General features: G+C 33.2%; 1 protein-coding gene across 1 annotated transcript; it reads left to right on the plus strand.

Annotated features, from left to right (window-relative positions):
* The first annotated feature begins 20,771 nt into the window (after positions 1-20,771).
* Positions 20,772-108,986, plus strand: GNAI1 (G protein subunit alpha i1). The gene is made up of 8 exons (XM_074194022.1): positions 20,772-21,303; positions 75,323-75,365; positions 75,459-75,600; positions 81,976-82,133; positions 89,528-89,656; positions 102,933-103,062; positions 103,992-104,145; positions 106,798-108,986. The coding sequence occupies exons 1-8, from the start codon at positions 21,186-21,188 to the stop codon at positions 106,986-106,988; spliced, it is 1,065 nt and encodes a 354-aa protein (XP_074050123.1). The 5' UTR covers positions 20,772-21,185; the 3' UTR covers positions 106,989-108,986.
* Positions 108,987-144,179: the final 35,193 nt, after the last annotated feature.

Consider the following 144,179-nt stretch of genomic DNA (forward strand, 5'->3'; position numbering starts at 1 on the left):
TCCCAACCTCCTCCTTCTATGATAAACTGACTTTTCTAGGGTCATAGGGCAGTAATTAGACCTATCCTTCCTTACCTGTCAGGGCATCACCATACCCCATCTGACTGACATTCAGAGAATCTGGGTTCAAAGTCTGGCTCTTTAACTTACTGCTTCCATAATTTTGGACAAATACTTTAAGTTCTCTGGACCTCAGATTTCTCATCTATAGAATAAGGAAGCTGAATTAGATGACTTCTAAGCTCTTGAAGACCTATGAAGTATGATCTAGATCTACATTACTATGTTCTCTCTAATTACATTGCTCCTTTCTCAGAAATTTCTAGTAATTCCACATTGTCTCCTGGGTTGTTTTATACTTTTGGTTGGTTATGGCACCCAAGGCCCTCTATATTTGGGTTTCAACCTAACCTTCCAAAATAACAGAATTTCCTTTTTCATAATTATGTAGAAGATATTCTATGTTCTAGATATAAGGAGTTAGTGAGGGAAGTATCCTGATTAAATTGATAAGGCATCAAGGAGGTAAGATTTTTGTCCAGGACTTTGACTATCACTTATCAAGAGTTTGGATATACCAGTTTGTACACCTATTCACAACTCGATAGCAATGAACTAATTAGCTCAGTTATTGAGAGTTGAATACTTATCTTTTTACTAGGTCTAATAAAAGAAATGGACCACTCTATTCAAATTTTGTCTTTCTTCTCATTTTTATATTTTGAATAGAGTCTGTTATGCACTTCCATTTGCAGTTGTTAAAGCTCCTCTCTGTCTTGGAAGATTATTTCCTATTAACTACAACTGGTCTTCCACTCTAACAGGTCATTTACCGGTTTCTAGCTTACTCAAGGACTTCAATCTCTTGCCTCTACACTTTAGCATAGGCTGTTCTCCATTCATCTAATTAATTCTCTCCTTATTTCCATCTCCCAGAATCATGCTATCTCAAAGGATTAGTTTATGGACCATCAGATGAGGCTTTTCCTGATGCCTCCTACCCCCCCCAATCTTCCCCCAAAATCCATCTTAGAACCTTAACCTAAAAAGAAAATCTAGAATTTGGATTGCATTTATATACTACTATATGTAGATGTTCTTTCCTCAGTAAGAAAATATTTCCTTGAGAGCAATAACTATTTTCACTTTTGTCTTTCCAATTTCCATTGAGCCTGTCAAATAGTAGGCCTTAGGAAACAAAGCCTACAAGCTTAATAAATCCTTACTCATTTGTCAATGCCTTCCTAGTGCTAGTTGTCTTTTTTCTAAAACTTCTCATAATTGTTTTTCCTATTGAGTTTATTTCATTTTCCTTTTAATAAGTCATTTTATACATGTCTTTCCTTCCCTATCCCTTCCTCCTAATCTGAACACAAGTTGCTTTAAAAGAGACTGTGTCACATCCATATTTGGATACCCAGTGCCTTGCAAATTGTAGGGTATACTGAAATGAAAATGATTATTCCCCCCATCCCAAAAAAGTCACAAAATTCTTCTTGTTTCAAGTAAAGAACAATTGAAAGACAGAAAGGATTATAAAATATATTAAGTACAAATTAAATAGATAAAATGAAGGTTTTTATACTCTATGGTTATTATACAGAAGCCTCATGTAATCAGGAAACATTTCCACTGGTCATTCTGTTTCTATTCTAAATCAAAAATAATGATTCATTCATTCATACAACTCTGTTTGCTTTGTCTTCCAAAAACAAAATGAAATATTCCCAACACTTGGGATTGGAACAGTTTGGCATTTTCATCTCCAATTTCAAAAGTGTGGTAATTGTTCTGACTTTTGTGTAGGACAGCTTGAGAAAATACATAGCAATACTACTATGGTCTTGCACCTTTTCCAGTAATTTAGTTGACAATTCTATGAGAAAGAACTCAAATTTACTTTTACTTTTACTATTAGTTTCTGGGAATACCAATCGGTTTACCACTTTAAAAAAATACCCCCCCAAATGAAAAAAATAATCTTAAGGCATTTTTATAGATCTCATATCATTTGATCTTTATAACAGTCCTGTGAAGTCTATAGAGTAGGAATTAAACTCCCCCAGTCCCCATTTTTTTGTCCAATGAAGAAACTTATTTCCTTGAATTCATACAGCCAATTAGGAGCAGAACTTGCTCTAAAACAGAGTTCTGACTCTTAGCCCTGTGCTCTTTCCACTAGACCACATGATTCCTCTGAGGGACCCAGGAATGTTTTTCAACCAAGTTTCCTACTTCAGCAGAAATAATGGCAGCATTTGTTTTTGTGGCAAATCTTAAAGAAAAATATATTTTTTAAAAAAGCTCCCAGATCTTTAGTATCATAGAAATAATTAAACAGAGATTTTCTCTTGCCAAACTTAAGAGCTTTTTGAATGAGGTCAATTTTCTGGGTGGGTTAGAGAAGAAAGAGAATCTTTCAGGAAGAGGCATACTGCTTCCCCATCTGACTGTTGAATTCTGTTGCTATATTTACCTCTTCAACAGCATTTTTCTACCCGACCTCATGTATCCTTTTACAGGCATCATTATAGTAAACAAATTTACCTCAACAATGTTTAAGTTTTCAGGTGGGTTTCCTTTGAACCTATGATCTTACACTGCCAGCCCTGGGACAGAACTAGACATTTTTAAGGATGAGAGGTAGTTACCAGCTCAATATAGATATCCTTATCTCTTTGGCATTAAGCCTTGGTAACTTTGGTCAAAAAAATAGTACAAAAAAGGTTATGGCATGGACATCCATTGGATGTCTGTTTAATCATCATTCCACTTTGCATATCAACAAAGTCATATGCTTATTTAATTTCACATGCTAATTTTCTGTAGTTTGATATTTGATTTTATCCATATAGTAGGACTCTTTGACTCATCTCTATGAACGTCATTGCTTTAAATATATATAGAGAGAGATAGAGAGATAGATATACATATATAGATACACATATACACATATATGTATAGATGAATTATCTCTTGTTATTCTCTCATCCTTAGAGCAGCTAGCACAATTATTGATGTTTTATAAATGTTTGTTTTAAATATTTTAATACCATTATTAGAGCTAATAATAATATTAATGATAGTAATGTTGCTGTTGTTTTTGGCCTGGCTTCTACCCTCTTCCCTCCTTCAGACCTTCTGTTACAGCTCCTGCTGAGCTGATAAACAGAAATGCGTCACTTTTAATAGAGTTACAATGAGAAAAGAAAAACTTGAGCCAGCAGGAAGCAAAAATACCCACAAATTGTTATTATACATATATACATGTATGAATGAAGAAGTGAACATGCATGCTACATGTACATATAAATATGTTATACATGTTAGAGTCTGTATAATGAACAAACAAATAAATATGACTTTTAAAAACAGTTTCCTTCACTAATAAGTACTTGGCTACAAATTTTAGGCCAGGCAAGTAACAAGAGGAATTGTACTGTATTGGATCTAATTATTTGGACTGAAGTTCAGAAGTTTGAAATTCAATATTAGGCAGAAAAATTATTTTTTGTTTGCTTTGTTATTTAAGACATCAAGAAATATTTTTAGTATTTTCTTAACATTCATCCTCAATTGGGAAGGATAAGAGATTTTTGAGACATGTGAAAGCAGAAGGCAAACTGATAAAAATATATCACAAATCTTTCAAATAATTTTCACCAATGTATTCAAAATGATATCTACTTTGAAAAGAGTCAGATTAATAAAGGTCTGGAGATTGAACTTTTTACCTTAGATGTTGGAAAGGCTTTCTCACTCAGTGTTCCCCTCACAATTTCATTCAGTTTATTCTTCACTATTCTTGTTTTATTCTTTTCTATCAGTTTTTCTTTCCTCTGTGCATAATTTGCTTATATATTAAATTCTTTTGATCATACTTACTTTAATGAAACCATAAAAATGTAGACAACTGTTTATAATTTGATGTACTAAAGTTTTATATGACTGTTGATTTACTATGCTTAAAATTAGTCTTTTGAACTTCATTGTCATCAAAGATGTTGTCAAATTTGTATTTTCTAAATTAACAGAGGGAGAGAGATAGAAGAAAGCAATTAAAAACAAGCAGAGGACATTACAAAATAGTCTTCCAACTGTTATTCCGTTTCTTCCTAGTCTTCATGGTTGCTATCATTAAATGGGGAGATGTTCATTTTACCTACATTTTCTCAGTGTTTTCATTCATTAAAACCTTATTGAGGCAGCTAGGTGGAGCAGTGAATAGAGCACTGACCCTGGAGTCAGGAGGACCTGAGTTCAAATCTGACCTCAGATACTTAATTATTACCTAGATGTGTGGCCTTGGACAAATCACTTAACCACAATCCCTTACAAAACCCTAAAAACCCTATTGCACTTCACTTACTATTGGTGATAGAATTTGTCATATGAATCCAATCTTCTCTTTGGTTTACAATTATTTTGTATTTCTTCCTATATCTTACATATTCTCTTTGTTATTACTCTTTTTGCCCTGCATTTCCTGAGACATTATACCCATCTAAGAAACATCTTCACATATTTCTGACTGTACTTCATCTGTAAGATGATTCACTTTATCTTTTGACATTCCTAAAAGACTCCTAGATCTTACGGTATTCTCTTTGTGATCTTATATCCTAACATAATTTCAGTTCTCGTTACAATGCACATAATTTTCAGCCCTATATCTCTCTGGCACTTATCTTTCATTTTCTGTCCATTCTTCTACATCTAGTTGCCTGCAGGGTACTTCCATTTGGATGTTTCACAATTACCTGACTTTAACATACTGAAAACTGAGATTATTCCATGTATGTGACCTCAAGTTAATAATTTTCAATAATAACATAACCTGGAAGTCTTTTTGTTTCCTTTTTTCCTTCCTATCTCATATCAAGTCCATCATCTAACCCTGACAACACTTTTCTTTCTTTTCCTGATGTTCAGATATACAGATATACATTGTCTATATGGCCATGTAATATAATGGAAAGAATCCCAGACTAGAACTTAGCAAATTTAATATCTGACTTTTAATGCTCAAATCTTGTGTAAATCATTTAACCTTATTATGTCTCCAACTTTCTTCATTTATATAATAGGAAAAATGATAACACTTGCTTTGTCTACCTTGAATAATGCAGTTGTATTATTTTGGTAATGGTAATATGGTAATAATATCATTCCCTTCTCCTAATTAGGGTTCAGCCTATCTACACCAAAAAAGATAGTCTTTAAGGGGCACTGTCATCAAGTGTGCTTTTCTCATGATTAGCTAGTCTGGTCCAAAGAAAAAAAAAATAAAGCAATCATTATGACCATACATGAAACCTCTCTAACTGGATAAAACCTTCCAGAGCTTATTCTTCTGCTGTCAAAGATTTTTAGAACCCATGATAACTTTCACAGAACTAGGAATACAGTACAATATTTAAATGAAATAAAGTGCATTTATACTGAAACAAATGCTTTTACATTTCCCTCTGGCTTCCACTCCTACTTCTCCTCACTTTGGCGATATAGTCCACCCTTGAAGATTTCCCTCTGATTGGACAATTCCAACTAGAATCTCCATTTTAAGGGAAATTACTAGGCCATTTATGTCTTCTTTCCTCTCAAGGCTTTATTCCTAACTTTCTCAACTATCACCCCCTATTTCTGCTTTTTAGCTGCCTTCTATATGTCATTTTTCCCCATTGGAAAATAAACTCCTTAAAGGAAGGGACTATTTTTCTTTCAGCTTATATGTCTATTCTTAGCACTTTGAAAAGTGCTTAACACATAGAAGTATTTAATAAATGTTTGTTGACTCAACTTTGGAGGAGAAAAGAAGGATAAATGTGAGGCTTAAATTTAGTTTCAATTTTTTCATCTATAAAATTAAAGATGTTTGTATTATATTTTCTCTTTGTTCACTTCCAGCTTTAAAATCTGATTATGTTTTCCATCATAGCAGAATACTGACATTTTTATTTTGTCTTTGAATTTTCTCTTTAATTCATCCATTTTCTACATAGTTGCTAGACTCATCAATCTCAAAACGTTTTAAAATCATATCACTCAAGACTCTATTACAATGTTTAACCACCAACCTGCAGTGCTGGTTTTAAGTATTAAAAGCTCTTTAGTAATAAGGAACCAGTTGGGGTGGTGGAGCCAAGATGAGTGGCAGGAGAACAGCCTTTCCTAGAAGCTCCCTCCAAAATATTTCAAAAAAACCTTAAAATTATGACTAAATTTTTGAGAGAGAACCCACAGAAAGATCCAGTGAGGCAATTTTCCAGCCCAAGGTAACCTGGAAAATAATGGGAAGGCTCTGTTCCATGTGGTTGGAGCATGCCAGAGCAAAGGAGCTCCAACCTTCCAGGATCAGCCCCAGGGCACCAGAGTCCATGGGAACCCCAGATCCTGGCAACAAAAGCAGTTTCCTGACTTGCCAACCCAGGGAGCACCAAGCACAACTTGGAAGATCAGTGAGGAAAACCTCTGCCTGAGTGAACATGAAGCCCAGGCTAGTGTGATCCTACTCAGCTTGGCTGGGGCCCTCAGTGCAGCCCAGATTCTGGGAAATGGAAGCAGACTCACAGTGCCACCCAAGAGGGAGCCACCAGGCACCTGCTTACAGAACACTCAGTCCATGGAAAGTAAGAGAGTGGGGGGAGACTGTCAAGATCTCTCCTCTGTCCCTAGGTTAGGACTCTGGGGCTTTGTCCATATTCATACCCTGGTCACAGTCTGGGACCCCATATTGTCATAGAGCAGGGACCTTCCTCACAGCCCCAGGGCAAAGGGGCATGTTTTTGGTGATCAAAAGAACAAAGCACAGGCCAGGAAAGCAGTCTGAGCCTCCCATAAGACCTTGAAGAAATGGAGGTCCTTGTGGGAGTGTCCCAATAATATTCAAAAGCTCAGCAAGCACCCCAAAACCAGGGCACAGGCTGGGGAAATGCGTAAACAGCTAAAAAAGGAACCTGACCATAGACAATTACTTTGAAAATAAAGAAGTCCAAGCTTCTGCAACTAAAGACTCCAAGAAATATAGAAGTTGGGCTCAGGCTATGACAGTCTCTAGAAAGATTTTGAAAATCAAGGGAGGTAAAGGAAAAACTGGGAAGAGAAATGAGAGAGATGCAGGAAAAGCATGAAAACAAGTCAGCAGCTTGGTCAAGGAGATACAAAAAAATGCTGAGGAAAACAACATGTTAAAAACCAGTTTAGGTCAAATCAATAAAACAATCCAAAAAAATTAATGAGAAGAATGCCTTAAAAATCAGAACTGGCCAGATGGAAAAGAAGATAAGAAAGCTTACTCTGTGGAAAAAAATCCATTAAATGTAGAATGGAGCTAAAGCATGATTTTGTGAGGAATCAAGACACAATAATTCAACACCAAAAGAATGAAAAACTAGAAGAAAATGTGAAATATCTCATTAGAAAAAAACTGATTTGAAAAACAGATCCATAAAAGATAATTTCAACATTATTTGGCTACCTGAAAGTCATGATCAGGAAAAGAGCTTTAACTACATTTTTAAAGAATTTCTCCTGGAAAATTGTCCTGATATCCTAGAAGCAGAGGGCAAAATAGAAATTGAGAGAATCCATTGATCTCCTCCTGAAAGAGATCCAACCCCCCCCCCAGGAATATTATAACCAAGTTTCAAAACTCCCAAGTCAAAGAAAAAAATATTACAAGCAACCAGAGGGAAACAAATCAAATATCGTGGAACTACAGTCAGGATCACACAAGACTTGGCAGCATACACATTAAGAGTTCATAGGGCTTGGAATATAATATTCTGCAAGACAAAAGAGCCTAGAATGCAACCAAGAATCAACTACCCAGAAAAACTGAACATCCTCTTCCAGGAGAAAAGATGGACTTTCAATGAAACATTTGAATTTCAAATGTTCTCGTTCAAATGAGCTGAACAGAAAGTTTGATCTTTAAGTGCAGGTGAAACATAGAGAGGATGGATGAGGAGGGCAAATTATGAAGGATTTAATTATGTTGAACTGCATGCATTCCTGCATGGAAAGAAGATATTGATAGTATTCATATGAATCTCATTTAATAGAGCAGTTAGAAGAAGCATATATAGACAAGGCACAGGAGGGAGCTGAATTTTAAGGTATAATATCTTGTAAAAATGGAGACAATGGGTGAAAAGGGAATGTACTGGAAATAAGAGAATGAAGAGGTAGAATAGGCTAAGATATTTCATGGAAAAGAATCAGGAAATAGTTTTTTGCAATGGTATGGAAGAGGAGAAGGTGAGAGGGAATGAACGAATCTTCATTCTCATTGGAAATGGCTCAGAGAGGAAACAGTATACAATAGGGTGTAGAAATCAAGAAGAAAAAGGAGAGAAAGGGGCAGGGGGAGGGGAGGGGAGAATGAGGATGATAGAGGAGAGGGTAGAACATGGGAAAGTATAGTCAGACATTTTCTTTTTTACTTTTTGTAAGGTGGCAGGATTGGGTGGCCTGTCTGGGACCAAGGGGCTGGGTGGTTGCTGGGTCTCTGAGGTGGGTTGTAGACTTGGGGCTAACTGACCCCAGGGTCAGTGCTCTGTCCACTATGCTACTTGGCTACCCCACAACACACTTTTGAAGAGGGACAGAGTGAAAGAAGAGAGAAAATATAATAAATAGTAGTGGGGAGGAATGGATGGAAGGAATTACAGTCAACAACAGCAACTATGGGAAAATATTGAAGTAACTTCTCTAATGGACTTATGATAAAGAATGTGATCCACCCCAGAGACAGAGCTGATGGTATCAGAACAGAGGCTGAAACACAATTTTTTTCTCTTTCTTTCACTTTATTTCTCATGAGGTTTTATATTTTTGTGGAGGGGATTATGTTTACTCTTACAGCAAGAATATTTTAGTAATGTGTAAATAAATAAAAAAAAATAAGGAACCAATTGCCATCTGGAGACCTGCTAGTCTCCAGTGAGATACTTGTCATCCTATAAAAGAGGTTGCTCTGAAGGTAAGTTCAAGCTTTCTATTGCTCTCAGAAAGGATGGCTGTTTTTCTTTTATTTCATCCCTTTTATGGGTGCTAACAGTAGCCTTATTACTATTGCAGCAAGGGTGCAAATGAATTTAGTTACTGGAAAACTCACCCCTTTGCTATCCCAAATGGTCTCTGCAGAGTTTAATTACCTAAGAATAGCATTAATCCTTCATTGGAAATGTCTCCAAAGTTATGTGGAGCCCTAGGACAAGATAGGGGAAAAACTCATTTATTAGACCCCAGGCTCTCAGGAGTAAAGTACAGATGATTTTAGAGGAAGAGGGTAAGGGAATAATTAGCTTTTTAATGGTATCAAAATGAAAAAGAAATAAAAGTCAAATTATTAAATACAACTTCAACTGGACACTGCTCTTTCCTTCTAAAACCAGGTCACCCAAATTCTTTGTCTGCTGGCAAACTCAAACTCAGGAGCTGAAATTTGAACATCCACATGGTCTACAAGTAAGTCCCCAGATAAATTTAAGGAATGCAACTGCTCAGTCAGATCTCCTTCAAAACAGTTCTGCTCCTTGCTCCACTGGCAATGTGCATCAAAAACTCTCTTTTCCTGTAGATTATCCTGAATTCATCAGTCCCTAGCTTCTTCCATTGTCACACTTTCAAACTTCTTGCTGCCTAAGACATTCATCAGTTTCTGGGACTGTTCTTGACAGAGGACCCTGCTGTTAAAGTTTATTATAGGAAAATTGCTTCAGGGGCAAAGGAAGGCTGGCTATATTCTTGATAAACATTGTATTCTTATCTGTTTTGCTCCTTGAAAAGTTCAGACAATCCTAGTCATCTCTTCACCAAACTGTCTTCTCTACAGTCATAGCCTCAAGCCTTTTCCATCAGACTAGCATTCTGCCTCTGAGTCCCTGGGCTTCGATAGGACGTTTCTCTATACCTTGACTGGAACTAGGATTCCATAACACTTCCCAGTCATTTCCAAATCATGTTTCTATATATGCACCTCACCCTTTTCTATTTTCTAATTCCTCATTATGTATTATGTTCTCTCCCCTCCACTATTAGAATGCAACCTCCCTGAAGTTTGACTGCCTTGCTAGCTTGCAAATTGAAGAATATCGAACTTGCTTGCAGACTGAATAGGTATTTAAAAAGATTGCAAAATAATTAGGCAAATCTAATTTAGCCTAACCCTGGTAAAAAAAAAATCTATTATACAAGTACTGAACAAGCGAGACATGAATAAATGAATGGATGAATAAAGGAATAAAAAACCCCAACAGCTTACTATATAAAAACATTGTGGTAACATTTTTGGATAAAAATATAAAAAAGGTCTTGCTTTCTAATAAAGAAAGAAAAATACACATAAGAAATTATAGCCAGGGAGGGTCGCCATGGTGTGGAAAGTAACAAAGGACTGTAAGCAGAGTCTTTGGGAAGTAAGCTGATATACCCCTTCCAGGTACAATGATAGAGTCTGTGTTAATGATTCTAGAACTGACAAAAGGAAGCCCATGAAACAAGAGCAAAGTTTGGGCCTGTTAATTCAGACAGCAGATACTTAGAGTTAAAGTTCCCGAGATGAAAGTTTCAAAAGCTTCAAGAAATTTCTTTGGTCTGGGTATGTAATAGAAGACATGGGACATTTAATGACCTGTAAGCTCAGTATACATCAACAACATGGCCTGATAACCAAAAAAGAAAAATCTATCAATGTAGCCAATGTTAGGCTTCTTTAATGGAATTATTGAGTCCAGAATGAGAGTGATGCTAGTCCCTCTAATCTGGAATGTTATCCTATGATTTCCTCCACTAATCCATCTCTTCACCTTCAAAGCCTATTCAAAACTATCTTTCTTCATAAATCTTCTCAACTCAACTTCATAGAATTGATTTTGATCATTCCTTTACACTTTGTTTCAGCTGGTGCTATGTTAACTTGAACTTGCTATATTGATCTTAAAAATGTTTGGTCATTTTATGTCTTTAATGCCTTATTTAGAAGGTAAGTTTCACAAAGAGAAGAATTATAGTCATTAGTTATTAAAATGTTCCTTCTTTGCAGGGTTAAACATAAGGTGAAATGTTGTACAGACACAGACTGAATAACTTTGGAATACAATTGGAGACATATTAATATTTCTAGGATTAGATATAGATACAGGTATAGATGTAGGAGTGGTGTAGAAGTAGATTTGAATGTAGGTGTAGTAAAGGCATGGAGATTTAGACTAGGATAGGAAAAAAGAGCCCTGTTCTATGAATCAAGCAACTTCTGTCTAATATTATCTCTGACAATTTCTCATTAACTCTCAGAATACTTAAGTCCAGTACCTGTAAATTGAGGATAATATTTTTATTTTAACTTTAAAAGACTAACAGGGAAGCAAAAATGCAAATTATTTTTTATTTAGTTTTCTGTAAAATATTGTGCAGGTAGATGAAAGAAATGTACAGTGTCCATTGGGGGTTTTTTTGGGGGGGATAACAATAAATATTGAGATATTAGCTCATGTTCTGTACACTCACTGAAAGCTTCTTTAGAACAAATCCAATAGTAGATAGAACTAAGGAGAAATATGTATTTCATTGTTTTTCTAAAAAGTTGTCATTACATATTTATAATTTGAATATATAATATTCCATTAAGTTTGGAAATTATGAGTGATTTGGTGATATCCACTTCAAATGTTCTATTTTAAAATGTATTAAATTTTCATTGATCAGTGCTTGTGAACAATAGAATTCTCCATAGTGATGATCTGCTTACTGTTCAGTTTATTTGATGAATGTTCAGGGATATATTGGGGTTCATTTATGTTGTATGGGCATTTGTCAGATCAGATTATAAAAATATCTTTCTAGCAGTCTGATGTCTATCCAATTATAAAGTAGATGCTTTATATGGATTGCATAATCTCTATTGAATAACAAATTTCAACTCCTTAAAGTTCACCTCTCTTTATAATTTATGGAGATGATGACTGGATCCTGAATAACTTGCATAAATATTCTCTATTTAGATAAATGAATTTAGATGACTCAAGGGATTTTTTGACCATTCTTTGTTCATATATTGTTGGTTGAGCTCATGAATCTGTCACCCATGCAAGATCTTTTGATACCATGCTATTTTTTAAAAAATAATTAATTTATTTATTTTTATTTTCATACATTTGTATATGCCTATTTCCAAGTTCAAAATTTCCCTCCACCCTTCCTTCCTATCCCCCTCCTCTCAGTAGGGAATAGTCAGGCTAGCATTTTACATACATATTTTGTTAAACATATTTGCAAATAGTAATTTTTGGCATGAGGAATTAGGATTAAGGGAAAGATACATAAGAGATAATTTTTGTAGTGTTAATCAGATTTGGTAGGGGTGTTTTTTTATGTGGGTTTTCTTTTGTTATGTTTTTCTTCTTCTAGTTGGGAATAAAATAGACAATTACCAGTCAAATACAGTTGTCCTAGCTGTCCAGACTGTTGACAGGAGTTGCTACCATCAAGGTTGTTCATCTCATAATGTTTATGTATACGTTGTTTTCTTGGCTCGATACTCTTTGCTCAGCAGCAAATCCCATAAGTCATTCCATGCTTCTCTAGAGTATGACCATTTATGGTTTCTTATAGAACATTAATATTCCATAGTATTCATATACCATAGCTTATTTAGCCATTCCCCATTTGATGGGCATCCTCTCAATTTCCAATTCATTGCCACTACAAAAAGAGCTGCTATGAATATTTTGGAACATGTAGGACTTTTCCAATTTTTCACAATTTCTTCTGGGTATAGTGCTAGAACTGGAATTTCTGGGACAAAGGGTGTGAACAGTTTTATTGTTCTTTGAGCATAGCTCCATAATGCGCTCCAGAAAGGTTGGATCTGTTCACAACTCCACCAACAATGCATCAATGTCCCAATCCTCCCACAACCTCTCCAACATTACTCATCTTCCATTTTTCGCATTTGAACTAATCTAACAGGTATGAGATGATACTTCATTGCTGCTTTAATTTGCATTTCTCTAATCAACAGTGATTTGGAGCATTTTTTCTTCTGATTAAACATATCTCTAATTTCTTCATTTGAAAACTATCTGCTCATATCCTCTGACCATTTATCAATTGGGGAATGATTTGTGACCTAATAATTTTGATGCAATTCTCCATATATTTTAGAAATGAAACCTTTATCAGAACTTATGATTGTGAAGATTGTTCCCCAGCTTTCTGTTTTTCTTCTAATTTTGACAGCATTGATATTAGTGCAAAAATCTTTAATTTTATATAGTCAAAATCATTCATTTTGCAGTTTATAATGTGCTCTAATTCTTGTTTGCTCATAAATTTATCCTTTTTCCATAGATCAGAGAGATGGAGTGTTTTTGGTCTATTAATTTATCTATTTTAATGCTCTTTATATCAAAATCCTGTACCCATTTTAACCTTATTTTGGTATAGGTTAAGAGATGTGGCTCTATGACTAGTTTTTGCCATACTACTTTCCAGTTTTCCCAACAATTTTTGTCAAATAGTGAGTTCTTATCCCAGAAGCAAATGTCTTTGGGTTTGTCAAATAGTAGATTGCTATAGTCATTTACTGCAGTTTTTTTTGAACCTCTCCTAATCCACTGATCCATTACTCTATTTCTTAACCAGTACCAGGCAGTTTTGATGACTATGACTTTATAGTAAAGTTTTAGATCTGATAGAGTTGGGCCACCTTCCTTTACATTTTTTTCATCAATCCCCTTGCTATTCTTGTCCTTTTGTTGCTTCAAATGAATTTTGGTGCTATTTTTTCTAGCTCAGTAAAGATATTATTTGGTAGTTTGATTGGTATGGCACTGAATAAGTGATATAATTTGGGTAGAATTGTCATTTTTATTATATTAGCTAGACTTAATCATGAGCATTTGACATTTCCCGAATTATTTAGATCTGACCTTATTTGGGTGAGGATAGCTTTCTAATCTGTTCATACAGTTTCTGGGTTTGTCTTGGAAGGTAGATTCCCAAGTATTTAATGTCATCTTAAATGCAATTTCTATTTCTATCTCTTATTCTTGGGCCTTGTTGTTCATATGTAAAGAAATGCTGACAATTTATGTGGGTTCGTTTTATATCCTGCTAACTTTGCTGAATTTGTTAATTGTTTCAAGGAGTTTTTTAGATGATTTTCTCAGGTTCTACCATCATATCATCTGCAAAGAGTGAAAGCTTTGCTTTCTCATTGCCAGTTCTGATTCCTTCAATTTCTTTTTCATTTCTTATTGCTAATGCTAAGTATTTCCAATATTTTATATTTTCAAATATCTTTCAAGTACACACAATCCTCCTCACAAACCAAAGTATCATCCAAATGATCCATATCATTTCTTGAACTATTTGTGCATGTCCCCTCAGGCCTATTTCTTTCACACTTTACCCCCCCCACACACACACACACTTAATACCTTACTAAATTTACCAAGGTCTATTGTCTCTTCCCCTTTACCTTCCCTTCCCACACCTAGGGTACTTAACCCCTTGTGAAGTGAAGCACAGGATGATGATCTAATTAACTGTAAGAATCTTGAAGAACTCCCAAGTACTGTGAAGCTCTGGAGGTATCACTGAGAACTTTATAAATGATTGTAACAGATACACTGCCTCAGGTCCTCATAGTATGATGCCCTCATTAGACAAGGTGCTTAACACTTTGTAATTAAAGTGACTCAAAGCATAATGAGATACTTAAGTTAAAGTTAACACCTTTGCTTTTTCTTTTTCAGGGCTTTTTGTCTCAAACAAGGTTATGTGATCTTGGATCTCTTCAATTGAGAGAAAAGACCCAATTATATCCATATCTTAAATTTAGGTTCATTGTCTTCAATTATATTCTACCTTCTAAATTTCCTCAGCAGAAGTAAAGTTTTAAAGAATTAGAATTGTTATATCTTCCCTTTTAGGGACCAACATTCATTTAAAACAATTTTGTTTTTTCAGTCCCCTTTTTCATTTACCATTTTTATGTAATACTTCAGTCATTTATTTGGCGATTGAATTCTCTATTCAGTTCTGGTCTTTGTGTCAGGAATTTTTGGAAGTCCTGTATTTCATTGAACATCCATCTTTTTCCCTGATAATATATGCTGAATTTTGCAGGGTAGTACATTCTGGGTTGTAATTCCAGGCCCTTAGTTCTCTGAAATACGTTATTCTGATCCTTCATTATTAAGGCTGATACTTGTGCTTCCCCTTCTATTTGCATTGTTTTCTTTTTGCTGCTAGCAATATTCTCTTTTGTATTTCAGGGTTCTGGAATTTGTCTAATACAGCCCTTGGAGTTTTTATCCTGGGGGTCTCTTTCTGGAGGAGGTCTGTGGATTATTTCAATTGTTATATTGTTATCTTTTTCTAGTAGATTTGGGCAGTTTTCCCTTATAATTTCCTACATGATGTTTTTTTCCAGGTTCTTTTGTTGGTCCAGGCTTTCTAGTAGTCCAATGATTCATACATTGTCTCTTCTGGATCTGTTTTATAAGTCATTTGTTTTTCCTAAAAGGTACTTTACATTTTCTTCAATTTTTTCAGCCTTTTATATTTTGTTTGATGGAATCTTGTAGTCTTGTAGATTCATTAATTTCTAACTATTCAATTCTAAAATTTAGGATTTTATTTTCTTCAATTATCTTCTGTGTTTCTTTTTCCTTTGTTATTTTTATTTTTAATGGAATTGATTTCTTTGGTCACTTATCACAATTTTCCTGCATGACTTTCATTTCTTTTTTTTCCATTTTTTTCTTCTTTCACTCTTCTTTGGTTTTTTAATTATTTTTTAAGCTCTTCAATGAGCTATTTTATTTGAGTCCAATTTAGAGACTATTTTGATACTTCTCCTGTGAGTGATTTTTTTAGTGCTTACTTCTTCAGACATTTATTGCTGTCATCTTTGTGAAGTAATTTTCTATAGTGAGCACTCTTTTAGTTTTTTGTTCATTTCTCTTGTTGTAGTTCTGCTCCTAGTGTATATGGCATATAGATCCAAGCTTTTATTTTGCTGGGGCTGGGGTCTGATCCTTGGCTTATTGTTGGTCAAGATGCTGCCTATGCAGTCTAGGCCTTGCATTTGCAGAGGTTTGTTTCTTCCTTTATGACCATGTTCTGACTTTAGTAAGGATTGTTTCCAACCTAGTCCTGTCTTTTCCCCTGGAGTTTTTCAGGGTTCAGACTTTATTTAGGGTTGGGATCCTCCCTGCTGACTTACTATACAGCTGCCTCAACCTCGGCTATTGTTAAGCTATTGGGACCTGGATTGCACTGTGGCTAAAAGTCTCCTGCTGGTTTTCCCTGTTCTCCTGCCTCCTGGACTTTACTTCCCCCTTTCCCCCAAAGAGACAAACCTTCACCGAAGATTCTCTATGTTGTCTACAGTTGAAAATTTCTCTGAATCTTCTTTTTTCTTGGTGGGATCTGTAGTGTGAATGTCACAGTAGAGGCTTCCTTTATCTTTGGTAGGGAAAGGCTCCAGAAGTGTTAGCTTCATGCCACCATCTTGGCTCCTTCCCCAGAAGTCTGCCATGCTTTTATCTTATCTCTTTGTGGATGTCAAAAGACAATCTTTCTTTATCTTTAATTTATAAATTCAGTGTAACATAACCATTGTCATCAATCTTCATTATTGTTTTTTGAAAGTTTCTAAAAGTGATACTATAATTTTAAAATTTGTTTTTATATGCTTGTAGTATACATATATATGCATATGTATACACACACACACACACACGTATCTCCAAAAAATCTTATCCAATCAAGAAAGGCTATGTAAAGTAATAAACTGATTGGCACATAAATTGAAAACTTAAAGGTCAAAACACATTGTGAGCAATTAATACCTACATATTATCAGTGTTCATGTGTAATTTTGGCATTGTAAAAATTAGTAATCAAGGATCTAGAAGTTGTCACCAAAATCTACATAATGTTTATAAAAACAGGTCTTATCTCTAAAATATACATGTGATGTTGGTATTTGTGATTTATGACATATCCTGCCTTCCTCTGATGCTCCAACTTTTTGCTCCATTGTCCTCTATGTCAACCATCATAATGTTTCAGGAAATGAACAGCTTACAATTCCTATGTCTTTTTCTTTGATTCATGGGAGTTGCTTCATCACTCTAGTCCTGTTGTTAACCTAATCAGTGGCATTTTCAGGGATTGGCAGGCAAAAGTTTCTTTCAAGATATAAAATTGATAACTAGTATTTATTAGCTACATTTAATTAAGTTAAAGGGGAAAAAGAGTCCCTGCTCTCAAGAAACTCAAAGTCTAATGGATAAGCAAACCAGCAAAGAACTATGTAGCAATAAGCTATGAATAAGATAAACTTAGAGAGAAGGCATTAATATTTAAGGGGATCAGGAAAGTCTCCTTAAGGAGGGATTTTAGCTGAAACCAGAAGAAAATCAGGAAAGGTATAAGATACTGATGAGGTGAGAAAGAGTTCTAGTCATAGGGGTCAGCTAATGAAAATGTTGGAATAAGGATATAGAATGTCTAATGCAAGGAACAGGAAAGTAGTTAAATTATCAAGTAGTTGTGGGGAAGAGTGAGTTGTAAGACTATTTGAAAGATAGAAAATGATCAGGTTATGAAGAGCTTTAATGCAACAGAGCATCTCATATCTGATCCTAGGAAGACAAGGGAACCAATGGATTTTTTTGAAGAGAGGAAAGACATGTACTTAACAAATATCAATTTGACCACTGAGTAGAAAATGAATTGGCATGGGGGAAAAGCTTAAGCCTGAGTCTAACTAAAAGATTAACCCAATAACTAACACATAAGGGCCTGTTTCAGAATGCTAGTAGTTTCCAAAGAGAAAATGTAGTATATAGGAGAGATGTTATAAAACTTACAATCAACTGGACTTCTGAATTAATTGAACATGAAGGATGAAAAAGAATGAAGAGTGGAGGATGATGATGAAGTTAAGAAGATGATGAAGAAGTTGATGAAGTTTCATGACTGTCCTAGTCTCAGGGAACACAAAATTCCCCTATATGTCACCTTAGCATGTTGTTTTACTTTGCTGTTGTTGTTAGGTTTGCAATCATTTCCTCTCTCCTTTTTTTTATTCATTAGAATATAGATAGAAAGAGTGATAGGACACATTACTATCCTGCTTTTATTCTTTCAAATTTAATGTTCTATGAACTATTACATGGGTAATAAAAGAACTGCTTTTTGTAGCTACACTAAAGGCATCTTTAGTATAACTCTAGTAGCAAAGACGACAATAGTGATGAATGGCACTTAACCCATTTTCTTCCATCATGACTGTAATCTCCTCTTCTAAGTTTATTTTAATGTTTTCCCAGCATTTTGACTTGGATATGATGAACATTTAGTTTGACAATGTTTATTTAGGATAATTCTTATGTTTTTTCTTTAATATCTGAGTGATTAAAATCATCAATTCAGTATGTGATGACCCAATTACAGTAAGTTTACAATGAGTTTTCTAATATATTTTTAATCTATAAATATGATTATCATCATTATCATTGAATTACATTAATTCTGGATAAACTCCTTTTTTTCATGGTGTAACTCAGCTTCTAACTTGTAGCTTAAAGTTTCTGGGAAACGAAGTAGAGTCATAGTAGAAAATTTACCTGTAAATTGCCTTATTTAACTTAACAGACCATAGTGAAGATAGCAGTTAAGGAAATTGTAGGCAGATGAATAAAGAATAATCTGGAGCCTCTTACTTTTGGTGATGCAAGCAATTATAGGAAGACTTGAAGCATGATGAGAGATGTCATTTTATAAGCTTAGTTGAGCTGACTTAAAGTTGAACGTGTATTTACATGCTGCTCCATGTGACTTCTGCCAGTAAGTTTTCTTTTGTGATCTGATCTAAAACTATTTTGATTATATCATTAATTAAGGCCCATCCTTTTCTTTGGGGGGAAAAAAAAACTAGGTTATAATACTACTATTGCCAACTATTTCTTTTGATAGTAAGGAAAAAATCTTGTAAAGAAATTTATAGCAAAACCTTTTTTTTTTTCTGACCAAACAGCATATTTTGTCTCTACAACTTTCCCATTCAATTTTCAACATTGAGTGCTTGTTAAATTTGTTTTCTTGGAGCAACTGATCAATTAATGAGCTTCTACTATGTGAAAGAAACTGTATGAGGTCTTCTGTGGTGAAATGAGTAGATTCTCAAGGAATTTATAACCTAACTGAACAGAATGATAAAATATATTTCAATTCAATACTTATTAAGGTCTTACTATGTACATGACATGGGAGTTCCAGGATTACAGGACTATAAATTTTATCGTTTAGTAGCTATCTTAAAGGTCATCTAGTCCAACCTTAACATTTCATTGATAAACAGAGGGCTAGATGGGTTAAGTGTCTGTCTCAGGGTCATATTGTATATGGGGGGGGGGTTTGAATCCAGTTCCTTAAATTTCAGTGCACTTTTCAAAATGAAGAGGCATACATACCCTTGTACAGAACTCTGGTGCTTCCAGCTGATTAGCTTATGCTAACCATTGCATAAATTCATTTAATAAGCACCTCCTATATGCAGAGCATTGCGCTAGAATCTAGAGGATTAAAAAGCCAAAAACATAGAGAACTAACTCTCAAGGAGTTTATAATCTAGAGTAATCTAGTAAAATCTAAACAAATACACAATCACGTCTAATACAAGTTAAAGGAGACTAAGATAGGGCAAAGAAAGGACTGATAGAAAATCAAAGAGAAAGAAAACTTTAGAAATGAGATCTAGGAAGGCACAAAGGTGAGTGAGCTTTGTCTTGAAAAAGAGGAAGGATATCTGGCAGAGGAAGCGAGAGTGAAATGAGAGAAGAATCCATTCGGTGATGGGGGTGAGGGGGGAACAAGATCATAAAGCAAGTTCCGAACTTCAAGATACATCATACACCACCGTTTGTAATGGAGTTGAATTTTAGGACCTGCGTTTATGCTGGCACTTTGTTCCACATTTTCTTAGGGTTTTTTTTTTTTTTAATCTTGCTGTTGCCGTGTTGTTTTGGACAAAACTAAAGAGAACAATGCTGCTGGTGACAGTTCTCCTAGCTCCTTTCTTGCTTTTCTCCTCTGGCTTTCCCTACTAAGGGAGGGAATGAGATGGGAACTATCTCCCCAGCAAATGCTTTTGCTCCCTTCTTCCCTCCTCTCCCTTTCCTTCCTACAGGCCCCAAACGCCAACAGACATGGGATCTACACTTTGAGAACTCCCCTGCGGCTTTAGCATCGGAGCTGGGCATGCTCAGACACCAAGGACTGGGTTTCTTTGGCTTCTAAGTTTGGCAGCTTCCCCCACTCCACTGCATCTGAACTGGCAGGTCTGCATTTGGGAAGTGCAAAATAACCCGGGAGGAAATAAACCCATTTCTCACAGTGGTGGAAGGGAGGCGGGCAAGAGGGGGCGGTGGATCGGCTTCTCCCCGTGCCCCCCCAGAACTTGACCTTCTTCATCCAAGGGTCCGGGAAGCTTTTGCGCACACTGGGGAAGGGGGGGGCGGCGGCGGCACGAAGAGGGGGCTCAAGCATTTGCGCACTGGCCTCTGAAAAGGGGGGTGGGGGAGTGAAGTGGGTGGGAAAGGAAATGCGGGGGCGCGCGCGCGTCCTGCAGAGGGAGGTGGTGTCCGAGTGCACGTGTGCGGGTGCGCGCCGTGGGGAGTGGAAGGAAAGCGAAGAGGCGGGGCCGGGGCCAGGACCGGACTGGGGCCAGCGTACGCGGGCGCATTGCACAGGACCGGACTGGGGCCAGCGTACGCGGGCGCATTGCACTCCCGGGGAGGCGCAGCTTCAGCAGGAGAAACAGTAGCAGCGGCGGCGGCGCGCCGGGGGCGGTGAATACTCTAGGTGTCAGTTTGGGCAGCCGCAACAGTATCTCCTGCCTCCCATCCTCCTTGTCTGGGCCCCGGGGGCCCTCCCGGGAGCGGAGCTCCGGCCTGGCCATCCTCCCCTGGAGCCTGCTGCCGTTCCCTTCCTAGACTCCTAGTTTCACCAGCGGGTTGGAGAGTGGGGAGAGCGCCTGGGGAGGGACGGCTTGGAAGCTCTCCCGCCTTCCAGCCCACGGGAGACCTCGCACTTGGGATTGTGGTCGAAGAGGTAGTCAGGGGAGGCGGAGGGAGGAAGGGTCCTTCCCGAGGCTCCGCAAGATGGGCTGTACACTGAGTGCGGAGGACAAGGCGGCGGTGGAACGGAGTAAGATGATTGACCGTAACCTGCGAGAGGATGGCGAGAAAGCCGCCCGGGAGGTCAAGCTGCTCCTGCTGGGTAAGCAAGGAAAAAACCCGTCGGGAGGATGCCAGGGGCTGAGGGTGTCGCTTACGACCACCACAGTGGCATGATTATCTCAGTCTGGCGGAAGGAGAAGCGGCCCCGTGGATGTGGCTTTGGTGTGAATCACCAAATGATCCCGTTCTGCTGAGTTGAGTCCTTTCCGTGGAGGGAGCTGCTAATGGGTGGGGTGGGCTGGGATGAAGGTAGAGGAGAGAGTTAGTCTACACTGTCTTTTCCCTTGCCCATCACGCTCACAGATTGGGTGGGTTTCAGAAGACAGCTTGGTGGGAGGTATTGAAAGATGGTCTTAAAGATGCAGACTCCTTTTTAAGGGGGGTGAGGGGAGAGGAGAACACGGTGGACATTTTTCTTTCTTTCCTTTCCTTTTAAAGGACTTCAAAATGTACACAGAGCCTAGGGATAAGATACGTTTTGTGATGTAGTGCAAGGCAGGAGTAAGCAAGCTCTTGGTTTTTTTCCCATTCTACTTCCCTCCTCCCTCCTAATATGCTCACGAGAACTTGCAAGAGAGCTTGGTTGTAGAGTAGATCATTTTTTTTCTTGCTTTACTCCAAAACCCTTTGATGCAGTCCTTATTATAAGGACAGGATCGGCTTCATTGCAGAGATAAGGCATCCTTGGGTACATTTTTTTTTAACAACATTCCTTTTAAAATTTATTTAGTCTTTTTCTTAGTGAAGGATCTTTGAAAAAAAATCTCAACAAAGGTGTTATCAGCCTCCTTGCAAAAGTGAAAGTCTGCAAAACTATGCACCTAGCATTTACAAATGTGCTTTTGTTTTGAATTTCATAAGGCTATTTCCTAAATATTAAGATAATATATTACTGTTTTTAAGCTTTCTAAAGCAGGCCAATACTGCATTAAAAACGCTAATATTTCTTATTGCAGATTTTCATTCTTCAATAGCCATTACTAGAGGTATTTAATTATTGTTTCATTAAAAAAAGGATATTTTGAAGTTGAAAGTGTCACTTGGAAAAATAGTATAAAATAATTTTACAAATGAAAAATTCATTCTTATCTACCCCCTCCTTTCTTCCTTTCTCTCCCATGTAAGTGGTCAGCTTTTGTAAAAGTTGGAAAATATTTGACTTTTCATTTTCCATTCATCATCTTGAGTCAAAATGCTTAGATGAAAGTTGTTTTCTTTTATATGGGGGGGGGCAGATGAACAAAGCTTATGAGTAGGAAATATTTAAGTACTTAGAGGTTTGGTTTTTTTCTTTTTAAATAAAAAGGTCCTCTTCCCTCTTTAAACACTCAAAATACTACAGATGAAATTTTAATATTTTCAACCCAGAGATTTTTAGGTTCTAAAGAAGTTTTGTTTTGTTATTTGTCTAAAAATGGTTCAATGAAAAAAAGATAATTTGTATGGGCAACTTTTAGCTCCAAAATAAATGGAGTTTGTTTAGGTTTCCTATAGTATGTAGGAGGGCAGCAAACTTGGAAGGGAGAGTAGTGATGAATCAAATCATTTTGTAGGCAAGCTGTGAAGTTGGGAAGGCCACCCTTTCTCTTGCTAATGATTACTTTATCAGAATGAATATGAAGTTCATGTTGCTTGACAGATTTGACTTTTAGGAATGATCTTCTAAGTTGGATGCTCTTTTCAAGTCTGAGGATTGTTGCCCTGAAATTCTCTTATAGATCTAGCTCGTCTGTCAGTTTGAGAAACCCATACCACAAATTTTCACTAACACAAAATTAAAATTAACTGGGAGGACACTTTTAAAAATCCAACAAAATCAAATATTGATCTTAATTTTTTATGAAGCCCTGCAATTACTATTCTTTTGAACACTGTAAAATAGGAGAGACAACATAGTAGATAAAGTGCCAGACTAGGAGTCAGAAAGACTCATCCTCCGGGTTTTAAATATGGCTTCAGAACCTTATTAGCTGTGTAACCCTGGGCAAGTCACTTAACCCTGTTTGCCTCAGCTTCCTCATCTATAAAATGAATTGGAGTAGAAAATGGTAAACCACTTCAAGTATCTTTGCCAAGAAAACTCCAAATAGGGGTCAAAGAGTTCGACACAAGTGAAAATGACTAAACAAGTAGTGGAAAGAACACTGGTCCTGTAATAAGAGTATCTTGGTATGAATTAATTTTTTTAAGCTTCAAATTCTGAAACTTTAAAATGCTCACACTGTCTTCATTAGGTTAATATTAGAATCTCAAGCTCTTCACTTAAAGTACTATGTAAGTAGAAATAACTATTATTAGTCTTGGTTTTGCTATTTCTTAGTTGTGTCACTTTTTGAGCCTTTAACTTCTCTGTAACTCAGTTTTCTCATCTAAAATGATATGACTAATATTTGATTGAGCATAGTCAATAAAGAACATGTGAGAATTTCAAACTGTATAATATTGTAGAAATGTAAGATAATACTTTAAGTAATTCTATTAATAATAGGTTAATAGTTTGAAGAGACAGAAGAGATTTTAGAGATAAACAAATCCAAACCCTCATCTTTTTACAGAGAAAGAAGGGTCTCATTTTCTCAAGGGCATGCTTGCAGTAAATATGAAATTTAGGATTTCAACTCAATAGTTCCTTCATTTCCAGCATTCTTTCTACCTAGTTGTACTCCCATGCAATGAAATTAGAAAATGGGAGGTTAACTGAGACCAGATTTCCCCCCTTTGTTTTTTCCACTCCTTGGGGATTAATGTTTTTTGTGGAATATCTTGGATTGTGTTTATCAAATCAATGTTTTTTTCTTTAATTTGTAGCATATGCCAAGCATGTAAATATTTACAGCAGGTTATAGGGAAAATAATAATTAGTAAACTAATGATATTTAGAAAATCCCAAGAGAGCAAATTGTTTATGCTAATTACATTAGAAATATTTCAAATTAATTTTTAATTTTGTGGAGTGGGAATGAGTTTCCATAACTTTTTAAAAAATTATTCCTGCTTTGGCTTCCCATTTCTCTCAGTAGAATTATAGTCATTCTGTCTCTTTCCTTTTTACTCTTCCTACTAGTAGCAATGTTGGAGTACCCTTTTGCCCAGAGTTCCCTAACATTTTCCCCAATTAACAGTTCAGTAATTTCAGAAATTTCTTTTTTCTGGAATGTTTGAATCCAGACTCTAATTTAACTTTAGACTGTCAAAAATCTGATCATCTTTTTTTTTGACTGCTAAAATTTTGTTGGATAGTTTATCATTACAATTTAGGGTCAAATTATTAGTTGATAACATGAAATAATTTACAGGTAACACATCATTTTCTGCCTAATTAGTCAAGCAATTTTTTTTAAATGCCTGATATTTACAAGGCATTGTGTTAGACAATGGGTGAACAAAGATTAAAAGCAACATACTTCCTTTATGGGAGTTACAATTTATTGGGCTAGGATAAGACATGTATACATATCACTATGCTAGAAGAGATAATTATAATTAAAACAATAAAAATAATGGCTAGCATTCATATAACACTTTAAACCTTGCAAAAACACTTTATACCAACTTGTGAAGTGTTCTATTATTATTCACATTTTACAGATAAGGAAACTGAGGTAGACAGAAGTTGAACAGTTATCCAGGGTCATAGAGCTGGTGTCTGAGGCTGGATTGGGACTCAGACTTTTTAAGTCCAGTTCTCTATTCCAGTTAATGTGATCATTTTAATAATTGTCTTTTTTTTTAATAGGGCTGTAAGATTTGCTTTGCTTCAATAGTTCTCTCATTTGAACTTGGTCATAAGAATGAGTGGCAGAAGGAGATTCAAGCCTAATTCTGATGACTATATGTCTACTAATTTTTCCATTGCTCCCTCTCCAATGTGATTGCAGGAGTCTCAGCACACTGTAACAAGAAATATGAGAAGAAATTCTTTTCAGCTGAGGGAATTGAGGGAAGAGCCTTCAAGGAGAAAAATAGTACTTGGTATAGAACATAAAGAAAGAGAATCTTCAACCTAAGATGGGTGTTTCTGTTTATAGAACAGCCTTAGGAAGGATGCTTAGGGGAGAGATAGGTAAGAAAAGAGGACTAAATGGTAGACCATAGTGTTAATAATGAAATAAGACAAGGGAGACAAACTAAGAAGTTTTATCCTACCATAAAATGTGGCTACTAATGGATTTTGAGTACTTACAACTTGTTTGCAAGATACATTGGGAACATAATTTCTGCTCTGTTGCTGGAAAATATATTCATCCAGCTAAATTCTTCACTTGAAGTCATCTTCACTAAATGGAATACTCTCTGTTGACTTTTTTCTTTTTGATACTTTTTTATATTTTCTTTTATCACCTTTTCTATGATTTCTAGTTTCTTCTTCCTGACAGACCTTTAGCATTAAAAAATATTACTTTGGTAGATGTGTGAGGGTTAGGTTACAGAAAATTAGTAATCAGAGAAAGTTTACCAAGGTAAAAAAAAATGGATGAGAATTAGCAATTGATTAATTCTTGGTGGTCAGGAGAAAGATGTTTCAATCTTATTTTGAATTTAACTGGTAGAACACTGCCCTGATTTCCATTTTTTTTCTGTACTTTTGTGATCCTTGTTTTTTTTTATGCTAAAGGCTTTAAACTAAATTTAAGGAAACATCCGGATTTACCCCATCTCTGTAAAAATGAGATTGGATTGAATCCTTAAGTCTTTTTCCCTGTTTCATAATTCTATGATTGTACTAAAATGTGAAAGCCTTTTTTGTCCTTTCTTTCATTTTTTTAAGAGGAGAATAGGGGATATTTCTGTACTTGTTGAAATTTTAGTCTTATAAAATATATAAAATTATTATTCTAAAATTTAATTTATTTTGTGTATCATTAATTGACTATACCATGATAACATAGTTCAAGAAATTAGATCATTTATTAGTTTATTGATTGATATTTAGGTCTTTTTTTGTTTAAATTTTAAATTGTAATGCTTTAATATTGAAAAAATTTCTCAGTATTTAGGTCAGAGAAGATCATATTATAAATTTCCTTTTTTTTAAAGTTAAAACAGGGTGGAGAAACCATTTTAAAAGAGATTATTTTCTTTGTGTTACATTTGGTTAATATACTTAAAGGAAAAAAATAATCCATATCTGTAGTGTCTTTCTTGGAAAGACCATAATTTAACAAGACCACATTTTACCAGAAGAAAACTAGCTGTAACTTTGTGTGTGTGTGTGTGTGTGTGTGTGTGTGTGTGTGTGTGTGTGTGTGTGAGAGAGAGAGAGAGAGAGAGAGAGAGAGAGAGAGAGAGAGAGGAGAAAATAATGTTAGATCATAATAACTGTCTAAAACTGATTTTTTTAAAGGATCATTTATATACTGTAAAGGCTCTCAATTTTGTTAACTTCTCAAAACAATTTTTCGTACCCTTGCCTTTGTCACATTCATCTTCACTAAAAATAGGAAAAGGAAAGTTTCAGTTTTGGGGGGGTTTTACAAGTAGGGAAAAAGAAGATCAAAATTACAGTTCATTTATTTCTAAGTATATCACTTGTCATTAACAGTACCAAATTACTGTTTGGATTTTGGCAATCTGTCTTCTTGGCTTTCCTTTCTTTTAACCTTTGACTTCCCTAGAGATCCAGACCAAAATTGGGAAATTCTGGCAAAAATAGGTCTTGTACTGTATTACTGTCTTTTTCTCTTTTGAATTTGCTCATACAAATATATTACCAGAATTGTTCTTAGAGACTTGATGAAAAACCAGATGCCTAGAATTCAAAGTGATATACCCAAGTTTTATAACTTCATATTCTAAAAAGAATATAATAAAAACTTTAAAATTAATTTCCTTTTTTAAAAAATAAACTAGTATTTGAACATGAGTTATGTAACTTCTCTTTGTTGTGTAGGCCCTATATTAACAACTAATCAAATTGAAATCACAAATTATATGACTGTTTTTGAAAGTGAGTAATTCCTCCAACTTCCATTTACAACATTTCATTTCTCACTTTAAAATATTGAATATAAACATTAATGTTCATTTTTACATCAAATGTGGCAAAAAACTTGAGAATTATAAGCATAAAAAGGACTTGAAAATGTTGAAAATAAAATGGAGTTCAAAGTTTATCTCTAAGACAATATTTATACTTCATATAATATAGTATGATCCTGGTCATGTTGTGATAATTGGTTAAATTGACATGTTGAGTTTCTATTTCAATTTGATTAGAATGCTCAAGTTTTTTTGTTTTTTTATTGAAATTGATATTTCAGGTCAGTAATTGGGTAGACTTGGCCAAGTCACTTCACTTCACTGGGCTTTGCTTTATTTATATGTAAAAATAAGTTTGATTAGAATTAGTATTTAGTCTCTCTAGTAATATAAATGTTTATATTCTACATTTACCTTGTAAAATCCTGACTTATATGCAAGCTAAGAATGCAGAAATAGTTTGATTCCATTTCAACAACTCTCTGTCACACATACATATCTTTGTGTATCTGAGTGTCTGAGTTTCTGTGTGTGTGTGTGTGTGTGTGTGTGTGTCTGTGTGTGTGACAGTGAAGACTCAACTTCATGAATCAAATCTGGCCTCAGCTACCTATTAGAGCTATATGATTCTGAATAGGTCCCTTAACCCTATTTGCCTTAATTCCTTATCTGTAAAATGACCTGGAGAAGGAAATAATCAAACCAATCCAATATCTTAATATGAATAACTAATGAATATGTTATATACATATGTGTGTATGTATATATGTATAACATATATATGTGTATATATACATATAAATGTGTGTATATATATATATTTATATATGTATATATATATATATATATATATACATATAAATGTTTACATAGTGTTATATTTGCCATTCTCCTATCCCTGGCCTTAGATTTGTTGTCACATTTGCTAATTAGATCAATATATATGATTCAGTGATACTTTGAAGAACTTTTCTCAGTGATTATGCTTCTCCGAAGAGGTAAATTTGAGGATGGATTTCTTCATCAGTAATTTTTTCATACTATAATTGTAGGATTTTGTTTAGTATGCTTCATTTCCTAACCTTGATGCATGAAGATCTTTGAAAATGAGAGTTTTGGGGGCGGCTAGGTGGTGTAGTGGATAAAGCACTGGCCCTGGAGTCAGGAGGACCTGGGTTCAAATGCGGACTCAGACACTTAATAATTACCTAGCTGTGTGGCCTTGGGCAAGCCACTTAACCCCATTTTCCTTGCAAAAAACCAAAAACCTAAAAAAAAGAAAATGAGAGTTTTGAGTTTTAGTAGGATTAAATGTAAGGAGAGGATGTTGTCTCTGTGTGGGATCTTGATGTTTATTTGCCTTGCTATTTATTTCTCCTTAAAGAATCCTATGGAATACTTTACTAAACCCAAGAAATGGAAATAAACAATAATCCATTTATATCCATTCAGTAAGAACACATTCAATTGAAATAACCTTCCAAAATTCCTAATGAACATTTTATTCCCAAATCTGATGAATTTTTTTTCTCAATCTCTACTACTTATTCTTGGTTCTCTTCCAATCTGTCTTTCACTGCCCTTAGTTTTCTTTGATGGATCATCATCATCTATAAATTGTCTACCGTACTGTGCCCCAGTGGAACAGCCCTTGGGGTCCTTCTTTCCTGTGTCTTACTTTTCCTTCTCTCCATTGTTTCTCTTGACATTTCCATGTGCCAGCCCTACATTACCATCTTGTTTCTTGAACATTCCAAATTATCTGTCCTGTAACATGCCCAAAACAGGACTCACTATAGTCTCCTAACACTCATGTTCTTCTGAACTTCACAATTTCTATGGAAACCACTACCATTCTTTTTGGTCATTCTTTTTCATCACTCTCCCTGATTTTATGTGCCCAATTAATTGCCTGTCAAGTTGATTCTACTTCTATAGCATCTCAAAGATCCATTCCCTTCACCTTCCTAGTTGAGACCCTTATCCCCTTAATCCCTCTTTTCTGAGACATTCCATTTGTCATAATTAGTATCTCTGCCTCCAATCTCTTTCGTCTCTAGTGCATCCCCTATACAGTTGCCAACGTGATTTTCCAAAAATAAATCTTTGTCACTGTCCTACTCAATAAAACTTAGTCCCTCCCTTTTGTGTCTAGGGTTAAATACAGTCTTCTTTATAGCATCATACAGATCTTTATGGCCTCCAGTTCCAATCTATCTTTTCAAGTATATTATACTATCATACACTGTACAGTCTACACAGGCTTATCTACTTGATATCCACTTCTCCCCAGATTTGAACTACTTCCTCACCTTGATTGAACTCCCTCTTCATCTTTTCCTCTTAGAATTCCTGCCTTCCAAAAAAAAGAATTCCTACCTTCCCTAAGAACTTAGCTTCCTATATGTAGTCTATGTAGTCTTTTCTGATTCCCAAGTTCCTAGTTCCTCATTTTGAAATTACTTCTATTTACTTTATAAAATTTTTCTATATACTTTGCTGTTTCTGTTGAGAATACCACAATCTTTTCAGTAATGTTAATTCCTAAATTAAAGTCATTTTTGTTCTGATGCATATCTCTACAATTTTGTATTTTCCTTATCTCTTCTTATAGTATATTCAGTGGAAGCCATGAATATTTATTGGGCACCTACTCAATGAGGCAGAATGACATAGTGTAAAAAGTATGGAACTTTTGAGATCCTAGATGATTCAGTGGTGCAATCTATATGCTGATATAGGAAACATGTAAGGCTCATGATAACACTTAACCTATCAACACAATTTTCTACTTCTAGTGGACTACAAGTGCTTTACAACTTAGTGTCTGACCTTGTTATCTTGAATTCTTTTAGAGAAAATTGGCAGTGTGGCAATACTCTGGCATTATACTGAAGCACTAGCTTTCCTATTTCTCTACAGAGTCCCTCCCAAACTCTACGTATCATTCTGTAGTTTGATCACTTTCCAGAAATGAAACAAATTTTTGTGATGCTAGAAAAGACATCCTTTCCTTTCATATACCTTCTTTGTCATTATAGATAACCCAAGGTACTTTCCAAGGAAAATAGAATCATCTCCCTCAAATTGTAAATTCAATTCCTTATGGAAATGCCAGCTTCATGGAACTTACAGCCCACTCTCTTTTTCCAGGAGACATGCTTCTCAAAAATTCCCTAATTTATCATAGAAACCCAAAACTTCTTACTCTGAAACTTAGGAAAGGCTTAAGGAAGCCAATTCTAGGCTAATACATCCTGAAAGTTCTTTATAGTTTAAAACAGTAGTGTCAGTCTTTGGATCCTTGTAAGTATAAACTGACTTAGGAAACCAAAAGTTAACATTTTCTGTGTTTTGCTATATATATTTACTTTGTTAAACATTTCCCAATTATATTTTTAATTTGCTTGGACCTCAGTGCAAACTACAAATTTGACAACTCTGTTCAAGAGTGCTTAGTTTTGACATCACCCTCTTTGGGAATTCTCCCTTCTAACTAAGAAGCAGAGAATCAGGAAATCTTGGCTATGAACTCACATTCAGCCTAAATCAATTCACAATTTAAGGCACCCAGATGCTTCTATGGGAACTTTACTTCTGTCAAATCTGTCATCTCTAGGATTGAGAATGTTCACCCTCTCAATGTGCCTTCAGGATATGTGGTCAAGCATATATATTAATGGCACATCTAACAATTTCCATTGAAAGCCCTCAGGTTTACTCTTAATTCCTTTGTAGCTCTCTTGTGATCTCAAAGACAGAGCAAAAAGTTCCACAGAATGTCAAGTGAATCTTTACATTTATGTTTAGACACCATGGAATTTTGCTCCCTTTCATCAGAGTTCATCATCATAAGTTTCTGAGTCAAGCAAGTCATCTTAGGTGCAGCCCTAGTTACTGAAACCCTTCCCCTAGAATGCTGTCAAACATCGAAATCATAGATTTGGAGACAGAATAGACCTTAGAGGACATCTAGTCTATCCTCTTTATTTTACAGGTGAGACATTTAGTCTCAGAGAGAAGTGACTTGCCTAGGGTCATACTACTATTAAAAAGCAGAGGAGGGTTTGAACTAGGTCCCCTGACTCTATACCATGCCATATCTTACAGCAGCTGAGATGCCGAAAAATTAATCAGAATTTGTCTTTTGTCCTGTTAACAAGTGCTTATGGGCCATACTTTTTAGAGAGGTATGAATATTTGAACTGAAAACTTACCTACCAGTAGCACAGGTAGGAAACTATTATTGAGAGAACTTCCCTTTTCAAATCTTCGGTTATAATGCAGAGAGTAAGTAGAATAAGTAGGAGTTGACAGGCACAAATTAACATTTTTGATAGTTTCAAGATTGCTACACTGAGAAACCTGCTGATTTTCTATAGATCAGTAGTTCACATTGTATTGGCCCATGGCACACTTTTATTCTTTGCAGTGTAGAATACGTGGCATGCTAAATGTTTAAGCTGGCAAGATTACAGGAGGCTTGTACATGTGCATGTGATTGTAAGTATGAAATCTGGCACAGTTCATAGCAAATGCCTCATGGCCTACTCTGGGAATCACTGCTGCCACCTTTTATATACTTCCTGAATCACCTCTTTAACTCTTTGGCCACTTAAGCAATTTCAATGTAGTTGGGTCTGTTCTTCCTTAAGCCTTTCCTAAATGCAAATTGCAGATTGGAAAGGCAGTTTGCTTGATTGAGATAGCAAACTATTTCACCTAGTGATTACCTTCTTTTTTGAAGTCCTGGAATTCTAAAACCAAATGAACTAATAATGCCTTGCTTCCAAGATCAACTCTTCATTTTTTTTTGTTTATTTTTTTAGAGAAATATCTAGGATGGCTATCAGTGATAAATTCTATTGTTACTGTATAAAATTGATAGTTATAGTAGATATGCAGGTTGTAACAATGTCTTCTGGGTTATAAGACTGTGTGATACATTTGGAATAATAAATGGAACTTGTTCATTCAACACAGATATGGTAATGATTCACACATAAGTGGATGGATTTCCTTTATACTTAGCTTGCATACTAAGATGCAAGATAGGACTGGCTGTCAGAATCTGGATTTTCATTTTGGCTGTGGCACAAACTGTGACTTTAGGCAAGTTGCAACCTTTTCGAATGTCAGTTTCCTTATTTTTAAGGAGAAGAGGTTCAACTAAGTAATCTTGGAAGCTTTTGCCTTCTGAGAGTAACATTGCTGCAGATGTTTCTTTAAGATCCCCCCCCCCCCAATTCCCCAGGGAGGTAAGCTATTAGTATAAATTATGAAACAATGAATTCCACATAAAAATGTTTTCTTTGGAAGTATTTATGATAACTTTCAAATAATTCTAAGCCCTGACTTAAGAACTATTCTGATGATTCAGATTCCTGTTTTTAAAGCCATAATAAACATCTTACATTTATAAAGGAGGGCACGCAAGTGTGGTATGGTGGAAAGAGCACTGGCTCTTGAGTTGCGGAACATGGGTTCAAGTTCCACCCTCGACCCACTATAAAATTATAAATGCATAATTTTGGGCAAATCACTGAACTTTCCAAAGCTTTGATTTTGTCATCTGGAAAATTTAAGGGTTGGATTTAGATGGTATTAGAGGTTCCTTCCAATTCTAGATCTTTGGTAAAAATTAAGGTAATCTTTTGCTAAATGTGAGTAACTTGAATTTAGAAACAGCTATGTGACTCCCCTCCACCAACATTGTGTTTTCCATGTTGTCTTTGTTCAATCATTTTCCAGTCCTGTCTGACTCTTATTTGAAGTTTTCTTCAAATAGTAACCCTAGTAGAAGTTTTCTTGACAGATACTAGAATGATTTGACGTTTTCTTCACTCATTTTATAGATGAGAAAACTGAGGCAAAAAGGGTTAAGTAACATGTCCAGGGTTACATAGGTGTGTGAGGCCAAATATATACTCATTAGAATCTTCTTCCTGACTCTGGGCCCTGTACTCTATTCACTGCACCACTTAGCTGCTCTTGATTGTGCTTAACTCTCTGTAAAACAATACCCACAGTTCTGGATTTATGTAAATTTACATTATGCACATTTGTATTCTCTAAGTATTCTCTAAGGAATCTTCATTCCCCCCCCCCCAAGCATCTATTTTAGCTCTCTCAGTCAGGCCCCAGCCCCCACCCCAAAATAAATAAAAGCCTTAAAACAAAAAGCAAAACCTTCAGTTTGAAAGCAGAAGGGAGACCATAGGTCAAACCCTTTCACATATTCTTCTGTCACTCTGTGCTGGGATATTGCCTTTGCCCCTCTGTGGTAGGATACTGCTTCTGTCCCCCACATCTCCTATGTCCCTTATCCTTCTTTCCTTTCTGTCAGAACCCTTCCATTTATTACTCCCCCCCAGTGTTTTTCCTCTTGGTCTGGTCAGACTTCCTAAAGCACACCCCTTATCTAACTTTATGTAACTTTTGACAGATTTCAGACAATTCTTTCTGACCAAGTCCTCACATACCTTTGAACTTTGCCCTGGCTCCCTCCCTGTGTTGTTCCCTTTCTTTCTCCTTTCCTTCTCTACTTTAATGGGCAAATTTCAATTAAGTGAATGTAGCTTTAAGTAGATGTTTTCACAACATAAATCTACATCTGCTTGTATTGAGTAACACTGCCTTTGTTCTGATGTGTATTTAATTGATAAAATTAGCTTGTTATTTAAAAAAGGTGACTGACAGAAATTTTCAGCTCTCAATTTCAGTTAAAGTCTCCAATCTAGAGCTCTATCTCTGAAATCTGTCCTCTATTTACCTTATCTGCCCTTAAGGCTCTTGAATTGTCTTCTCAGAGTGTTTACATTTCACTTCCACATTTCTCTTTGCTTGTTTTAATTCTGTACTCTCATTAAAGGCCTTTCCTTAAGGCTTTTGTTTTTTGTTGCTTTTTGTATGCTGGCATACTACCTCAAAAGATATAAAACCTGAAAGGAATTACACAAATGAAAATCAATAGCTGTAATTGAGTTTTAAAGCAAAATTAGCTTTTCCTTTGATATCATTTCAGTAGAAGAATATTCAAAATCTTTGAGCCTTGCTGTATTTTATATCCTAGGCAACTACCCATCTTGCTTTCCACCATTTTATTCAGACCTTTAATTTAATTATTTATATGAGAGTGTTGAGATAGAGGCTAAGTTGCTTGCTTATGGTTACACTGCCATTATGTTAGAGGCAGGACTCCAACCTAGATCTTCATGATTCTTATTTTTTTTTGGATAGTTTTTTTGCAAGGCAGTGGAGTTAAGTGACTTGCCCAAGGCCACACAACTAGGTAATTAGTAAGTGTCTGAGGCTGGATTTGAACTCAGGTACTCCTGACTCCAGGGCCTGTACACTATCCATTGTGCCACCTAGCCACCCCTGATTCTTATTCTTTTGACATATCAATCCCCTTTTGAGTTTGGTTTGGGAGATATTTTAGATACAACATATATGCTTTTCAATAACCCCCGAGGTGAAATACTGATGGTTTCAAAGATTTAAAAGGCTTTGTTTTTCTAATTACTTGATAAATATAAAGATTAGCATATCTTAGTTGCTCTCTGTTGAAGAGTAAATTTTATTGATTGAATTTTTAATAACTTTTTTGTTTTCCCTTAAAGTTATAGATCTACTTCAGGTTGACTACTTTGTATTCTTTTTTCAATGTTTCATAAATCTTTCAAAGAAGCTAGTTTTTTAAAAATTAAATTTGTATGGGTGCAAAGTATTTATTTCTTCTGATTTGTGGATTAGCACAGTATCAGGTTTTTAAATAGTCTAACTTTATGTAACTTTTGACAGATTTCAGACAATTCAGTAAAATGGATGGAATCTAATAGAAAGAAGTTGATAGGTAAATGTCAGTTGCCTTCATCCATTGGTCAATATCCTACTAAAGTATGCAAATAGATCCCTTATAATCTGAAATGGATCCACCCTTCCATTCCTTTAATTTCATCAATTTGATTCTGAGATACTAAAGAACTGATCCATTGATCACCTCTGTTATAATTTTAAATCCACAAGTTATATCTTTTTATTCTCATTTGGCTGTAATGGAATTATATCTTCAATTCACAGAACTTTTATGGCTATGGTTTAAAAAGCATATGGGGGCAACTAGGTGGTACAGTGCATAGAGCACTGGCCCTGGAGTCAGGAGGACCTAAATTTAAATCTGGCCTCAGACACTTAATAATTGCCTAGCTGTTTCACCTTGAGCAAGTCACTTTGGCAAGTCACCCCGCTGTCAAAAAATAAATTAAAAAAAACACCTTCAAATAGGGTACCCAAGACTAACTGGAGATAATAGGGTTGAATATTTGATTTTCTATGAAAGAAATATTCCAAGGATGATATTAAGTTCATGGTTGGTTTCTGTTGCTTATTGCATATAAATAACCACCTCACTGTCAAACAAGTCTACCAAGTCCAGTGTGTGTCATTGAGAATTTTGAGATGAGGCATATAAAAGCTAGGAAAATTTTACATGTCAGTGAAAGTTGTAATTTTTAATGTCTTGTTGGATTAATGTATTTCCTTCTCCTCAACTTAGACTGAACATTGACTCCATCTGGGTTTGACTCAGATTCAAGCTTTTTTGAATTAGGACTCCAAAAAAATAAAAATTCATCACCTGTCATGGATTTTTTTTAGCCTTGACTCTAGAGGACATAATTAGCTCAAAACAAAGGCATGCAGTGAACTTCTAGAGAGTACTCTTTTACTAATAGAAGATCAATATGGAGAATTCTACTTCTTAAGTAGACAAACTTACTCAAGGGGAACACAGGACCTCGGATGCTGCAGGGTCTTCATTGTTGGTCTCTAAGTCATTTATGGGTTTTGCTTTACTCTATCTCCACATTTAGCTTAGTTGACATTCTAGTCTAGTGTAAAACCATCCATTTCCAGAAAGCTATGTAGTCTATGGACTTCTTAAGAGCAGTAGGAGTTCATGGTTTTGAAATCCTGGGTTCTGATCAGTTACTGGAGCAATCAGTTCCAGACTCTGCACCCCCAAACTCTGTTCATGGACTCTGCTTAAGTAGACAGATGGACTTTGTTAGATGCCATTAGATTCCCCTTCATCACTCACCATCATTCTTTATGTATTTTTTTTAAGAGGAGCAAAGACAAGATTAGGAGACAGTTGTTTCAAGCTGAGGCTCTTGTCCACTGTCTCTTCTTGAACCCAGTTTGCTTTTTATTTAAAATAGACCATAAAGAGTCTAACTGAGCTCTCAGCAAATCACCAATTGCTAATATACTACTACTGTACAAGGGGCACAGAATCTGAAAAGGGGTCCCTTTTATAGCCTATAATTTCATCAACCTAATCTAAGAGGACTCAGTTGTGCAGGAGTTCCCTGATCTAATCCTTGGTATCCTTTTAAACCCACAAATTATATCTATTTATTCTCATTTGGTAATAATAGTATTATTACTAAATGTGTGTCATTTTTGCCCATCTAATAAATGACTTTAATTTCAAGGAGACATGTTTCATGAGAACATATCAAGTATTCATCTAATTTATGAGACAGCTTGTCAACAATTTGGCACTTTTGTTGCATTTATTATTTTTGATACATGGAGCCATTTCTCAGAGATACTTGATTAATGTGAACCAGCTATACCATTTGGAGTTTATTAGAGTATCACCAATAAAAGCATTATAAAGATTTTCTGAGTCCTTTTTCCTACCAGATAAAGTACCATAGTTTATAGAGAATTGGTTCTTTTTTCCCCCCCTCAGATTCTGTCTTAGATGGTTTAGCTCTCTCTTTTCCCTTCCTAATACCCTTCTCTCCTCTCCTGATTTCTCCAGGACCTTCCCTAGCTTTTCTATTTTATTTCTATTTTATTCAGTTTGACTTACTTCTAGTGAACTTTTAATTTGCAGTGTTTGCTGGTAGCTGTATACTTTCACTTATGTTTATTTCAATCTGCATTTGTTCATACAGATCTTTGTCTCTGAGTTCCTCATTCATTACTGGAAATACTCTTACATTTGTGTCATAGATTTTTTTTAAAAAACTATTTGCTTTATCTCTCTCAGCCTCAGTTGTCTTTTTGTAAATTGAGAATCTATCAGAAGCTTGTGGAGATGCAGTGAGATTATATATTTGAAAACCTATTATTATATCTCTTAATTGGAAATATCATACAGTTTTAATAGTTTTATTAATATTTTGTGTATTGCTTGTTCATATTCCTTAGCCACATTTGAGGGAGTGACTTTTTGTCATATACTTGTATTATAGCACTGGCTTGTAAGAAATTAAGAATCTCAGTAGAGATTATTGATGAAGTAACTTTTCTCTCCCATCATAGTTTTAAGGGATTCTTTATATATATATATATATATATATATATATATATACATATATATACATATATATGTATGTATGTATAAAATAAAAAGTATATATCTAATACCAAGAGTTAATGCAATTTATAATTAGCAGATTTTCCCAGTTAAAGGAAAGTTTCACCCTCTTCCCAGTATTACCTAATATAGTACTAGAATGACAACAGGAGTAATAACAAAACAAAAAATAAGGCATGTGTTGCCAAAAGAGATTAAATATATCTCTACTTGCACATGAACTGAGGGCCCTTATAAAACCCCAGAGCATCAGTGAACAAATTATATGGAATGATTAATAATTCCTGAAAAAATATAAGGATATAAAAGAAATCCATAAAACCATCATTTTATATTACTAACAAAAACGAGGAAGTAATTATGAGAAAAATCCACTAAATATAGGAAAAAATAAATAGCATAAAGAAAAGCAAGATTTATATAACTTCAATTTCAAATGTCTTTACAAAAAATTTAATAATATATTTCCCATCAAAATTGGTTTTTAAAAATATGAAATAAATTCCTAATCTAATAATTGATTTATAATTCTTACAGAAATCCAAAATTTACTTAATAAAAGCTGAACATATTCCTTGAAAAAATAGTATTTGTCTTTTTTTTCAGATGTGAAATATTTTCAGAGTTTTAATGGTGTTTAGCTGGACACTTTGGAACCACAGTTGCATTCTGGGCAGTTAACCAAAAAGGTTCAAAACATGAAGTACAAAGTAAATTACCTTGGTTTGCAATGTTTTGGGTGAAGATAGAAAAGTTGGTCAAATTTCTTTAAGTTGAAATTTCGATTCTAATAAATAATATTATTGAAGTAAAGGTATTTAGCATGCATTATCTAAATTTATTGTGCATTGAGTCAGTGCATATCATTGAACTATTACGTCTTTTAGCTTATTACAAACATGTAAGCTGCTCATTTGAATATGGAGAATTTTGTTTTTTCAGATTAAACAGATGAGTAAAAATAGTTTCAATTTTGAACCACTGAGCAAAACCTTGTAGAAAGTGGGGTGGGAGGGAGGAAACTACAAAAATTCCCTGGTGTTCAAAATTAAAAAGTTTGTGGTTCTGTAAATCTTTTCTTGCTAGTTTGGAGATTGACCTTTTAACCAGAATAGGGGTAAAAACACTTCATTAGTAAGTGTTGATTAGAACAAGAAGCATCTTGTTTTAATGATATTTATCATAATTGCAAAATAAGTGTTTTTATTTACAGAAAAGGGAATTGCTTTATTTTTTTGCTGACCCTTCACAACTTATATTGATGTATAATTTCAAATGCTATTTTTTATTCTTAATAGAAGCAGACACCAATATATGTTTTACACATACACACACACACACACACACACACAGAGAGAGAGAGAGAGAGAGAGAGAGAGAGAGAGAGAGATCAGTAGTGAAAAAGAAAGAAAGAGGAAAGGAGGCAGATGGAAAGGAAGGGAGGAGAGAGATTGAGAGACAACTAGACTGTAGCCACAGGAACTCCTCATTCCTTACACATACACATCGCTCCCACCCCCAGTTGATTTGGAATTTAATGGTACCCACCCCACAGTGTGAGTATCAGCTCACAGATAATATTTGTATAGAACTTCATGCAATACCTGGCAAAGAGTAGGGGCTTAATAAATGCAGGATACACAGTAAATGTTTTGTAAGTGGTATTATTTGACTTTCTTAACTTCTGTCTCTTTAATCTCCAAACACTTCTCCAGCCTCTCTACTCTGTGGTCTTAACCTCTTCAACCCAGAGTTCATTTTACTGCCACAAACAAATTGATTAGGATAGACTAGGAGTGGTTTTTCTCAGTGATATAGATGAATCTTACTTAAGTCTTTTGAGTTCAAAAACCCTACCATGTAGTTACCTTCCTCTTGATTGATTAATGACTTTATTTTCCAAAAAGGACTGTGAAAAATGAGAATGTGGTAAAGGATTTAAAGTCCTTTTTTTTTTTTTACTTTGATTGTCTTCTCTTTGTTTTCAAAATAGCCATAAAATAGAAAGTATGAACTTTCTAAAGTAAAAGCTTTCATAGAAAAATCTTTCTTAATAATCATTCAATGTCTGTGTGTCACATATAACCTGTTTTGCTCGGAATCACATAAAAGAGACTCCCTGGGGAAAAATACATAGGTGATGAGACAGTCCAAGGGACCCAAACAAAGAGAGAGATCAATTTGGAAATAATTCTTAGACTAGGAAGTATTCTTAAGAGTTACAACCACCTGGAAGTCCTGATCTCTCAATACCTTCTAAAAGAAATCTGGCCATGAGCTTTAGAACTTTCTGATCTACAAGCATCTACAATCTTTGGAACCAATCTAATGTATATTACCTGTAACCCTTCTTCAAGCCAAAGGAGAGAAGGATTATTAAAATAATAACATAAAAATATATTTTCAAAATCCAGAAAAAGATTAATTTATCTCCAAATATCACCTAAGACACTCACTTTCATTAATTTAATTTTATTTTTCTTGCCAGATATTCATAAGATAAAGTCAGAAATTGTTTCTTCCCTCAAGGAACTTACATTCTACATGCCCTTATCAACCACTGGTGGAATATAACAGATTTCACATTCAGGATGTTACCTTAGACACTTCACTCTCCCTATATATCCAATCAATTGCCACATCTTGCAGTATCCAAAATATCTCCCTTTTTTCACTGGAGGGAATATTTTTCTCCTTCAAATTCAAGCAGCCACCTCTTTTAATTCAGTTTCTCATGAACTCTCTCCCCTTAGATTATTTCAATAGCCTCTTTTTGGTCTCTCTGTCTCATGACTCTCCCTACTCTACCAGTTATTCCACATAACTTTCTAAAAAGATGTTATTGATTATCTATCTATCTCTCTCTCTCTCTATATATATATGGTTATATAATTTGCTAAGTGATAATATACATATATGTATATATATACATATATATATATATATTTATAAAACACCTGATCATGTTACCCAACTCATCTTCAGTGGTTCTTACTGCTACTAGGATCAATTGTAAAGTTCTTTTGACAGTTAAAACTCTTCTTGACTAAAACTTTTCCAATGTTTAACCCTTTATACTTTTTAAAAATAATATGTTTTATCCAATAACGTATATAAACAATTTTAACCTTCTTTTTTTGGTTTGTTTTGAGTTCCAAATTCTATCTATTTGTCTTTCCCCAATCCTTTCTGTGAGACAGCAAGCAATCTGATATAAGTTGAAACTATATAAAATATTTCCATGATAGTCATTTTGTGGAAGAAAACTTGGAAAAAGGAAAGGAAATAAAAATTTTATACTTTAGCCATTATTCACACACCATCAATTTTTTCTCTGGAGATGACTAACATTTTCCATCAAGAGTTCTTTGGATCGTATATTACTGAGAATAGCAATACTGCTGCCCCTGTATATAGTGTTCTTGTAATTTTACTTACTTCACTCTTTATCAATTTATGTATATTTTTACAAGTTTTTTTCTGAAATCATCCTACTCATCATTTCTTATATTACAATAATATTTCATTACAATCGTGTACTACAAATTGTTAATCCATTACCAAATTTCCAGAAATAGTTTTGTATAAATAGGAGCCCTTGGCCATAGTTCCAAATAGTTCTCTAGAATGGTTGGTTCAGTATAAAGTTCCACCTTTAGTCCTTTCATCCCAATTTCTCCACAATCTCTCCATTTGTCATTTTCCATTTCTATTATATTAATCCATCTGATAGATGTCCTTAGGTACCAGAGTTGTTTTAATTTTACATTTCTTTAATCAATAGTTTTTTAGAGCATTTTTAAAATTTGACTATAGGTAGCTTTGATTTCTTTATCTGAAAACTGCCTGTTCACATCTTTTGACTATCACTGAGGAATAACTTGTATCTCTATAAATTTGACTTAGGTTCCAAATTTAAGTAATAAGGGCTTTATCAGAGCTACTTTAAATTTTTCCCAATTTTCTGCTTTCCTTTTAATTTTGACTACATTGGTTTTGTTTGTGCAAAACCTTTAAATAGTACATGATTAAAAAGTATTCGTTTTCTATCTGGTTTAGTTAATTTCCTTATAATATCACACTTTATATCTGAATCATGGCTGGCCTTATCTAGGTATACACTATGAGATAATTTCTGTCATACTGCTAGTTTTTTTACTAGCAGTTTTTGTCAGATAATGAGTTTTTGTCCCCAAATATTGGATTTCTGGGTTTATCCAACACTCAATGCCTGTAGTTATTTACCACTATGTATTGTCTTTTAGACATTCATAATACCCAGCCATATTGGTCTTTAAGCACATGACACCCCAAGTCTCCTCTTGTGCATTTACACTGACTGTCCCTAATAACTTGGATACATTCCTTCCTTCCCTCTGCCCCTTAGAATTCCTGATAACCATGAAGACTCGTTTTAAATACTACTTTCATTTTAAATGCCTTTCTTGATTGCCCCTAGCTGCTAGGAATCCCCTGTTCATCTTGCCTTATATTCTTTTGTATATAATATGTGTTTAATGTTCCTGTTTCCTTCTTCTCCTTCCCCCCATTTGTTCATAAAAATTTTGAGGACAGGGTTGTCTCAATTTTTTTTGTTTCCCCAGAGCCTAGTATATGTTTAGCACAATAATTCAGAATTCAATGTTTGTTGATTTCATTATTAAAGGGAAGAGAAGACAGGTAAGCTTCTGAATGTCAGTGTGTCTGTGAAGAGATATAAATACTGGGAAGGATTGTGATAAAGACTCTGTCTCTTGTTCTCAAGTACATTTTAATGTCCATTTTTCTATCTGGCCATAGTTTGGAGCTGAGGAACCAGGGTGAAAATCTTCAACCTGGGGTGTAACCTGGGAATAAATAGTGTAGGTTTTGCTATTTTGCACAGAGCAAGGCTGTTTCAGAAACCTGATACCTTCAACCTCTTCTTAGTCCATTCTCTGTCTCCTTCCCCCCCCCTACTTTTGATCATTGCTATTTCTAAAATAGTCCTTTCCAGTGGCTCATCTGGATACATAGAGGCCAGTTCTGTTTGCTGCAACTTAATAACCAGAACGTGTGAGACTTGGGGTTCTGTGTTCTAAAAGGCCAATATGGCTGGATATTAAGATTATGTGAAAGACAATACATTGTAATAACTAGACATAGTCATTTAGTGTTTGATAAATCCAGAAGGAGTGAAGCTCCTTTTTTAAACCTTTAAAGAGCCTAGTGCCTCATTAATTGGCCCACAATTCTAATTTCATCCTTCTCTTGAATCATATTGTTTTGACCCTCAGATTTTGTTTTGACTAATCTGCTGCTGATATATTTATTATAACTTCAACAAGCTATTTTTCAACTTTTTACATACAACCTAACTTTTCCTAGCCCAAACCCTGAAGCCATCTTAGACACTTGGCTTTCATGCTGCTAACCCCAGTTTGACCTAGGCCAGGTAGAAAAGGACAATTCTCTCTCATTGACCCCGGGAAGAAATCCTGACACTATAGAATTGTGAGGAAGGAGAAAGGGATATGTTAATGTGTATTTTTCGAGTTGTGAATGTATTTTCAAGTAGATTTTTTGCTCACATTGTTGCTTTTGTATTAGAGTACTACATTAGAATATGATAGTTCAGCATGACATTATTAGCACAACTTCAAGTACTTACTTCAAATACAATATGGTTGCAATAGAATTTATAGGGCTGGTCTGAGAAAGCATCTTTAACCCCCCCACACACACACATACACAAGAAAATGTGTTCAAAATTCAAATACAAAGACTTACAGATGTGTTTTTTGGAATGTAGTGTATTTGAAAGTTGTACACTTTTCTATAGTTTCTGCTCTCTGGTAAATAAAACCGGAAAAGACAGCATATTAAATATTTACAAGAACCTAATAGTAACTAGGCAACTGAGAACCCAGGATGAAATCTCTGTTTTCACAACGCTAAGTGCATTGCATTTCAAGAGCACAGTCTAATGTGATCCTAAACAGTTTGTTTCAGTCTTTCTGGGCAGAGCATAGTGCTATGCACACAGGTGCTTTTGAAGAATTGAAAAATTATGTGGAGAATTATTTTTTTTAAATGTGGTGTTTGGGAAGTAGCCATTGAATCCTCACTCTTAACTTAACAGAGGCTCAGACTTGCATCATTTCCAGACTAATGTTACAGGGGGAACGGTAATAGAGAGCGTTGTTATGAATTATTGGATGGATTCCTGTTGGTGAATATAATTTGTATATTGACTTATAACTTGAGAATATTGGTTGTATTCCTGAAAAAATGTATTTGTTGTTAGTAGGACACTTGTGGTATTAATGATAAAATAGATTTAAAACTGGAAGGGGCCCTATATTTTATCCACTCCTTGTTCCGCATTTTAAAGAAATGAAAATTAAAGTCAAAGAAGTAAAATGATTTATCCAAGACCACCATGGTAGTAAATATTGAGCAGACCAATTTAAGTCTTAGGGACTTACTAGGAATAATTACTGGTTTAGTGCCTAAGTATCAATTAAGATTTGAAGTTGGGTCTTCTAATCTCTCCATTTTTTCACACTTAAAGATGCCTAGTTCTTCAAAATATAGCTAAATAAATGTCTGGTATTCTCCATTATTTTCAAAATTTCTATTTTGAATTACAGTGTTTTTCCATAGTGTTATAAATCACTAGCATAATATTTAGATACAGTTAATTATTCTCATAAATCCACATTTACAGATTGGTGAAGTTTCAAGTCTTCTGAAATTCACAGAAGTGGAAACACAGGATAGCTTGGTATTGAGGGCAGAGAGGATATCTGATTTTTAGAGTTAGGAAAATTTGGGTTCAAGTTCTGTCTCTGACAATGTATTTTGACTGGGCAAGACTCTTCTCTTTTTAGGGCCTCACATGAGTCACTGTTAGTTACTTATGCCTCTATGGAGGCAGTTTTTAATATTAGGGGTTTTTTAATATTAAGTTCTAAATTCTCCCTACCATCATTCCAAAAGGCAAGCAATTTGATGTAGATTACATGTAGCTATGTAAAAACACATTTCCATATTAGTCATGTTGTGAAAGAAAACAGCACAAAATAAGAAAAAGAAAGTAAAAAAAATTGCTTTGATTCACCTTCAGACTCCATCAGTTCTTTCTCTGGAGCTAGATAGCATTTTTAAAAAAAATGATAAGTCCTTCAGAATTGTCGAGCTATTCAGTTTTGATCATTGAAAAATATTGCTGCTACTGTGTATACTGTTCTCTTGGTTCTGATCACTACATTGCATCAGTTCATGTAAGACTTTATGGTTTTTCTGAAAAATGCCTGTTCTGGATATCCTAAAACACAGCAGTATTACATTACAACTTGCTAATACAACTTGTTCAGCCATTCCCCAATTCATGGACATCCCCTTGATAGCTAATTGTTTACCACTTAAAAAAAAACTGCTATAAATAGTTTTGTAAATATAAGTCCCATTCCTTTTTAAAAGTCTCTTTGAGATACTGACCTAGTAGTGGTATTCTAGGTTAATGGATATACAAGGTTTTTTTAACCCTTTGGATATAATTCACATTGCTCTCCAGAATGTTTGGATCAATTCACAACCCCAAGAGTGCTTTAATGTCCCAGGTTTTTATGTCCCTTCCAACATTTGTCATTTTCCCAGTATTGTGGAATTGTTTTAATTAGCATTTATCTAATCAGTAGTGATTTAGAGCATTTTTTCACTTGACTATAGATAACTTTGATTTCCTCATCTGAAAAATTCTTGTTTAATTCCTTTAACCATTTATCAATTGGGAAATTACATATTATAAAATTGACTTAGTTCTTTTATCTAGTTGAGAAACGAGGTCTTAATCAGAGAAACTTGTCAAATGTTTTTATAATAAGATTAGTAATTCTTTGTTTTTCTATTTTTCTATTTTCTATTTTCCTTATTTATTATTCTTTCTCAGTCTCTTTTTACCCTTCCATCCTCAAAAATGTTTTGCTTCAGACCAGTGCATCCCCCAACCTGCCCTACCTCCTTCTTTCAAACACACCCCCCCCTCTTATACCCTTCCCTTCCTTCTTCTCTGTGGGGTAAGATATTACTTCTATTCCCAGCTGAATATGTGCATTACTCCCTTTGAGCCAATTTTTAATAGAGTAAGGTATAAATATTTTCTGATGTAAGCCCCTTCTCCCCCCACCTCCATCCACTTTAAAAGCTTTTTAATGCATTGTCCTTTTGTTAGTTCTATCATTCTAGAATTCATTTTTGAGGTATTATTTAAAAGTTGCTTGGAGGGGAATTTGGAAGAGCTAAATTTTCTCTACCATCTTAGCTCTCCCCCACCCACCACCCACTCCTAATTTCTCACATAATAGTGGGATCATAGATTCATTTTTGTTGGATATACCAAAAATAACTATACAAAACTATAGAGGGGAAGGCATGATATGCTTTTTTTCAGATTTTATGGTTAGTTATAGTTTGTGCTGAACCATCCACACATTTCACCTGACTCTGATATCATTGTGACCAGCACCAAATTGGAGGATATTAATATGAAGTTAGTAGTGAAGTTTTAAAACTACAAAATAGTTATCTTCTGCATGAATTTTACTGATTTATAAAAATGTAAAAATTTAGAAATAGTTTGATGTTCATAAGAAGCAATAGAAAAATATAATATAAAATGTTCTAGTTAATATTTATTGAGAGTTTATACTTGCCTAATACTGTGCTATGGGGAATATAGACATATAACAAATGATATTTTCCTTTTTGGACTTGAAGGTCTGATTGAAATTTGCAACAGTCAACAAGAAGCTCCCCATTTTCACCTGAAGATTCAGAGAAAGGTTAAAAGACAGCCCCTGCTCTCAAGGGGCATGTAATCCAGCGTACAAACAAAAAATATACCAGATAAATGTGGTTCTTTTTTTTTTCTCCTTGACCTTTTTATTGGGCATTTTTATATCAACTATCTTGCATTTTCTTCTATTTCTCCATCTTTTAATTTTATTCTATTATTTCTTGAGGCTTAGTGATCATTGATTTCTATTTGTTCTATTCCAGTTTGCAAGGAGTACATTACATAGGTAAGGTTTACTACTTTTTTTTCTAAACAATTTATTCTCTTTTCAATCACTTCTTCAGAATACATTTGTTGGTAGTGATAGGATCAACATATGACCATCTTTATGTGTTTGTTTACAACCATCCTGTGTCTTTTTTAGGGATATATTTGGTTGTTTATTTCTCCAGACAGAAATATTTATTTGTTATACTAATTTCTGGTTGCACCAGTAGACAAAGGCTTGTTTGCCTATTTTAGTGCTGGCTTTTTGGCCATCTTTGCTATTGCCTGTCAGTTGCTGGCTAATTTTTGTCTTGATCTAGAATAGAAAAAGTGATTTAGTTTAGTTTTCCATTGTTTTGATTAATTCATTTTTAGACTGGTAGAAATTTAAGGTTTCTTGTTAAAGTTAATGGGAAACAACTCAAAAGGGAATCTCAGATTAGGTAACCATTATGATTTATTCACTATCTAGTGAGAGAAAACGACCAAGGGCCATGCCAATTTACAGAATAAACTGGCTTATAAAAATCCTCATAAGTTGGTTCAAGATTATAGCAATATCACCTCATAAAACAGAGAAGAGAAATTGAGAATAAAATCAGTTACTAGAAAGTTTGAAGGAAGACCCATCTAAGCAGAGGCCTACCAGGGATGTTTATGGATGAAATTAGAAAGGCAAAAAAGAACAAAAGATATAAAAGATCTGCAGTGAATTTTGGAATAAATCATTTTCCTGGTTAAGAAGAGTAGAGATACCATGTTTGAATTAATGTCACAATCTTAAATGAACTTCTAGAGAAGGTAGAAATAGCATCACAGAGAACAAGTTAGTATCAAGTGTTTAAAGAGAAGATTCATTCTGGAAGCAACAAAATCATGAAGGCTTGAAGCATAGATAAACTATTGGAAAGACAGGAAGATAACTTGGAAGAAAGCTTAGACCCTGCTATTTTGAGAGATGCTAATAACTATTCTCATTTTATAAGAGTAATCTGTACATGTTTCATGTACGTCCTATATGTAGGAATTAGTAGGGAACACTCAAAAACAGTTTTCTCTTGTATTTCATATCTTTACCAATATATAATGGACTTAAAGAAGTATGATGTTTAAGTTCACACTACACTTATCGATCATTCATTATAAAAAAGTATTTGATTCTGTATTTAAAAAGTGCCACTTCTTACAATGAAGTATGTGTCTCACACACTTATGTTAAATTTATTTTAAATTCCTTGAATGATATAACAGAAATAAACTTGTTCAGCTCTCTGATCGTTAACACTATGTCAGTTGAGGCAGAAAACAAAGGCATGTGCCCTGTAGAAATGATTTTGGAATTAGTAATGATGGTGGTGGTGGTATTGATGGTGTTGATGACAATAATGTTATTCAACTTCACAACATTGTAGGACTTTCTGGAAAACTTTACCCTCAATTTCTCTAAAAATGTGTATTGGATATGAATTTTTTTTCTTGCTACAATATCTGATATAAATCTGATTTAATCTGATATAAAACCATTATTAACTACATCAAAATACTTTTTGTGTTATCTCCATTGAGTTAGCTTAGGGAATAAAAAACCAATTCCTGTAGGGAATAAAAAAACCAATACCTGTTATTACTTAAGGTAAAATATTAGATTTGAAAATCTGATGAAGAGAAGGATTTGAGAAGTAGGGAAGGAATTTTCATAACTGAACAATATAAACCATCCCTTGTTTTGAATGACTGTACAGAAAGGATTGTTTTTCTTGCAGTATTTAAGAAAATTAATATGTGTTTTATATTTTCTCTTGATTATATTGGAGTGTGGCAAATGAACTAGTACAGGAGTATATGTCATAAAAGAATTTAATCCTCTTTTTAATGTGAAAAACTACCCTTTAAAATTTGTAGACTAACTAATTTATTAGGTCACTGGTTAAAAATTGGAATTTAACATCTATTTCTTTGCTAAAAGTTATAAGTAGATTTTAGATATAATAAAGCTTTTAGGAATTTCTAAATTCTCAAATAGGCTTTTGTTCTCATTTATTCTGGTGTATTTCTTGTGTGGAAGTAAAACAAAAGCCATATATGCTTTTTCTTCTTGAAAGATATTTTAATTTAAGTATGGTTTTCAGAACTTTTGCACTCTTAGTCATCAGTGTCAAAGTCAATGAGTGGGCTGATGTCTATTATTATTAAACATCAGTGATAATAATTGAGGTTTTAGGATTTAAAATGGTAAATGGCATAACATGAACAATGAGAGAAGAGTTTATGCTTTTAGATGTTAAAATTTCTAGTAAGTCACTGATCAGACTGTTAAAAGGTTAATATGCTTATCAGGAGGCAAGTTAGGCATAGTTCTGTGACAAAAACACACAAAACAAAAGTTCTTGGAATAAACCTGAAATGTTTATGTTTCTATATTATTTCCTTTTGTTTTTATTTAATTCCACCATACTTTAAAAGAATCTTTTCTTTTAAATAGAGTTTTAGGGATACTTCAGTAAACTTCAGAATAATTTGTAATTGGCATTATTTTTTAAAAATATATCTATTTGCATGAAGGAAGGCATACTATTATAGTCCTAACTTGTTAGCTGCATAAATGTCACTAGGGACTTTGTGTACATAATCATTATAGTTTCTGTGTTTCGGCATCATCATTATATTTTAAATGTTTTATTTGTCTTATATTCAAACTAGTGATCACATACCATTTTCAAAACAGAGATCTTGAATTATAGTAGGTTACTATAATACTTTACCATTTGCGCTATCTACAAATAGGTTATCTTTCTTTTGATCATGTTATCTGGAAAATCTTGTTTTCAAATTGAAGAAGTAATGCAGTATGATTGAAAGCATCTTAGTCAGGATGTCTGGTTTATGGGCCTAGTTCTGTATATCACCATCACTTACCCTTTCTACTGTTAGTTTTCTCTTTTGTAGAATGAGATGATAATGAGAGATGACTTGGAAAGAATTCTCTTCTGGTTACAACATTATACAGTTTTATCTGCTCATTGACTGAATTTAGACACTTCACTCAATGATTTGCTTTGTTTACCTATCTTTTTACATGTTATACTTGAATAATCTTGCTTTTTTATTCACAACTAATGTCTATGTATAGAATTCTTTTAAAATCCAAACATAGCATTCCTTCTGATTCAGGGAAGGGAATTTATTTTTTTTTAAATTATAAATCTAAGAAAATACTAGTTCTTAAAAACTAAAGTGTAAGTTTCCCAGATGAAATGAGATGAGGTCAGAATTTGAAAATTGGCTGTCTAGCTACTCAGTGACTCCTACTGAGCCAGATCTTGAAGTGTGGTTTTGTTATTTTATATGGAATAACTTATATAATGCCAAATTAATGAAATGCAAGGATATCATACTACAAAACCAATCAGCAAAAGTATAATTTAAATTAATTTAGTTCTGTCATTTTCTGTGATATGGTTCCTTTTGATAGTAAAATGAAAATAATGATATTGCTGCCTTGATTTTTGTATAGAACTGACATAGAAACTATTTTCATCCCATTTATTTCATCTGAACTTTAAAACAGCACTGGGCTCCTATTGTATCCAGGGCCATCTCTAGTCATATGGCTCTTTATCATGCCACTGGACTCAGATAGTTCTGGAAGAGAAAGTTGCTTCGGAGATCTTTTTTTTTTTAAATGAAGCAAAGACTGACTTTTAATTTCCTGATCACCAACCATGATGAGAGTCGGTAGTCCATTGAATTCTGTGCCCCTGAGGCAGAGCATAGATGACCACATGAAGGCAGGAATTCCTGGAAACTCGTTCCTCAAAAAACTCTAAAAGTCATCAAATTGTGACTCTAGACAAAATTTAGAGGGGCATCTGAGGAATGCAATTTCCCAGTCTAAGACAACTTAGAAGGTCCTCAGGAATTCTGTGCCCCGACACCTGCGCAGTACCAAGAGAAATAAGAAAAGCATTCTCTAGTCAGTGATCAACCTTTGCCACCACAGCACATTTTTCTTCATAAAAGAATAGCCTGGAGGCAGCCAGTTGGCTCAGTGGATTAGAGCACTGGCCCTGGAGTCAGGAGTACCTGAGTTCAAATCCGACCTCAGACACTTAATAATTACCTAGCTGTGTGGCTTTGGGCAAGCCACTTAACCCTGTTTGCCTTGCAGAAACCTTAAAAAAATCTAATTCCTTTTTTTATTCCCTTTTCTAAAGGCACATGTTAATTCTTAGGGAATAAAATCTCTTTAAAAACAAAATCACAGAAGTACCAGTTCTCAAGCCCTATTATATAATGTGTCCGTCATCAAAACAATTTGGTACTAGCTAAGAGATAGATATGTGGATCAGTGGAATAGAGCAGGTACACAAGACACAATAGTAAATAACCATAGTAATCTACTGTGAAATAAACCCAAATATTTGAATGTTCTGGGGAGATAAATCATTCTCTGCTGGGAAAACTGGAAAGTAGTTGAGTATTAACTAGTAATAAACCATTATTTCACACTGTACAGCAAGATAAGGTCAAAATGGGTACATGATTTAGAAATAAAGAGTAATACTATAACTGAATTAGGGGAGCATTGTATAGTTTACGCGGTATATGGGAAGAATTTATAGTCAAGAAATAGAGAGTTTTATCAGATATAAAATGGAAATTTTTGATTATATTATACCAAAAGTTTTTGCACAAATAAACTCAGTGCCACTAAGATTAGAAGGATTTGCTATTTATTCAGTGAGCCATAAAAGCTTCTTGAGCCAGGATGGTGTTATGGGTCAGACCTGTGATTCAAGATTAGAACAGGAAACTGGGAAAAGTGTTTATGGCAAATGTCTCTGCCTCATTTCTTAAAGATACAGAGATTTGAGTCAAATTTATAAAAATGCAAGTCATTCCCCACTTGATAAATGGTCAAAGGATATGAACAAGCAGTTTTTAGACAAAGGAATCAAAGCTCTCTATGGTTAGATGAAAAAAATGCTCTAAATAACTACTGATTAGAAAAATTCAGACAACTCTGAGGTACAATCGTATATTTATTACATTGTCTAATATAATAGAAAAGGAAAAGGACAAATGTTAGAGGGACATAGAAAAATTGGAATACTAGTTCCTTGTCGATGAAGTTGTGAAGTGATCCAACCATTTTGGAGAGCAATTTCAAACTATGTCCAAAGAGCTGTAAAATTATGCATACGTTTTGACCCAGTAAGAATACTACTACATCTATATCCCAAAGAGATCAAGAAAGAAAAGAAAAGAAAAGAAAAGAAAAGAAGAAAAGATAAGAAAAGGGCCTGCATACATTCATTTATAGTATACATCTGGTCGTGGAAAAGAATTGGAAATTGAGGGGTTGCCCATTAATTGGAGAATCGATGATGAACAAGTTGTGCTATATGACTATGATGGAGTACTACTCTGCTAAAAGAAATGATGAGCATAATGGCTTCAGAAAAACTTTGAAAGACATATGTGAACTTATGAAAAGTGAAGTGAGCAGAACCAGGAGGTTGTTGTTTATAGTAACAGCAATATCATATGATAATCAGCTGTGAATGATTTAGATATCAGCAATACAATTATAAAGAAAATTCCAATAGGCTTATAATGAAAAATTCTATATACTTTCAGAAAAAGAACTATGGAGGTCTGAATATAAATCAAAGAATGCAGACATAATTCATACCTTGAAGATATTCGGAGTTCAATTCCAGACCACTGAAATAAAGTTTTGTGTGTATACAGATAAAAGAGAGATAGTTCCTTCTGTGAAGGACCTTATAATTTAATGGAGAGATCCAACTAGACTATAGATAAGTTAATATAGAGTTACCTTATGGTGGATAGTACTAATACCTCAGGGAAACAAAAATGTCTCTGAAAGGTACTTCAAAGGGAAACTTGAAGGGAAGTAGGAATTCTTAGATGTGCAGACAGGGGATAACATTTGAGACACAGAGGACAATCTCTCCAAAGGCACAGATGTGAGAAATGATATATTGTATATAGGGAACAGCTAATAGGCTTCCAGTTTTTGCTTGAAGGGTAGAGTGCTTGATGGAGCAGTAATGAGTAATCATCTTGGAAAGATAGACTGGAGCCAGATTGTGAAGTACTTTAATTGCTAAATGAAAGGATTTGCCATTTATTCAGTGAGCCATAAAAGCTTCTTGAGCCAGGATAGTGATATGGGTTAGACCTATGATTCAGGAATATCAGTTTGGCAATTATATGGAGGTTAGTTGGAAAGAGAGGAGAGACTAAAGACAGAGAAACTAGTAAGATGTTTGCATTTGTCGAGGTGAGAGATGGTGGCTTCTAGGTGACTGTGGTATGAATGGAGAGAAGAAAATGAATACAAGAGATATTGAGAAGTTGGAATTGATAAGATGTGGTAATTAACTAAATATTGAAGAGACAGGGCATTAGTGGGAGCATGGAGTTCAATATGATTTCTTCTAGGTAACTGGAAAAATAAGGATATTATGAATAGAAAATAGGGAAGTTAGGAAGAAAAGCAATCCCCCCCCCCCCCCCCCAGGTTTTGCATGTGTGAAAGACATTTTCGAGTTGTGGGCATTTTTGATTCTTGTTGTGTTTTGTTTGTTTCTTTTTCAGAATCAGAATCAGAATTTGTTACCATGTTAAAAAATGCATGCATTTGTAAATACTTAGAAATATGTTTACATTGTGAAAATGAGAACCTAGAATTTTAGGACTAGTAGAGATCTAGCTTTGGCCAATGGGGGTGTTTCTGAAGTCTGAACATACAAAGACAGTATGATCTGGTTTTCTGTAGTTTGCACAGAGACCTAGAATTCAATTATTTTTTCCTCAATAGTATTTTTTCAATAATTTGTAAAGATAATTTTAACATTCACTTCTATAAGATTTTGAGTTCAAAAATTTTTTCTTCCTTCTCCTTTCCTTTCACACTCTATCTTTTTAACCTTACCCAAGATGATAAGCAATCTGCTCTATATTATATACATTTACAGTCATTTTAAACATATATCTACATTAGGTTGTGAAAGAAGAATCACAGCAAAATGGAAAGAGAAAAAAATTAAAAAGTGAAAATAGTATATTTTGATCTGCATTTATCATTGGTTAGTATTTTCCATTATGAGTCTTTCAGAATCGTCATATATCACTGTATTGCTGAGAAGAAATAGTTTGTCATAATTGATCATCACATAATATTGCTGTTACTATGTTCTCCTGCTTATGCATACTTCACTCAACAATAGATCATGTTAGTCTTTGCAGGTTCTTCTGAAATTTGCCTGCTTATCATTTCTTACATAGCATAATAGTATTCTGTTATATATTCATATGCTACAACTTGTTCAGCCATTCCCCAATTGATAAAATATCCCCTCAATTTCCAATTCTTTTGCCATCGCAAAAAGAGCTGCTATAAATATTTTGGTAATGTAAGTACTTTTCCATTTTTATGATCTCTTTGGGATACAGATCCAGTAGTGGTATTGTTGGATCAAAGGGTATGCACAGTTTTATTGCCCTTTGGGCATAGTTCCAAATTGCTTTCCAGAATGGCTGTAGTAGTTTACAACTCTACCAACAGTCATTTGGTGTCCCAATTTTCCCACATCTTGTCACATTAACCAATCTGATAGGTGTGAACCTCGGAATTGTTTTAATTTGCATTTTTTATCAGTGGTGATTTAGAGGCTTCCCCCCCCCCATATGACCATAGATAGGTTCAATTACTTCATCTGAAAATTTTGCTATATTCCAGGTCCCATAAATGTAAGAAATACAAAAAAATTTTTGAAAAATGTGCCTTTGAGTACTTTAAAGCAATTAGGTGGCCAAGTAAAGTGTTGTATATAGAGTCACAAAAAATGGCAGTTAGATCTGTAAGGGAATCAGATCTGTAAGGGAATCGGTTGGCATGTACTTTCTAAAACCAATGTTATAGTTCCCAGAGGAACAGATAGAACTGTCAGGAGGCAGGTAACTGAATGACCTGAGTAGATGGCTAGATGGAATGTTAAGGCAAAGGGGTTGAATTTAGCTAAGAGATATGGTAGGCTAAATGTTATAGATTACCAACGGTTTTATTATTAATGTAAATTGTCATCTTCTAGTAAACCAATCAAGATGCCTGGATATTCAAGTACTATAGATTTTTTTCAGCTCTAAAAATTAATTTTTATTTCTTTAGAATCTGCCAAAATGTATTAGGGTTCTTTTTGTTTTTGCTTTGCTTTGTTTTCCCATTACTTAAGACAGTATCTGGTGAATAATAAACATGTATTGACTTGCTATTGACTACTAAGTGTCTAGCACATCATAAGATATTGTGAGCAAAAGAAAATACCTCACTAAATGTTAAACTTTTCTTGGTCCTTTGTGTTTTTTATGTCTTGTGAAGCCTCACTAAAATATGTTTAAGGGAAAATTAATGGTGATATCATGCTTGCTTTTTTTCTCTATTACTTAGTAATTTTTCTGTCATGATTGTCCTTAGAGGACTGTTTCTCCACTTGAAATCTCCTTTTCTTCAGCTTTGGCCTCTGAAGTTTTCCCTTATCCACGAAGTTTTCCCTTATCTTTACTCACTGGAGATCATCTGTATTTGTTGTGAACTCCCATTGTACACTATATCTAGAAACTTTTATTCTTAGACTGGGAATGTGACTTTAAAAAGTTTCTTCTTACTTGTATTTGAAAAACATCTTTCTAACATCTCTGAAATTAGTAAGCTAGCTTTTCTAGATATCTAGGTATCTTTTTCTAGACCTCTAGTGATGATGAGATAATGTGAATTCATTAATTTTTGAGTAGCTCTTTCCACTTTTGAACAGTTCCTAATTTTAAGGAAGTCTTTCCTAATATTGTTAGTTGTTAAGTCTTTTTACAGATTCCATCCATTGATACTAGTTGATGAAATCAGTTTTGAAGATGGATCTTTCTCCCACCACCAAAGTCTTCTCTTCTTCTCAACTCATACATAAAATTATCATTTCTTCATTATGTGTTTATACAGACTTAGACATGCTGTGAGGTATAACTATGACTCTCTACAGATATGACTGTTTCAAAAATTTGAAGGAAAATATAAATGGAAGAGGAAAAAAATCACCCCCAAAATCAGTTATCATTTTCATTAAAGTCAACCATTTCTTCCTTCTAAGTCCAGAAAAACAGGTACAAAGCTTTTTTCCACATGACTGCTCTTCAGAAATTTGATGACTATTCCATTTTCTTCCTCTTCTTAACCCAGATATTCTCTGTTTCTAGGCTAAGCCTACCTGTTTCCTTGAATCATTCCATATATGGTATAGTTAGATCTTTAATCCACCTCCTTTGTCAGTGTTCTTTCTCTTTCATTTTCATGTTTTTTTTACCTCCTATAATAGTTGCCAATAACTTCCTTAGTAAGAGTCATTAAGATAAGGCATAATTCTTTCATATTTGTAGCTTTCATCCATTGTTCCTTGCCCATGTTTCCATATAATAAAATAAGTATTTGTTCAATGAAAAGAAGTTGATAATTATTGATAGCTTGTTTCCCAAGTTTAACATTTTTTCCTAGAAAAAGTTCACATTATAGCAATTGTATTGTGGAACATTATAATACCTTTTCAGTAAAATCCATATTTACTTTAAAGAGAGCTAACATTCAACCCTGGTTTGGGGGGAATAGGTGAAAAATGTGCATTCTTCAGTTTGGTGCATTTTTTTAATGTCATTGTAATATTATAGATTAATGGGATAGTGAGTGATTTAGAAAGCATTTCCCTTCTGTGGCTTCATTCCATCTGGTCAGTACATTGTTTTTATGTTAAAATGACATCTAGAATTGAAAATAAGGCCAAGTATTCTGTAACAGAATTTTTGTCTCACCCCCCAAAAAAAGTTCTTCACAATGCCAAATCTTGAAATAAAAACCACAGTGCTTATGGGAAAAATAGAATTAGGGGTACAATGCTCAAAAATTTTATCAAAAATATAAAGAAGCTAGGAACCTAATGAGAAGTGATATCACAGTTTTATACATGATAAATGATTAAGGAAAACATAAATACTATAATAAATAATGGCCAGATATGTAGCCTCAGACTGATGTTCAACCTGAAGCCCAGAAACTGCTCAGGCAAGTTACACAGGCCAACAAAGCTCCTGCTGAATGAAGTGAGATGTAGATGTGAGTAGAAGAGGAGTAGAGGTGGTTGAGGACCAGCCCTTTTTGACTTAAAACTGTTTCTTGTTCAAGACCTGAAGTTTGCTTATGGTAGTGGATATGGGAAGACTTGTAACTTGTGAATTATTGAGAAGTACTTCAATTTTCTGAATTCTTCTTTTTTGAGGGAAAAAAAATTTTACTTGGAATGTTCCCTAATATAGCAGTTGTGTTGAGAAAAATCTGAGTTTTTGAAATCCAATATAGCATAATTGTAATACTTCAGATTGAAATAACATTTTCACTCACTGTATGACTCTCTATTGTCCCTTTGCTCAACTTATTTCTTCTGAGGTTTTGAGCACAAATATTTCTGAAATTTTCACATTCTGAAATCTGAAAGTTTCTATTCAGTTCCGTTCACAGTCCATGTTACGAATAATTGGAAGTTCATAATAATTGATTTCTGATATAATTTTTAAGTGATCAAGATACCAAATATTTCATTAACATCTTTAGCAGTATTCTAGACATAAACAAAACTTTTATAAGATCAATTTTACCCCACATTTTCACATGAACATAAAATGAGGTTTTAAACCATATCACTTATATCTTACATTAAAATTTGAATTTGTAATCTAAATATAGACTTTGTGTAGCAGTTAAAGCTATCTTATCTTTTTTTCAGGTTTTTGTTCCAACTTTAACTTTTTAACTTTTCTGCTTTGTTATCCAACATTGGCATACTTCTCTCTGATTTATGCCACCTGAATATTTGATAATCTTGTCTTCATTAATTGTTTGACTAGAACACAGTCCTATTTGCACCTATTTTTCCATTAGGTAGCATTCTTTATGAATATTGGACAACCAAATCTCTTGACTGTACTCTCATTAATCTCACATTTTCCCATCTTTTTCACAAGAGTATTATAAGAAACTGTGAAATTGTTGTCTTAAATAATGAATGTGCCATCTGTATTGCTAGAGCATTTAATCTTTTTTTTAAAGGAAACTAATTTCACTACTTCTCTCACCATAGTATCTCAAAGGCATTTCAGTGCAAAGAAGCAAATATAATACTCTGGTTTCTGAATCAAACATAGAAAGAGGAAAGTGAGATAAGCTTTGAAATTTATTTAGCACTAGATGAATTTAAAAAATTCTAGTACTTTTTCTTAAGAGGGATAGCAAGATCTCATTCGATCTTATTCCTCCTTGTTTTCTACAGCAAATGTATTAAACAAGTTGTTGTTTTTTTATTTTTAGAAGCGCAAACAATCTGAGATGATTCCTAGCAAACAGAGCTGAGGATTGACTGTCCTATGAATCTTTACATACTTGTTTTGATGACCAGCTGTTCTTCACAGCCCACAAAGACCAAACAGGAGGAAATGAACTTAAGCAGTACCCTGAAGAATTTAGACTGATTATAAATAGGAATTTCCTGACTGTAAAGGTTATTAAATTTTGGAATGGCTTTCTAAAGGAAATTGTGAGATATTCCTAACCCCCCAAGAAAGTTTTTAAAAATAGAAGATTATAACAGGTCAGGAATGATTTAGATTAATTAGAACACTTTGAAGTAACAACTGTTTATAAAAAAAATGATCATTAAAGACCTTTTCTACTTCATGATTATTGTTTTCTGATTTTCTTGATTCAGTTTTTGTCCAAGCCTCATCTTACATCAAAGACCCTTTGACTTTATTTTCTGTGAATTCTTTTCTTTCTTCAAATTGCTATTAAGATTTCATTTAGAGGAGACTTTTAGGGTAGAGATATGAAGACAGAATAGAGGAAGAATTCAGCTGTTCTCTTCCATCATTTCCTTCAAAAACCTATAAATGATGCCTCAAATTTGATTCTGGAGTGGCAGAAGCAAGAAAAGAACAGAGTGAGACATTATTTCAGTACAAGACTACTTAAGAGCCTGAAAAGAGAAATCTGTGACATGGGGATGGTGATGTCAAGCCAGAAATGGTAATTGGTCAGAAAAAATGGTATGAAATAGATTGGGGCAGTGGATGCCTATATCCACTTCTGGATTATAGTTTAAGGCTATAGATAAACACCTTTGGTTGAGAGGAAGCAAAAACCTTGAGGGTTCAGTATTGATTTTTGTGATGATGTATTCAGGACCCTGAGGAACAGTATAATTTCCAGTCACAAAGGAGCAGGAACCATGAGGAGTAGTAGCAATTGCAATTGTAAGGAAACAGGGAATCTTCCTGAATAAGGAACACAGTGTAGACAAAGAGAGCAGTGACCACACTTCTAGATCACACCATATTGAAATCACCAAAAGCTTTCAAATACCACTAGAACTAGTTCTTAATACATCAATGGGAAGAAATCTGAAACTTGAATCACTGACCCTCCCCCTTCCCCCAACACACACATACAGACATAACAGGAACAAATCCCAATGTTAAAATAAATTTCCACAACAAGAAATAAGGTGGGAAAATTAGCAAAGAACAAAAAAGAATCTGTTCATAAAAAGCTACTGTGGTAATAGGGAAGATCAAGAAACAAACCCAGAAGAAAACAATGTAGTCAAAACTGATGCAAGCAAAGCCTTAAAGAAAAATGTCAAGTTGGACACAAGAACAATAAGAATTTCTCAGAGACAAAAAGCAAAAAGAATTCTGAATCAAATAAGAGTAATAAAGGTAAAATGAATTAAAAATTAAAGCAAAGAAAGAAAATTATGAAGAGGCACACAAAAATAATAAATAGTAAAGAAAATAGCACTTTATAGGACTTTAAAAAAAGGTTTGGGTCAATTGAAAAAAAGACATGCAAAAGCTCACTGAAGAAAATAATTCCTTAAGCAATCTGGTTTGGGTGGCTAGGAAGCAAATGACTCTATGAGACATCAAAAAACCCCAATAAAACAAAGTAAAATGAATGGGAAAATAGGAGAAATTGTGAAATATTTCATTGGAAAAGCAACTGGTGAGGACAGTAGATCAGGAAGAAATAATTTAAGAATTTTTAGATACTTAAAAACCAAGATCCAAAAAAGAGCTGGATATCATCTCACATGAACTGCCATGATATAAAATCAGTGGGTAAAATAGAAATTCAAAAAAAATCCACTAATCACCACCTGGAAGAGATTCCAAAATGAAAACTCCCAGAAATATTATAGGCATATTCTGGAACTCTCAGGTCAAAAAGAAACTTACTTCAAGCATCCAGACAGAAACCCTTCAAATAGCAAGGAGTCACAGGATCACATAAGGCTATGTAAATGAAAGGAGTGCTTTCAGATAAAATATTCTGGAAGGCAAAAATGCTGGGATTAGAACCAAGATTACCTAAGAGAATAAAAAAGAAGTATAAACCTTCAAGAGAAAAATAGACATGTAATGAATTGAAGTACTTTGATGCATTCCCAATATAAACTGAATATAAACTGAACAGGAAATTTGACTTTCATATACAAGACTCAAGAGAAAAAAAAGAAAGAAAGAGAAATCATAAGGGACTCAATGAGATTAGACTCTTCACCTTTCTATATGTAAGGTAATACATGTAAAATCTGAGGACTTCTTCATTATCAGAGCTGTTAGAAGGACCCTACATTAAGGATATGGGATAATGCACAAACACTGGATGAGTGAGAAAGGGATGCCCCAGGAGAAGAGGTAAGGAAAAGGAGGTTTGGAGGTAATTATTTCATTTAAAAAGAGGTGTACATACTAAAAAAAAAAAGCTTTTATAATGGTGGGGAAAAGGAGTGGGAGGTGTATGGGGGGCAGCATTTAAATCAGATATATCTAAATTAGTTCAAGGAAGGAAAATACCCGGAGGGCGAGGGTTACACACACACACACACACACACACACACAGACACAGACACAGACACAGACACAGACACAGACACAGACACAGACACAGACACAAAGACACAAACACTTTGTGTCTGTCTGTCTCTCTCTCTCTCTCTCTCTCTCTCTCTCTCTCTCTCTCTCTCTCTCTCTCACTTTGTAATAGAAGTCTTTTATCCAAAAGATACAAAGAGAGGAAGGGAATCAGAGAAAGAAAAGGAAAGGTGGAATTTTTAAAAAGTCAGTGGTTTAGAAGCAAGATTTTAGAGACAGCAGAAGGATAAAAAGAGAAGGAAAAACAGAAGAAAATGGGATGGACTAAGATGCAAAGTTAGAATTCATAACTGTGAATATGATGAACTCACTTATAAAACAGAAATGTATTGCAGAATGGATTAAGAAACCAGAATTCCACAGTCTTGTTTATAATAAATTCTCTTGAAAGACAGAAACATACATAGTCAAAATAAGGGAAATAAGGGACTAGAGCAGAATGTATATGCTTAAGCTAAAGTTAAAAAAAAAGAACAGGGGTAGAGATAATGATTTAACACAAAGCAAAAATAGACATAATTAAAAAATAAGCATAGAAAGTCCATCTTGCTAAAACAAATCATAGACAATGAGATAATTTCAGTACTAAACATATATGTGTGTGTGTGTGTGTGTGTGTGTGTGTGTGTGTGTGTGTGTATATATACATATATATATATCAAATGGTATTGCATTTAAAGTCTGAAAAGTTCAGAGAATTATTGGAGGAAATAGATAACTTCAACTTTGGGGGGAACCTCAACTTTTCCCTGTCAGAATTAGATCTAGCCATAAAATAAAAAAATAAAAAAGTCAGGTAGATAAATAGAATCTTTGAAAAATTATACATGGTAGATCTCTGTAGAAAATTAAATGTGAAGAGAAAGGAGTATGCTTTTTTAAAATTTAACTGTAGCTGTACATTGGAACCTTCACTAAAATTGACTATATAGTAGAGTATAAAAACCTCATAGCCAAATGTAGAATAATAGAAATAGTAAATTCACTCTCTTCAGACAATAATGAAATAAAAACTAAATTTAATAAAGGTCCATGGAAGCTTTTCCAAAAGTCTTTGGAAATTAAACAATCTAATCTTAAAGTGTAAGTGAGTCAAAGTACATATCATAGAAGCTATCAAAGCAATACTTGGGGGAAATTGAAATCTCTAAATTCATAAGTTAGAAAAAATAGTAGATCAGTGAATTGAGATTATTATTTAAAAAATAAAAAGAACACATTAAAAATACCCAATTAAATACCAAAATGAAAATCTTTTAAATAAAAGGAGATTATAAAACTTTTAAAAAATACATTGCCCTAAGAAAAATAGCTAGGAGTTCATTTTGCTTTTAAAAACATTAAAACAGAAAACAACTGATTAATTTGATCAGAAAAAAAGAAAATCTGTTGCAAGTGTCATAACAAAAAATGTGAAAGCATTATTAGTGAAGATGAAATTAAAGCAATTATTTGGAGCTAGTTTGCCCTATTGTATGTCATTAAAACTGATAATCTAAATGAAATAGATGAATATTTACAAAAATATAAATAATTCATAAATGAGCTCCCTAAGAAAAAATATCCAGCTGGATGGATTTATAAGTGAATTCTACCAATAATTATGCAACAGTTAATTGCAATACTATATGAATTATTTGAAAAAAATTGTTATTGCCCATTTTTTTGTTCTTAAAGAGAACCAAGGACATCAGAAGGGTGATTTTTTTTTTTTTGATTTGCTAGTGAATTGGTTTTAAGTGTGACAAGACTGTGCAAAGTCATCAGCCTCGTTATCTTGTCCAGTACTTCAAAATCCAGAAGCAAGACTGGCAATGGCCCTGGATTTGTAAAAAAAGATATAAAAGAGTTCTAACAAATTCCTTTTGGGACACAAAACATGATTTTGATAACTAAACCAGGGAGAAAAAATGCAGAGAAAGAAAATGTATGGGGCAATTTCCCTAATGAATATTATTGCAAAACTTTTAAATAAAATACAAGCAAGCACATTACAGCATCATGTCATAAGGATCAAGCACTCTGACCTAGTGGAATTTATTTGGAAATCTAATAACTAGGAAAATTATTATTTTATTTTTGTAATAAATACCATTCCTAAATATTTTAGGAATATTATGAAATATTAGGAAACCACTGGCAAGTTTATTATTAGAAAATAATATTAGGAAATATGTCAGCACAACTAACCATATCAACCAAAAATCATGAGATTCTTTCATGATGCAGAAAAAGCCTTTGAGAAAATACAAGATGCATTCATTCTTATTATAAACACTAGGAAACAAAGAAATAAATGAAGCCTTTCTGAAAATGAAAAGTAATATCCATCTAAAACCAAGAGCAGGCATTATGTGTAATGGGAATATATCTAAAGCCTTCTCAGTAAAATCAGGAATGAACTAAGGATGTCTATTATCCTCATTATTATTTAATAGTGTACTAATTCTGCTAGCTAGTCATAAACAAGAAAAGTAAATTAAAGCAATAAAAATAGGCAATGAGGAAATAAAACAATCTCTTTTTTGAAGACAATATCATAGCATATTTAGAGAATTAAAGAGAATCAACTAAGAAACTGAACTTAATTTTAAAAACTTTAGCAAAGTTATGAGACACACAATAAAGCCACATAAAACATCAGCATTTTCTTATAACTACCAATGAAACCCCACAATAAGAGATGGAAAAAGAAATTCTATTTAAAGTATCTGTAGATAATATAAAATACTTGAGAATCTACCTGCTGAGATAAACTAGGAACTCTGAACACAATTATAAAACATGATTCACACAAATAAAGACTTAAAGAACTAGAGAAATATTAACTGCTCATAGGTAGATTGAATCAATAAAATTACAAGGACAACTCCACCTACATTAAGGTATGAAAGAATTATTTTTTAAAGCTATGAAAAATAGGAAAAAATTTGGAAGAACAAAGATTACAGGAATCAATGGAAAAAGAAATGTGAAGGAAGGTAGCCTGGCACTCCAGATTTTAAACTATATTTCAAAGCAATAATTATCACAACAATCTGGTACTGGCTAAGAAATAGAGTAATGGATCAGCAAAATATATTAGGTCCACAATACACAGTAGTAAAAGACCATATTAATTTATTTTTTAATTAAATTATATTAAAAATTTGGATTAATTAATCCAAAAATACAAGGTGTGGGAGAAAGAGCACAATATTTGACAAAAATTACTGAGCTTGCAATGTAATTGGAAGAAATGAGTATCCTGTATAGCAAGATCAGGTGAAAGTGACTGAATAATTTAAACATAAAGGGTGATGTCATAAGTAAATTAGAGAAGCATGGGAAAATGTACCTCTCAGATCTGTGAATGAGGAAAAAATTTATGACCATACAAAACACTGAAAGGGTCAAAAGAAATGAGATAATTTTGAATATGTGAAATTAAAAAGCAATTTCAAAAGGAAAACTAATACTTATGAATTAGGAAGAAAACAGGAAACTGAGGGGAAATTTTATAGCGAGTTCTTCTGTTAAAATATATAGATAACAGAGCAAAATATATAAAAAATAAGAAACATTCCTCAGTTGATAAATGTCCAAAGGATTTGGACCAACAATTTTTAGCAGAAGAAATCAATAGTCAAAATACAAAAATACTCTCAATCACTGATGATTGGAGAAATGCAAATTAAAACAACTCTGACATGCTACCTCATATCCATCAACTTGGCTAACTTAACAGAAGAAATATATATAAATGCTGAATGGGGTGTGAAAAAAACAGGTATACTCCTGCACTACTGATAGATTTGTGAAGTAGTCCTACCATTCTGTAGAAAAATTTGAAATTACTCTGAAATAGTTTACCCAATGAAACCCAACAATATTTATATTTATATTTATTTATATTTATATATATATTTATATAAATTTATATTTATATTTATTTATATAAATTTACATTTATATTTATTTATATGAATAGATTTATATTTTGTAGTATCAGAGAATTGGAAACCAAAGGGATACCCATCGTTCAAGAAATGGCTGAACAAACTGGTCAAGGAATGTGTTGGAGGGTTGTTGTGTTTTGAGAAATAATAAACAGGATGATTTCAGGAAAAAATTGGGAAGATTTATATGAATTCATGTAAAGTGAGCAGGAGAATATTCTACAAGGTTAAAAAAAACCCAGGATTATAAGGATGATCTACTATGAAAGACTTAGTTACTCAAGATAAGATCAATGTCTTACCCCAGAACATTTCCAAAGGACCCATGATGAAAAATGTTACCTAGAGAGTACTGAAGCATGGTTTTTTAGCTTAATTTTTCTTTCTTTGTCTATGTTTTCTTGTGTAACATGACTAATACAGATATCTGTTTTGTATGACTTCACATAAATAAACAATATCAAATCACTAGTCTTCTTCAGGGACTAGGGAAAAAAGAAATGGAGACAACTTGGAGCAAAATATTTTGGAAATGAATATTAACAATTTGGGTAATATCTAATTAAATAAAATGTTAAAAATAGATTCTATTAGGTATAAAGAGCAGAAAGGGGAACCTTTTTATAAGGTTCATATATTAACCTAATAAGTAAGACCATGGTGTTCATAAACAGTCTAAATACTTAATTCAATGTTTCTTCATTTTTCTGTCTTTTTTATGATGTTTTTGTCAGTTTTAAAGGGTGTATATTTAGAGGAATGAGAATTTTTTTTTGTTAACAGCTCCATATGCTTTTAAGGTATTTATATGTTCTGTCCCTGTCCATCAATTTATTTTCCTGTTTTCCATTTATCCTTTCTGGGGAGAGCACCTTGACATAATTTTTGTACTAGTTCTCAAATCTGAGTATCCTATCTTTTTATAAAAAATTCTATTACTAACAAGATTTTTGAATTATCTTTGATATAGATGTGATGTTACAGGAAGCTTCTAATTTCATTGCTCTGATGTGTCATAAATTTGACTAATTTCTTGGGGGTATAGGAATATATCTTATTATAAGGAAATATATTTTCATTAGGAATTGTACTCCTAATACAGGATTTGTGTCAAATCATAATGCATGACCATATTGTTCACTAGAAAAATTATGATAGTAAACTGCTCTATGATACATTAAACTGGATTATACTTTTTATCATATAAATAATCATATAAATAATCACAGATATGCTGTTTGCATTATTAGGGTCCCTAGTATTCTACAGCTCAAATCTAATGGTATGGCTATACTAAAACATCAGCTATGATTTGTTTAGCAGTATATTTGCTCAATTCAGGATTAGGATGACAGAGTGATTTGAATATTTGTATATTTAGTGGAAAAAATTCTGACTAAGGAAGTTTATATTGATTCTTTGATTTTCCATTTGATAAATTTCTATGTAACAAATGGGACTGCAAAATTAATATTTTAGTACTTCTATAATAAGTGATCAGAAAACAATTATTGTTGATGGTTGTGTTTCTTCTGTTGATAAACCTTTAGATTGTTCAACATTCACCTCCATAATTTCTGTCCTTTTTTGTTTATTCTAATTTATAAGTAGAATTTCTTTCACCATGTCTTAATTATCTGATATTTGATCCTTCAATGTATTGGGCAGCCATAGTATCATTAAAGCGTCTTTGCCCAGATTTTTAAAATGAGAATTTGAAATCCTCTGTTATACAGTTTCCAAGATAGTTAATAGAGATTGCATATACTAACTATATGTACTTTTTACCTTTTCATTTGTCAAACTTGTTTGTACACTGGTGGAAATGAACACATTGCTCTCATTCCTTTTAACTCTTAAAAGAAATTGGATTACTCTTCTCACAAACTTCTTTAGATCATAGATTTAGATCTGTAATGACACTTCAAGTACCATATCATTTAAAATAATTCATCTATTTTAATCTTTTAAAGTTACTAATAGTTTAAAAATGAAAATTAAAAATTGCCAATAATTTAAATTTGATGATAGATATTGTATTACATATATAATTTTATAGATATTGTATACAAAGTACTAATCTAATTTTGATGATACATATTATATGTGTACTTTGTTATACAATATCATCAAAATTAAATACACATACTTTGGTATATATTATCTATCATCAAAATTAGATTATTGTTTGCCTTCTAATTGGTTTGCTTATGATTGGTTTCCCAAGTTTTGTTTAACTTCATATTCTGCTTTTTGATTCTCTTAAAATTTAAAAAAATTGATAGCATTTAGCTTTCATGATATAGTTTCCTTCAACATTTATTTTTCTTTCAACGGTGAAATAATTATTGGTTTAGATCTGCTGTCCTTGCTGCTGAGAACCTATGGCTGCTTAATTGCTAGAATTCTGAGCTGAAGAATTAAGTGTATTAAGGCACGCTCCAATGAAGTGAGTGTCTGGAAGCTGAGGAATGCCAGGTTGTCTTAAGGATTTGCAAATCATAGAGGTGTCACATAGCTTGGAGTACTGGTCCTGCAGTCAGAAGGAGCTGAGTTCAAATGTAGATTCAGACATTTTATAGCTGTGTGACCTTGGACAAGTCACCTAACACAAGGACAACAACAAAAAAGAATGGCAAATCATCATCCTTCTTTCCAAAAACAGAGTAGATGAAAGCTTTGTGGCTGATAAGTATTGAAGCTAATCAGAATGTCTGCTCCACTTCCTGAGTGAAAAAGGAGACCTTATTATAGAAGTACTAAAAGTCAACAAATTAATTTTGAAGACTTGTTTGTCACATGGAAATTTATCAAATGAATGAAGTTACTGTCTTAATTTCCATGCCTGTTAAAGTTTATGTGCTTCATGTCTCTGATGATCCATTGACATCTTGGTTTCTGTAGTGTCTGTGATATGTATTCAGGCATTCCTCAATTATATGTTATACTAAAATTGTTGCTACAGGGAAATGTAGCTACAAAAGTAATTTGTCTTCCAGTCAGCAGCTCTCCCTTTATTCCTCTAATTGTTCCTATCAGTTATGTATGTGAGATGCTATAAAAATTCAAACAAATTTAATAGAAAGCTATATATGATTGCTGTCCAAGTAATTAAAATCATAAGTGGGAAAAATAAACAAAAAAACTGAATGTTTACAGTTTTAGGGGGAGAGCAGATTTCTTTAAGAAAGATAAAAATGGTAGATGGCTTTTGAGGAATTTGAAAAAACTCGATATTGTCCTCATAATTTTCCTCATCTTAGATAGAAGTATCTATCTATTTATTTATTTACTTACTTACTTATCTATTTATTTATTTGTTTGTTTGTTTGCTTGTTTGTTTATTTGGCTATCTATCTATTTATTTATTTAGTCACTTACTTAATTTTTTGTTTGTTTGTTCTTTCCTTCCTTTATTTGTTTGTTTGTTTGTTTGTTTATTTATTTATTTATTTATTTGCCTTGTTAAGTAGCTTGCTCAAGGCTATACAGCTTGATAATTACTAAGTGTCTGAGGTCACATTTGAACTCAGGTCCTCCTGAACTTCAGGGCTGGTATCTATCTATTGCATCACCTAGCTGTCCCTGACTTTTTATTTTGAAATTAATCATTCATGATCACAATTTATTTTTCTCACAAATTAAAAAAAAGAAGGGAATTTAGAGAGAGACAAATAAAGAAGAGATATTGGTGAGATAATTTTAGAAAAGAGGAAGACTTTGCCTGTGTGTGTGTGTGTGTGTGTGTGTGTGTGTGTGTGTGTGTGTTTGAGTGTGTGTGTATTGTCTGTGTAAGAGAAAAGCTCTGGGAGCATTTATATATAAATGAGATGGAATTGATTATTCACAGTGAAATTTTGACTTGAAGATGAGTTATTAAGATTAGTAGATGGCAGAAGCTAAATGTAGTGGATGTCCCTCAGGGGAAAGAAAGAGATGGTAGAAGAAAAGAAGTAACTTCTGGTGTGGGGAACTACCTGACCTGACAGTAGTTCTCTCAAACAACTTCAGGTTTCTGATCAGCTGGAGCACAAGTACAGAGTACAAATTAGCTATTTGAATGACTTAGGGAATGTGTATATATTCTTGTGGTTGAGGTGGGAAGTGTCTGGGATGGACCATAATCTTAAACCCTTTTTACTTCTTCAAGCTCTCTTCAGAGTCACTAGGTGACTCTGGGCAGAGGTGTATAGAGCACCAGACCTAGGGCTAGGAAGACTCATTTTCCTGAGTTAAATCTGACCTCAGAAACTTCCTAGCTATGTGATCCTGGCCAATTCATTTAGCCCTGTTTGCCTCAGTTTCCTCATCTGTAAAATCAGCTGAAGAAGGAAGTGGCAAAACACTCCAATATCTTTACCAAGAAAACCTGAACTGAGGTCACGAAGAATCAGACAAAATTGAAAAACCACTGAATAGTAACAACTGGTTTTTATAACAACCATTTTTTTCCTTTTGACTTGTGAAAATGACTAGTTATGATTGAAATGTGGAAAAGTCATTTTAATTCATTTTAATGATTTACCTCATCTTTGTTTTCCAAACTTTTTTCCCTATAGAAGTCTGGTGATCCTGGTAATATGAACAAATATTCCTTGAGAATGTCTCATGGTAGTAGTTCTTTTATTAAAGCTTGCCTCTTCTCCCAGGTTTTTTTTTTAATTTTCTTAGAGAAAATGTGATTTATATTTTCCTTAAAATAAAAACATGCATTTTAATAACTTTCTTCAATAACATTGATATATAAATCCAAATAATGTCTTATTCCAGTTTTAGAGAACCTGTCTTTGTGTCTTGCTCAACAGTTTACAAACTAACATTACTTTCTGAGAAGGAAAATAGCAGCCTTAGCAAAAAGACCCCAATACAGATCAAGTCTAAAAGTCTACCCTAGCTGGAAGTTACACTGAACAATTCTTAAACATTGTCCTTTTAACCTTTTCCCAAGCTTTCCTAAAAAACTAAAAAGTACCATAAGACAGATTTTATTGTAAACCTGGGTAAATTGTGTGGTTTAATTTTTCAAACCACTATTTCTGTTTTCAACATAACTTTGTCCTATACTGATGCTCCATTGTGGTACCATCTGCTCAATAGTGACTTGTGACCTTGAAGGTGAGGCTTTCCATTTATGGATTCAATCAATATGTTTCAAATTTGGAAGTATTTCTTGACCAGATTAATTTGTGGATTAAAAAAAATTTAATTCTCAATTTCAAAACTAATAAAATGAGCATTTCTATGAATAAAAGTACAGAAAAGCTCAAAGAAAAAACTGCAAATGTTTTTCCTTTAAAATACATAATTTTATCATATAATTTTAAAGGTTCTGCTTGTATGAATTTCCTTCTGATTTTTCCATTCTGTTCTCTTCAGTATTATAAAGCAAAAATGTTTATGTGATCCTCTTTTTTTTTTTAAACGGTGGGGGGACCAGTTTGCCCTATCACCATAATTCATCTCTCCACCAGTTGAAAAGCACAACAAACCAAGATATGCAGTTAAGTAAAATAACTTGACGTGTTGGTCAGTTCTCATTTGGCCTCTTGAGTTCATCACTTCTCCATTAGGAGAAGCTTTATCTTTAGTCCTCTGAAATTGTTATTGGTTATTATATTGATATAGATCTTAAGTTTCTGTTTTTGGAATCACTCTTTGCCCCCTAGATTAGTGCAAAAGTCATTCAACAGACTAGTGCCAGTACTGATTAGTACAGAAGGATTTTAGTACAAGATTAGTACAAACGTTCATTTTCAATCTTTTTCTCCCCTCCATAGGGAGCCTAGTGACTCTAAAGAGCAAGAGATTCACTAAACTTGGTGTGGAGACTCAATTGGCTGAGCATCTTGTTATCTTAGAATTCTGAACTCAAACTGTCCACCAGCTTCTACCTCCCCAATAGTAGTGATTACAGACGTGTGCTTCCATACCCAGGTGTAAAGTCTTTTATAGTTGTTTTACAACCTTACTGTGTAAATTATTCTGGTTCTACTTATATCACTATACATTAGTACATATGAAATTTTTCTGCGTCTCTCTAAAACTGTCCATTTCGTCATTTATTATGTTGCATTACATTAAAATGTCATTCTCAATTTGACTGACATCACTTTGGATTCCTGTTGTTTATTTTTTTAGAGTTTGTTTTTTTTCCAAGGCAAATGGCATTAAGTGGCTTGCCCAAGGCCACACAGCTAGGTAATTACTAATTGTCTGAGGCTGGATTTGAACTCGGGTACTCCTGACTTCAGGGCTGGTGCTCTATCCACTGTACCACCTAGCCACCCTGGATTCCTGTTTTTTTTTTTTTTTTGTAGTTTTGAGGCATATAAGCATAGTATTGCTAGGTCAAAAAACATGCACAATATAGTGACTTTGGAGTCATAATTCAAAGTCACTTTCCAGAATGGTGACACTAATTCAGTATTCTATCGATAGTATATTAGTGTTTCAATGATAATTCATTTGACTCTGTCAGAATTAATGGAAGGAACTAGCCTTGAAACCCTAAATGATTTGGATTCAAGTCATAACTGTCATATCAGGGCTTTGTGAACATGAGCAACCCCCTGGTAGCTCTCTTAAGTATTGCTTAGACTTTTAGCAGAACTGCCCAAGAAGGTTGAGAGTGAGAGATATGATCTCCCCCCACTTTCCCCCAAAAACCTATTCCATGAGTGTATGAGCTTTTACTTAGATTCATTCTTGCCACCATTGTACACATTTGTTTTTTGGCTTGTCTAGATTTGAAATAATTAAAGAGCAATCATATTGTAAGTGAACTTTTTAAAAAAAAGTATTAAAACTTTAACAACACAAGTGTAAAAACAAGTTAATTGAAACTTCACATTAATTGTACATACTAATTAATGTCTTTGTGGCATGCCAATGTTATATTCCTCTCTGCATTTGGAAAAATACAGAAAACTTTCTTAACATCTTCCCATTGTATTACCTTAAAGGAACTGATTAAAAAAAGTTATCCTAGTTATTCTCAGCAACTTAGATTCTTAGATGTCTAAAACTGAGAAGTTAGGTGATTTGCCAGGGACTGAAAGGTAGTATGTGTGAGAGATAGACTTTAAATCCATCCTTTCCTGTTTCTTAGGTTAACTCTCTCCAATATGGCATAATGAAAATAAAAATTGAACATGATATAGATCTTTTTGGGAGGTTAATGAATGTATGTGCTCTTAATTATTCATAGATAGTAGAACTTGAGTAAGTGACCTTAAAATAGTATTTCTGTCTGTTACTATTTTGCAAATTTTAAAAAAACTGAATAGGAACTACAAAAGAATGAAATTTGAATGTCTGTGCCTTAGTTTCATTTTTGAGTTGAAATTAGCTGTCTTCCCTTTCCACTGGTGAAGCTGTAAGACAAAGCCTTTCAAACCAAAAGATTTACCTTGAGTATACCCTATATCATTTCTTTCCTTTCTTTACTCTTTCTGGCTAAGGAAAGTGTCAACTAGTTCAATAAGAAATTTAGTAAGAGGGCAATCTGCAGACGAGTGTTGCATTTTATCATGGTATCATTAGGATATCCAATGCTTAGTGAGTCGTTCTTTTCTCTCCTTTACAGAAGTAATAGATAAGGGAAGCTGAGCATAAGGGCTCAGGATCAAATATTCAACTTATGAATTCATTATTGAAGCTTAAACTATGTATATGTTTACACATATATGTCTATATCCAATTTTACATGTAATTGTGCTTATGAATCAATAAAATGATGATCTGGCTTTAAACTTCTAAATGGAATATTAACTTAATTTCATAATATTTTAATCTACTTTGTGTGATAATTCTGAACTTGGATTTAAATTTTTCACCTAAAATAGAGTGTTTACACATGTAGATTTGATTGATATTTGACTAATGGGTCATTCAACAATATTAACCTGCTCATAGTCTCAGGAAGCAAGGTCAGTCATGTGAATGTGTCCTTGAAGAAAAGTTAGGCAAAAAATCTCTTGGAAAATCATTCACTTTTTAACCTAGAATAGTTTTCCTATCTTTTCCCTACATTGCCAGAAGTTGGAACTTTAATAATTTAAGTTTAACCTGTTATTTTCATTTTACTACCTATTGTAACAGAATATACAATTTTAGAACTTTTGCTGGTAACATTTTCAAGATTGCTATTATGAGCTCAAAAGAAGATCAGTCAGGAAGATTGACTGAAAGAAAGATTTTTTGAAAGAGACTCTAAGGATTAAGAGAAAGATCTTTTGAAAGAGGCCTAAGTAGTAATTCCTCTGGTCATCCATTCCATAGAAAAATATATTTCATAATATTTAACTAAATTAGAAGAAAGGCAAATTAAATCAAAGGAATATCCCATTTCTTACTGAAAACAGATTGTAGTGCTTTTATACCATATATTATACCTAGACATTCGACCTGTTTGTCAGATTAAGAATTCATTGTCACATATCACCTTCACAGGTAAGGAGGAAATTAGGTTTTAAAGAAAATTTCTACCACTGAGATCATTCTTTGAAAAATCTTACAACATCTTTTTGGATATAGACTATCTAAAATAATTCTTTACCTGCTCAGGGGGTGTACATGTATTCCAAAATTTAGAAGGAGCATCTACCCTATAATAGTGGATATGGGAACCTTTGAATTAATCACGGATTTCTGAGGTTATTACCACAGTGGTTCTCTAATAGTTGATGTTACTATCTGCATGTTTTAATGAGTGAGTGATTGAGGACAAGTGAGAAAAAAATCTCAGAAATGTTGGGGAAATCAGAAAAAAAATATTCTTTCCTTTTGATAAAAACTGATGATGATGAGTTACTATTGTTTACTTCTAAAATACTGAAAAACAGTTATCTTCACCAAGCTGTAAAGACTGAGATTGTGATTTTCACAGTGCCAAGAACACTATTGTTGATTAATAAGTAATGGGGTGTTTATCTTGGAACTGTGTACATTGGCACATACCCTAGAAAGCTCAGACTGTAAATGGCATTGTTGTGCTTCCAGTTCTTGTTTCTTTTCTGCTTTGTGTGGAGTGGGCATTGCATATAATTTCTTAAATTATTGAATGATAATTTTCTTTTTTCCCCAAGCATTCACCTCAGCTTTATTTTTTATTTGTTATTTGCAGCAATATAGGTCTGAAATACCATGGATAATTGAATCCCCAGCTAATCCCAAACCCAATTTTAGCACATAACTGCTTTTCTCCTCTGCTTATTTTGTGAATTGTTGACTTCATTGCCTTTTTCTGAGTAGCTTTGTCAGAATGACAAAAAAAAAAAAGGAAGCTTATGTGTGCAAAATCCTATAAGAACCACTAGATAATTAAGCCTTGAATAATCAAGAAGGTTAATTTGAAGCTCAAAGAACTGGATTTGTGTAGCACTTGGTTAGACATACCCTGAGGAGCAGTTCAATGTTTAGGTTTACACTTAGAAGGATGGTAATACTGTTTCTCTTTTTTTTTCTCCTTATGAACATTCCAAATACTGCTTTAGAAATCAACTCAGCTCATTCTCTTCCTCTTATGTTTTTTCACCAAAATTTTGTTCCCTCTGCAAGAACCTCCCCCCATTCCAAATTATGAATTCCAAGAAAAGCACAAAAAAGATGCCTATCATGACAATAATATTTAATAAATGGCCTTTCCCCCTCCCCCCTCTATTCAAATCTGTTTCCGGATTTGTGTGCATATTCTTCTGTATCCTATTATATTCTCAGTCATGTAATTTCATATATGTCTATGCATATATGAAAAATTAATGTCAATGTATTTTAAGGAATAATGAAGGGGAGGGGCCAATTAGCATCTAAGAACACTGGCTAGCAGAGGGAAATTCAGATTTTAGAAATTATAAAATGAGAGTAATTTTAAAGTACTTTAAAAAATGTTTTTAAACTACTTTCTGTATTAGGATACATGATAGCAAAATACTATTTTGCAAGGAGCAAGTTTAAAATCATAGAATAACAGAAATATTGCCTCCCATTTTTTTTGGCTACCCATTTTTAGAGAGTCCTAATTGGTTGGAAAGTTTAAAGATGCAATAGAATCTTCCTCAGTTTTTCCACTACTTTTTTTCCAGTATTCTTTTCCCTTCCCTTCCCTAAATATTTTATAGGTTATAGAAGATTAAGATAGTTTAGGAAATATAAATGCAAATAAGATAGTGATATGATTACACTGATGTAAGAAAATTCCCAAATGTGAAAACTCATTCTATCAATACAAATCAGCATCCTCTTTGTAACTGACTTAGGAAAGTTGTCCAGTTCAAGTGACTTGCCTTGCCTTATGGAGCCACTGTATGTTTCTTAAGTTCTAAGATTTTCCTTCTATCCACTATGCCTCTCAGTTACAAATAATATGCTAAAAATAATTGACATAGAAATAGCCTTTTGAGAGAAGATGCTGATAATGATAACTTAGAATTATATATATATATATATATATATATATATATATATATATATATAATTCTAAGACTTCCTTATTTCCTCTCTTGAAGTAATTTAGAATGACCTATTTCATGAGAGCTTCTTCAAAGATAAAAGAACTTTCTGAAAACAAACTAACAAAACTTAAATTCTATAATAATAGATATTGCTCAAAGGGCTTTTCTAACTGTGTGCCTCTTTATTTTTTTAGGAGCTGGTGAATCAGGGAAAAGCACAATTGTAAAACAAATGAAGTAAGTAGAATTCAGAATCATTGTAAGATTTCTAGTTTGAACATATCTTTCTGATAAGGGAAATAATTTTTTTTAAATTTTTCCTTCTTTTAGAATTATCCATGAAGCTGGGTATTCCGAAGAAGAATGTAAACAATATAAAGCAGTTGTTTACAGCAATACCATTCAGTCAATTATTGCTATTATTAGGGCAATGGGAAGATTAAAGATAGACTTTGGAGACTCTGCCAGAGCAGTAAGTATCATCGGGGCAGTCATATTTAATTGACATAATATTGGAATAATTTGACTCATGTTTTGTTTTGTTTTCTTCAAGAACATAACCTTGTAGTCTTATCTTCAGGAAACTTTACTGATTCTCCCCAACTGTCAGTGCCCTTCTTTTTAAACTACCTTTGAATTTATATACTTGTCATTATTTCTTCCATTTCTAAATATGATACTTGTGACTAAGGATTGCTTCATTCATTGTATGCATGCCCCCAACTCCTAGCAGGCGTTATGCATTAATCATTTTAAATTAAAAAGAATAAATTGCATAGCAGTAATATTCTGCAATGATTTTTTTTTTATTTTTCAAGGCAATGGGGTGAAGCGGCTTGCCCAAGGCCACACAGCTAGGTAATTATTAAGAGTCTGAGGTCAGATTTGAACCGAGGTACTCCTGACTCCAAGGCCAGTGCTCTAGATCCACTGCACCACCTAGCTGCCCCATGCAATAAATTTTAGTAAAACTATGTGGTGTTGATTTTTTAGCAGGAGAAGGTTAAGAGTTACTTTTTATCAGAATATTCATTATTACCCCACCCCACAGGTTACAGAGTTACTTTTTTGTTTTAGTCTAGACCTGTGATACCAACAGGGTAGAGAATTTCCAATGAAGAAACTCATTTTACTTGAATTTATTGTTTTAGAGTCACAAGGGCTGCAGATCTTCAGCCCCAAGTATCACATAGCTATAGTTTATAATAGTTGCTTAATAAATACTTATTGACTGACTACTGTACCTTGAACCCTTAACCTCCTTATATACTATTCCATAGTAATTTCCTTGAGCTTCATTAAGAAAAAGTCATTACAATTCCAAAATACTCTATTGAACTCACATTTATAAAATGAATCCCCTTTCAAACATGAGTAATGGGTGTTATATTTTGCCAAAAATCTCATTCTCCTCCAAAATCAAGACTGGAGTCTAAACTGTACATTTGATTACATTTGAAATTTTGCTACAATTGAGATGAAATAACCCTATGTATTTATACACACACATGCATATATATATATATATGCACATTTATATTTTTGATGAAACAATTCCCAATTAATTTTGCTTATATTAATTAATACAATTAATCCTTTTGATTATATACTATGAAAAATCATTCTCCATTTTGACTAGGTTCACTTTAAGTACTAATAATCCTCAGAGGAGGGCCTCCAGTAGTCCTAAAAAAGTACACAAGGGGATATTTATAATGGAATACTTCTTAAAAACCATGACATTAGAAACTTTAAAATGAGAGGATTGTCACTGTCAGCTGTAACTATCTCCCACATGACCAACATGATAACCTATTCATTGACAATGATCTTGCTCTAAGATTTCTTCCAGTTTTAGATTTATAATTATGTTTTTACCTTCAATCCTTTCAGATCACCTTAAGCATTACATAGAAGTAGAAAAGCTCAAGATTTGTTTTGGTGGGAGGATACAGAATATGATGGACACAGTAATAAAACTGTGAGAAGAGAGAGAGATTAAAAGTTAGATCCTTGAAGACTGGTTTAAAATTAGAAGGAATTTTAAGAGTCAATATCATGTTAGAGATGAGGAAACTGAGTCACACACACTCATATTAAGTGACTTAACCCAAAATTGCATTCCAACTTAGGTCACAAAAAGCAGTATTAGAGTAAGGAGCATGATTTTGGATCTGGGCCCTTTCTATTTTACCATACTTCTAATCTTGTTTTATATCTCATTTGACATTAACAGTTGGAATCATTAAACAGATTTCTGTTTTTTAATCTATCAAGAAATCTTTTTTATGATCTTAACATATTTTGGGGTAGTACCTCGTTAGAGGTAGGATTTTGTTCTTTAAGCCAAATGTTCTTTTAGAAGTAAATTAAAGTAAATTTTTAAAAAATTATATATGGTCTGTCATCAGATCTGTTGGGTTTTGCCCTATAATAGCTCCTGGTTTTTATTACATGGACACCACTCTAATTTAGGTTTTTATGACCTCACATGTAGACTGTAATCCCTGTTATTCATCTTTTTTCTATTCTTTCCTCCTTTCTTTTCTCATTTCTTCCTACAAGATCTTAGAAAATTCTTCCACAAGCATCCTTTTCTTCACATTACTACCTAGAACAAAAACTTAAGCTATTATCCATCATATCAAATTAGAACTCTTTTTCCTTCCTAATCTAGAAAAATTTATCTTTAATTCAGTATATTTTAATAATATTAACAGTAGCTAAGATTTATATAGTAATTGCTTTATATAAATGTTAGCTATTATCATTATTATTAATGCCAGTCACTTTGCTTTGTGTTTTACAATTATTATCTCATTTGCTTCTTATGACAACCTGCTTCTCACCAAGGAGGTAGATTTTATTTTTATTATTATTTTACAAATGAGGACACTGTTTTCTGGCAAAATTTTTTATAAATGCATTTTATTCCCATTTTTATAAAAATTTTTACATTTTTGTATGCTTTTTGTGAATCCCCATTACGTTCTAAATTCACGGAACATAAGGTCCTATTGGCTTGTTTGCAAACTCTCTTCCTGTTTCCCACTGTTTGTTTTCAATGCCAGTGATTATTTAAAAAGAAATATGAATATATATACATATATATGAAATAACCTAAATGTTATAAGTACATATTCATTTCAACTTACTACTAAGTCTCTTTCAGATGTTTATGTATATTAATAATCTATTGACAATTGGATGATTTTACATTGTTTAGTGAGGTTGGTCCTTTTAGAAAGTCAAAAGAAAGAGAACAAATATCATCAATAAGTGTAGTGAAAATTCTTTTTTTTAGAGTCCCCCTTTCTGTTTCTAAGATCTTGCTTGTAAGATTAGATGAGTTTGTAACCAGAAGGTTTTCTTCTCCCCCCCACCCATCCAGCTATTAAGAAAATAATTAATGCTATAATTACAGTTCTTTTCCACAAATATCTCTGCTTATTCCTTAAATTTGAGCTTTTTTAAATAAATTGAAATGATTTACATTAATTGTTTGCTGTTTAGATTATATTAAGGGATTATTTTGGATAGTAGCAAATATTTTTTTTTTAATTTTGTAAATTAATCACAGGAATGTAGACTTTTAAGGACATGTTTTTATTGAGTTTATTAAGGATATATCACATGTGGTAAGAGATTGCATGCATTCTTGAAATTTCCTAAAAAAAGAAAGCATATGCTTATGTATTATGATCCCATCTGGAAGACTTTTTTTTCATATTTTGTTCACGTCTGGAAAAATGATGAGCTTTATGAATTGGCAAGAATAAGGCTCTGTTTCCTTTCAGCTAATATGTTCTGCCTCCCAATTCCATCAAAATCTCTTCTCTAGAATTTATCACTTTTTTGTAAAAATAATATTTTTCTAGTTTGTTTAAAAATACAGAATATAGCCTAAAGTGAATACTTATATGGAGGATCATGACTTTTAACTACTTAGCTCAGCTAAGAGATGTTATGCAAAGATGGCCAAAGCAATTATTCATTTATTAATCATAACATATGTAAAATAGTAAGGGGTTAAAAAATAAATACTAATTAAAAACTTATATAGACTACATGATTTTAGTTGAATTCATAATACTTCAGAATTGGAAAAGGATGCTGTAATCAGATCTTTCACCTTTTAAGTAATATTATGTTTAATTGGAGTTAATAATGACCAAAAATAATATTTTTAATTGGAGTTAATAATGGCTTATAGTGACTTTAAAAATTTACAGTATAATTTAGTCTGTATTGTAGTCTGCTTATGTTCTCTGTGGCATGTTGGCAACTCTTCTGAAAGGTGGTCAGAGTAGGCAGCAAACTCTTGCAGAGGCTAGCCATCTGGAAGAACATCAGATGGTCTTATACCAGAAATAGTCTAGTTAAGCTCTGAATAGTTTATTGCCCAGTTGGCCATGAGGTGAATTGTTTTGCCAGAGAAACTTTTGAAGACTACTAAATACAGAGATTATAGTTAATAGTATACTAACTATACTAACTTTATACTTGAGTTATATAGATAAAAATGACCTGTTAGGAAAATATTTTTAAAACTGTTTACATTTTAAACTTTGCATGCATAAAATATAGACTCTTTTAAGAAATCCAATAAAATGTTATATAAAAAATACAAATAAGTTCAGTGTTCTGGAAATGTTCATGTAAATGTCAAAATTTAGGAGATAAGATGAAAAATGACTACTCTTTCTAATGGCATCAAAATGATACTCAGTTAAGTAATAAAATACACATGTTATATTCTTTTCCTGTCTTCTAATATAACTTCTAAGTCCAGCTTGATGTTGGAGTAGAAATCAATCCAAAATTAATTTCCTGTTGCAAAATGTGGAGTATACTTATATAAAAAATTACTATGTATAGAGATATCCTTGCCCTAAAGCATAATGATGTTTTTGAAGTAAAAATGAAACATTTAAATATAGAATCACAACTTCTGCATTAGAAAGAACTTCAGAGACCATCTAGTGTTACCTTTATCTGACAAGAAATTGCTATGATGACAGACCCCCATAGTAGTCACTGACTTCCACTTGAACATGTCTTCAGAGTAGGGAAACCAATCACTTTTGAGATAGCCTATTCTACTTTTGGAAATTTGTCCTTGGGCTTTGTTGTTGTTGTTTTTTTTGGGGGGGGGGTCCCTAACATTAAAACTAAATTTGTTTTATCTCTTTGAAATTTTTTGCACTTTATTCCTCTTATGCCTGCTGGAGTCAAACAGAATCCTTCAAGTTCTGCTTTCACATAATACTTATTCATATACTTGAAGACAACCATTCTATCTACCATAAGTTTTTTCTTCTCTAGTCTCCCAGTACTCACACGACATGTCCTCAAGGTCTTTAACCATTCCTGGTTACTTTCCTCTGCACTTTGGATATATTTAATCAGATAGCATGCTTTTGATCAAGATTGTAGCATTTTAATAAAAAAAGATTTTAGGTTGAAGCCCAGAAGGAAATTGATCCTATAAACATTTAATAATGTTAAAAATAAGGTAGATATTTTCTCTCTTTTTGACATGCATGCACATAGACATCCCATATCCTTTATGTATAATGAAGATAAAAATTAAGAAAATCAATTTAAAATATCAATCAAAAATTTTAATCCATAAATGTATAAAATTAATGTAACTAGTTAAAATGAATTTTTCATTTAATATTTTAAAATCATTATATTCTTATTTTCAATTCACCCTTTATTTTATATTCATTAGTTCACAGTGTAAAGTATCTGAGATTTTCTTTTTTTAATTCCAAATAGGGTAAAAAAAAATCTCCAAATCCAAATCTGTTTATCATTCAGAATGTTTAATGATCCAGTCTCACCTACTTGCTCAATATTACATCCTACTAATCTACAAAATAAATCTTCTGGTTCATTTAGTTAAATGAATTCTAGTTGGAATAAAATGAACTCTATTGTCTTCATTTCAGTCTTTGCATTGCCCTTCAGACAAATGCACTATTTATTCCATACTCTTTCCTCTGCTTAGAGTACTTATGTTTTCTTTACCTAGTTTCTAAAGTATCTCATGGCTTTTTTTCTCATGGCTTGAAGGATGTCCTTCAAGTTCCAGCTTAAATCTTCATTAGTCTTACCCCAAAATATTGGCAGTTCCTTAGTACTAGGTTACTCTGAATCTATTATTAGGTGCCTAAATTAACTGTTAAAGTACATCTCACATAGGATAAATATTTTGAAACTGCATGTCTTACTTGAAGTCACAATACATGAGTTAGCTGTGTTACTATGGACTAGTCTCATACTTCTCTCAACTCTAGTCTCCTCATCTGTTTTAATGAGGATTATAATACATTACCTACCTCAAAATTTTATTTTTAGAAATTATAAGCATATTGTCTCATTTATTACCCTATATATTATAGATTGTAACAGTAGATTATAAATTTCTTGAAGACAGAGAGCATGTCTTGCTGCGCTCTTTTTTCTGAAGAAAACATAGCATCATGTTACAGAAAGAAGTCTAAGCTAGGGTTCTAGTTCTGCTTCTGTTTTATAACCTGGGAAACCTTTTGGACAAATCATTTTTTTCACTGAATCTCACTTTCTCATCTGTAAAATGAGTGTGTTGAAATAGATCATTTCTAATCTACTTTTCAAGTGTGACATTATTCAGCAATGACATAGTCTGTTTCTGCAAACATTTTTAAGTTTCTTAATGTAAAGACAATGATTCAAAAGAGGAACATGTTTATTGTTTTTTGTTGTTTTTGTTTTTAGAATAGAATGAAACATGTATTTTTGCTTTGTAATAATTCTTTACCCTCTCCCTTTCTTTTTCTTATTTTTAATAATTGTTAAGGATGATGCCCGGCAACTTTTTGTTCTTGCTGGAGCTGCCGAAGAAGGCTTTATGACTGCAGAACTTGCAGGGGTTATCAAAAGATTATGGAAAGATAGTGGAGTACAAGCCTGTTTCAACAGGTCCAGAGAGTACCAACTTAATGATTCTGCTGCATAGTAAGTAATTTTAATTTCAGGATGGAAATATCATTAATAATTATAAACAGGTGTACCTGTAATCCAAATTTTTATTACTAAATTGTCAGTTGCATTGTTACACAATTCAAAATATTTCAGTGTCTTTGATGTTTTATTTTATATGCTTCAGTGTATCATTTCTAGTTCTTTCCTTTGTGTTTATAAGTGCCTGAAGAAATGAATGCATGTGGTTTTAATGAAAATATGTATCAAGGGTATTTTTTAAAAACACATTTACAGTGGGAAAAATTATCACCAATGCCAATATTGGGGATATGAGAGAATCTTAAGAGTCTAGATGGGACCAGAGAAATTAGTGTATAATTGTATTATAGCACTGCTATTATTCTAGTTCAAGAGTTTTTAACCAAGGACCTGGGAATAGATTTCAGAGGTTCCTACAATTTGGATGGGGGGAAAATTATATCTTTAAGTAATCCCTTATTGAAATTTAGTATTTCCTTCATTTATGAATTTTAAAAACAGATCAAACATTCTGAGAAGAGGTTTGTAGATTTGACCAAATTCTCAAAGAGGTCCATGATACAAAACAAATTAAAAAACCCTTTTCTAACCTAATATTAAGAAACCATGGTTGACCTATGTGGACATGGAGGAGGGATTCCTTTGGATAGTGCCAAGTTCTTAGGTGGGAGATTAAGTACTCTGATTTTCCTCACAAGGCAATAAATAAGTGTTTGCTTCAAAATGGTCATGAGCATGCCATATATTGCAGTAGATCATATGAGGAGAATATAGAAGTTAGGTCTTTAAATGGTGTTTTATTAAAGAACATCCTCCCCAACTCACCCCAGTAATGTAAATAGTTACAAAATCCTGCTTGCCTTTGAAATTTTAACCCAGATGTTTTAGATTATTACAAAAACTTTTATAAAGGAAAAAAATCTAGTGTTAATTTGATATTATTTACTCTTTAACATTTCTAAAAGTCATTCTCTGTGACTCCTGAATTTTCCAAGATGATTTCACTATCTTGTCACTATTGTTGATTTTTTGGAGTTCAAATGACCATTAGATAAATTGTAGAAGAATAGTGCAGTCAAAGGTAGCATGGAATGTTGAAAATAAGATAATGGAGAAATTAGTGAATAGAATGAAAGGGCTCACGTAAAAAGACAGTAAGACAGACACAGACAGACGTACACACACACACACACACACACACACACACACACACACACACACACACGAATTAGCCCATGATAAACTTCATAACTCATGAATTATGTGAATGGTGAAGTCTTTCTTCACTGTCTCATTTCACAGGCTATCTTTTTTGAACATATTTAGTGATGATTATCTATAATATTCTTGGGTTTTTATTCATTAATAGTGTTACTTTTTATGTTTGAGCCTATTGATCTTCATTATCTGATTCTTATAAACAGGAATTTTATCTTATACAGCTTTGAATATCCATAGCCTAATACAGTTCCATTCATATAATAAATGTTTTGTAAATGTTAATTATGATGATTGGTCCTTTTTTCATGCTTTTCTTCCTACCTTTATTGCATTATTTATGGTGTGAAGCCAATGATTCACTTCATCTCTATCAATGATCTTCATTCCTCTCCTCCACCCCACTCCCACTGACTCTCATAAGAAGTATTTACAATATATTTGAGAGAGAGAGAAAGAGAGAGAGAGACAGACAGACAGAGAAAGATTTTAATTGAAATGCTTTACATGCCCTGAATTTTTTATTGGAAAAATAAAATTTCTCAAAATGGCCATTTTATAACCTTTAATATTCAATGGTGTTTGAATTTTGCCAGTTAAATACTTTTAGTAACTACTTAACAGTCACTTTCACATCTCCTTTTAGATTTTTTCAGTCACTTTTGAGCAGTTATTGGTGAGTCTTTAGATTTACTCCTTTCTCCTCTTATAATACCATGAAATTCAAGTAACTGCTAAGTAGCACTGTTAATGAAAAATTGATGTGTATATTGAACTTTTATAAAACCAAGAGTATTAGAAGTGCTCACTAGTTGAATAAATTTGTAGAGTCCTTTTTATACTTTGCTTTGTTTTGTTTTGTATTTTAGGTTTTTGCAAGGCAAATGGGGCTAAGCAGCTTGCCCAAGGCCACACAGCTAGGCAATTACTAAGTGTCTGAGGTCGGACATGAACCCAGATACTCCAGACTCCAGGGCCAGCGCTCTATCCATTGAGCCACCTAGGCACCCCCTTTTTATACTTTATAAACTCACAGTTTTTGAACTTTTTCTTATTTTAAGACACACAAAACAGATAAAATCATGGATTTGTCATTTTGAAAACAAAAATGCTTTCAACAGGGTTCCTTTGGATACTAACAATATCTTTTTTGTGGGATGTAACATCCCTTTCTCAATATGTGTATATAAATATATATATATATATATATACATATATATATAATGCAAACAGTTTTTTAATATGTATGTGTATATCTTTACATTTATGTAGGCATGTATGCATTTGTGTTCCTATTTTTTTTAGGAGGGTTTTTTGACCTTTACTGTCATTTCATTGGTTTTAGGAACACCTAATGAGCAAAGGACAGTGCCAATGGACAACCCACTCTCCAACTTACAGTAATAGATATTTATTTGAGCCTCTGAGAGATTTAAATAATTTACTCAAATAGTATATCAAAAACAAGACTTAAATCTACCATCCCCTCAACTCCAAAGACAGTCCTCTATCCAATTCACCACACCACCTAATCACTATTAAGTGTTATTAGTTACTTATTCTTACCAAAAAGTATTTGAATGGTTTTTCACCACTCATACTTCCATTTGGTTCAAGATTTATTGAGCACTTGCTGTATACAAGGCCTGCTTTGTATCATTATTAATGAGGAAGAACTATTTGGGAAAGCTCTGATTTATAAAGTTGACAGTGTCTAGTCTCTTAATTATTCTCTCTCTCTCTGTCTTTTCTTTCTTAGTCTTTCAAATTAGTCTTCCAAAAATCACTTCTGTTATTATTCACATATTTGATTTTGTGATAGTCAACATATCATTCAGCTTAGAAGACCAGAGTTTAGATCCTGGTTCCAACACTAGCCATCAGCCAATTTAATGGTTCTTTGCCTTTAAAGCTGGGCTTACAAGTGATGCTAGCAGCCCTCCTAATACAGAGTGCATTTCCCTTTATCTAGAATGCTCTCCCCATACTTTTTGTATGAAGAATCATCTCCTCTAGTGATCCTTCCTTAACCAATCAACTTCATATACTCATATTGTATGAGAGATTTCATTAGCACTTATTGTGAATCATATATTTTGCTAACATTATATGTTCATTTTATACTGGCTTGCTTGTTTCCCTATTTTTAAGTTCCTAGAGATCAACCGTTTTGTATCCCCAATCACTATTTGGCACAGTCAAGGGGCATACTAATCAGGGGAAATTAAATTAAGTTGGTCCATCTGTGGACTTTTAAAGGATGAGCAGTCCACAAAGACCAGTGTATTTTTGTTAGATATTTAATGTGGATTTGTTAAAGGTTTGTGAATCATTTTTCATCTGTATATGAACATACAAATTATATTGACTTAATTTGAAACTATTATAAAATTTCAGAATATGACAATTGTGAAGATTAAATCAGTTTCTGTTTTCCAACTTTGTATTAGCACTTGTGATGAGAGAACTGAGAAGGAAATTAAAAAATTAACTAAGGATAGTTGATTTTATAGAATTCTTTTTACTTAAGCCGAAAGCCATGAGGGTTCTGAACTTTTAAAATGACAGTATTAGGAAGACCTCCAAAGTTTGGAAATAGGTGAAGTTAGGAAGGTATTGTACCTTCAGCTATGCTAGAAGAATAAGCTGTAATATTTACAGGATATTAACTATATTGTAAGCTGAATGTTGGAAGTAAGTACCAATTTAAGATCATTTTAACTTGAAGAAAAGTCATTACTTAGAATTTTAATTATTTTTCTATAGGAGGGTGGGGGTAGGACTGAGGCTAACTGACAGGGAAGAGACAGATGATAGGGCAAGTTGCCAAAGGGTTATCCCACAGATCATGAAGAGTGTCTACAAGTATGTCCACTAGTGACCCTGAGGAGTCAGCCAGACACCTGGCAAATTTCAAAGCAAACTGTATAATATTGCACCTTCCCAAAATTCACATTGGGTTTTGGATTTAAGGAAAGAAATGTCCCTATGGAACAGTTTCCCAAAGAAAAACTGTCATTGGATGATGATACTCTGGGAATTTCTAAGACAAGTGAATCTTACCTTGAAACTCTTGAAGTCAGAAAAAATAACAAGCTACTTCACTCTAATGTTTTAAAGATAATAATTATAATTCAGTATTGAATTATTAATATTACTTTCCTTTTAAGTATGTAACTATAACCTGTCTTGTTTAGTTTATTAACATTATACTCTAATCTGTTAATCTCAGCAAGCAGGTCAGAAATATTCTAATTCTTAGGGGTTTTTTTTGATAGAACAGAAATAATTTTATTTCATAAATTAAAGTTCTGTTTATATTGTCATACCATTAGTTCTAAGGCTGAAAGGAGGGCATTTTTGTTTACTTCTACTTGACTACAAGGAAAAAAAATCTATATACAAGTAAACAAACATTATTTGAGTAGTTACTATTACAATAAGGAGGCTTTTAAGCATACTGTATCTTCAGTAGCTAAAGACTTCATGGAAAATAAAAACAGGGAATATAAAAATTTATTCTGTAACTGATAGAATAATTTATATATATATTCATATATATACATTATAAATGATATATTTATGTATATATATTTAATTCTATAGAAACTTCATGTGTACCTTCCCTCTACTCAGACATACCACTTACTATCTCATTCAGTTCTTATTCATATATTCACATATATCATAACAGATTTCTGCAACTTAGTGGGGTGTTTATATGACTTGGTTTTTTTTAAAGTGATATTTATTCACTATTTAGGTTCATTTTTTATTTCTTGCTTAAGAAAAAAAGTTAAAACACCTACTAGAGCTTGATGTAGTTAAACAAGGACATGTCTTTGAAAAATTACAAAATTGATAAAAGCTAAATATATTGATTCAGATTATCATCATCCCCAAAGTTTAATCATAAAGGTCACCAGATGGAGAAGTTCAAAAGAAACTATATGACTATTCAGCTAGCAAGCACTTATCTCTTACACAAAGGAGATCAAGGAAGACAAGGTCAGCACCACTTATCAAATACAAACTGACCTGGCACAATTTTTGAGGAAGATAGAGGGAAATTATGAGTAACTTTATGTTATAAAACCGTAAAAGAAAGAAAGAACAAAAAATAAGTCTGCAGATGTTCAGTGTGAGACCGACTAAGACAATCTGAGAACATTTATAGATTAAACTTGAAATCAATCATACAGTGTAACCAATGACAAATTTGCCAGTATTTCAATAGCAATCTGTTCTTATTACCAACAATAATGCCACCTCCACATTTGGACTCAGTATATAATGGGCTCTATGTAAGAAAGTAGAAGTGGAACCTGAAGATCAAATTAGGAATAAGAAAGGATCTAACCATTAGGTACAGAATAAATCTATGCATATTTTTACTCATCTGGGGTTTTTCTCCCTTATCTTATATGAACTCCTGTAGCATTTGATGCCACTGACTATAATGCTCTCTTCCTTCTTGCTCTGCTCATTGTAATAATTTTCTTTCCTCATTTGCTTCATACCTGTTACTCCTCTTTGTTAAGTTCATGATTTCATACCCTATACCCTAACCAGGTTACCCCCATCCCCAAAGCATTTTCTGAGCCCTTTTCTTTCTCATCAATTTCTTCACTGCATTTATTTTTAAGCAGATGATTCTCAGAACTGGGTTTTTGTCCCTCTAAAACAGGCATTTAATAAATATTTCTAGAATTAAAGCATAAAAAGCAGAGAATTTTCTGAAAAGCACTCTCATTGCTATAATTTAATTCAATCAAATTCATTAAAGCCTACTATGTGTTATGCATAATAAGACACATATGTTGTGGTAGAAACAGATGTGTAGGATGCTCTTTTTAAAGACCTACTGGCAAGGTGACATAAATGTGTGCAAAGTTAAAACAAAAGATTTAAAAAGAATAATGCTAAATATAGATATAATAAGGTGTGACTATAGTTAGTAGTAGTAGTAGTGATCTAAAAATCGAAGGTATTTTAGAGGTCATATGATTCAGTTTCCTCTTTTTTTTAGTAAATGAGGAATCAGACCCCCCAGATTGGTGGTAACTTGCTAGAAGTCACATAATTTTGACTCCAAATCCACTGTTCTTTCCACTCTTCAAAGAAAGGAGATAACAATTACTAGATGACTTGAGAAGGGAGGAGATCAGTTTAAATTACATTGATTAGCAAAAGAAAAAAAAAGTTAAGGAAGATGTGGGATTCAAACAGTTTTTAAAGAATAGAAGAGGAGAAAGATCATTTTGTGGGTGGAATGATAAAATAGCTATTTACTTCATTATCTTTCCCCTTTTGCCATTAATTTCCTTAGCTAGCAGTCATATTTTTCAAAGAAACATTATGTTATTCCAACTTCTAACCTAACAAATACAAAAAATACTTTACAGCTTTCATGATTCTACGTGACTATGGAAACCACATTACTGGTCAAATGAATCCCAAGGCATTAGAACAAGAGTTAGTTGACTTGAATGAACCACATTGGTATAAATGATGAGAAGTTGTTTGACTTGAAAGACATCAAATAGGAAATGACACATCCAGGTTGTGGTGGTCAGAGTCTGGGAAGCAGGATCCATTATTTCTTCTATGTAGACACCTACTCCCCTTATTACAGCAGGCAGACCCTTCATATGTTTTTGAGAGTTGTTATAACAGGAAATAATTCATAAATGAACTGAATGAAGTATATTATGGTGTGCCAACTCTACATCTACAGTGAAGAGTTCTTGGGAAGCAGACATATAGATAGATAGATAGATAGATAGATAGATAGATAGATAGATAGATAGATAGATAGAGTCCATTGCTCAGTCCGTCCATATTTAAAGTTTTTCCATCCTGGTAAAGAATTGATTGCTCTGCTACTGAACACATTCAAAAATTAGAAATAAAATTAAACTTGTCTCTTTTATTTGACTTAAATATTGTTCTGAATTTTGTTTTTGCTACAACTAACAGAGTACTTTTTTATTTATCTTAAAAAAAGATTGAATTCTTTTTATTTCAGTAGGGGTTTTCATAAATGTTTGATTTGTTTGCCTAAAACCTCAAAACAAGTTCTTAGAAAATGTTTTTAATGGTTTATTTTTTCTAATAATATTATTAACCTATTCATATTATAATAATCCATATTATTTTTTTTCCCTCAGCTACCTGAATGACTTGGACAGAATAGCACATCCAAATTATATTCCAACACAGCAGGATGTTCTCAGAACCAGAGTGAAAACAACAGGAATTGTCGAAACACATTTTACTTTCAAGGATCTTCATTTTAAGTGAGTGCCTAATATATGCTTAATGTTGTGTAAGCTTTAACTCTATAACTCATTGTATAAGAAACACAAGGCCTAAAAGTACAAATATTTGAATACCCAATACTGAGAAATGATAAATTGTTTTCTCAGAATTGGAAAAGTTGATTTTCCAATGAAAAAATATAAGAAATTAATATTCTGGAAGTAGTATTCAAATTTTATCCAGGGGAAAAAAAGTGTATGCAATTTCTGTCTACATTAAATATTTTTGGAAAGATTTAAATCTAATTTTTTTCTATAAAGGTCATATACCATAAGTGAACTCTTTTAGTCAGAAAACCAGTGCTACTATTTGTTATGTGCTGAAAGACTAAATTTTTAGTGAGAATTCATAGATTCTTAAAATAAACAAATTATGAGTTATTTAAATAATTGAATTTCAAATTACTGAACAATGTGAAAGTGTGTAAAACAATTGAAAAGTGTACATTGCTATGCAACCTTTCTCCTATCTTTGAATCTATAGATCCATCAATTAGCCCTCTCCTGATTTCTCATTTTGCCTAGTATTACATTTTTATCAACTGTTTACTGTGTTCTTTGATATGGAATATTTTTTTATGGATCACAGGAACAGAGTCCAAGGGATTAAATGAAGTGCCTCATTAAATTTTATAATACTGTAATTCCTAAATTTTATCAGTAGAAATAGATCTTCACAGAAGATATAGGAAAGCTACTGGAATTGCAAATCTTGAAATACTTTATATACAAGGGTTCATGCTTTATTTATAAAACTTAATGATGTGATTTTCCTCATCTTTTTGTATACTTTCCTGTTCTCCTATGCATTAATTTTCCCCATTTGACTTCCTCATTGTTTTCAATTTCAATCTTTGTTATATTTGATTCTTTACTGAATTACCACTATTCACATTTTCTTTTGTTGTTTGAAAAGTTCATGGAAAGCTAAGGTGTACATCTCAAATGAAATGGGAAATTATATTCACATAATAACAAAGTTCTAGGGACAGATCAATTTTAACTCAATTGCTCTATTTAACTTTATTCTGAAACTAGTTATAGGTTGCTTTTATTAATTATTTCATCTTTGTCAAAATTTGTTAGTTATAGTTTTATTTTGAAAAAAGACCTATTTCAGGTGACAGTAAAACAAATGGCACCTTTTATGTTATGCATCTTATTTTTCAGAACATATTTCATAAGTATCAATTTTTTAAGTGTCCATAAATATATCTAGGACTAAAGGAAGTTGCCTAAAACCTCCCATTCCTTGAGTGGGATTTTACTATATTCTTTTCTTCATGAACTAGATTCCATTGCATAAAATAATCTCATGGCATGGACCCCAAAACTTTGCTCTAATGTCAGTTAATTAGGTGACCTTTACTCTCTGTCAGAAGCTTTTCTAAGTTCTAGAGTTGCAGTACAAAAACAAAAACAGCTCCTGCCCTCTAAGAGCTTACATTTGAATAGAAAAGATGACATAGAGGTAGATAGACATGAACAAGACAGAGTAGAATGATAATAGCTTTAAAATAGAAGGCACAAGAAGCTGTGAGAAACAGGAAGAGACCTTTATAGGAGTTGGTGCTTTAGCTTAGACTTGAAGGAAGAAAGGAAGTCTAAGGAATCAAATGTTGTGTGAAAGATTACTCCAAATATGAGGACAGTCACTGAGTGGAGAGTAGAGGCAGGAAATGAATGTAGGAAGAACCATAGAAAGTCTGTATGGATGCACAGCATTATGTGAACTGATAATAATATGATTAAGGCTTGGAATGTTGAGAAGTGGTCATGTTGGCAAGATCTTTAAATACCAAATATAGAGAAATGTACTAGTAATAGGGAACCATTTCATCCTAGAGTTAATAAGGAGCTTAATATATTGAACTGGAGAAGGGGTAATGTGAGGAAAATATGGGTGTTTGGGCTCCACAAGAATGTGAAGGGAGGATTGTAAATTAACATTACAAAGAATAGGGTCTGCCTATATTGTTATCAATGGGCAGATACTGAGTTAAGATAAAAGATTTAGCCTACATTTGGTCAAAAACTGCCCCACCTGTTTAGGTTAAGCTAGTTTTGACCTCCTTTGTTCATGCTCTAGGAGATCTAGCTGTTCTTGCTCATTAGTATAATGAGCAGGGCAGAGAAATGTATAGAAATCAATGTATCAATTAGATTTGAAACCCTAGCCTATGACTGGCATGGGGGGGGGGGGAGGAACAAAGCCTTTCTAAGTGCATAAAAGAGCTTGTATTTGAGATTTCCCCACCCCTTTCTCCCACCATGAGAGGGGTGTGCCATTTTGTCAAGATATTTTAATAAAAATCATTTTAATCCCTCTGGACTGAGTATTTTCAAGCCATTTATAACAGTAATATAGACAGACTGACATTTAGGAAAGTCTGGCAATTAGTTGGAGTTAGTAAAGACATGGAGCAAAAAGTCTTAATTAAAGGCGTTATTGAACTAGTTCTGACCAGAGATATTGGAGGCCTGGAATAGGGTGCTAGTTGTGTGAATAGAAAGAAGAAATATGCAGAAGACATTTTGGAGTCAGGGAAGGGGGGGGGGGGGGAGAGAGAGAATGAAAATGTAGTCAAAGATATATACATACATGCTTATCTATAATAAGTAAGAATGTGTGTATGTGCACATACACATATAAACATAAACTAGAAATAGTACTCCAAACTTGAAGTAAATATTATAATTTTTCAACTATAGAGCACTGTGTAATATCATTGGGAGACTTTATTGTTTTCTATAAGAAATTTAAATATTTAACCTTTTCATTTTATTTATAGTTTTTATTTATTTACATATTATTTATTTATAGAGTTTAAACTAGTTTACAGAACTAAATCTAAATAATTTTGAGATTACATGAAAGTTATTAATTAGTTATATTTCACATCTAATATATATATATATATATATATATATATATATATATATATATATACAGAGAGAGAGAGAGAGAGAGAGCTTTTAGAATACGTTTGCTTGCTTTTTGTCGTTCCCAACCTTCTTTTAGCTTGATTTGATACTTTTGTGGGGCAACTAGGTGGTATACTGGATAGAACACTTGCCCTAGAGTCAGGAGGACCTGAGTTCAAATGTGCTCTCAGACCCTTAATAATTGCCTAGCTGTGTGACCTTGGGCAAATCATTTAACCCCATTGCCCTAAATAAATAAAATTTTCGAAAAAAAGAAAAAGCCCTAAGTTGTAATATGAGTTGCAGTAGTACTGAACATTGTAGGTGGCAGGCACATCCACTTAGGAACCTTTCCTAATTATGTGGTTTACTTGAGTATCAAAAAAGACATAATGTATATTCATTCACTGTTTATTGTTTTCTAACATCTGGAATGAGATTTTGCATATAACTAAACTTTCTAATAACTAAAATTTTCTCCAACAAGGGGTCAGAATTATTTTTTCTGTTTTAACTAATTTTGAGGTCTCTTTCTCAAGTACACTTATAGCATCTTTATGAAATTCATTTATTACACTAAGCTTATTTTTTCTGGATGGCTCAGTTGTCATTAAGACCAAATATTATTTGTATCTTGCAAAATAATTGTTCCTTTGCTTTTTTATTTTGTTTTCTCCCATCTTTCCTGTCAATCTGTCTGATGCCACTTCTCATACTGCATCTGGTTTTTATAGCTGCTAGACCCATTCTTCTTTAACAAAGAAGATCCCCTTCTTTAATGAAACTTGTTATGAATCGTATATCATTACTAAACTTTCCAGGAAAAGCCTCAGAGCCTGTCATGTGTAATTATGGATTTGTGACCACTGGGTCTGGATTTTATTCATTGTAATCAGTTTTAAGGGTAGAGCTTTAGAGGAACAAAAGTACTTACCCTTTTGAGCAGACTCCCCAGAGACACAGCTTAAACAGATTTGAAATGTATGGATTTATTGAAATCAACACTATTGGAGAAGTGCACACTTGGACAAAATAATGAATTGATGGAAGGTTCAGAGGCTTTTTTCACTTACTTGCTGTTCATGCACTTGTTCCTGAGAGTTCAGTTTGCAGATATCTAGCTTCCAGGTAGATAATGGGATGTTGCTAGATTTTTTTTTCCCAGTAATCACTGTTAAATGTTTTCTATTATGGAGTCCCATAATGTAGACCCCAAAGTATTAGAATTGCTATGAAGCTCCAGAGCATTTCCCAACTTCCCAAAATTTCACTGTTCTCTAACTTTGATAGTAAATAAAACTGTTGGGAATGAAAAAACAGATAAGACTGGCACTGAATATGAAGGCAAGACTAGCACTGAATATGAAGGCATGGATGTATTGAGTTCTTTGCAGATAGAGAAAATAATAATATCTGTGTAATCATGGGTCCTGTAGAAACCATTTTTGCAAATTCATGTACAATGCCACTTTCACTTAATACTGTCATTTTATAGTAAGGAGTATCTAAGTACCTTTGTGATCTTTTGTTTTTGCTTTCTTAATAGCAAAAAAAGGATAAATACCCCTAAGCTACTTTTCTCACACTTATAAGAATAATGTACCATATTGGTTACATATATTGAAAAATTAGATACTGATTAATTTTTAGAAATTAATAACTACTAGTTCAGCTATTAGATCATAAAGCAGATCTGTTATGCAATGTTTGCTTTAAATTTTGGCTTGCCTAAGTTTTAAAAATTTATATTTGAATCATTTGTATTCCCCAGATGAGATTCTAAAATTCTATCATGTCTTTACCAGTACTAACTTGCTAAATAAAGCTGTTGCTCCTGATGATTTGAACCCAAAATATATATTATAGATGAGATAGAAATTTATATCACATAGTTAGGGTAATTTAATGGCTTAGGATAATCTTTGGTTGTTTAGGAATTCTTAAATCATTTTAAGTCTTAATTTTGAAATGTTGATGTTAGATTACTATTCTTGCAAAAAAAAAAAAATTGGTTTCAGTTGACCATAAGTGCTATGTGGATCTAAAAAGAACAAAAATGAAAGTATATCTTTGTATGTCCTTACTGGTTTAAGTTGAACAAAATACTTATCAGGGTCTAATTTTAATTGATTTTGATGACAGTTCTCTTTTTAATTTTGTTATTCAGTCATTTCAGCCTTGTCAGACTCTTCTTGACCCCTTTAGGGGTTTTCTTGGCAAAGATATTGGAGTGATTTACCATTTTCCATCTCCAACTCATTTTACAGATTAAGGAACTGAGGCAAATAGTGTTAAGTGACTTACCCAGGGTCACACAAGGCAAATATGATTCTATGGTCTGTGTGTGTGTGTATGTGTGTGTGTGTGTGTGTGTGTGTGTATGTGTGTGTAATAGGTACTCTTTTTATTGCCATGATTGTATTTTATACATGAATATACATATATATGTATACATATATAATGCATAAATTTCTGAATTATGTATTCTAATTTACATGTTGTATACAATATTCTCAAAAATAGAATTGTTTAAATTATTAAATAATGCTTAAATTGTTTATTAGGAAAAAAACTTTTTGCCATCCTTAGAATGTTTTTGATGTGATTGAATGTAAGTATATATTTTTATTTTTGATATATCAGTTAGGAAATCTGGTTGTTAGTTCATTTTGTTTTGATACTTGATTTTAATGATGATTATAGACAAACAAGATAATTCATGTGACAAGTAATGAAAGAAGTGAATCTTCAAACAGGTTTTCTAAGTAATGACAATTTTCAATCCCTGTCACAAATTATTTGGAGCGTGTTTTGTTTTCTTTTTTTCTTTTTTCTTTTCTTTTTGCAAGGCAGTGGGGTTAAGTGACTTGCCGAAGGTCACACAGCTATGCAATTATTAAGTGTCTGAGGCCAAATTTGAACTCAGGTCCTCCTGACTTCAGGGCGGGTGCTCTGTCCACTGTGCCACCCAGCTGCCCCTTTGTTTTCTTTTTTAAGCCAGGTATCCTATCATCCTTGATATGTCATTTCTTCCAACATAGATGAAAAATGTTTCATTTTTGTATTTTAATATGCATCAAAGACCATTAAATTGATTTCATAGATACTTAAAGACACATTAGAAAATTCAGTTTCCAAGGTTTTCCAATGTATAATTATTAAAGATTTTAAAATAACATTTTTTTTACCTAACTTTTAGATGGTTTTATTATGGTTTTGAATTATCATTGGTATTTCAGGTATAAAACTTTTGTTGATGGATATAAGAAAATTAGAAATGCATATAAATTCATATTCCACATCATCTTAATTAATAATAGGATTTCCTTTTTTACCAACTTCTTGTAATATTTGGGTAGATTGGTTTTTTCATCTTCAGTTTGGCTAACAACTTTATAGTTCATTCTAGAAGTGTCAGCTCTATAATTTCTTTTATGCTGCTGCTGCTGAAGACATTTGTGATACAAACAGAATTGATTAACCAATGTGTGTAGCAGGCCTTGATATAAGATCCTCTTGATTCTTAGACCTGCCAGGTTCTCAATTTAAACCTTTAAGAGTCTGTTATAAAGATGCTTAGCATACTAACTCATTTCTTTGACTAGACAAATAATTAAGTCTTGTTTTTTCCTTCCTAATTCTTTACTATACTTTGATTCTCCTACTTGTTACACTGCTCTCCTAAAAAATGTCTTTTTGCTACTTGTGAGTTTGTTCATATATGGTATTCTCCTCTTCTCCTACATAACCAGTCCATACTGTTCTTTTTATTTAGAAAGATTTATTTTGAATTTTACAATTTCCCCCCAATCTTGCTCCCCCCCCCACAGAAGGCAGTTTGTTAGATCAATGTATACCATGGAAATAATGAGAAAACTAAGTTGAAGTGATGAGAGAGAAATCATATTCTTAAGGAAGAAAAATAAAATATAATAAATAGCAAAATTACATAATAGGACATTTTTTTTAAAATTAAAGATAATAGTCTTTGGTCTTTGTTCAAACTCTGCAATTCTTTCTCTGGATACATATGGTATTCTCCATCACAGAAACCCCAAATTGTGCCTGATTGTTGCACTGATGGAATGAGCAAGTCCATTAAGGATGATCATCACCCCCATATTACACCCCATGTTAGGGTGTACATTGTTCTTCTGGTTCTGCTCATCTCTCTCAGCATCAGTTCACACAAATGCTTCCATGCTTCCCTGAATTCCCATCCCTCCTAGTTTCCTAATAGAACAATAGTGTTCCACCACATACATATATCACAGTTTGTTAAGTCATTTTCCCAATTGTACGACATTCACTTAATTTCCAATTCTTTGCCACCACAAACAGTACCGCTATGAATATTTTTGTTCAAGTGATGTTTTTACCTTTTCCCATAATCTCTTCAGGGTATAGATCCAGTATTGGTATTGCTGGATGAGTTCACAGCTCCACCAACAATGCATTAGAGTCCCAGATTTCCAACATTCCCTTCCAACCTTGATCATTGTCCTTTCTGGTCATATTGGTCAGTCTGAGAGGTGTGAGGTGATACTCAGAGATGCTTTAATTTGCATTTATCTAACAAGTAGTGATTTAGAGCAATCCCCCCATACTATTCTTAGTAGAGGACTTTATAAAAGGGACTTATTCTTTTGTGACTTTGTACTTATAGTACTACCTAGTGCACATGTTAGACACAATAAATATTTGTTAATTTGACATAAATTCTATTTTATTTCTGTTTAGGTCAACCTTTTGACTAAAACATAAATGACATTCTCAGTTATGTATACATTCACAGAAACTTGCTTAGACATTCACTTTCAAACTTAGACCCACTCCGCCAATCATACCTCTAAATCGATAATCAAAAACAGATTTCCCTTAAGTGTTTAGAGCTTCCCCTCCTTCCATTAACTTTGCATACAGAGTTATGAGAATAATCTTGAGTTCCTAGATTTTCAATTAACCTTATAATTTTTAAAAAATATTTTGTCCCTTCCATTTTCTTTTTGCCAAGTAGGCAATTAAAATTCCCCACTTCCCCTAGCTATAACTCTTATCTCTCATCAAAATCCTTTATATTCATCATCACAAATGAAAATTTCATTTTCTCTATATTCCTTCTCTTTTAAAGCAAAGCATATCAATATTAAAGAATTAGTTCAATTATTGAACTTACAATTCAGTGATTCAGAGTTTTACTCTATATTCTCCCTTGATTTACTTGTCAAATTTCTAACTTGGCCCCCTAGGCTGCTTTGCTTATAGTAGACATAAGGTAAATTTTCCTTTTCTTTTAAAATGCTCATACAATTTATGGAGCATGATTAAACAACAGTAGCAGCAACAATAATAATAATTACTGATAATGCTCATTTGGTATTCCTTAATAGCAAGGTTGAAGATTCTGGAATAAATTACTTTTATCTAATTCATGTTCAGGGTTTTTTTTTTTGTTCCCTTATTGAGCGAATAATTCTTCATGATTTAAATAGATATACTTTGATAACGATTTTTAGATGATTTAAAGAGCCTTTCTTTATTGGTTAATTGCTAGAATTTATTGACAATGTTAAAGAAGGCTCTAAACTTGGAAGATGTGGGTTTTAAAAGTTTTTAATACCTTGTGAAAAGAATTTAACCTCTGTAGATCTGTTTTCTTATCTGTTAAATGATGAAATTAAACAAGATATTTTCTGAAGTATTTCCAGCTTTTGATATATATATTTAAACTTTAATATCTCTCTCAAAAGCTGTCTGAATTTTGATATGAATTTATCTGTATTTTTAGACTAGGAGTCTTTCTTAAGCAATAACTTGGAAAATAGTGGTTAGACTTCATATAAAAATATAATTTTTAGGTTATTTCAACAAGTGCTACTGTATATTTATAATGTTTTCAGCCTTTTTTTTCAAGTTCTTATCTTTTGATCTTATTTTGCTGCATCTCCCCCTTCTGTTTTTGTCTTTGAGTTTAAAAATTTTATTTCCCATGGAGGATTTTTCTTCAAAATTTCCACTATTTTTCACTGATTTTGAACTTTGCTATCCATATGTCCTTTTTTGTTTTTTTAATGATGGTAGAGCTCTCATTTCACACATCAGGTACAAATATTTCCTTAATACCTCTCCAAGAATATAGTATCTGTTTGATATGTTTTATAAGGTCCATCTAAATTCTTTGAGGTCAACTAATTTTTTCATTCTCTATTTGAAAGATTATTTTTACCATAGAATTCTAAACTTTATTAAAGACAAAAACAAGATGACCAATAGGCATCTCAAATTCAAAAAGTCCAATACAGAACTCATTATTCCCACCCCCACCCCCAATCCTCCTCCCTGTCTTCCCAGGTTTCCAGTTGTCAATAGAACTATTGTTCTCCCAGTCAACTAGGTTTGTAATCTCAGTATCACTTTCTCATTCATAACCCACATATGCAATCTGTTGTCAAATCTTGCTTCTGTCATTGCAATATCTCTTATATAGGGCCTCTTATCATGTGTACAGTTGCCACCTTTGTATAGACTTCTTTCAGACATTGGTCTTCTGGCTTTGTCTCCCCACCTCAAGTCTCTCTCTACCTCAATCCATCCTCCTCTCAGCTACCAAAATGGTTCTTAGTGTGCACATCTGGCCAGATCAGCCCCCAACTCAAATGCTAGTGACTTATTGCTTCTCTGATCAAATATAAGATGTTCTATTTGTCATTTGAAGCCCTTCAAAAGCTTCTACTCCCCAGTCATTAACTTCACAATGTGATCATAACTTCTTGCCCAGGTTTCCACTTTTACAATGTACACCCCTTCAGTCATTTATCAAGTATTTATTAAGCTCCAGACAGTCTTGTACTCTAGTTAACTCTACAGTCCATTTTCAGTGGCATATTTGCTGTTCTTCACATACATACATTTCCCAAAAGACATTTCTATGCTTTTTCACTTCATATTCCTCGTACCGCAAACATCTTTATTCTTTCCCATGAACTGCTAATGACTTTTATATATATTTTGTCCATATGCAACTATTTGCATGTTGCCTCCCTATTAGAATACATGACCCTGTTTTGGGTCCCAAAATTTCTTTGTATCCTCATTTTTTATCCATAGTAATCACTTTCTAAATGCTAGTTGTCTCCTTGACTTTTTTTTCAAGTTGTTTTGAAGGGAATAGAGATCTTTAGATTGATTATCTTTAATATCTTTATTAAATTACAAATGCTCAATATGAAAATGTAAAAATTATTTCCATGTCACAAAAATGAAAGTTAATGAATTTTCTAAAAACATGATCAATATTTCGAAAGGGATGGCCTCAGAATCAGGACTATTACATTCCTTCCTGTATCAATAGAAAACTTATATATGAATAACAAATTGTTATTGTCTGATTTAATAATGTCAGGTAATTATATTATCCTGAATGTCTTAAATCACTAAATTATAATGGTCTTTCAAATTTATGGATTTGATCTCTATATAAGGAGGCTAAATTTTTCCCAAATGTAGATATTTTTTTCTTTTGGTCAGAAAGGATATGAGAAAATGTATGAGTAAACACAGTTCATCACCATTACTGTAATGAAACTTTCTTTAAATGAATATGCATTAAAAAAGGAAAAGAGGATAGTTTTATGCCTCTGATTCTTTTTCAAATGAAGCGCTTCAATGTTTAAACATCATATGTTATGTAAAACATGCTATCTGATATAATTTTGTGATGCATCTTAAACTTGTCTGCAGTCACACTGAGCCAAGACAGAATTAACAACCAGTCTTTCTTCCTTGATATTTCTTTGTTCCTCAGCCAGCTGGCTTTTTACCCTGTGCAATTCACTAAAACTGTTCTCACTAATGTAATTGTTTACCACCTTCTGGCCAAGGTTAATATCCTATTCTCAATCGTTGTGTTCCTTGACCTATGGGCTAAAGGAACATCACTTACGTCATTTGTGTCCTAGATTTTTTTTTCCCCTTTCAACTCTAATGGAAAATATGAGGTACTTCCATGATAAAATTCTCATTACCTCTAATTATGAAGTTGAGGCACTAATAAAATATAGAATAATTTTTTCATTGTAAATTTAAAATACTATACCATATTCTAATTGATAGATATAAATTTAAACATAGTAACAGTGTAAGACTTTTATTGTTAGATGTTTTAAGAGTGTTTGTTGACTGTCTGCATGGGTACCTCTGTTCAGTGACTAAAATAAATCTTATTTGCAATGGTTTCGCTTCCTATAAATATTTTATTAAAGTTTTTATTGCTATTTTTTCTAAGAAAATTAAGTTAATGAATATTTATATATAGACAAATATATGTATATACGTATATGTGTGTGTGTGTGTTTGTGTGTATGTGTGTGTATTTATACATTTGAGGTTTACCTGTCTGATCTAATCAAAGGCATCTAGGTAGAAAAGTGAATAGCATTAAACCTAGAGTCAGGAAGACTCAATTTCAAATTCATCTTTAGTCATTTAAAGTTATGTGACTTTGGACAGGGCTCTAAATCTCTGTTTCAGTTTCCTCCTCTATAAAATAGGTGTGAAAATAGCACCTACCTCCCAGGGTAACTGTGAGGATAAAGTGATATATTTATAAAGTGTTTTGCAAATCTTCAAGGATTAAATGCTGTTATTATTATTATCATTGTTGTTGTTGTTATCACCTGTTTCATGCTTAGCCTCAATTTTTTGTTTTATTAAATTATAATGGAGTTATAAATTTCATCACTTTTTTATGGCATATGAACTTAATATTTCTTGCTTGCCAAGTCATTTGACATCTTTATATCATCTATAAAACTGAATAGTAATGTGAACCATTCCTCAATTGACAAATGGTAAGAACAGTAAGTTTTCAGAAAAAAAAAATCAAAGCAATCACTAGTCATATTAAAAAAGGCTCTAAATCACTATTTTTAAATTTATTTAAGGCAACAGAGTTAAGTGATTTGCCCAAGTTCACACAGAGAGGTAATCATTAAGTAAGTATCTGGGGTCAGATTTGAATTCAGGTTCTCCTAATTCCAGGGCCAGTGCATTATCCACTGTGCCATCTAGCTGCCCCCTCTAAATCAGTATTGATTAGAGAAATGTAAATTAAAAACCTTTGAGATGCCATCTCATATTTATGAGATTGACAAACCTGACAGAAAAAGAAAATGGCAAATGCTAGAGGGGATTTGGAGAAATTGGGACAGTAATACACTGTTAAAATTATAAATTGCTATCTAATACTGCTCTACAGGGAAGATGCTTATCTCTGACAATTAAAGAGTACCCTCTTTAATTAGAGCACCCTCTATATAAATGAATTTGTTAAACTGTACCAGTTTATGTAATGTTGTTACATAAACAGTTACATAGTATTTCTTGAACTCATATAAATTTAGCATGTATCTTTAGAAGTACTAGGTACATTAAGGGTGAAAATGAAATGAAATATTCTTTTGTTCTTTAAAAAATGTTCATATGATTGCCCTTTGAGAAACCCACATTAATCTATATGTATACGCCATTATTTCTGTCTTCCCAATTGTATAAAATCAATAATCTTTTACATTTAATCACAAAAATCTTCCCATTTGTTCCATAAGTCACTAAGATCCATCATGTAATATGTTCTTCATTTCTTGTCCCTACCTGCCTGTTAACTGTCCTGTCAACTTAAATTCCTTAAATTTAATGTTATTCCTCCTCTTTCTTTATCATAACCTTCCCTTTTTCAGATCCCTGACCTAAAATTACTTACTTGATTGAAAAAATTCCATCCTTTATACTCTGAAGTAGCAAGCTAAGAATCCTAGCCTCTTTCTGGATGTAAAACAGGGTCTATTAATTTATGATATGAACTTGGTTATACCTTTACCCTTCTGTTGTATAAGTATTTAACATGGACCAAGATTTTTTGATTATGTTTGGTTTTTATTGTATTCATCTATAAAATTTTGTCTGTTCCTTTCTTAATATTTTGATTTTTTAAAATGTCTTTATATACACAATTAGTTTAGGCACTTGAACATTTATTATCTGTCTTTTTTAATTTTAAGATAATATCATGCCATTAATAGGAGTTCACTAAATCTCAACTGAGTACACTTAGTTTTTAAGCAGTTTTTTAAAAGACATATTTTTAACTTTCCTCACTTCCTGTCCCCATGATATAATTTCAGCCTTTTAAAAAAAATCAAAATGTTGCATTATTTTTTTTTACATCTTTATCAAGATGCCTTATAGCTATTTTGTTGATAGTTCAGTATTCCTTAGACTGCTGGTGTATATATTTTAAAACCATGTCAACAAACTATTTTTCCTTTTATAGAATGTTTGATGTGGGAGGACAAAGATCAGAAAGGAAGAAGTGGATCCATTGCTTTGAAGGAGTAACAGCTATCATATTTTGTGTAGCACTTAGTGACTATGACCTGGTTCTGGCTGAAGATGAAGAAATGGTAAGTATAATCACTTTTTAAGAATGGGATGTCATAGTGCATACAATTGCTATTGCTATCCAGTTTTGTTTAAAAGATAAGTTTTGTTTTGAACAGTGATTGAAAGATTGGCATCAAGAGATCTTGAGAGGAGATCTTGAAAAGATCTTCTAAAAGATCTGCAAGGGAAGGAAGATTAGTTAGATGGCATGACTTTTAACAAGCTTTAAATATCTCTAGTGATCCAACATGATGAGTCCTGCATGCCAGACAGACCCACATCTCTCACCAGTGGAAGAAATCGTAGTTTCTTTCCTTCCTCCTCCTACTCCCTAACTGGAAAGGAGTGCAAAATATTCTGCATTCATATCTATAAACACATCAGACTTGTGGTATATAAGATGGATTAAGATGTGTCTCTTCAAGGACCAAAGACTGTATTTCCCAAGCTTTTACTTAACAGTAATACATTAGTCAATACATGTTAGCAATATGTTATTATATATTATATATAAAAATTCTCATTGTTCATGTTGAAATAATATGGAAAAAATGCACATTCCTCTTGATGTCATCATATAGGCTTTTTTGGAAGGAAGAAACATGAATTTTGGAAAGAGAAAGTATAGCAGAGCAATAGGCTTTTTTCAGTGGCACATGGAATAATATAAAGATATTTTATGCAGATTGTATAGGTTAAATAGGCTTTTTCTATAATTTTCTAAAATATTTTATAGTTAAAGTAAAATCTATATAACTTGAATAATTTCATTTTAAACATATGGATTTTCATGACTTGTCAAAAATTAGCAATTAGAAGATACTAGTTTGGAGTTGACAGTAAGTTTCCTGATAGTCACTTAACTAAGCTCTACTTTGTTAAAAACCAGTGTATTTATGAAATTATTGTTACTCTTAAAATAATGGTATTTATGTTATTTTTACCATAGAATCGGATGCATGAAAGTATGAAATTGTTTGACAGCATCTGCAACAACAAATGGTTTACAGACACATCTATTATTCTTTTTCTAAACAAGAAGGATCTCTTTGAAGAAAAAATTAAAAGGAGTCCTCTCACTATCTGCTATCCTGAATATGCAGGTATTGTACTTTCTTTGGAAAACTTATTAAGTCACTCATTCTTTATCTATAGCTGAAAACTCCCTTAGTGGAAAATTCACCTTTTTATATACTCTTGATCTTGCAGAAATCCTTACTTTTAATCTAGGGCAGCTAGGAGGCACAGTGGATAGAGCACTGACCCTGGAGTTAGGAGGACCTGAATTCAAATTTGACTTCAAACACTAGCTATGTGACTTTGTTCAAATCACTTAATCCTGATTACCTTGCAAAGACTGTCTCCAATCATCCTGCTATGTCTGGCCATTGGAACCAGATGGCTCTGGAGGAGAAAAATGAAACTTGCACTCCTCTCACCCAAATCCAATTCAAATGCATGTCATAGTAGCCTCACCTTCCTGATACCAAAATCTTCTTTGAGAATGAAGGACAAAAAAAAATCATCATCATCATGATCATTATCACTTTCATCTATTTAGAGAAAACCAATATTTATCAAGGACCTATTTTGTAATGGAGCAGAATCTTTGTCACTTAGCAGATTACAACTTGCTTACTAACCTCTTATTGAGAGAAGCCTGGATTAAAATACACCTTCTGGCAAAGACAGGTTTTGTAGCCCCAAGTTGGTTGTTGAGTCTACTAATCAGGGTCTAAGTAACTAGTTAGGAGTATGAATTGCATAATACTTGAAAATATGTATTGATGGAGGTTGAACATCCTCATGACTTAACCCAATACTTGTTATATTTTTTGGATTTTTGCACCAGAGCTGATTTCATTTCTACTATGGGTGAGAACATTTCCTCCTATAGATCTACTACTATAGACTTTAACCCTAGATTATTACCCCAGAACACTGATTGAGAAGCTACATATTTAACTTAGAAGTACAAAACTGGACTCTGAGTATGTTCTTTAATTCAGGCCTTCCTTATCCCTTCTTATACAAAGTGAGTTTTTAGAGTACAAAGAACTGTGTTAAAATCACGAGAGAGAGAGAGAGAGAGAGAGAGAGAGAGAGAGAGGCATTTTGAATGAAATTTCCCTTGAATCAAGGAAGACTTCACGGACAGCATGCTATGTTTAAAATGATCTTTAAAGTTGGAATTTGAATAGGCAGTATGCAAAGGTACAGAGAAAATATTAGAGGTATACAGCAGATTGTAAATTCTTGAGAAATAGAATATGTGTTGGGGCATGCAAAGTCCAGAAAGGTGGGCAAATTAAACTGTTAATAGAATTTTCTGTTCTCTGTTTTTAATTCAGAAAATAAGGTATATTTAAGTGTTATAGATAGCAATGGAATTGTCTTTTTTCAGAAGTTTCAGTTCTTTTGTATATATTTTGTTTTGCTCTCTTCTCTTTTTCTTCAATACCCACAAACTTGTTGACCTTGCCAATTTCCATGAATTCAATTATAAATTCCTTACAGAGGATTTCCATTTCTCTGTATTCTGTTCTAGTCTCTTGTCTGACCTACCATCCTGTATTGCCCACTACCTTTTTAGGCATCTTAATTGTGATGCAGCTAAAAGTTAAGATGTTCAAAATGGAACTCATTACTTTACCCATAACCCTGTTCTCTTTTCAATTTCCTTATTAATTTTGAGAGCTGCCACTCAGGCTTATCTCCATTGTATTGATCTTAACTACTCATAAACTCAATGTATCTATTCCATTTCCAACCTTTGTCATTTCTACCTTCAGATCATGTCTAGAATGTGTCTTTCTTTCTCTCTACTTACAGCCATTCCCTTGAGTTTCTTATCACCTCTCACCTATACTATTGTGATAGCTTTCTAATTGGTCTCCCAGACTCAGCTCTCACCACCATAATTCATCTTTCTTGAAGCTGCCAAATGTATGTGTATGCCTATACCTGTATATTCCTTAAGTTTAGGTCTGATCATTTCACATTTTCTACCTGTATCACATGAATAATTAAACTCAATTTCTTTTTTCTTGCCTTCAGTTTCCTATACTGTAAGATAGAATGTTAATTGCTCCACTGACCTCATAGTGCAATTTAGAAACAAATGAGAGACTACAAGTAAAGTACTACATAGAAATGCTTTATAAAATTTAGTTAATAATATTAATAACGATGTAAATGCTATCCACTTCCAGAGAGAGAATAAGATTGAAGCAGAATTTTTCATTTTATTTTTCTTTCATTTTTTTCAACATGGAAAATAAGAAAATATGATTTGTATGACTTCACATGTATAATTGATATAATATTGTCTTCTCATTGGGTGAGGAAAGGGTTAGGAGGAAGTGAACTTGGAACTTTTTTTAATGAATGCTAAAAATAAACCAAATTTACTAAATTAGAAAAAAAGTCATGTTTATATAGTGAGATATGATGAACAAAGGATCTACCTCATGGTAAGGGTAATCTAAGGTCAACTTGATACACATACTGGTTATCTGATTATGGGCAAATTACTTGGCCTCCATGTGTCTCAAGCAAATTTCAAAGAACAAAAGTAGCAGATGCATTGCCAGTTGGCATCATGGGAAGGAATTTGCACACAGGCATTCCTCATACAGATGAAATTTGAATCTATACCCCATTCTTTACCTTAAATATTTTTTTTGCCTTTACTAAGCAGTATACTTTTTTAACTTTAAATTTTTTTTTTTGTTTCTCTCTTTTTCTCTTTTAAGGTTCAAATACATATGAAGAAGCAGCAGCATATATTCAGTGTCAATTTGAAGACCTCAACAAAAGAAAGGACACAAAGGAAATTTATACCCACTTCACTTGCGCCACAGATACAAAGAATGTTCAATTTGTGTTTGATGCCGTAACAGATGTCATCATAAAAAATAATCTAAAGGATTGTGGCCTCTTCTAAGATTTTTAAGTTTAATGGTAAATCAAGTTTCTTAAGCCAAATGTAATTAAATTTGGAGCTGTATACACAGGAGCCTCACTATAGTATGACCAGTTGTAGCATGAAATTCTTAAGGCAGGTCCATCAGGGACCTCAGTTGAAGATTGTTTCCCCCCTTATCCCCCCCACTGGGAATATCAGAAGGACCTTATTGTAACACTGTTAAGCCTATAACAGAGTCTTCAAGCATGGAACCTAGGACAAAGTTATAGCGAGGCTCCAGTGTATGATGTTTGCAAATTTGCAAATATGGAAATTATTCTGTGCATACCTATATTTATAAGTTTAATTATTGATCTTTAGGTTTGAAGAATGGCCTCACAAAATTCTAACCTGATGGTTTTCAAGGTGACAAATATAAAGTGACTTGTGCTGATTGATAGACCAGTACTGTATTTGCCAGTTTTAAACAGCTTTATTTATGTTCATGTCTTGTAAATTTTTAAGTACAGTAATATTAAGAAACATTGAAAAACTACCTTGATTGTATGTATAATTGTAATTGTAGGAATGTAATTTGTATAAACATTGAACAAAATATTTTAATAACTTGATTTGTCCTCTAAATTTGTTGTTTTATTGAAATGCTCTTAAAAGAGGATGAATACTTGCCTTTGGATTGATTATTTAAACAAATCTTGTACATTTTAATTTTTTTTCCCCTTTTTAAAGGTGCATGCTGCCTTATTCTCTTTTAGGTTTCAGTTAAAAAACTAAGATGTATTTCCAATTTTTTGATATGTTGTAGACAGCCTTATACATAGTGTTTTATCTGATTTTTATTCATTTAACTTAAGTTTTCACTCTTAAATTTACTATGTGATTGATATCTATGCATTGCCTTAATGGTGATGCCAAGATTAATTTTTATACATTTTAAATGAATAAGCTTTTATTTATAAGTAAGTTGAGGTGGAGATATTGAGAGCATTTTTGTGGGCTAAAATGTGAGTGTATTAAATTTAGAGACATTCATTTGTGTATTTCCTTTGGGAAACAACCTTGTACCTAGCATACATGATAGTTTGAATAGTCTACTACTGATTCAGCACAAGCTTTAAGTTTAGCTATATAACTAGATTCAGATTTTATTATCCTGCTAATGCTGAAATTTCCTTTTTTTTTCTTCTTTTATAATTTTCATATTGTCTTCAAGTGTCTTAGGTCTGTTTTATTTCATTTAAAAAATTTTCATTTATTTTGAACATGAGCAATTATGTTTTGCAAGTGTAAGTGATAATGTTTGCTAGAAGTAAATAATAGTCTATACTCATAAGTGTTACATATCACTGAGATATTGCACTTTGCTAAAAACCATTACTTTTCCATTCCTTGGGCTTACTTCCCTATGTACCTATTTAAGCCATTTCCAAAAAAAATACAAAGAGGCTTCAGCTTATCCCAGAAAAAAAAATGCTATTTTAATTGTTTGCTTGTAAGCAAGTTATATGGTGTTTTAACCCATATTTCATTTTACTGTCAGTTGGCATCCATTAGTTTGTGTGTCTGTACTTTAAAATACTTACATGTGACTTTGCATTTATGTCAGTCTCAATTATAAGAGCTTTTTAAAAAACATAATTGGAAGTTATCAAAATTTTTTAACTTTGTTGGTCTAAATTCTTTATGTGCCTTTTCTGAAAAATGTTTTTCATTGAATTTACTGATGGAAAAATTGCTGGGTATGTCCATAGTATAAAGGCAGGAACAAATGCTGTCATATTATGAAGAAATTTCATCATAAGAATTATGGTTGAAAGTAAAACAAAATAAAACAAGGAAAATACATTGGTGAGCCATCGCTGATGAGGACCTGAACTTTATTCTGTGTAATTCTGTGTTACTAATAAAGCCTAATAAATTTAAGATTTTTAAAATTTTACAATCCAGTTTGTTGATTCCATGGTATTATTTTAAATTCTGAATATATATATTGCAGTCCAATAACTGTTTCAAACACTATTTTTTCTTTTTTTTTTTTTTTTTAGGTATGAGAATCTGTTTAATCGGGTATGAATGTCTTCAAAATAACCAAAAACAAAACTATTATTTTAGCTATAGCTTGATTTCTGTTATATTCCAAATTATTTTTAAAAATTCAATTAGATATATTTACACTTTAACAAGTAAAAGTCTTAAAATTTGGACAAAGATTGTTTTGCATTTAAGGTGATAAGTCTGAAATGAGAATTGTCAATGAATATTTATAGCAGCTATTTTCTGGTAGCAACAAATTGGAAATTGAGGGGATGCTCATCAATTGGGGGATAGCTAAGCAAATCAAGCTATATATGATTATTAGGGGTGGCTAGGTGGCGTAGTGGATAAAGCACCAGCCCTGGAGTCAGGAGTACCTGGGTTCAAATCCGGTCTAAGACACTTAAGAATGACCTAGCTGTGTGGCCTTGGGCAAGCCACTTAACCCCGTTTGCCTTGCAAAAAAAAACCTAAAAAAAAGATATATATGATTATGATGAAATCTTATTCTACTATAAAAATGGTGAAGAGGATGCTCTCAGGAAACCTTAGAAAGGCTTACATGAACTGATTCAAGTAATGTACTGTATACAAAGTAACAGCAATACTGTAAGATGAATGATTTAGCTATTCTGAGCAAAATTGAGTGACTCAAGATAACTATGAAAGATTTATGAAAAAAATTCCATATATGACCAGAGAAAAATCTTTATTTTTCTTGAGTATTTTTTGGGGGTGGAATATGTGTTCTTTCATAGTATGACTATTATGGAATTGTTTTTCATGACTAAACATGTATAATCTGTGTAATTTAACATAAGCCATTTAGCTTGTCTTTCAGTGAAGGGGGAAGAGGAAGGGAGGGAATTGGGAACTCAAAGTTTTAAAAATGAACATTAAAATTATTTACATATAACTGAGGAAAAATAAAATACATAATTAAAAAATAAGAAAGAAAATAGGTAGAACACCACTGGCAAATCAGAGAATAAAAGAATCACCTGATATTGGAGAAATAAAATCCAAAATTTTTTTAAAAAATTAATTTGAATGCTAAAATAATTTTTTTAAAGTTTATTCTAACTAATTTTCTTCATAATGTTGAAGGACAAGTTATCATGGACTGGAAAATTGTTTCTCTGGGTCTTTCTGTGGGTTCTGCCTCTCTAGAAATTGGTTAGAGTCATAGTTTTAAGGTAACTGGAGTATTTTGATAGAGGTAGGAATTCCTGTCTTCACACTGCCATCTTGGCTCTACTCTGTTATTTTAAATTTTAAATGACCTACCCCCCCCATCTTGGAAATAGTAGACATTTAACAATGATCTTAACCAATATTTGAAAGAACATGCAACTAAAGAATTCATTAACTATCTTACTGAAAAACAAAAGGCATGAGCTATTTGTTTTTATTAATCTGTAAATCATGAATTTAATTTTCATTACCAATATTTGATTTTATAACAAATAGATATTAATTTAATGATTTCTGATCTATTCATACTCATAAATTATTGTTTTTTTGGAAAACTTTTAAATCTGATATATTTCCTTTCCCTAGATGTCCTTAGTGATAGCTGTCTACAACAAGAGCATCACTGTGATGGAGTCTTCATTGATGACTCCAATAAAATCCAGAATAAAGAAGCAGTGATGAAAGCTTCAGAATACATTTTGGTAAAAATTTAAAAAGTAATGGAATATATTTTTGTGTGTTTTTGTGTGTGTGTGTGTGTGTGTGTGTGTGTGTATGTGTGTGTGTGTGTAAATGGACAAATTCCAAATGCCAAGACTTTGTGCCAAATCTACTGGTTCCACTGGAGGGCATTCACCCCAGGAGTACATCTTCTCATGATATTTCATTGCTATCACTTCTAGGGTCACACTTATAAACTCATGAAATATCTCACATCTAAATTTCTCCAAATATTGATAAAAGGAGAGCCCTAATCTCCAAAACAAATAGTTATGGTTGTTTAAGAGTCTCAAAATGCATTTTCCCCTGATCTATCACAGACTTAAAGAGAATTTGAAGGGGTAAAAAGAAAAGTAATGCTCTAGAAGAGCTGATATATTGCTACCTAATGGTGAGTCTAACTAAATGTTAATCATTCTGCTCGAAGGGCAATTGCCTCACCCTCATAAGTATATGGCAAGGTTGCACAATAGATAGAGTCCTGGGCCTGGAGGCAGGAGAAACTGAGTTAAAATATAACCTAAGACATTCACTAACTATGTGACCCCCAAGTCACTTAACTTTTGTTATCTTAGTTTCCTTGACTAAAATGTGGATAACACCATTGACATCCCAGGGTTGTTGTGAGGATCAAATAATTATTTATAAAGAATTTAGCCTAGTACCTGGCATGTGATATTTTGTAAATTTCTATTCCCTTCTCTCCTTTTTTTTAATTAAAGAAAGTTATTTATTTTGAGTTCTACAATGTTCCCCTATTCTTCCTTCCCTCCCCCACCCCCTACAGTAGGCAGTCTGTTAGTCTTTGCATTGTTTCCATGATATACATTGATCTAAGTTCAATGTGGTGAGAGAGAAATCATATCCTTAAGGAAGAAAAATAAAATAAAGAGCAAAATTTCATAAAATAACAAGTTATTGTTTTTTCTGAATTAAAGGTCTTTGGTCTTTATTCAAACTCCACAATTCTTTCTCTGAATACCAGTGGGATTCTCCATTGCAGAAACCCCAAATTGTGCTTGATTGTTGCACTGGTGGAATGAGCAAGTCCATTAAGGATGATCATCACCCCCATGTTGCTGTTAGGGTGTACAATGTTCTTCTGGTTCTGCTCATCTCGCTCAGCATCAGTTCATGCAAATTGTTCCATGCTTCCCTGAATTCCCATCCCTTCTGTTTCTAATAGAACAATAGTGTTCCATGACATTCATATACCACAGTTTGTTAAGCCATTCCTCCCAATCTTACTTCCCTCCCCCCACCCCTCCACGGAAAGCAATCTGTCATTCTTTACTTTGTTTCCATGTTGTACCTTGATCCAAATTGGGTGTGATGAGAGAGATATTGTATCGTTAGAGAAAAGACAAGAAGTCTAAGAGGTAACAAGATCAGACAATAAGATATCTGTGTTTTTCTAAATAGAAGGGAATAGTCCTTGAACATTGTTCAAACTCCACAGCTCCTTATCTGGATACAGATGGCACTCTCCTTTGCAGACAGCCCCAAATTGTTCCCAATTGTTGCACTGATGGAATGAGCAAGTCCATCAAGGCTGATCATCACCCCCATGTTGCTGTTAGGGTATACAGTGTTTTTCTGGTTCTGCTCATTTCACTCAGCATCAGTTCATGCAAATCCCTCCAGGCTTCCCTAAAATCCCATCCCTCCTGGTTTCTAATAGAATAATAGTGTTCCATGACATACATATACCACAGTTTGCTAAGCCATTCCCCAATTGAATGACATTTACTTGATTTCCAATTCTTTGTCACCACAAACAGGGCTGCTATAAATATTTTTGTGCAAGTAATGTTTTTACCCTTTTTCATCATCTCTTCAGGATATAGACCCAGTAGTGGTATTTCTGGGTCAAGGGTATGCACATTTTTGTTGCCCTTTGGGCGTAGTTCCAAATAGCTCTCCAGAAGGGTTGGATGAGTTCACAGCTCCACCAACAGTGTAATAGTGTCCCAGATTTCCCACAACCCTTCCAACAATGATTATTATCCTTTCTGGTCATTTTGACCAATCTGAGAGGTGTGAGGTGGTAACTCAGAGAAGCTTTAATTTGCATTTCTCTAATAATGATTTAGAGCATTTTTTTCTTATGGCTATGAATGGCTTTGATCTACTCATCTGTAAATTGCCTTTGCATATTCTTTGACCATTTGTCAATTGGGGAATGTAAGCCATTCCCTAATTGAAGGACATTCACTTTCTTTCTAATTCTTTGCCACCACAAACAGGACTGCTATGAATGTTTTTGTACAAGTGATACTTTTACCCTTTTTTCAAAATCTCTTCAGGGTATGGACCCAGTAGTGGTATTACTGGATCAAAGGGTATGCACATTTTTGTTGCACTTTGGGCATAATTTGAAATTGCTCTATAGAAAGGCTGGATTAGTTCACAGTTCCACTAACAATGTATAGTGTCCCAGATATCCCACATTCCTTCAAACATTGATCATTGTCCTTTCTGGCTAGTTAGATTGGTGTGTGGTGGTACCTCAAAGATGCTTTAATTTGCATTTCTCTAATAAGTAGTGATTTAGAGCAATTTTTCATATGACTATGGATCACTTTGATTTCCTCATCTGTAAATTGCCTTTACATATCCTTTGGCCATTTGTCAACTGGAGAATGGCTTGGTTTTTTATGAAAATTTCACTCCATTCTCTGTATATTTTAGAAATGAATCCTTTGTCAGAAATACTGTTTGTAAAAATTGTTTCCCAATTTACTACATTTCTTTTGATCTTGGTTACAGTGGTTTTGTCTGTGTAAAAGGGTTTCTTTGTTTGTTTTTAGGTTTTTGCAAGGCAATGGGGTTAAGTGGCTTGCCCAAGGCCACACAGCTAGGTAATTATAAAGTGTCTGAAATCAGATTTGAACTCAGGTACTCCTGACTCCAGGGCCAGTGCTCTATCCACTGTGCTACCTAGTCGCCCTGCAAAAGCTTTTTTAATTTAATGTAATCAAAATTGTCATTTGTTTTTAATGATGTTCTCCATCTCTTTTGTAGTCATAAACTGCTTCCCTTTCCATCTGACATGTAAACTACTTGATCTTCTAGTTTGCTTATAATATTTTTTTAATGTCTAAATCCCGTATCCATTTTGATCTTATCTTGGTATAGGGTGTGAAGTGTTGGTCTAATCTAATTCCATACCACCTTCCAATTTTCCCAAGAGTTTTAATCAAAGAGAGAGTTTTTATCCCAATAGCTGAACTCTTTGGGTTTATCAAGCAGCAGATTACTATAATCATTTCCTGCTATGGCATCTAGTCTATTCCACTGATCCACCACTCTATTTCTTAGCCAATACCAGACAGTTTTGATGACTAATACTTTATAATATAATTTTAGATCTCGTAAGGCTAAGCCACCTTCTTTTGTACTTTTTTCAATGAATACCTGGAAATTCTTGACCTTTTTATTTCTCCATATGAACTTGCTAAAATTTTTTCTAATTCATTAAAGTAATTTTTTTGGAATTTTGATTGGTAGGTCACTAAACAGGGCATTTACTTTTGGTAGCATTGTCATTTTTATTATCTTAGTTTGGCCTATCCATGAGCAGTTGATGTTTGCCCAGTTATTTAAATCTGATTTTATTTGTGTGAGAAGTGTTTTGTAATTGTTTTCAAAAAGTTTTTGAGTCTGCCTTGGCAAGTAGACTCCCACATATTTTATATTTTCTAAGGGTACTTTGAATGGGACTTCTCTTTTTACCTCTTTCAGCTGGATCTTGCTAGCTATATATAGAAATGTTAAGGATTAATGAGGGTTTATTTTATATTCTAAGATTCTGGTAAAGTTGCTAATTATTTCTAGTAGTTTTTTAAGATAATTTTTGGAATTCTCTAGGTATACCATCATGTCATCTGCAAAGAATGAGTTTTATCTCTTCTTTCCCAAATCTAATTCCTTCTTCATTTTCTTCTCTTTTGCTGAAGCTAGCATTTCTAATACATTATTGAATAGCAGTGGTGATAATGGGCATCCTTGTTTCACCCTTGATCTTATTGGAAATGCCTCTAGCCTGTCCCCATTGCATAGCATGCTTGTGGATGGTTTCAGATAGATACTACTTATTATTCTAAGGAACAATCCATTTATTCCTATGCTCTCTAGTGTTTTTATTAGGATTGGGTGTTGTATTTTGATTTCTGTTAGGTTTGTTATTGATATAATTAATTATATTAACAGTTTTCCTAATATTTCATTCCTGGGATAAATCCTACTTGGTCATAATATATTATCCTAGTGATAACTTGTTGTAATCATTTTGCTAAGATTTTATTTAAGATTTTTGCATCTATATTCATCAGGGAGATAGATCTGTAATTTTCTTTTTCTGTTTTAACTCTTCATGGTTTAACTATCAGCACCATATGGGTGTCATAGGAAGAGTTAGGCAGATTTCCATCTTCACCTATTTTTCCAAAGAATTTATATAAAATTGGAACCAGTTGTTCCTTAAATATTGATAGAATTCACTTGTGAATCCATCTGGCCCTGGAGAGGGAGTTTTTCTTAGTTCAATAATGGCTTGTTGAATTTCTTTTTTCTGAGATAAGATTATTTGGGTATTTAATTTCCTCTTTATTTAATCTTGGCAACTTAAATTTTTGTAAATATTTGTCCATTTCACTTAGATTGTCAAATTTATTGGCACAGAATTGGGCAAAATAATTCCCCAATTATTACTTTAATTTCCTCCTCATTTGTGGTGAGTTCACCTTTTTCACTTATGATGCTAGCAATTTGGTTTTTTTCTTTTTTAAATCAAATTGACCAGAGGTTTATCAATTGTACAATACATATTTAGTATTGAAATTACTTTATTGTCTATGGTAACTTCTAGGAGTATATAGTTTCCTTCCTTATCTGGTTTAATGCTGTCTATTTTTGCAACTGCTTTGTCTGAAATAAGGATTGCTAAGTCCTGCTTTTTATTCACTTCAGCTGAAGCAAAATATATTTTGCTTCAACCTTTTACCTTTACACACACACACTCTCTCTCTCTCTCTCTCTCTCTCTCTCTCTCTCTCTCTCTCTCAATATATATATATATATATATATATATATATATATACACACACACACACACACACACACACACACACACACACACATATGTCTCTGCTTTAAATGGGCTTCTTGTAAGGAGCATATTCTAGCATTCTGGATTTTAATCTCCTCTGCTATTCACTTATGTTTTAAGGGAGAAGTCATCCCATTCATTTTCAAAATTATAATTACTAACTCTTTATTGCCCTCCATTCTATCTTCCCTCTATTTGTATTTTCCTCTTTTTTGTCTCTTTATCTATATTCCCCAGTATTTTGTTTCTAAATACCACTGCCTTCAGTGTTTTTGCCCTCCTATATCAACCCCCCCCTCCCTGTTCTTCCTATCCCCCTCCTCATCTCCCACTCCCCTTTCCCCTTTTAATACTTGAAAGGTAAGATAAGTTTCTTAACTGAGCGTGTGAAAGTTAACTTTAAGCCAATACTGATGAGAGTAAAATTCAGGTGGTTCTGACCTTCTTTCTTCCCCTCTATTGCAATAGGTCTTTTGTACCTCTTAATGTAATGAAATTTACCCCATTCAATCTCCTCCATCCTTCTGTCTCCTTATTGTCCCCCTTTTTAAAAGAGGTATTGTTTTTTAAATCATTATATCTGAGTCACAGAAAAATCATTAATGTCCTTCACTTCTGGCTAAGTATATTCTCTCTAATAGAGTAACACTTCTCAAGGGTTATGAGACTCTTTCTCCCAGGTGGGGATACAGCCAATTTCATCTTATTGGATAATAGGTTCTTTTTCTTTACTCTTTTTTTTTAACCTTTTCATATGACTCTTGAGCCTCCTGTTTGATGTCCAAATTTTCTATTTAACTCTGGTATTTTCAACAGGAAATGCTGGAAGTCTCCCATTTTGTTAAGTGTCCATCCCTTCCCCTGGGAGAGAAGGCTCAACTTTTCTGGATAGTGGATTCTTGAGATTCCAAGCTCCCTTGCTCTTTGAAATATCTTATTCCAGGCCCTTCAATCCCTTAATGTTGATGTAGCCAGGTCCAGCATAATCCTTACTATGGCTCCTTGGTATTTAAATTGTTTCTTTCTGGCTGCTTATAGGATTTTCTCTTTTATTTAATAGTTTTGGAATTTGGCCACAACATTCCTTGGTGTTTTCATTTTAGAATCTCTTTCAGAAGGGAATTGATGTATTCTTCCAATAACTATTTTGCCCTCTGGTTCCATGATATCAAAACAGTTTTTCCATCACTAAATCCTGTTATATTAAGTTCAGGCTTTTTTTCTTTCTTCAGTGTTTTCAGGAAGACCTATAATTCTCAAGTTATCCCTTCTTCTTTGGTTCTTGAGGTCAATGGTTTTGCTGATAAGGCATTTTACATTTTATTCTATTTTTTCTATCTTTTGGTTTTGTTTAACAAAATATTGTTGTCTCATGAAGTCATTAGTTTCCACAGATTCCATTCTTTATTTTAGAGAAGAATTTTCTTCATTTTCCTTAACAACTCCTTTTCCAATTGGTCGGTGACTTCTTGCTTGACCTCTTCAACCTTCTTATTAATCCTCTATATCAGTGTCATTGCAGGAAAATGACCTATGAATTTCCCAAATGCTCTTCCCTGCTGTAAAAATTAACTGGCTTTGAGGGACAGCTAGGAGGCTCAGTGGATAGAACCCCAGCCCTTCAGTCAAGAGTACTTGAGTTTGAATCCAGCTTCAGACACTTAATAATTACCTAGCTGTGTGGCCTTGGGCAAGCCACTTAACCCCATTGCCTTGCAAAATCTAAAAAAATAAAAAAAATTCAAAATAAGAGAAAATTAACTGGCTTTGGCATGGGTGAGTTAGAAGTTTAGGAAGCAAACAAAACTTATTAAGTTGAAAAGTTGCTTTATTTCCAACAAGAATAAAGAAAACAGGGGCAGCTAGGTTGTTCATTGAATAGAACCCCCCCCCCCCCCCCCCCGGAGTCAGGAGTACCTGAGTTCAAATCAGACCTCAGACACTTAATAATTACCTAGCTGTGTGGTCTTGTGCAAGCCATTTAACCATGTTGTCTTGCAAAAACCTAAAAAAACAAACAAAAAGAACAAAACAAATAAACAAAAGGCTAAAGGAAGCACCCAGCATCATGCATTTTTTTTCCTTTTAATTAGCCTCTTTTGAGTGGAAGTTTTAAGTCAGGCTAAACTAACCCAAGCTTTTATCTGCCATATTGTTTTTCACCTAGCAGTAGTACTAGCAGTCATAATAAATACATATTTTCTTGAAAGACATACTTCAGCTCCTCTTCTATAGAAATATTTGATTAGAATACTATCATTCTATTATTTATGAGTATTCCCAATTAATTAAAGTTGTTGGCAGTAGACAATTGACTTTACTTTCTTCACCTAGGTATTGACATGTGAGCTATTTTTCTTTTTTCTGTTCCTCATAATCTAAAACGCCTTTCTTTGTGAATGTGAGTGAAATTTTCTGAAATAAGATACTGGATTAAGCATATAAATCAATATAGTAATATCTATTCTTCCTGAATGGGTATGAAATGAATAAAGCTAGATCCCCAGTACATAATTAAATGCCTACTATTATGTATAAATCCTTATATCCTTCAGCACACAGCCTTTGAAATATATACATATATGTGTATATATATATATATATATATATATATATATATATATATATATATGTATGTATTTCAAAAAATTATTTTTGGAACGGAGTAATGAGATTTCCCCTTTTTGCTTAGCTGAAGACTTACCCTCATTCTTTACTAAGAATATTGAGGATATTAGATGTGAGCTACTTTTTCTCTCATTTTCTTTATCATAAAGTTCTTTCACTACATCTCCCATCCTCTACTGCTTTCTCTCATTCCCTGACAATAAAGTCCTTGCTAAAGGCAATCTCTCTTTACATGTACTTGATTTCATTTTCCCCTCCCTTCCCATCTTTTCCAACAAATTTCAACCTTCATCATTTCCTCCTTTTCCTCTTTCAAATCTTCAACTTAATCTCTACCTAATGGTTCTTTCCTTACTACCTTCAAACATGCCTGCCTCCCCTATTCTAAAAAGCAAGAATTCAAAAACAAAACAAAAAACCTGTCACTAGATCCACCATCCCCTTACGTTTTTTTGCTCTGTCTCTAACCTTTCTCAGCCATTTTCCTAGAACAAGTCATCCACACTTACTGTCTTACTGCTGTACTCTTCTCAACCCTGGGCAGTTTGGCTTTCAATATCAAGACTTGATTGAAACTCCTCTCTTTAAAGTTATCAAAGATCCTTTACATATATGATCTCATATCTTTTATTTTGTTTTTGTACTTTTCATATTTATTGAATTATCTACTACATTTGATGCTGTTGATCAACCTGTTTTACTTGATACCTTTTTATCTTTGAACTTTAATGACACTATTCTGGTTTGTTTACCCTTCTATATAACAACTTTTGAGACTCCTTTGCTGGCATATTAATGCAGGTCATGTCTCTGTCTCTCATAAACACACACATGTGTGTGTGTGTGTATGTATATATATATATATATACATACATATATATATATATATATATATATATATGTACTCTCAACAGCTACAATCTTAGTCCATGCCTTTATTACTTCTTGCTTATGTTTTCAAACTGATCTGCCTCAAGTATCTTCCCATTAGACTGCAGTGACTTTTGGAATAAAATATAAAAATTTTAATGATTACTTTTTAAAACCCTTCATAGTGTGATCCCAAATTCTTTCCAACCTCAATGTAAAATATTTGGAGAAGCAGGAACAGTGGAAATTGATCTTTCCAACCTCACTGGATACACACTCATACATGCATGTATACTAATGTTTATCATTAATATTTGAAGAAAAACTTGACATCAGGGAGGTGATGCCATAACAAGCATATGAATTGGATTTGAGTGAGGGGATGCTGTGCTAAATCACCAACCACAAATGGCACAATGGTCTTGAAGTCAGGAGGATGGGAGTTCATATTTGCTCTCAGGTACTTGACACTTTCTATCTGTGTGACCTTGGGCAAGTCACTTAATCCTGGTAGTTTTACTTCGAGGATCATCTCCAGTTGTCCTGATTCATATCTGATCATTGGACCTAGCTGACTCTGGAGGAAAAATTGTGGCTGGTGATTTAGCACAGTATCTACATATACACATATATGTGCACATATAATATTCATTCATGTATATGTATGTATGTATATGTATAGGTGCATGTGCATACATACACCACTAGGCATATGGCTTGGAGAGCAAAAGGGTTGAAGGAAGTTTCAGAAAGGACAGTGTTGGAACTACCTCAACTTATTGTATAATGTGCAAAAACTACAAAGGAGAAATTCACAGAGAACAGAATGGAAATGCAGTGTTAGATTCCTAACGCTGGAATCAAAATTTGGGTGAAATCATGTCTCAGACATTTATTATCTATCCTAGACTGGGTAGTTCATTTAACCATGATGGGATTCCTGATCCACAAAAATGAAAGGATTGAACTTGGTCTTCAAGTTTAATGGCTTTGTGATCTCCCCAACTGCTAGTAGTCGTCACTTGCCCTCCCTTCCAAAACTCCAAATACCTGCAATTCATTTAATATTTATTTTGGGGTTTTTTCCCTCCTTTTGAAAGTAAGCTACTCAAGAGAAAAAATTAGTTTTTGTCACTTCCCCAATGTTGGGTGCACAACTTGTTGGTTCATTGAGAACAAGTTATGCTAATTTTTCAAGTCACTTAATTTCTTAAGAGTTTTGATGTCCACATCTATAAAAAAGGAATGTAAATATTTGAAATACCTTAGATTTATTGTGAAAAAAATATTTTATAAATTCTAAAGTACTCTATACATGTGAGTCATCAATGTCATATATTAATAAACTGTCTGTCTAGCGCATGTTAAGATCTGGTCCAAAAATTTTTCATTCACTTTTTGCTTCTAGTGTAGATAGGTAGACTGCTCTCTGCTTACTCACTAAGGAGATTTTGTAGTATTTTGGACCTCTCTAAAATTGTACATTTTCACCTCAACTGATATTTGGATATTCATAGCTCTTTTAATTTCACTTTTTTCTAGGATATATTTCATGTTACTAGAGGAGTTGAGCATGTCTTTTCTTTTATGCCTTGGTTGATTTTGATGCTCAGATCATTGCACAAATTATCTACCTACTTGTATCTATCATAGAATATAACCTTTTAGCTTCCACAAAGAAAACAACTCATTCTTAGAGAGCCATTAAAGCTGCATTATGTTATGAACCAAATGGTTATCATTTAAAATCCAGTAAACATTATCTTATTCTCTTTGTAACTAAAAACATCATGTCCTATCAATTTTATGAAAGCATACTTGCTTCATCTTCATGTTTTTATCACTGATGCCTCCACATGGGTATGGACAAATTTTATATATTATTATCTTCTTAATTACTTTTGGAGTAGACACTGTACAATTTTCTCCTTTCTTTGGAAAGTTTTTTTCTTTAGCGAGGCAATGTGGTACAGTGAGTGAACAGTGTTCTTTGTCTGATGTCAAATATGGTTCAAATTCTGCTTCTAACACCACTTTGAATGGAGTCTCTGTCATTTTCTCTTCAGTTATCAAGTTATGTGTTGGAGTCAGCCTTTAAATTCCCTTCTAGGTAGATTTAAATTACCACTTAAGTCAATAAATTTTCTTACCTACCTCCTGCTTTTTTTTTCCTACCATCCAGAGAGAGAGAGAGAGAGAGAGAGAGAGAGAGAGAGAGAGAGATGACAAGTATATGTACAATGAATAAAATTAGATTTAAACTGCACACACAAGGGGAGAAGAAAAATTCTAAAAAGAAAAGTATTCAGGTAGGAGAAATTCTGGTTGCTTAATCCAAATGTTCTAAGTTAGCAATTGTTAAAGTTATTGACTATATTATTTTTGTTTTGTTTTCTGCAAGGGAAGGGTGCAGAGATGTTGAGGGATTCCAGACCTGATTTTGTCAATGCAAAAACTGCCTATTCAAATTAGTAACACACCTCTAATTTGGAATCTAGAAAGTTGTTAGAGGTTTCAGTAACTTCAAAGGCTGAAATTCATGTGAAATTCAATGACAACAATTACGTGAAAAAAAGTTCTGTATCACTAATAATTGCATAAATGCAAATTAAAACTACTTCAAAGTTTTACTTCACACTTAGTAGACTTGAAAAGAGTACAGAAGCAGAATATGACAAATGCTGAAGAAACTGAAAATGTTATTATATTATTGCAATGATGATGGAACTTGGAATTAATGTAACCATTCTGGAATGCAATCTGGAACTACTACTAGATAGTTACTAAACTATGCAATACCATTAGGCTTCTTCAACTCAAAATCAAAAAAGGAAAGTGATTTATACATACAAAAAGAAAAAAGGACTTTTTAAGGTAACCAAAATTTTTAAAACAATTAGAAAATGGTTAAACAAAATATGATATAAGAATACAATGGAATATTACTACTCCATAAAAAACGATGAATTGGATAATATCAGAAGAAAGTGGAATAGATGTAGATCAATTCATCAAATGCTGGTAAACTACTTTGAAAGACTATAATTAATCAATATGATGATAAATGAAGTTAAAAGGAATGTAGATAAAGTATGCCACTCATCTGCCAGAGATGTAATAAACTTAAAATGTAGAAAGAAACATAAATTTCTGGATACGGTTCATGTGGGATATTTGTTTTGGAAGACTACTATATTTTTAGGCCTTTCTTCTATTTATTGAAACTAAAACTTTTTTTGTAAAAATGATCCTTGTGTTATGAAAGCTAACCATGAAATGAAAATTATACCATCATTAATTTTTTTCATAAATATTATACTAAAAATAGTTAACACTTTTTGGAGGTACCTAAAACATAGATCTAGAAATGGAAAGGACTTCAGAAGTCATTCAAGTCTTTAAATGTTTAGTAAAAACCTACTATTTTTCAGGCACTATGCTAAAATCTGGGTAAAGAAAGGCAATAGACAGTCATTGCTCTCAAGCATCTCCCATTACAACTTGAACATGATTATATACCCACAAATCATATGATAAATTATAATTAATCAACAGATAGAAGGCACTAGAATTAAGGAGAATTAGGAAAGGCTTCTATTAGGTAGGATTTTAATGAAACTTTAAGGAAGCTAGGAAACTGATGAGAAGGGAAGCATTTTAGGCATTCAGGGGCAGTTAGTGAAAATGCACAGCAGAGGAATTGGAGTATGTTGTTTAAGATCCAGGAAGTCAGTGTCATGTCTCAAAGTAGTTGTTATGTGAAAAGATGAGTGGGTGTGAGCACAGGTTATATTGGACTTTCATCCTAGAAGTGATAGGGATCTATTAGATTTATTTTTTGAGTAGGGGCATGACATGGTCAGACCTTTAAGAAGATTATTTTGGCAGTTAAACAATAGATGGATTGGAGTGGAAAGAAACTTCTGTCAGAGACCAATAGTAGTGCAGTAGTCCAGGTAAGACATTATGGCAGCGGGGGCAGCTAGGTGGTGCAGTGGATAAAGCACCGGCCCTGGAGTCAGGAGTACCTGAGTTCAAATCCAGCCTCAGACACTTAATAATTGCCTAGCTCTGTGGCCTTGGGCAAGCCACTTAACCCCATTGCCTTGTAAAAAAATTTTTTAAAAAAGACATTATGAGGGGCTGTAGCATTGTGTTGGCACTGTCAAAGGAAAGAAAGAATAATGTGGGAAATACTAATGAATGTAAAATAAATAGGTTTTGACAATAGATTGCATATGAAGCAGCAAAGAAAATGGAATCAGTTGATATCAAGGTTTCCAGCAACTCAAATTGGTAATTAGGAACCAAGGACTAACTGTACCTTGACAAGGGAGTGTCAAGCACAATGAGAGCAAAAGCACAATATTCAAAAGGGGACAGGGGGTCCAGGGAACCAGTGTTATAAGGAGAGAACCAGGTTTTGGTAAAACAAGATGAAAAGAATGGGAAAAGGTAAAGATTTAAGATAAAAATCAAGTTTATTGGCTACATAGCAGATATTCTAAACATAGTGGAAGTAATAGGATAACCTTAGGGTGAGACAGTGGAGGGTGGAGGAGGTAAATTAATAGAGGATAATAGGTGATGTAAATGTAGCAGTTGTAGTTGATGAAAAATGTCTTCTGAATGATGATAGTCAGGGTTTCAGAATCACTAGGAATGGAATGATGTAACTTGGGGAGAGCTTGCATGAGTATTTTCTTCTTTGTACATTCCAAGTATCATTATATAGTTGTAACTATATTTAATATAATTAGAATAAATTATAGGGGTGGCTAGGTGGTGAAGTGGATAAAGCACCAGCCCTGGAGTCAGGAGTACCTGGGTTCAAATCTGGTCTCAGACACTTAATAATTACCTAGCAGTGTGGCCTTGGGTAAGCCACTTAACCCCATTTGCCTTGCAAAATCCTAAAATATATATATATATATATATATATATATATATATATATATATATATATTATATAATTTCAAAATTTTTAGTTTCATTTTTCAAGATAACAGCCTCATTAAACATTTTATTTTTTTCCTTATGTAAGTTGTAATATCAATACCCTACTGTAAAATAACTCATTTTAAAGAGCCTTTTCCTGGTACCAATCTTCTCATTTGAATGATGAGAATGCTTCTGCATCCTACTTCAGGAATTAATAGAGTACTTAAGTAGAAATTTCTTTATATATGGTTAAGGGATGTATATTTGAAAGTGGTTTAAGAGGTTGAATAAAAGCTAGCATTCAATCCTCATCAAGTATAAGCAGATGATGCCCACCAGGAAAAATGGCCCTTTTCTATACTCAACTCTTTGATGGCAATCATTACTCTGTATTTCTGATTTATTTTGTGAAGTGTCTTACAAATAAAGTAGTGTATCATGGAAGAAGTACATGGTCTTGACAAGTAAATTGAATGCATTTTTTTTCAGTTACCAAAAACAAGCCATTCTCTTTTTGACATTTAGTGAACCTCTGTACTATACATTCACACACAAGTGGAAACATCTTCTTAACAATTCATTTACTTTTACTATAACAGAAAAAAATGTAGCACATGTAACTCATTGCTGCCTCTTCTACTCCCCCATGGATATCAATTAAAGCATCATTTTCAAAATGAATTTTGATTTTGCAATTTTGTCATATTGCCTTCTGACAAAAGGTTAATAACTTCAATTACTAATCTAAATTTTTCAAGCTTATTTTCTTTTAGTTCAGACCTTTTTTATTATAAGATGAAAACCAAAGAGATTATTAGAGAAATAATTGTGAATCATATTTTATTATCTATAAAAACATAGGAAAAGATCCAGCAAAAGTAACGTCTAAATTCTGATGTTTATCTCAAACTAATATTAACAACCCAGGTTGAGCACTGAAAAATGTTTTGTTCATTCTGATGCCGACACTGAAAAAAATACTGTCTCTGGTTATTAATAGAATATATATGCAATCATTTAAGTCACTGGGAAGATAATTTTATGATCATTGAAAAAGACAGTAACACAGGCAAAGATTAAGAATAAAAATATTTCAAGGATGAATAATTTTATTTCCTTTCCAAGAGCTTAAAGGACTGTTAACTACTTTGCTCAAGTCCTCTGGAAATAATTATTGAAGATGACATATAGACTTGGGACTTATAAGGTCATTGACATTTCATTATTTACAAAAACCTCCTTTATGGGTCATAAGGTTTCAAATTTAGAAATGTAGTCATTTGTGGAGGTAGGATAACAGCTATCCCTACTTCACCCTAATTCCTGCAATGAAGTTCAAGAAAAGTTCATCACAACAGACCCACCTTCTGGGGAGGCAAGTTTGCCCACCAATATAATCATAATTTTTGAATTGGTTGTTAATATGCACTGTTGTGACAAAAATTTAGTCTACTCACCACTGTATTATTATCAGTAGCATATTCCTCTGATTACCTTCCAAACTGCTGCTTCCTTCTTCCTAATGACCCTTTGTATATATATATTCTTCTTTTTTCCTATCCCTCTCTATCAACTTATCCAATATAGTTCTACTCCTATCAAGGCCCACTCCCTTCTACTGATTTTGGACATTGCCCTTTCCAATATCATTGTACTGAATACATACTCCTAAATCTTTGTTCATCAAGTTGCTTTTTCTACTTCCTTACCTGAAAACCAAAATAAGAGAGTAAATCCCAACAACTGCAAATAAAGTTTCAGGAAAAAAAGAAAATGACTTGAATAAGGAGACTACATGAACACTTTAATGAATGAAAAATAGTTTAAAATAAAATCTCTGAAGAAAAAAATGGAAATATGACCAATAGCAATTAAAATGGCTGTAGAAATAAGATCAGGGATTCTCAAATAGTAAACTACCTGAAAAAAATGTTGTTTTTCATTCTTGAAGAGGACCAATGACACCAGCAAGTTGATATCTTGCCCTGCAAGTGAATTGGATTTGAGTGAGGAAGAGTTGTGCAAAGTCATCAGACTCTCTTGTCCAATATCATTAGCTTCTAACAGCAAGACATAAGTGAAGATAACTGGAGATGGCCCAGAATGAAATGGGAGACTTTGGCCTTACATTTAGTGTCTTTCCCAAGTTCTCAATTTGTCTGAGGCAATGCCCATTCAATAATTAAAGGCTAAGTAAAAACAAAGACAGAAATGCTGAGATAGTTTGCCTTCACAAAAAGAATCAATCTGAGAAGGGAAAATCTTTAGAGTTTCTGGAAAGAAAAGAAACAATTTACTCTCACTTTCTGCCATCAAAACCTAAACACTGAGCAAGTAAGACTTGGTCTGAGATGTATTATTGGTCAGTAAGTGAAAACCAGAGTGAATTGGGAGTAAAGGTATCCTCAAGTAGCACCATTTGAATCACAATGGACTTCCTTGAAAATAATGAAACAAATGAAATTAATGACTCTGGGAGGCAATAGAAAAAAAGAATCAACAGATTTCTTTAAAACCGTGATCAAACAAAACAAAAACTTGAATATCATATTTTAGGAAATTATGAATGAAAACCATTCAATCCTATTAGAATTAGAGAATAAATTGAAAGCAGAATCACTCATTTGCTTCCTGAAGGAAACACCAAACTAAATCCAAATTCTTAGAGGAAAAGCAGAGTTAATTACAAGGTGACATAGATAGCAAAACTTTAATAATGGGAGACCTCAATTTCCCTCTCTCAGAACTAGATAAATCTAATCACAAAATAATCAAGAAGGAATTTGAGAAGGTGAATGAAATCTTAGAAAACTTAAATATAATAAACCTCTGGAGAAAGCTTAATGGGGATAGAAAAGCATATACCTTTTTCTCAGCAGTGCATGGCATCTATATCAAAACTGACCATGTACTAGGGCATAATATCCTTATAATCAAATGTAGAAAGGCAGAAATACTAAATGTATACTTCTCAGATCATGATGCAATTAAAATTACATATAATAAAGGGTCATGGGAAGATAAACTAAAAACTAGTTGAAAACTAAATAATTTAATTTTAAATAATGAGTAAATCAAACAGCGAATCATAGAAATAATCAATAATTATATCCCGAAAATGATAATAATGAGACATCATTCCAAAATTTATGGGAAGCAGTTAAGGAAGTTTTGAGGGAAACTATATTTCTAAATGGTTATATGAATGAAATAGAGGAAGAAGAGATCAATGAATTGAGAATGAAACTAAAAAACAAAACAGAAAAAGAACAAATTTAAGATCCCTAATTATATACCAAATTAGAAATTATGAAAATCAAGGGTGAGAGTAATAAAATTAAAAGCAAGAAAACCATTGGTCTAATAAGTAAAACTAAGAGTTTGTTTTATGAAAAAGTCAATAAAATGGATAAAACTTTGGTTAATCTGATTTAAAAAAAGAAAAAAGATAACCAAATTTTCAGTATCAAAAATGAAAAGGGTGAACTAACCAACAATGAGGAAGAAATTAAAGAGATAATTCAGAACTACTTTGCCATACTGTATGCCAATAAATTTGACAACATGAATTAAATGGATGAATATTTACAAAAATACAAACTGCTCAGATTAACAGAAGAGGAAATAACATACCTAAATAACCCCATTTCAGAAAAAGAAATTGAAGAAGCGATCAATAAACTCCCTAAAAAAAAGATGCTCCAGGTCCAAATGGATTTACAAGTGAACTCTACCAAACCATTAAGAACAATTTATTCCTATACTCCATAAATTATTTTAAAAAATAGTAGAAGGAATTCTGCCAAATTCCTTTTATGACTCCTCCATGGTGTTGATACCTTAACCAGGAAGAACCAAAACAACAAAATTATAGATCAATATTCCTAATGATCATTGAAGCAAAAATGTTAAATAAAATTTTATCGAAGAGATTACAGCAGGTTATTAATAGGATAATACACTATGAACAGATAGGATTTATACAAGATAGGTAGGGATGGTTCAATATTAGGAAAATACTTAACATAACTGAACATATCAATAGCTAAACCAACAAAAATCATATGATTATCTCAATAGATGCTGAAAAATATTTTGATAAAATACAGCATCCATTCCTGTTAAAAACAATAGAAAGTCTAGGAATAAAATGAAGTTTTCTTTAACATAATAAGTAGTATCTACCTAAAACCATCAACAAATATTATATGTAATGGGGATAAACTTGTAACATTTCCAATAAGATCAGGGGTGAAACAAGGATGCTCATTATCATCATTAGTATTCAATATAATATTAGAAATATTAGCTTTAACTAGCAGACTGCCTTCTGTGGGGTGTAGAGGGAAGGAAGTGAGATTAGGGGAATAATTGCAAAATTCAAAACAAAAAAATTTTTAAAAAAAGAAGAAATCTTAGCTTTAGCAATAAGAGAAGAAAAAGAAATTAAAGTAATCAGAATTGGTAATGAGGAAGCAAAGGTTTAATTCTTTGCAGATGACACGATGATGATATTCTTAGAAAACCTGAGAAAATCATCTTAAAAAACTCCTTGAAACAAATAACAAAGGATCTGATGCTAATCCATTACTCTATTTCTTAACCAGTACCAGACAATTTTGATGACTGCCACTTTATGGTAGAGTTTTAGATCTGGTAGAGTTAAGCAACTTTCCTTTACATTTTTTTTCATCAGTTCCCTTGCTATACTTGATCTTTTGTTGCTACAGATGAATTTTGTTACTATTTTTTCTAACTCAGTTACTATTTTTTTCTGTTTGGTAGTTTGATTAATATGGTACTGAATAAATGATTTAATTTAGGTAGAACTATCATATTTATTATATTAACCCAACCTAACCATGACCAATTGACATTTTTCCAATTTTTTTTTAGATCTGACATTATTTGGGTGAGAAATGCTTTATAGTTGTGTTCATACAGTTTCTGAGTTTGACTTGGGAGGTAGATTCCCAAGTATTTAATGTGTCTGCAGTTACTTTGAATGGAATTTCTCTTTCTATCTCTTGGTCTTGGTCTTTGCTGTTCATATGTAGAAATATTGATGATTTATGTGGATTTATTTTATATCCTGCTACTTTGCAGAATTTGTTAATTGTTTCAAGGAGTTTTTTAGATGATTTTTCTCAAATTCTCTAAGTATTGCATAATATCATCTGCAAAGAGGTAAAGCTTTGCTTCCTCATTGCCAATCTGATTCCTTCAATTTCTTTTTCTTTTCTTATTGCTATAGCTAGTATTTCTAATATTATATTGAATAGTAATGGTGATAATGGACATCCTTTGATCCTGTTGAAAATGCTCCCAGTTTATCCCCATAACAAATGACAATTGTTAAACATTTTAAATAGATATTGCTAATTATTTTAAGAAAAACATTTATTCCTATACTTTTTAATGTTTTTAATAGGAATAGATGTTGTATCTTATCAAAGACTTTTCCAGCATCTATTGAGATAATCATATGATTTCTGTTGATTTTGTTATTGATATTTGAGTGTGCTGTATTATCCTAGTGATGACTTGCTGTAATCTCTTTGCTAAAATTTTATTTAAGATTTTTGATCAATATTCATTAGGGAGATTGATCTACAATTTTCTTTGATTTGGTTATTCCTGGTTTAGGTATCAAAACCATATTAGAATCATAGAAGGATTTGGCAGAACTTCTACTGTTTTAAAATAGTTTATGGAGAATAGGAATTAATTGTTCTTAACTGTCTGGTAGAATTCCTCTTGTAAATCCATTTGGACCTGAAAAATATTTCTTAGGGAATTTATTAATAGTTTCTTCCATTTCTTTTTCTGAAATGGGTTTTTTAAAAAGTATTTTAATTCCTCTTTTGTTAATCTGGGAAAGTTGTATTTATGCAAATATTCATCCATGTCACTCAGGTCATCAACTTTATTATCATACAGTTTGGTAAAATAGCTCCAAATTATCTCCTTAATTTCCTCCTCATTGGTGGCTAATTCGCCTTTTCATTTTTGATACTGGTAATTTGGTTATCTTCTTTATTTTTTTTAAATCAGATTAGTCCAATGTTTATCTATTTTATTGTTTTTTTCATAAAACCATCTCAGTTTTATTCATTAAATCAATTGTTTGTTGATTTCAATTTTATTAATTTCTCCTTTGATTTTCAGGATTTCTAAATGATATTTAATTGGGGATCTTTAATTTGTTCTTCTATTTTTTTAGTTGCATACCGAATTCATTGATCTCTTTCTATATTTTATTCATATATGCATTTATAGATATAAAATTTCCCCTCAAAACTTCCTTGGCTGCATCCCATAAATTTTGGTATAATGTCTCATTATTATAATTATCTTAGATATAATTATTATTTTTATAATTTGCTGTTTGATCCACTTATTTAAAATCAAACTATTTAGTTTCCAATTAATTTTGGTTTATCTTTCCATGACCCTTCATTAGTGCATTTTAATTGCATCATGGCTGGAAAAGCATGTCTTTATTATTTCAGTCTGTCTGCATATGATTTGAAGGTTTTCATGTCCTAGTACATGTTAATTTTGGTTCAGGTGCCATGTACCAAGAAAAGGATATGGTCTTTTCTATCCTCATTGTTTTCTCCAGAGGTCTATCATACCTAAGCTTTCTAAGATTTCATTCACCTTCTTAACTTCATTCTTGTTTATTTTGTGATTAGGCTTATCTAGTTCTGAGAGAGGGGGATTTTAGGTCCCCCATTATTAAAGTTTTGCTGTCTATGTCTCCTTGTAATTCACTTAGATTTTTTAGTAAATGTTATACCACTAGGTGCATACAAGTTTAATAATTATATAGCTTCATTACCTCTGGTGCCTTTTCAAGAAGATGTTTCCTTCCTCATCCATTGATTGATATATGCTTTTGCTTTATCTGAGATCAGGTTTGCTACCTCTGATATTTTTTTACTTCAGCTGAAGCATCATATATTTTTGCTCCAGCCTTTTCCCTTTACCCTGTATGCATCTTTTTGTTTCAAATTTTTTTTTGTAAACAATATATTGTAAGATTCTGGTTTTCAAATCCTTTTGGTTTACACTCCCGTTTTATGGAAGAGTTCATCCTTTTCACATTTACTGTTAAGATTCCTAATTTTGTATTTTCCTCCATGCTTTCTCCATTTATAGTTCTCTTTCCTTTCTTCTTATTCTTCCTCACTAAAGTTTTATTTATCTTTATCTTTTCTTTTAAAATTTAACTTTCAGTTTATTTTCACTTATACCTTTGCCTTCCCTGTTATCAGCACCTTTTTCCCTTTTCTTTCCCTCTCTCTCCCTCACTTCCCTTTAGAACAGGATAGATTTTTAAATCCAAGTGAGAATTGTCTTGGTTTTTTCCACCCCTTTACATTTACCTTTTTATGCATCTCTTGTGTCCAGCATTTGGAGATTGAATTCTCTTCAATTCTGGTCTTTTTATCAGGAAATTTTGGAAGTCCTCTATTTAGTTAAACCCCCATCTTTCCCCCTGACTTAATATAATGAATTTTCCAGGCTAATAAATTTTTGGTTGTAATTCCAGTTCCATCGACCTCTGATAGATGGAGTTTGAGGTCCTCTGATTTTTCAAGTTTGAAGTTGATAGGTCCTGTGTAAGTCTGATTGTCTTTCCCTTGTAGTTAAATTGCTTCTTTTTGCCACTTGCAGTATTTGCTTCTTTATTTGAGAATTCTGGAATTTTACTATGACCCTGTGAGTTTTTATCCTGGGGTCTCTTTTCTGGAAGAATTCTGTATATTTTTTCAATGACCATTTTGTCTTCTTATTCTAGCAGAATTAGAAAGTTTTCCATGATAATTTCCTGTAAGATGTTTTTTCATGTTCCTTTTTTGATCTTGCTTTCTAGTAGTCAAATAATTCATAAATTATCTCTCCTAAATCTATTTTCCAGGTCGTTTGTTTTTCCTAATAGTCATTTTACATTTTCTTCAGTTTTTTCAGCCTTTTTACTTGGTTTAATGTAATCTTATAATAGATTCATTGGTTTCAATTCATTTAATCCTAATTTTTAGGGTTTTCTTTTCTTTTTTAGATTTATTTTTTTATTTTTATTTTTAATTTAATATTTATTTATTATCATTTTGTACAAACAATTGTTCTTATACATTAATAAAATATTCTTGTGCCCCTACTATTATTACTATTTTATTTTCTTTTAGGTCTTTTTTTTTCTTCTTTTTTTTTTAGGGTTTTATTTTCTTCACTTCACTAAGCTTTTGTGTTTTCTTTTCCAGTTGGTTAATTTCACTCTTTGCTGGGCTGCATTCCTTTTCAGGTTGGTCAGTTTTTTTTGGTAGAGTTACATTTTTTCCTATTGGGTATTTTTTTTTTTTTACTTTTTATCAAGATAATACATTTTTTGTTTGTTTGAGGTAAATAAAAATATACCCTGTGTCTGAAGTCTTTTTACCTTGTATACGTCTTTGGAATTGAGGAATGCTTTACTCTTTCTTTTATTTTAGCTTTTTTCTGGTTTATTTATTTTATATTATTACAATAATCTTGCTCTAAGAGTAAACATAAACCCCTCTCCCCCTCAAAAAAATAGATGAGAAACCTCAAGAATAGTGAGAGAGAAAATAAAATGTAGTTCAGTATGTGTTCAGATTCCAATGGCTCTGTCTCTGGAATGAGTTGCCTTCTTTCTCATAAGTCCACCAAAAGAAGTTGTTTCAATATTTTTCCTATAGTTGCTATTACTGGCTGTATTTCCCTCCACTCTATTCCTTCCCACTGTCGTTTATTCTATGCTCTCCTTTCACTCTGTCCCTATTCAAAAGTGTGTTGTAACTGAATACCCTCTCCCACCATCTTCCCTCTCTTCTATCACCTTTTCCCCCTTCCCCCACCATTTCCCCTTATCCCATCCCGTTTCTTCTCATTTTCTAGAATAAGATAGATTTATATACCCTATTAAGTGTGTATGTTACTTCTTCTCTGAGCCATTTCTGATGAGAATGAAGGCTCACTCATTCCCCCTCACCTTCCCCTATTCCACTCCACTGAAAAATCTTTTTCTTGACTCTTATGTGAAATATCTTAGCCCCTTCTTCTTCTCCTTTCCCTTCCTCCCTATACTTTCCTTTATCACCGATTGACTCCAACTTTTTACTATATTATACCATCATATTCAGCTCCTTCCTATGCTATTGTCTATATATGCTCCTTCTAACTGCTCTTATAAATGAGAAAGTTCATATGAATTATCAGTATCTTCTTCCCATGCAGGAATACAACAGTTCAACATCATTAATTTTCTCATAATTTTCCCTTCTTGTTCACCCTCTCTATGGTTCACCTGAGTCCTCTGCTTGGAGATCAAACTTTCTGTTCAGCTCTAGTTGTTTCAAGAGGAAAGTTTGAAAGTCTCCTGTTTCATTGAAAATCCATATTTTCCACTGAAAGAGGATGTTTGGTTTTACTGGGTAGTTGATTCTCAGTTGTAAACCAAGATCTTTTCCCTGCTAAAATATCATATTCCAAGTCCTATGAGCCCTTAATGTAGATGTTGCCAGATCCTGTGTAATCCTGACTACAGAGCCATGGTAGCTGAATTGTTTGTTTCTTTAGGTTTTTAGCATTTTCTCTTTGACTTGGGAGTTTTGGAATTGGGCTATAATATTCTTGGAAGATTTTCCTTTGGGATCTTTTTCAGGAGTTGATCTGTGAATTCCCTCAATTTCTATTTCCCATCTGCTTCTTGGATCTCAGGTCAATTTTGCTGAATTATTTCTTGAAAAAATAAAGTCTAGGCTCTTTTCCCACTCATGACTTTCAGGTAGTCCAATAATTTTTCAATTATCTCTTCTGGATCTGTTTTCAAGGTTGGTTGTTTTTCCCATAAGATATTCACATTTATTTCTAATTTTTGATTTTTTTGAAATAGTTTTATTTCTTCCTGAGGTCTCACAAAGTCATCAGGTTCCTTTAGTTCCATTCTGCATTTGAAGAGGTTATTTTTTTTCTGAGAGCTTTTTATCTCCTTTACCAGCTGGCCAATTCTGCTTTTTAAGGCATTCTTCTCTTCATTTGCCTTTTATGTTGCTTTTTCCAATTGAGCTAAACTGGATTTTAAAATATTATGTTGTTCAGTATCTTTGGGCATTTTTTTCACCAAGCTGCTGATTTGGTTTTCATGATTTATCTGCATCATTCTCATTTCTCCTCCCAATTTTTCTTTTATATCCCTTAATTGCTTTTCAAAGTCTTTTTTGAGTTCATCTAAAGTAAGCCCATTTTTTTTATTTCTCTTGGAGGTTTTGTTTACAAAAGCTTCAATTTTGTCATCTTCTGAATCTTCCATGGGACCAAAGTAATTTTCTATGGTCAGATTCCTCTTTTTCTTTTGTTTCCTCATTTCCTCAGTCTATGACTGATTTTCTGCACTTCCAAGGCTTTAGGGGGATTTTGGCACACCCCACAGGGACTTTAATTCTTCCAGGGGCTTATGAGAGGCTCTGAGCCCAAACTGCAACCTGGAATTGAGTGTGGGCAAACAGCCGAGTCCCTCACCCCATTACTGTCTATGAGCTGAGAGCTCTGAATATGCTGGGTGGCTCTGCCAATTACTGTTGCAGTTTCTCATTGCAGGGATTCTCTGAGGCCGATGCTCACTCCACCCTCACTCTGGTGAGGTAGAGTTCTCTCACCACCCCCTTCAAGCTGTTCCTGGTGATCATGAGGAGGTCTGGAAACTGCCCACTCTGCCTTGGACCCAGGCACCCCCTGGGATCAAGGCACTCTGTCTGGCTGGTTATTTTTACTTTTGAAGGAGTTGATTTCTTTAGTCAATTTTCCATAATATTCCTGCATGGCTCTCATTTCCTTTTTTCTATTGTTTGTCTTCCTCTCCTCTTTGCTTTTTAAATTGTTTTTAAGCTCTTCTATGATCCACCAGGTTGGATCAGTTCACAGCTCCACCAACATTGTATTACTGTCCCACATTTCCCCCATCCCTTCCAACATTGATCATTGTCCTTTCTGGTCATACTGGCCAGTCTGAGAGGTGTGCTGTGGTATCTCAGAGATGTTTTAATTTGCATTTCTCTAATAAGTAATGATTTAGAACAATTTTCCATATGACAATGGATCACTTTGATTTCCCCATCTGTAAATTGTCTTTGCATATTCTTTGATCATTTCTCAATTGGAAAATGGCTGGGTTTTTTGAAAATTTGACTCCATTCTCTGAATATTTTAGAAATGAGTCTTGTGTCAGAAATACTAGTCATAACAAATTGTTTCCAAGTTTACTACATGTCTTTTGATCTTGGTTACAGTGGTTTTTGTCTCTGCAAAAGCTTTTTAATTTAATGTAATCGAAATTATCTAGTTTGCTTTAATGATGTTCTCCATCTCTTTCTTGGTCATAAACTACGTCTCTTTCCATAGATCTGACAGTTGAACTATTCCTTGATCTCCTAGTTTGATTATAATATTGTTTGTTATGTGTAGATCCTGTATCTATTTTGAACTTATCTTGGTATAGGGTATGAGGTATTGGTCTAATCTAAGTTTCTTCCATACTAACTTCCAATTTTTCCAACAGTTTTTATTGAAGAGAGAGTTTTTATACCAACAGCTGGACTCTGGGTTTTTCAAACATCAGATTACTATAATCATTTCCTGCTATTGCACCTAGGCTATCACACTCATCCACCACTCTATTTCTTAGCCAATACCAGACAGTTTTGATGACTGCGGCTTTATAATATAATTTTAGATCTGGTAAGGCTAAACCACCTTCTATTGTACTTTTTTCATTGAATCCCTGGAAATTCTTGACTTTTTATTTCTCCATATGAATTTACTTACATATTTTCTAACTCCTTAAAGCAATTTTTTGGAATTTTAATTGGTAAGGCACTAAACAGGTCATTTACTTTTGGTAGCATTGTCGTTTTTTAATATATTTGCTCAAATTATCCATGAACAGTTCATGTTTGCTCAGTTATTTATATCTGATTTTATTTGTGTGAGAAGTGTTTTGTAATTGTTTTCAAAAAGTTTTTGAGTCTGACCTGGCAGGTAGACTCCCAGGTATTTTATATTGTCTGAGGTTACTTTGAATGGAATTTCTTTCTACCTCTTTCTGCTATAGTTTTCTAATTACATATATATATATATGTATGTATATATATACATATATATATATATGTATATGTATATATAAATGTTGAGGATTTGTGAGGGTTTATATCCTGCCACTTTACTAAAGGTGCTAATTATTTCTAGTAGTTTTTTAGATTTTTTTGGGGATTCTCTAGGTATACCATCATTTCATCTTCAAAGAGTGAAAATTTTGTCTCTTCCTTCCCAATTCTAATTCCTTCCATTTCTTTTTCTTCTCTTACTGCTGAAGCTAATATTTCTAATACCATATTTAATAGTAGTGGTGATAATTGGCACCCTTGTTTCCCCCCTAATCTTATTGGGAATACCTCTAGCCTATTCCCATTGCATATAATACTTGTTTATGGTTTCAGATAGATACTGCTTATTATTCAAAGGAAAAATCCATTTATTCCCACACTCTCTAGTGTTTTTAGTAGGAAAGGGTGCTGTATTTTGTCAAAAGCTTTTTCAGCATCTATTGATATCATCATATGATTTCTGATAGGTTTTTTATTGATATAATTAATTATACTAACTATTTTCCTAATACTGCACCAACCCTACATTTTGGAATAAATCCTACTTGATCATAATGTATTATCCTAGTGATAACTTGTTGTACATATTTTACTAAGATTTTATTTAAGACTTTTGCATCTGTATTCATCAGAGGGATAGGTCTCTAATTTTCTTTCTGTTTTAACCCTCCCTGGTTTAGGTATCAGCACTGTATTCATTTCATAGAAAGTGTTAGGCAGAGTTCTGTCTTCACCTGGTTTTTCTAAAGAATTTATATAGCATTAGAATAATTGTTCTTTATATGTTTGATAGAATTCACTTATGAATCCATCACGCCCTGGAGATTTTTTCTTAGGGAGCTCAATAATGGCTTGTTGAATTTTTTTTCTGAGATAGGGTTGGTTAGGTATTTAATTTCCTCTTCACCTAACCTGGGCAACTTATATTTTTGTAAATATTCATTCATTTCATTTAGATTGTCAAATTTATTGGCATAGAGTTGGGCAAAATAATTCTGAATTATTACTTTATTTTCCTCCTCATTGGTGGTGAGTTCACTTTTTTCTTTTGATACCAGTAATTTGATTTTCTTTATTCTTCTTTTTAATCAAATTGACCAGTGGTTTATCAATTTTATTGGTTTTTTTTCATCAAACCAACTCTTGCTTTTGTTTATTAGGTCAATAGTTTTCTTACTTTCCATTTTATTAATTTCTCCTTTACTTTTTAGAATTTCTAATTTGGTATTTAATTGGGGGTTAATTTGTTCTTTCTCTAAATTTTTTATGTGCATATTTAGTTTATTGATTTCCTCTTTCTCTAATTTATTCAGGTAAATATTTAAAGATATAACATATGCCCTGATATCCGCCTTGAGTGGATCCCATAGGTTTTGGTATGTTATTTCATTATTGTTATTATCTAGAATGAAATAATTAATTTTTTCTATAATTTGTTGTTTGATCCACTTATTTTTTAAAATGAGGTTATTTAGTTTTCAATTAGTTCTGGGTCTATATCTCCCTGGCCCAATATTCCATATGATTTCATTGCATTTTGATCTAAGAAATATTTATTCACTATTTCTGCCTTTCTGCAATTGATCATTAGGTTTTTATGCCCTGGTACATGGTCAATCTTTGTGTAAGTGCCATGTACTGCAAAAAAGGAAACACATTCTTTTCTATCCCATTCAATTTCCTCCATAAGTCTATCATATCTAGGTTTTCTATCAATCTATTAACCTCCTTAAGTTCCTTCTTGTCTATTTTATGGTTAAATTTATCTAAATCTGAGAGTGGGAGGTTGAGGTCTCCCACTAGTAGAGTTTTACTGTCTATGTCATCCTATAGCTCTTTCAACTTCTCCTCCAAGAATTTGGATGCTATACCATTGGGTGCATACATATTTAGTATTGAAATTACTTAAATTACTTTATTGTGTATGGTATGTTTTAGGAGTATATAGTTTCCTTCCTTATCTCTTTTAAAGATATCTCTTTTTTTTGCAGCTGCATTTTCTGAGATAAGGATTGCTACCCCCTTCTTTTTTCACTTCAGCTGAAGCAAAATATATTTTTCTCTAACCCTTTACGTTTACTCTATAGGTATCTCTCTGCTCCAAAAGAGTTTCTTGCAAGAAGCATATTGTAGGATTCTGGTTTTTAATCCACTCTGCTATTTGCTTACATTTTATGGGAGAGTTCATCCCATTCACATGCAAAATTATAATTACTAAATCTTTATTGCTCTCCCTTTATTGCCTTCCCTCTGTATTTCCCCCTTTTCCCCTTTATCCCCATTCCCCAATATTTTGTTTCTTAATACTTCCCCTTCAGTGTGTTTGACCTCCTATATCAACCCTCTCCCCTTTCTTTCCCTTCCTTCTGTTAGTTCTCCTTTTTTCCCCATTCCTGTCCCCCCTCCCCTTTTCCTCTTTTAATAATTGAAAGGTAAGTTTCTTAACTTAACTTAGTGTGTGTATAAGTTAACTTTAAGTCAAGTATGATGAGAGGAAGATTCAGGTGGTTCTCATCTCCTCCCTTCTTCCCCTTTATTACAATATTTCTTTTGTAGCTCTTAATGTAATGAGATTTACCCCATTCAATCTCCTCCATCGTCCTATTTCCTTACTGTCCCCCCCCCCTTAAGGAGATATTGTTTCTAAATCATTCTTTCTGAGTCACAGAAAAGTCATAAGTGTCCATCACTTCTGGCTAAGTATATTCTCTCTAATAGCACTACAATTCTCAAGAGTTATTAGAGTCTTTCTCCCAGGTAGGGATAGAGCCAGTTTCATCTTATTGGATAGCATTCTCATGGATAAGTAAATGATTGTCCATCACTTCTGGCTAAGTATCTTCTCCCCAGTAGTTTCAATTCTCAAGAGTTATGAGAATATTTCTCCCAGATGGGTATAAAGCCAGTTTCTTCTTATTGGATAGCAGTTTTTTTTCTTTTACCCTTTATTTTCACCTTTTCATGTGTCTCTTGAGCTTCCTGCTTGATATCCAAATTTTCTGTTTAACTCTGGTCTTTTCATCAGGAAATGTTGGAAGTCTCCCATGTCATTAAATGTCCATCTTTTCCCCCTGGAAAAGAAGGATCAACTTTTCTGGATAGTGGATTCTTGATTGCATTCCAAGCTCCCTTGTTCTTCGGAATATCTCATTCCAGGTCCTTCGATCCCTTAATGTTGATGCAGCCAGGTCCCACGCAATCCTTACTGTGGCTCCTTGGTAGCTAAATTGTTTCATTCTGGATGATTGCAGGATTTTCTCTTTTATCTGATAGTTCTGGAATTTGGCCACAACATTACTTGGTCTTTTCATTTTAGGATCTCTTTCAGGAGAGAATCGATGTATTCTTTCAATAATTATTTTGCCCTCAGGACAGTTTTCCAACATTAAATCCTATAACATTAAGTCTGGGCTTTTTTTTTCTCTTCAATATTTTCAGGAAGACCAGTAATTCTCAGGTTGTTCCTTCTCAATCTATTGTCAAGGTCAGTGGTTTTGCTGATGAGGTATTTTGCATTTTCTTCTATTCTTTTAATTTTTTTATTTTAACAGAATCATATTGTCTCATGAACTTATTATTTTCCACAGACTCCATTCTTTTTTTTAGAGAAGATGTTCTTCATTTATCTTTTACAGCTCCCTTTCCAGTTGGTCAGTCCTATTTTTGTAAGAGTTTTCCATTTGACCAATTGAGGTTTTGAGAGAACTATTTTCTTTTTGCATTTGCCCAATTGAGGATCTAATCAAATTATTCTTATTTTGTATTTGTCCAGTTATATTTTCCAAGGATTTGTTCTTTTGTTTCAAGGTGTTAATTTTCTCTACCAAATTTTCAATTGATTTTTAAACTACTTCCTGATTTCTTCAAGGAAGTCTTTCTGTGCTGGAGATAAGATCATATTCTCCTCAGAGGTTCTAGGTCTCTCTGAGTTAGGGCCTTTCCTAGAAATTTTTGTATTGGACCCTCCTTTCTGCTGACCTTTCTTCATTTTATTAAGACCTTGTGTTGGGCAGGGGCTGGTTCACAGAGATTTGGTATTTAGATCCCTAGAAGCTTTACTCACTGGGTTTAGTAACTCCAAGTGAGCTGGCTGTGTTGGTTGCTTTCTCTGGAATGTCTGTGACCTTAATTTGAGGCCCTCTGAAGGAGTTGTTTTCTTCAGAGAGCTTTCTTATCTCCTTTTCCATCTGGCCAATTCTGCTTTTTTAAGGCATTCTGCTCCTAATTAACCTTTAAACTGTTTTTTCCATTTGACCTAAAATGGTTTTAATATGTTGGTTTCTTTGTATTTTTTTCATATTTCCATGACCAAGTTGCTGACTTGGTTTTTATCATTTTCCTGCATTGCTCTCATTTCTCTTACCAATTTTTCCTCTATCTCCCTTACTTGATTTTCAAAATCTTTTTTGAGTTCTTACATAGTCTGAGACTAATTCATATTTTTCTTGGAGGTTTTGGATACAGAAGGTTTAACTTTTCCATCTTTTGATTGTGTGTTTTAATGAGGTTCTTTCTTTCTGTTCATTCATTTCCACAGTCTGTCCTGCTTTTGAAGTGCTTTCCAAACTTTTGAGTGTCATTGGGACACCCCTGTAAGGACCTCAGTTCCTTCAAGGTCCTATAAGAGGCTCTAACTGCACACCTGATCTGTGCTCTGGTCTGTGGATGTTTGCAAGCACTCCCCTCTGCCTTGGAGCTGTTAGGAGGGTCCCTATTCTGCTATGACAACAGGGGGGCCCCAGACTTTGACCAGTGTCTGAATATGGACACAGCACAAAAATCCTATTCTTGGGATATGGAAGAGGCCTCGACAGTCCCCTCCCCCATTACCTTTCATGGGCTGAATGCTCTGGAAGCAGTGGCCAGGGGTGGCTCCCTGCTGGGTGCCTCTGCAGGCCTCCTTCTGTTTCGCAGGGATGATGGCCTCATTAGCTGGGCCCCTTACTCACTCTGGCAGAGTTTTCTTGCCTATCTTTTAAGTTTTGCTTTATTATCTGGGAGGTCTGGAAACTGCTTCTGTTGCCATGAGATAGGCATCCCTAGGGACCCAGGCACCCAATGGACTATTCCTGGAAGTCTGGAGCTCCTAGAGTGACCTTGGTTGTGCTGCACTGCCTCCCTTTCTGAACCAGTAGAACAGAAGTTTCCTATGGGATCTTCCAACTTATCTTGGGCTGGAAAATTGTTTCACTGGGTCTTTTTGTGGATTCTGTCTCTCTAAACTTTGGTTAGTCATAATTTTAAGGTTTGGTGAGTATTTTGGAAGAGAGTTTCTGGGAATTCCTGCCTTCATTTGGCCATCTTGACTCCCCTCCTTTTTGATTTTTTTTTTATAGAACAATAGTGAGCCATCACATACATATGCCACAATTTGTTCAGCCATTGCCTAATGGATGGGCACCTCCTCAATTTCAAATTCTTTGCCACTACAATAGAGCTGTTATGAAGAGAAGGCTTTCATAAAACAAGGTTCATCTTTTACAGTGCTAATTTGTTCTGATTATCAGGAGGTTCTCTTAGAAGCTCTGTGAAAGGTGACCTTACCATCCAATTTCCTGAATCTGTTCTGATTGGCCAAATCAAATATATGTATGTGTGAATGTGTGTGTGTGTGTGTGTGTGTGTGTGTATAGCTATATATGTGTGCATATTAAAAGGGTAACACTCATTATTCACAAATGCAATAAAAATTAAATTTAATAAAGGACCATAGAACTTGCTTATTTCATCAGTATAAAAATCAGGAACAATTTTAGGATATCTGAGATGGAGAATACCATCTGTATCCAAAGAAAGAATTGTGAAGTTTCAACAAAGACCAAAGGCTATTACCTTTAATTTTAAAAATTATCTTATTATGTAATTTTGCTATTCCTTATATTTTTTTCCTTAACGGTATTATTTCTCTCTCAACATATTCAATGTTGATCAATGTATAGCATGGAAACAATGTAAAGACTATCAGACTGCCTTCTGTGAAAGTGGGGGTGGGGAAGGGAAGCAAGATTAGGGGGAAAAGTATAAAATTAAAAAAAATAAAAATAAAAAATAAAATAAAAAATGTGAAAGGACCATAGAAGCAGAGATTAAAAATTAATTGGAAACTAAATAATCTGATCCTAAAGAATAAATTGGTCAAAAAACAAATCTGGAATTAGAATTATATATATAGAGAGATATATACAAAATGCTTAAGAGTAATTTAAGTTCAAAGAACAGTAGTCTATGTTTATCTTTTTGAGCATAGTTAGTAGGCAATATTTCACAAAATAATCATTTTGAATTTTATTTATTTATCTTTGTTTTTAACCATCTTAAAAGCAAAATCATTTGTGCAATATTGAAAATATAAGTTATGATTCTTTTTCTGTGAATCTCTTGCTGTTTGTTACCAATATGAGAAGATAATCACCATATAGGATATTTGATCCTTATGTGATGAATTTTTCTGAAACTGATTATGGGAGCCTTCTTTTGAAGAATCTTATGGGATTGTTAACTGATAATATTCTGTGTCTGCTTCTAGGTCTGATTAGCATGAAATGATAATGATGATAATAATGATATTTGGATTTGGTGGTGGGGTACTTGTGGGGAACCTGCTAAGTCACTAGTCTTATTTTCAAGATTAAGTCAAGGTCACATAGTTAGAAAGTAAGTGTCAAAGGTCTGAGGCTATATTTGAATTCCCATATTCCTGACTCTAAGGTCAGTGCTCTATCCACTGTACCATCTAGTTGCCCTCCTGCCCCCTCTGCTAATTATCTGTATATCTTACTATCTGTAAGTCATTTGGCCTTGAATTAAACTGTGTATTGTTTTTAACTCAATAATACCATTTGGTGTGGTGTTCTAGGTGAGAAGTAATGAAAACCTGGGAAATGATGTTTGTCATGAATACAATCTATAGATGTTGAGGAGGTAGAATCAAGATCTTAAACTGAAAGCTGTAAAGGGCCTTACAATGAAGAATAACTCTTGGATTCTAGGTTGTAAAGCCTTGTGACTCCAAGAATGCTGAGACTTTAAACAAATATGGGGAGGTTACTATCTCAAAATTCACTTTAATTAACATTAAAGACTAGTCAAGTGAAATGTGTATGAAGTTCTTATAATTTCATTTAAGAAGAGTTTTTCTGATTCATTGTCTGTCTTAAAAAGTTTACATTTTCTGACCCAAATACTCTGCATTATAAATCTTTGCTTCTTGGGAAGGAAATGTCTTCATTTCCAGATCACAGACCAACTTGATATTTCAAGTACACCCAGTCCAATCCTCAAAATAACCTTCTATGAATGTCTTTTACACATTAGTTCCTCAGCACTATTATTCACTTGGACCTTTACTTTTTTCTCTAAATCATTTAAATTTTTTTTGAAAACTTTAGAAAGCCATTATTTTGTAGTTTAAAAACATTATTCACTCTTACAAAAATCTTAAAGTAGAATCAGTTTTGTTGAGTCTTCAAACTTCTTACTTTCCCTCATTCACTTCTCTCTCTCTCTCCCCACCCTGTATATATCTGTCTGTCTGTCTGTCTGTCTGTCTGTCTGTCTGTCTTCTTCTCTCCTCCCATTTCCATGGAGATTTGACCAAATTTATTTTGAACTATCTGGAATATTTTATTTGTTATCTACATAATTTGAAATATTTGACACTAATCCAGAAATATATATTGGAGGTGATTTCCTTCATAATTTTTTACCTATTTGAAACTATTTGCATCTTCCAAACTAATGATA

This window comes from Macrotis lagotis, chromosome 7 (assembly GCF_037893015.1).
Source record: "Macrotis lagotis isolate mMagLag1 chromosome 7, bilby.v1.9.chrom.fasta, whole genome shotgun sequence".
Taxonomy (NCBI): domain Eukaryota; kingdom Metazoa; phylum Chordata; class Mammalia; order Peramelemorphia; family Peramelidae; genus Macrotis; species Macrotis lagotis.

Bases quoted from the DNA above. Each gene is read 5' to 3' on its own strand.
- GNAI1 (XM_074194022.1), top strand. From the start codon at position 21,186: ATGGGCTGTACACTGAGTGCGGAGGACAAGGCGGCGGTGGAACGGAGT. The intron at 75,366-75,458 runs GTAAGTAGAATT...TCCTTCTTTTAG, and splicing joins ACAATTGTAAAACAAATGAA to AATTATCCATGAAGCTGGGT. The intron at 82,134-89,527 runs GTAAGTAATTTT...TTTTTCCCTCAG, and splicing joins CTTAATGATTCTGCTGCATA to CTACCTGAATGACTTGGACA.